Genomic DNA, 143,598 nt, shown 5'->3' on the forward strand with positions numbered 1-143,598 from the left:
TAGCACTCAAATTAAAATTCTAAAATAAAATCCCCTGTAAACATCCACTGATTTCTGTTTGTATTAAGAATAGAAGGGACCAATAATGTGGTTCTGTATGTAAAGGCACCAACAGTCAAGCTGGATGATACAGTATGCTCTTCAGGACTCGGGTGGTACAAGGAGAGAACCAACTCCCACAAGTTGTCCTTCTGAACTCCACACACACAATTAATTCGTTAATTATAAATAAATAAATATGTAATTTGAAAAAAATTAAGAGAATAAGGGGCCCAAAGAGATGGCTCAGTAGTGAATAGAGAATACTATTCTTGCAGAAGACCTAAGTTCAGTTCCCAGCACCTACATGGGACATGCCACAAATGCCTGTAACTCCAGCTCCAGGAGATCTGATGCCCTCTTCCAGAATCCTCAGCTACCAGCGTGCACATGTACATGCACTTACATACACAAACATACACATAATTTTTTAAAAAATTAGAAAAAAAAACCTCTGAACTACCCAACACAGTGTTTTTCTGCTCCAAACTGAATATGAAACAATTCCCAACTTCTTTGTCCTGTGTGTGGTGATCAAAATAAGCCTTGCTGATTATCTGTGGGTTAAGCGTCGTGGCTGGCCCCTGCGACTCATGGATGCTGCGGTGGCAGAAGAATCACAAGCCATGGTTACCTTTCTAGAGCTTTATTGGGACAGAGAGGGAGAGAGAGAGAGAGAGAGAGAGAGAGACAGAGACAGAGACAGAGACAGAGACAGAGACAGAGACAGAGAGACTGCGTGGAGGGAAGAGAATACGGAAGGAGAGAGTGAGGAAAGAGAGGGCACGCCCGCTTTTTAGGCTGGGATGCCATCACAGGCTGGTGACATAATTAGGGACAGAATCCTTACAATATCCCTTGTTGTCCATAGATCATCAAAAAATGTCCCCTGTTACTTTCTATCTAAAGAGCTTAGTCTCAGAACCTATACCTCATTTTGGGAGCACTCCTGATGTACCTGTAGAATGATAGAACACATTCCTACTGCGACGTGCTTCCTCACCCAATATAAAGAAGCCTCTCCAACAGTGAGCTGAAATAAAGCAACCTTTTCTCAAGACAATCTAATTGTCTTGGGTGTTAGTGGGTGATGGAGCCTCTGCCGTAGTGACCTGAAACAAAGTAACTTTTTCTCATTATAATCTGATTGTCTTGGGTATTTGTTAGAGTGTGATGGAACCTTTGCAGCAGAGACCTGAAACAAAGTAGCCTTTTCTCACTATAATCTGATTGTCTTGGGTATTTGTTACAACCGTAGAAAAATTGGCCAAAACAGAGAGTACTTGCCCAAGTTTATTGACACCTTTGATTCGTGATCTGTTTCTGCTGGCTTACCCCATAAACATCTAGGCAATAGTGATGTGGAGTTTAGATCTGGAGAAACTGAAGCACAAGATCAAAAACCTAAGGCTGTGACAGAAAGGATGAAACGGCGCTGGTGGGTCGGTGGAAGAGTCACGGCCACGGCAGAACCCAATATTAGTTTTTAGAGCTTTATTGGAGGGAAAGGGGGGAGGGGAGAGAGAGCCAGGCCTGGAGGAGGCAGAAAGATGGCGGGAGCAGAGCAGAGAGGCAACAGAAAGAGGAGTGCAGAGAGAGAACATGGGGGTCCATGTGTGGCTTACTTCGGTGATGTAAGATGATAGACCAGAAGAGTGAGAACAGGAGCCTAACAGTGACAGGCACAAGAAGTTTATTTGTTTCTCTACAAAAGTAAAAGCGGTGTCTAGAGAGACGGCTCAGTAGTTAAGACCATGTACAGCTCTTGCGGAGGACCTAAATTCAGTTCTCAGCACATCTGGCAGCTCACAAAAGCCTGTAACTCCAGTTCCAGGAGATATGCTCTCCTCTGTGTTCTGCAAACACCAGCGCTCATGTGTACATACCCACACACAGACACACATACACACATAACAAAAAAATAAAATACTTTTTAATCAGCATTCATTTATGATACAAGTCCTGGAAAAACCCAGAATAGAAAGAAGATGTGTCAAGACACCAAAAGATCTATAACATACCTACAGCCAAACAGTTTATTAAGTGGAGAAAAAAATTCAAGGCGTTTCTAGTCTTGTTTTAAGGACAGAGAAATACAGAGGACCAAAAGACTAGGAGGGGCAGAAAGAAGAGGTTTTGATGGTGACTATGGTCAAAGTATAGGATGTAGTGGAATGAGAACATATGTGTGAAAGCCGTCATGGTGAACAATGAATTTTCAACCCTCCTGCCTCTGCCTCACTAGTGCTGGCATAACAGGCCTGGTCCACCACTTTTAGGTTTCTGAAAATGAGATTGTTGCACTTATATTTTGCCTGATGTCAGGGCTGGTTAAAAAACAAACAAAAAAAAAAAAAACATGGCCTTGCTATATACAAATTATTTTCACATTTTCAAGTAATTAAAAAAGTAAAAGAAGCCAGGCAGTGATGGTGCATGCCTTTAATCCCAGCATTCGAGTGGAAGGCAAATGCAGGTCGAGCTCTGAGTTCTGAGTTCGAGACTAGCCTGTTCTACAGAGTGAGTTTCAGAACAGCTGGGGCTACACAGAGAAATCTTGTCTCAAAAAAAAAAAAAAGTAAGGGGCTGGAAAGATGACTCAACAGTTAAGACCACTGACTGCTCTTGCAAAGGACCCAGGTTTGAATTCCCACACCCACATGGTGCTCACAACCACCTGTAACTTCAGTTCCCGGGGATCCAGTACCTTTTGGCCTCCTTGGGCATTGCATGCACACGGCACACATACAGACGCTCAGGCACACACACACACACACACACACACACACACACACACACACACGTATAAAATACTTTTATTTAACTTTTTAATTTTTTATGGATTTTTACTTAAAATAAAAATTACATTGCTTGTCCCGTTCCCTCTGCTCCCTCCAGCCCCTCCTAGTACCCTCCTTCCAGATTTTATCCGTGATACACGGATATTATGGAGTAGCCAGGCAACAGTGTCCACTAATCGTTCTCTGGATGCAGCGCCAAGTTCCTTTCTGGCTTTATCTGTAGTTTCTCTCTCTCTTTACGGTAACACAAATGAAGACGCCAAAGCAACTCTGAAAATATTTGTCATCTACTTCTTTCTTTGAAAGTGCTGGCAGGGCTGGGGATGCGGTATGATGCAGTGGAATGAGAACTTATGTGTGAAAGCTGTCATGATGAACAATGAATTTTCAAACCTCCTGCCTCTGCCTCGCCAGTGCTGGGATAACAGGCCTGGTCCACCTCTTATCAGTTATCATAGAGCTTTCCTGGAATGCACAAAACCCTGCTAGGTCGACCATGCTCCATTAAATGGCCCCACATCCATGAGTATCTGGAGAAGGCAAACTGAACTCAGATGGGAGCTTGCTGTTTTTTTTAAGTTAGGAGGGGGTGGGGGTGCATTTGGGAGGAGTTAAGGGAGGAATGGGAGATGGATGTGATCAAAATACAGTCACATAAATTATCAAAAGCTCAATAAAAAATATCACATTAAAATTAAAAAGAAAAAAAGCCCTGTGTAGGGGTACACCCATTTAGTCCCAGCACTCAGGGGACAAAAGCAAGTGGATCTCTGTGAGTTCGAGGCCAGTCTGCTCTACCTAATGAGTTCCAGGCCACCTAGGGTTACCTACTGAGACCCTCTCTCAAAAAAGTAAAATAAGCCGGGCGGTGGAGGCGCACACCTTTAATCCCAGCACTCGGGAGGCAGAGGCAGGCAGATTTCTGTAGTTCGAGGCCAGCCTGGTCTACAAAGTGAGTTCCAGGAAAGGCGCAAAGCTACGCAGAGAAACCCTGTCTCGAAAAACCAAAACAAACAACATCAACAAAAAAGGTAAAATAAAAAGAAAGATGTCCCCACAGAATTTGAAGGGACCAGAACTGAGAGAAAGTTCTGTTCCCGGCACAAGAGGTTTAGTGCAACACAGTGCGAATCCCCCGAAGCCGGGCCAGGGCATAGAGGGCTGCCATGTGGACCTCACGGTTTCTAAGGCTGTAAATGAGTGGATTGAGGACAGGTGTGACCACCAGGTAGAAAACAGCCACCAGCTTATGATGTCTGGCGGGGAGGGCACTAGAGGCGCGGGGCCGCAGGTACATGGCACTCACCGTGCCGTAGAAGAGCCCTACCACCGCCAAGTGTGAGCTGCAGGTAGACAGGGCCTTTCGGCGACTCCCCACCGAAGGCAGCTTGCGCACCGCTGCCAGAATCCAGGCATAGGAGGCTAGGATGAAGGCCAAGGGTACCAGGAGGATGGGCACGCCCAGGCCGTAGACCAGCCTGTAGTTGGCCGTGGTGTCTGCACACGCTGTCCTCAGCACCGCGGGCAGCTCACAGAAGAAGTGGTCCACCGCAGGCCTCCCGGGACAGAAGGGCAGGCGCAGCGTGGCCACCGCATTGGGCACAGACAGAACAAAGCCCAGTGTCCAGGATGCTCCAGCCAGCGCTGCACAGCGGGGCGCGGTCACCAGGGTCGAATAATGCAGGGGTCTGCACACAGCCAGGCAGCGGTCCAGGGCCATCGCAGCCAAGAGGATGGCCTCGCAGCTACCCAGGGAGATGCCCACGTACAGCTGCGCCCCACAACGCGCCAGCGAGAGGCGGGCACGGTGCATGGTCATGTGTGCCAGCGCCTGCGGCAGCGTGGTGCTCACATAGGCCGTATCCAGCAGGGCCAGGTGGGTCAGCAGGCGGTACATGGGCCGGTGCAGTCGTCTGTCCAGAGCTATCAATCCCACGAGGGTACCATTACCCAACACCGTGGCGAGGTAGGCCAGGAGAAGTGAGGCCCAGAGCAGGGGACGAAGGGAAGGTGGGGCCCATAGTCCCAGCAGGAGGAATTCCGGGGTTCCTGAATCATTGAGGGTTCCTGGGCCCATCCTGGAGACAGAGACAATGGCAGGATCATGGCAGCCCCTCTGGGCTAGGAGTATCAGGGATGGGGACGGGAACCCAGCTCCTCCCTTCTCTTCCTCACTCTCTCTTTGTGCACCCCCAAATCTAAGTTATGTCTTGTTTACCCCTTCCCTTTCCTTTGACAATAACTTGTTTTCTATCTCTGCCGCTCACAAACTATGTTGTACGGAAGGAAGTTTTTGAATCTGAATTTTTCCTCTTAAAGGTTTTTGACAAAACCCTAATGACCTGAGCCTGAAACACACACACACACACACACACACACACACACACACACACACACACACACACTGAAGATCATGGTGATAAAGTATTAATTAAAACATATTTTCTATATCATTTTGTAAAAGAACCTCTCTCTCTTTCCCCGCCCCCGTCACCTCCCTCTTCCCTGTCTCTCTCTCTCTCTTCCTCTCTCTCCTCTCTCTTCCCCCTCACTCCCTCATTTCTTCCCCTTTCTCCATCCCCAGCCTTCTCCCCTCTGCCCCTCCCTCCCGTCTCCCTTCTCCCTCCTCTCATACCCCTTCCCTCTTCATCTACCTCTCTCTTCCTTCTCTCTCCTCCTCATCCCTTTCTCTCCCTCCCTCCAATCTCTGTCCTCCACTTCTCTTTCTTTATCCTCTCTCCTCCTCTTCTCCATCCTCCCTCTTCCTCTTCCTCTCCCTGTCATCTCCCCCTGCTTCCCTACCCATCCCCTTCCATTTTCTCTCCAGGTCTCCATAGTTCTACATCACCATCTGGCACCGTAATTCACATCCAGGTTCGTTCAGGCTGGTTTTGTCTAAGTCCTCATAAGGCGCAGGAAAATGTAATGGAGTTCAACCACTACCACAAAAGCTACTACTTGGAAAAGTCGAGGACTTCTCCGAAGGTCAAGCCATGGCTTAAGTCTTGGCGATATTTTAGCTTTTGTATATGTATCCGCCGATTCCTGCAATGATTTCCTTGTATGCTATGCATGCTTCCAAGAACTCATAACAGTGTATTTTATCTGAAATACTTATCAAGCATCCAAGGCCAAACGATCTCCTGAATTAAGGTAAATTAAGCTCAGACCCTCTTTTCTTATACAGCCTTAGTGGTATTTATACTAACATTGTAGACTCCTAACATTTACCTAACCACCCCTAGGAATGTAGTTTGAGCACAAAAATTCTTTTTTTCTGATACATTAACCGATTTTAGCTCTTAGTTGACCTCCTCCTTTACCACCCCCCTTTTGGGTTGTAAAGGAAAGCCTGAGGGTCACTGCCTGAGGAAATCTCTTGTCTGCCTTTATGACCTTGTAAGAACTCAAGTCTGGTGACCTTGCTTTAGCTAGAGCACTGCTATTGCATGGGTATAGAACTGTACACCTCAGAGACTGAGGGAGGATTTTGACTGGAGAGGATTTTGACTGGAGCACTAGAAGAATGAGATGGAAGATGAGGAAGAGTCAGATGGGGAAGAACGAGATAAGAAAGACCTAGATGGGGCAGAACTAAGATGAGAGAATTAAGATAGAACTTAGAGGGGACAGCAGATAAATGTAGAGATAAAACAGGCAAGAACGGAGTTAAGCATGAGACAACTGTAGCTGTGTAGACAGAATTTTATCCCAGAGGAGTAAAGTAGACAGATGAAGAGCTCGGTGTACTTAGATTCTTTTCCCGAAAATAATTCTCGCCATTCATAGTTTCTCTTCTGGGCCCCTGGGAAGAAGATTGTTAAGGCTGGTCCTTAATAATATTCAAGACCTGGGACCCCCCCACACCTCTAAGCCTAACCCTCTAATTCTAACCCTAACTCCAACTCCTCACCATTTGTCATTCAGTCCTTCAGCCCCAAATATCTTACATAGTGAAGGGTGCCCCCTGACAGGTGGGGTGGGGGTATGAGAGGGGTTGGAAGACCGAGCCAGCTCTGGGGACCAGTGACCCCACACCCAAACGTAACCCCAGGGTGGCCCACACACTGGGTCGTCTGGTGCTGCCTTTTGCTGCCCTTCTTCCCTTTCCTCTCCCCGGCTTCTGAAATCACCAGCTCGCCTCCCACTCTGTGCCAATCATGGTTAAGATCCAAGGTTGCGCCTGGGATCCAAGATTACGTCTCAAGAGGCCCTGCTCTGTTTTGCTGGAAAGAGACTATATTATACAAAGGTTCCAGGACACAGGCAGGTCAGAGGCACACCTCCTCCTCTCCCCTCCCCCCTTCTCTCCTGCCCCCTCTCCTCTCCTCTCCTCTCCTTTTCCCTCTCACAGAGTTGCCTTCCCCTCCTCCACTGACATGTGCCCCTGGCTTCTCACAACGCCTGCAGATCATCTTTCCTGTCACTTTACTTCGGTCCCTCACGTTTCCTTTCCACTCTACTTATCCTGTGTCACAAACCCTGTCCACCCCCATTCCTATCTTCCCTTCCCCTCCCTCTCCTCCCTTTCTTCCTTCTCTCCTTCCTTCCTTCAGTCACACCCCCTTTCCTCTCTTCTTTCTACGTTTCCCTGTCTCTCTACCTTTTGTGCCTTTCGTCCTCTCTCTTCCTACCCTGTTCTTCCCTCTCTTCCACTCTTCTGCTTCCTTACAGTTCTGTGACTCGCTGTCCCCATCAGTGTCCCTGCCTCTAAAGGCCTCTTCTTCTGTCCCCCCTCATCTGCTCCTTCACTCCTCCCCCTCTTCTTCCTGCTCTCCTCAACCCCTCCTCTCTCACCACCCTCCACTTCCTCTCCTTTTCATAATCCTCATTCTCTCTCTTCAGCACCGGTGGCCAGGGTCAGCCCATGTTATAAGACAGCTGTGCATCACACCTCTGGCTCAGCTCTGCCTCTCTCTGCTACACAGCCCAGATTAAATGGATATTAGGACAGCAAAGTGCTCATGGGAAAAATCTGGCCTGTTCCTCTCCTGGTAGGACCACCTCAAGGAGACCCCAACAGTCTCCCACCCTCCAGAACTCCTTCACAGATACATCCTAGGATGACCTCAAAGTCTTGTAATGAAGTATCCAAAGGCCATTTGTTGAAAGGATGGGAAAGGAGTGGCTGAGATGGGCAATCTCTACAATCACTTTGCTCTGTACTGATTCTGCCCATGTCCAAAAAAAAAAAACAAAAACCTTCTATTTCCTCATTTATAAGATGCAGACAGTCTCTGCACATCACATACAAACTTGTTTGAAGAGTGCGTTAATACACATGGAGCCATTAGGAAGGTGTCTATCAAGACTGGGGAGATGGTGTTGGAGGCAGGAGCCCATAGACCCTCAGAATAAGTGAGCGTCCAGGCCACATGGTGGGAGTGAGCATAGCTGGGCAGAGGGAGCCAATGGCCAGGGTGTGATGAGTGAAAGAAAGGATGAGCATGTGGCTCCAGCCACAGCCCTGCCAAGTGGGACTGGAAGGCCATTGTATGTGTCAACCACAGGGTGACACATTCTGATTGACTGGGACATCTGAGAAGACTTCTGGATTCTACTCTCAGTGGGAATGTGGACCTTGGTTCTAGGGAAGTGCCGTATGCACAGTTGTATAAGCAACTCTCAAAATTCCCCTTGCCCTTGACCACAAACTCACACTCACTTTAAAGAAGAGAGAACTGACTCCTTTTTCTCCTCTTTGACTTTTGGAGACCACTCTTTTCCCATCTTTTCAACAATCTTGCTGTATGGCCTTGCTATGTATCCCAGGCTAGACCCAAACTTGTTTTCCTACTGCATCAGCCTGCCAAGTGCAAGAAATAGAGGTATGCAATACCTCTTAAGTATTCCATTTCTTAGGCCCTTGTGTGATCTCTACACTAGTATCATCTACCAATCACTTGAGTAGATGAGCCCAGGACTTAGAAGAGAGACCATGGCTGGACCTGAGATTCGCAAATATCCGAGTCTTCCAGTAGTTACAAACCCACTGAAGCCACAGGTACATGGAAGGAAGTCAATCATGAGAAATTCGTACATTCCTGTCCTGTGAATATTGGGTCGAGACTGCAATGGAAGAGAGATGGAGAGAGATGGGATTCCCAGAAACCTTTCTGCCCTATATGCACACAAATCACTTTGTACAGCAGATTCTCTGAATCACAGAACATCTCACTGATTCCCTGTGGGTCTCCCTCAAGAATCTGAAACCTTAACAGACTCACCTCACAGAAATTCCTCACCTCCTCCTTTACCGCATAGCGACTCCATGGCTCCACATCCTCATCATGGAGTAGATAGAGTCTTCCCACCACCAAGGGTGCACAGTGTGCATGAGGCTCCTGGGCTCAGCAGCAGGGGAAATAGCAAATTATCCAGACTGTGTTCAGTGTAGGATGAGTTTAACTCCTCTACCCAGATCCGTAGAGAGCTCTGACACAGAGGGACTGGGGGAGCAATTACAAGACTCCCCACTTTGATCTCTCCCTGGGTCAGGACATTGGGACCACACTTGGCTCCCACAAGGACCCATTATTGGCCATCGGTAATGAGGTTTTGGCGGGTTGATCTTGGCCCCAGAGCCCCATGGGCCCCTATCTACCCTTTCCAGATGTGAGGCTGGAAGTCACCCTGGGAGGAAAGCCAGGTGAATCTCTCTGTGTCACATCATCTTCTCCACTGCTCTTCTGCTTCCTCTCCTTTGTTTTCACATTACCTGTTTCTTTGTTTCCTTGTCTATTGAGGGGGTAGGGGTCAGAGGACAACTTGTAAGAGTCAGTTCTTTCCTTCCACTGTATGGGTCCTGGGACACGAACTCTGGTCGTCAGAGTCGCCCTGCTGTTCCTGCTTCTTTTATCTTCTGTCTTCTTGGATCTGTGAGCATCCCTCAACCTATCCCTCTCCACAATACTCTAATTTCTCTCCTCACTTATTTCTGGATCTCTGGCTTCTCTCATCTAATACACACACACACACACACACACACACACACACACACACACACACACACACACACACCACAACACATCTGCTGTAGTTCTTCCTTTCAAACGTCTGCTGGTCTCCCTGCCACCAAATTCCTGTCCCTTCCTTGGTTTCCTCTCTCTTCGCCTCTGACTTGCTCAGTCTTTGCATCTCTCTGAGTTTCCTTTACTCTGTCTATTCAACTTTCTGTTTTTCTCTGTTTCTCTTCTAGAATCTTGTTTGTTTGTTTGTTTGTCTGTTTTTTTGAGACAGGGTTTCTCTGTGTAGCTCTGGCTGTCCCAGAACTTGCTCTGTAGACCAGGTTGACCTTGAACTCTGAGATCCACCTGTCTCTGCCTCGCGAGTGCTGGGATTAAAGGCATGCGCCATCACCTCTCTTCTCTCTCTTCTAGAATCCTATTCTGTCTGAATATACCACTCTCCCTCTGTTTCTCAACCCTTATCTCCCCTCTCCCCTCATAGCTCTATCTTTCACATTTTATTTTCATTTACGTGTGTTGCAGGGGTGGAAGAATATGTGCACATGAGTGTGGTGTCTTCAAAAGCCAGAGAGAGTGCCAGATGCCCTGGAGCTGCACAGGTGTTGGGAGCCCAACTCTGGTTCTCTGCAAAAGCAATTTCTTCTTTTAATTGTTGCATCGTCTCTCCAGCCCCAGCCCTATCTTCCTTATTTCTTATCCATCTTATCTTATGGTTTCACGGCTCCCAAAAGCCCACTTCTACAGTAATCAACACATTTTATACACGAGTCCTGTTCTAGACCCTTGGAGAACCAAGAATCCAAACCTTTTTGTGTTCAGCTTTGTCCCTTAAGAAAACCCAAGGGACTGTAGACCATTTTGAATAGAGGGATCTCATTTTCTTTCTTTCTTTCTTTTTCTTTTTCTTTTTTTTTTTTTGTTTTTTGTTTTTTTGAGACAGGGTTTCTCTGTGTAGCTTTGCGCCTTTCCTGGATCTCGCTCTGTAGACCAGGCTGGCCTTGAACTCAAAGAGATCCACCTGCCTCTGCCTCTCGAGTGCTGGGATTAAAGGTGTGCACCACCACCACCCGGCGGGATCTCATTTTCTTTGTCTCTGCTCAGTGTCCCATGTACCCGTCACCGTACATAACACATACTATAAACTAAGTGATTGTGGGTGGTGGAATTACATGTAAGGAGTCTTTCTGTGGGGTGGTGGGCAGCCTCCCTCTTTGTTTAGGAAACTAAGAAGCTTGATCTCAGTCCATTGCATGAGTGTGATTTGAGGCCATGGCTGCAACCTGTGAGTCACCATCACCTGCCTTCCTGATTTGTGAATGAGTCCATGCTCTCAGCATGCCATTCCACACTTGGGGCAAGCTGGATGGTGGGATTGTTTCACTCTTCATTTCTTTTTTCCATTTCAGTGTGTGTGTGTGTGTGTGTGTGTGTGTGTGTGTGTGTGTGTGTGTGTGTTTCTGTTTGCATGTATATGGGCACATGTGTGGGAATGCATATACACATGCATGCATGTGCGTACAGAGGCCCAAGGTTGATGTAAGGAATCACCCTCAGTTGCTTTCCCACCTTGTTCATTGAGGAAGAATCTGTCAATCAAACCCAGGGCTCACCCATATGCCTGTTCTCTGTAGGCAGATTGTTGTGGTGAATGCCCTGTCTCTGCCTTCCAAGGCTGGAATAACATGCCCACATGACATTTATATGGGTTCTGGGATCTGAACTCTGGTCCTCACACTTGTGTGGCAAACAATTTAACCACTGAGCCATCTCATGGATTCTCAGAGCTCAGATTCAGGTCCTGACGCTTGCAAAGCAATCACCTTCCTAACTGAGTTATCCCCCAGCCCCTCATCTTTCTGCTCCATAGGTTGACTGAGTGTTGGTACCTTTCCCCTTCGTGTGTTCTCAAGGTTAATCCTCATTGTAGCATGCATCAGTACTTCCTTTGCTTCTATTGTCGCAAGACTCATGTGACATGCTAGCATCTTGCTCATTTTAGTCTGAAGTTCCAAGGACAGTTATGGATCCATCACTCATTCATTGCTGGAAGTAAAGCAAAAGACACAGCAGCTATGGTAAACAACGTGGCTGTTTCTCACAATGTTGAGAGCAAAATTTCCACGCGAACCAGCAATTCCGTGTCAAGAGGTAACATCGCTATTCCCTCTGGGTTGGGGTCCCTCTGGCCACTTCAAACATGAAGTACAGCGGCTGTTATAACCCACAAGAAACCTTGTTGCATGACACTCTTCCTGGAGAGACATGAGCAAATGTCTTCTCACCCCAGATAGGGAACCAATAAGAGACCAAAGTAAGAATGCCACCAAAGTCCCATGAGTTTCAATGGGGTTTCTTATACAAGTATGGGTGAGGGGTCAGGAGAGGGTTCATGAAACTGTATCACTACAGCTGCACAAGGACAAGAACCTGAGGCTTGTTGAAGATTGCTGGCCACCAGCTTAGGTCCAGTTTCACTGAGAGACCCTGTCTTGAAGGAATAAAATGGAGAATGATAGAGTAAAATACCCAACATGGCCCCTGGCCTCTGTGTGCCCACAGGCACGAGCACCCACACACTCACTCACACACATACACACAAAAAGAATGAAGAAACCACCGCATCCACCCTAACACGGTCAAGTGTCTGTCCCAGCTTGCTTTCTATTGCTGTGATAAAGACCATGACCAAAACCAATTTGGGCAGAAAAGGACTTATCTGGCTTAAAAAATCAAATCACAGTCCACACTGAGGGAAGGCAGGGCAAGAACTCAAACAGAGCAGGCACCTGGAAGCAAGACCTGAAGCAAAGACCATGGAGGAACACTGCTCACAGGGTTGCCTTTCATGGCTTGTTCAGCCTGCTTTTTCTTATACAACCCAGGATAACCTGCCCAGTGGTGGGGGTGGCACCACCCATAATGGGGGATGCCTTCCTATGTCAATCATTAATCAAGAAAATGCCCCCCCTCATTCACCCACAGGTAGATATAACGGCATTTTCTCTGTTGAAGATCCCTCTTCCCAGATGGCCCCAGCTTATGTCAATTTGACAAAAATTAGCCATCACAGTGTCCACCAGACAGAAAAAAACAATGCTGATGTGTCTCAGAGAAACTGGACCCTTTCTTCATTGTGGGTAGACTGCGACTTTATACATAGCAGAACATTAATTTTGACAGGATCTGACATAAGTAAATCACAGAATTTCCACATGATCCAGCAATTTTGCATTGGATTTACACCACTGTCCTGGTTCATTGAAAATGTCAACTACAACCTAGAACAACCTGGGAGAAGAATATTAATGAGGACTTGCCCAGATATGTTGGCCTGGAGGCATGTCTGTGGGAGTCTGTCTTCATTTTTAACTGATGTAGAAAGAGCCAGCCCATTGTGAGTGGCACCATTCCTTAGGCATAGCGGTCATGAGCAGTATGAGAGAAGAGAAAACCAACTGTGAGCAAGCATTTAAACAAGGACCTGTGTTTCTTCTTCTGCTCTCGGCTGCCGGTGTGATGGTGTAAATGCCTACCTTGACTTCCCCATGAAAATGGACTGCAACATGGAATTGCAAGCCAAATGAACCCTTTCCTTCCTTATATTGCCTCTTGGTTGGGATATTTTTATCACAGTAACAGAAACGAAACCAGCGCAACCAAAGAATAGAAACCTTTGCAACCATGTGCGGAGCTCGTGGTCACAGCAGCAGCATTCCAGACAAAGGTGGAGCAACCTGTGTCCATCAAAAGATGAGTAAATAATGAAAAAAGCCTGGCACACAAAGAAGCAAATTTTGACCTATGCTGTGCAGGGATGCGCGCTGAGGATGTCAGGTTGAGTGAGAAAAAGAACTCACAACAGTTAGTGATGACTGCCTGATTCCACTTCCACAAGCTGTGTAGCTGGCTTTCATTCAGAGAGAGAAGCTAGGGTGCAGGCTGCCAGAGGCTGGGGAGGGAGAGAGAATGTGAGATTTTGGTAGATGCTGAGTCTCGGTTTTGTAACATGAACAGTCTTGGGAATAAAAGTTATTATTCACTGGAGAACAATATGAATGTAGTTGACGCCACTGAGATGTGTACTAAGGTGGGTAACCAGGGCTGGGAACATAGCCCAGTCATAAAGGGCTTACTTGGAGTCTTAGTTTCATTTCCGTTGTGGCAATAAAATAACCTGACAAACAGCAACTTAGGGGCAGGGCGGTTATTTCAGCTTTCAATTCCAGGTTAAACCCATCGTTGTGGGGAAGTCAAGGCAGGAACTTCAAAGAGCTGGTCACATGACATCCAACATCAAGAGCAGAAAGACATGCTCACTGGCTTGCTTGTTTGCTGAAGTTCAGTGTGTCCACTCTTGTACAATTCAGGACACCCTGCCTAGGGAATGATGCCCCTCACAGTGGGCTGGATCTTCCTACATAACCCTGACTTCATTTAAGACAATCCGCTATAGGCATGCCCACAGGCCAACCCAATGTAGACAGTGCCTCATTGAAACTCTCTCCCCAGGTGACTCTGCCTTGCATTGAGTTGACAATTAAAACTAACCCTCTCTTGTGGGTCGCTGTTTCTGGGGAGGCATGAACAGACATCTATTCATCCCAGGTAGGGAATTAAGGACAGATCAAAGTAAGGACACCACTGAAGTTCAAGCTGGTGAAGTAATGAGTTGTATTGGGTGCCTGGGGGTGAGGTGGGTTATTTACAGGAGCAAAACCAGCCCAAAGACAGTTGTCTCTCAGAATATCTGCATTTCGGCCTGGCCTGTTAGAAAAGGACATGCGTTGCATTTCCCATGCGACTTTATAGTCAGGGAAAGAATCACAAATGATCATAGCAACTTGGAATCAAATACTAGGAACCTTACAGGTATGCAAATGAACCTTCACCCAGAAAAAAAAAAAAAAAACAAGGCATATTTAGAAAATGAGTGTAAAAAATTATTTCAAAATATATTTTTATTTATTCTTGGAGAATTTCACATTTGTATACAATGTACTTTGGCTTCATCCTCTCTGCCCCAGACAACTCATCCCAGGCCATCCCCCAGTGCGCCTGCTCCCCAACTTTATGCCTCTCTCCCTTTTTTAAAAAACAAACACTGAGTCCAGTTAGTGCTGCCCACATGTGAGTGGGACACAGGCAGCCTACCAGCAGCCACACCCTTGAAGGAAACTGATTCTTCCTCCTCCAGCAGCCATCATCTGGCAAAGCCCTTCCCCCATCGATGCGGGCAGACTGGCTGACTTGATCTTAGAAGCCCTTCTCGGTCCAAAAGACTGTCAGTGACTTCCCCCAGGACATTCCTGAGCAGTAGTGTGTCTGCCTTCAATCAAAAGGAGGAACGAATGAAGGAAAGAAGGAGGGAGAGAGGGAAGGAAGGAGAAGAGGAGAGAAGGCAGGAGGGAGAGAAGCTAGGATACCTAAACATTCCAGGAAACTCATTTCGAATGTGTGGACCCCTGAAAAGTCCCTGATCCCCATCCCACCCCCACAAAGCCAGGGATCATTGAAGTACACTTCGGGAACTAACGACCTCATCTATGGAAACAACAGATGTGAAACGATGAACGATGAACGGTGAGCACTAGAAAATAAAACGAAGACCCTGCAGGCTTCCCCTAGTCCAGGCAGCTACACAGGGATAGGAGGGCGCTGCCCCTCCTCCATGGCCTCTGCTCAGTCTCATTCCTGGTGACTCATCTTCATCTCTGGGCTTTTAAGTGTTGCTAGGCAACCAGACCAACTCCTCCTTTCTCTCCCCTGCATCAAGTACTGCCCCGGCAAGCATTCCATCCTCACAGCCACAGCTGCATGCTGGGGACCTGAACATTTTTTTGCGGGGGAGGGGGGGGAGGTGTTTCGAGACAGGGTTTCTCTGTGTAGCTGTGGACCCTGTCCTGGGCCTCACTCTGTAGACCAGGCTGGCCTCAATTAAAGGCATGTGCCACCACTGTCGGGCTGACCATTCGACTTTTGAAAATTATATCTTATGATTATTTGTGGAGGGGTGTGTGTGTACAGTTGCATGCCATGGCCATAGAGGTCAGAGGACAGCTTGAGAGGGTCCAGTCTCTCCTTCCACCATGTTGGTCCTGGGAACTGAACTCAGGCCTTTAGTCTTGCTTGCAAGCCCACCAATCCGTCTCGCTGGCCCCAGAGCACAGGCACACACAGCTGTGCTCACATCTGCCTCCTCGTTAACTACTAGCTCTGGCAGCTCCATTTCAACACTGTATCTTAAGTCTGGAGAGATGGCTCAGCAGTTAAGAGCTCTAACTGCTCTTCCAGAAGGCCTGGGTTCAATCCTTAGCACCTACATGATAGTGCGCAAGGTAACCCCAGTCCCGGAATCCGATGCCCTCTGTTGGTCTCCTTGGGCACTGCATGCATGTACAACACATACAGGCAAACACCTATACATACTAAAAAACAAAGATCATTAGATCTCTCTTCATTTCTTCCTTTCTCTTCCATCTTTCAATGTCTTTTTTGGAGATCATCAGAAAGTTCTCCACAGCCCCATATCATACGATTTTTTTTTTCAAACAGTCAACAAACGTTTTTGCAGACACTGCTCTCTACCATTGGGGAAACACTGATACAATGGAATGGTAACCCTAGAGTGAAAAAGTCATTGGCTCAACATACCCTTTTTTTAAAAATATGGCATTTGTTTATGCATTTTGGTCCTTTTTCTGTCTCCAGCACTATCACTAACATGTGAATATTGAATAATGGTATGTGTGAGCACGCTGCACACGTGTGTCAAGGTGCACATGTGGAAGTCAGAGGACAACTTGGGGGAGTCACTTCTCTCTTTAAACCATGTGAGTTTCAGGAATCCAACTCAGATCCTCAGGCTTGCCAAAAGCACCTATACCTACTGAGCCATCTTACCACTCCCCTAGAGTACATCTTGAGGTCACCTTTGCACAAATCAATGGGGACCAGCAAACTCCCTGACCTGTCAGTAAAGCTACAGTCTCAATAATTCTTGTCAATAGATAGTGTTGGGCTATGAAGTGGCTGTCCTGATCCTTAAACGAACGGTTGTCCAGGGTAACATTGACCTGCTTTGGAAGTGAGTGATGCCAGGGCTGAGGATGAAGCTCAGTGTTGGAAAGCTCACTGATCATTCAAGGCCCTGGGTTCCAACCCTACCACCACGAAAAGCAAAAAGACTGATAGGGATATTAGTAATGGTGACACAGAAAAATGTCTCAGAGAGCCAGGCAGGAATCTCAGCCCTGGGGAGGTGCAAGAAGAAAGATAAGGAGCTTGGATATATAGTGAATTGGGGGCCAACCTGGGCTACATGAGGCATTGTAGTAGCTTGAATGAGAACAGCTGCCATAGGCTCATGCATTTGACTGTGCTTAGTCACCAGGGAGTAGAACTGTTGGGGAAGAATTAGGAGGTGTGGCCTTATTGGAGGTGTGTCATTGGAGGTGGGCTTTGAGGTTTCAAAAGCCAATGCCAAGCCCAGTCTCTCTCTCTCTCTCCCCATCCCCTCTGCCTGATACCTGTAGATTGAGATGTAAAGCTCTCATCTACTGCTCCAGCACCATGTCTGTCTGAACCCTCGGAAACTGTAAGCAAGCTCCCAGTTAATGCCTTCTTTACGAGTTGCCTTGGTCATGGTGTCTCTTCACAGCAATAGAACACTGACTAAGACAGGCATTATCTCGAATAAGCAGACAAATCCCAAAGAGTTCATGGTCTGATGGGGGAAAAGACTGGTTGTTATAATTAGGAGAGTTGGGGATAAAGAGATCTGGCTCATGGTTCTGACAAGATTGAGGAAAGAATTACTTGTACACTGTGGGCATGGTGGTTGAGGATAATCACGAAGAATGTGGCTTCCTGTCTTTTCAGATCCCATTGAATCACAGCATCAAATTAAAAACGCATTTCCTGCTTATTGTTAAAAAGTCAAAAGAAAAAAGAAAGAAAGAAAAGAAAACCTCAAGTTCTTACCCATGCCCCAGTCTGAAGAAAGTAGCTTGGGAGGGGCCCTATGTCTTGATTATAGCACCCAGATAACAGCCACTGGGGTGCTGACATATACAAATGCAAGAATCTACTTCAACCTTCTTTTGACATCTCTAAACTTACTGGTCCAGGGAAGACACTCAGTAAGACAAGGTAACAGAACCAGAAACACACCATGCACAGGAACATTCTCTGTGTTTAGCCTCACAGGCTGACTGGAAAGTTAATAAAACTCAGACCGGCATTCAGCCTACCATTAAGAGTAGTTTGTTTCCCCACTGAGACTCCCCTGGGGAAAATTAAATTTTCATTTGCAAATGGTTATCAACTGGAGATTGCCCCTGGGCTAGGAATGGGGCTTCTGTCCACTTCTCCTTTCAGTGCTAGGACCCCATCTGCTGCAGACCCACCTACACATGCGTGCATGCGGCCACAGTCTCTGGGAGTTCATAGGTGCATTAGTCTTGTTGATTTAGGGGATCTTGTTTTCTTGGTGTCCTCCATCCCTTCTGGCTCTTACACTCTTTCCTCCTCCTCTTCCATAAGGTTCCCTGAGCCTTGAGGGGAGGGATTTGATAGAGACATCCTACTTAGGACTGAGTGTTCCAAGGTGTCTCTCTGTGTGTATGTTGTCTGGCTGTGGATCTCCGTAATTGTTCCCATCTACTGCAGGAGGAAGCTTCTCTGATGTTGGCTGAGCAGAGCACTGATCTATGAGTGTAGAGAATGCCATCAATTTATTTATTTTATGTGCATTGATGCTTTACTATGGGTGTCAGGTCCCCTGGAACTGGAATTACAAACAGACGGTTGTGAGCTGCCATGTAGGTGCTGGGAATTGAACCCAGGTCCTTTGGAAGAGCAGTCAGTGCTCTTAACCACTGAGCCATCTTTCCAGCCCCCACCCTTTAGGAGTCACTTTAATGATATCTCTTTTTTTAATAAGCATATTTGGTTTTACCCTAGGTCCCTGGGCTATCTAGTCTCAGGTTCTTGGTCATGCAAACAGTGTTGTGTAGGGGTTCCATCTCATGGGGTGGGTCTTTAAGTAAGATCAGTTATTGGTTGGGTACCCCCACAAGTTTTGCACCACCATTGCCCTAGCGTATTTTACAGGCTGGACACCATTGGAGATCAAAGCGTTTGTGTCTGGCTTGTTTACATTTCTCCTACATAGTGTGCAGAGTTCTTCCTGTCCCAGAGACATTTGAACACAGGGGTGAAAGCTCTGTGTACATGTCAGCTTGACTTCTCCATGTTCAATCAGTTGTGTAGATTTTGTCCTCAGGCCAACAAAAAATGAACTCAATGGCCTCTTTAGAGGTTCCTTGTCTCATAACATTTCAGGACTTTTCCTTTTTAAAAAAGTTTTATCTTGCAGGGCAGTGGTGGCGCACGCCTTTAATCCCAGCACTTGGGAGGCAGAGGCAGGCGGATCTCTGTAAGTTCGAGGCCAACCTGGGCTACAGAGTGAGTTCCAGGAAAGGTGCAAAGCTACACAGAGAAACCCTGTCTCAAAAAAAAATTATCTTATTAATTTTTTATCTATATTTTTTCTTCTCTCTTTTTATCCCATAGGTACTTTGTGAATATATTTTGGATTCTACTTTAGTTTTTTTTATAAGATTTCTGACTGTGCAAATGAGTGGATCTCTGTTTCTTGTGCCTTCTCTTGGGACCTTCTCTTTCTGTTTGTTTGGCCCAGTTCTGATGTGTTAGTTTTTGTTTTATCTTATTTTATTTTATTATTATTCCTTAGAAGCCTGTTGGCTTTTTAATGAGAGACAGAAAGTGGGCAGATCCAGGGAGGGGAGATGGGAAGGAACTGGTAAAAACAGAGGGAGGGAAAACTGTGATCAGGATACACTACATGAGAAAAAAAATCTATTTTCAATAAAAGGGGAAAAGAAAAGTCAGACCTAGATTACATTTCCTGTGAATATTTAGAACCATCAAAACAATCACACGAGGATGGAGGGATGGCTCAGTGGTTAGAGCACTGGCTGCTCTTCCAGAGGACCCGGGTTCAACTCCCAGCACCCACACGGAGGCTCACAACTGTCTGTAGCTCCAGCTCTAGGGAACCCAACACCCTCACTCACAGACATCCATGTAGGCAAAACACCAAGGCACATAAAAATAAATTTTTAAGGATCACGTAACTTCACAACCAGCTAACATCACGTAACTTCACAACCAGCTAACATCATTGACCAGGCGTGTTTAAATGGCTGCATTCTGGGCCACCAAGATGGCTCAGTGGTTAAAAGAGCTTGCCACCAAGCCTGCTGAGGATTTGGCTCCACAGGGCGGAAAGAGATCCACACTGTTAGATCAGGACTGATGGAGGTGATGGGGACATGTCCAGAAGCAGAATTGTTCTTTTAATCGGGACGAGACAGCCCACAAGTGTCATCAGTGAAGTCAAGATTCCTACCCAGAGCTTCTCAGCCCACCTGAGGTTTTAGGTCATTAATCCTCCACACACAGTGCAGAGGCTTCCTCACACGCGCGTGCGCGCGCGCAGCGCGCGCGCGCGCACACACACACACACACACACACACACACACACATCCAATACATGAGTGTTATATTTTTTTTCTTTGACACAGGGAAACTACTTCTACCAATTACACCTAGGGCAATAATTCTCAAACACATTGGTTTGTCTCAAAATTACTGTGAATGTTCAACAATTCCTTATTTGATTTATATCTATGTTTATGTTCCATATTATGAACAGAAACAGAGAAATTTTCATACTTAAAAATTACAAACCTATTATATGCTTTGAACAGACAATTAACTTCTCAAAAACAATACTTCATAATAAACGCGGCGTTTATTCATCTTGAAAATCCCACTGATACCTTCCGAAGTTAAGGGCAGTTGAATTCTCATATCTACTTTTTAGTATTTATTCATTTTGGGAGGAATGTTGCACATGTCATTCGTGCCCACAGAGGTCAGAGGGCAACTCCCCGAAGTCAGTTCTCTCCCTCCACCATGTGGGTTCCTCGACTCAAACTCAGGTCAACAGGCTTGGTTGTAATCACCCATGCCCCACCGCCCAGCCATTTCATCGTTCTGTCTCATATCTACTTCCTAAATTAAACACATGCATTATTACATCATGGGGAAAGCTGAATAGGAAATGACCCCCACCAAAAAAAAAAAGAAGAAAAGAAAAAAAAGTGTTCTGAGAAGGAAAAAAAAAGTGTTGGAATGTGTTGGTTTCTGAAAAGGTCTTGATTTCTCCCAGGGATCCATGAGCTAAGCCTTGCGATTTACTGGCCTAACTTATGCAAATAATAGGCATGAAATTGTCAGCCTAAGCCAAGTGACTATACAAATGAGAGGCTGTTGATTAAACCAAGGGATGTGCGCACCGCTGTCCTTAATCTGTGCAGCTGCCAGGGCCTGAGGCGAATCCCCTCCCCCACCCACCTCCTGGCTCACTCTCCTTCTCGGTGATTCAACTCCCGGATACTGAGCGAGCCGTTGCCTGGTAACCAGACCAGGTCCTCCATCCCCTCCTCTACAGTGGATACTGCACCCCCACTCCTGTTACACTCCCCCCGCGCCCCGCAAAGGGATCTAAATCTTCTAAAGGAAAAGCTACAAGACAGTCAGTATGCAGGAGAACGTGACGCTGTGATCCCAAGGCTTGAGAGATGCGCCAGCGCAGCGTTTCATAACGTACATTAATGAAGAAAAACAATGGAAATAAATTACCTTTTCCTGTTCAAAAGAAAAAGTTCTGTCACAAAGCCATACACACCTGTGACCCAAAGACAGAAGCCGGCGAGATGGCTCGGTAGGGAAAAGGGTTTGCTGCCAGGCCTAAACAGCCTGAGTTCTATTCCCACATGATGGAAGGAGAACACTGACGCCCATAAATTGTCCTCTGACCTCCACACACATGTGCCGCCCGCCCCACCCCCTCCCACACACACACACACACACACACACACACACACACACACACACACACACACAAATAAATAAATAAAACAAAGATAGAATGGCATGCTCTCAGGATATGGATCCACTGAAACCTCGTGCACTGTGGGTGGGAAGGCGACGTGTTAACATTCACTGTGGGAAAATAGTGCCGGTCCCTTCAAAATTATTCTAAAATATTTAAAAATCATTAGAGTGATAAATATTAACTGCTGTGTATGTTAAATATGCTTCAAAAATAAGTTTCAGCACCGTGCTCAAGCCTTTCATCTAAAAAAAAAAAAAATTAAGCATCTCCAGGTACTGTTTACGTTGTATTTATTTTTCCAGTTAGTGCCCGCTTCCTTGTCCCTTACTAAACACTGCCATCTAGTGGGGGAGGGGCACTTGACAATCGCCTGCCCGAAGAGACATTTAAATCGGACTGTTTCAAGGTTCTTGAAGAAGACAAGATTGACTAGGGTTTTCCCCACTTCTTCCGCCCAGCTCTCGGAGCAGAGATTTGTGCTGCTTTTAACCGTGAACTCACAGCAGCTCTGGTTACCAGCGTTCAACCCGCACAGGACCAAGCCAGTTAAAAATTCCAGCATGATGCTTTAATCTCAGCACTCAGGGGGAAGAGGCAGAAGCAGGTGGGTTTATGTGGGTTTGAGACCACTCTGGTCTACATATGGAGTTCCAAGCCAGCTAGAGCTGTATAGTGATACCCTGTCTCAAAACAAATAAACCAACAACAACAAAAAAAAAAAATCAAGGATGGATGGGGAGGGGCTTTTGAATTCCCACCCCTAGCTGAGGTGCTAAAAGCGGTTGGTGGCTACTGGCAGGGAGGGAAGAGACATTTTTCTTTGGGAGGGGAGGCCATTGGTAGGTTTCCCATGCCTCAGTGGATGACCACACACATACACCGCAGATATGGACAGAGCTAATTGTATCTAATAGGGGGATGCGGTATTATGTTTTATTTTTTTCGAGACAGGGTTTCTCTGTGTAGCCTTGGCTGCCCTGGAACTCTGTAGTCCAGACTGGCCTCAGACTCACAGAGTGCGCCACCACCACCCCGCTTAATAGGTTACTTTTTAAAATAAATTTTCCAGAGGACCCAAGTTCAATTCCCAGCACCCATGTGGGGCGGCTCACAACCATCTGTAACTCCAGTTCCAGTGGTTCTGATGCCCTCTTCTGGACTCTGCAGGCACCACTTGTAGACAGACAAAACACTCATAAAGTAAAAATAAACCTTTCAAACAAACAAAAAAGTAACAGTAAAACCAATGTTTCCCTGTGTCCAATGAACTGTTCTAGTAAATTCTCACACTTGAGCAGAGGCGCATCATGGGAAACATCATTATCTTTCCCACAACTTCGTGGTTGTCTGGAATGTGCCAGAAGAGGCTGAAGAACTTGTAGTTCGTGTGGGGAGGGGATCACCATGTGTCAGGGATGTTGGCAGTTCGGGAATTTGCTTCTCTTCACCTCTGAGCTTGTCTATGACCCCCTCCGGGCTGCTGTGCGCTAACGGTTTCTCCAGCTGACTCCATCCCGAGCACTATCCAGTCAGTCCACAGAGAAGGGCCACACAGCTTGGGTCACCAAGCACAAACTGACGGTGCTGGGACCCCGTGGCGGCTGTCACGGACCTGAAGACACCCTGTGGCGCTTGCTTCATGAGCTGGGACACTGGCGAAGTCCCCAGTGATAGACACACAAGATCCTGCACATTCTGAGGAGAGCTGCTACCTGGAGGAGGTGACCATCGCCTAAGACTACAGGAGGGAGAGGACTGTCAGTCTCAGAAGCAGGCGTAAGTGTGAGATCAATGAAGAGGAAAAATCCTATTGACACTTTGGGTCCCTAGATAGAGCCAAATCTGAAGCCAACTGCACCTCGAGTTTTAGTGTCTGAATCCGTAATAAATATGTTCTCTTAACATATTTATTAATATGCTAATAAGCTCAACATATATAACATATCAACATATTAATATATAACATATTGATATGGGTATATTAATTATAAATTCTATTAATAATGTATTATTAATTATATATTATATAATATAATGATATAGTACATGTTATCTATTAATTTTATAATATATAATCACTAATATGTTGTTATATGCTAATATAAATAATTATACATTAATTATAAATGACTATATTAATAGCACATTAATTACATGTATATTTATATGATATATTGTACATTTATTCTATAATATAATCAATAATATATTATTATATATTAATATAAATGATTATACTATAAATAATATATTAATATATAACATATAACAAAAAGACACACATTTGAATTGAGTGTCTCTTGTTTACAGTTAATAAAATCCCAACTATGTAACAGCAGATGCCTATGTTCTTTTAAGGGTTTGTTGCTTGTTGGATACAGTAACCCTAATCTCTCTGATAAAGGGAAGAGATCATCTCATATTTACTATATTCTCTCTATATGTATATTTCTATGATTTCTATAGCAAACCTGAGAGGCCATTGAAAATGTTTTTACATGGTGCTGGGGAGATGGCTCAGTGGTTAAGATCACTTGCTGATCTTGCAGAGGACCCAGGTTCAGTTTCCAGGATCTGCATTGTGCCTCTGTTACTTCAGCTCCAGTGTATCCAGCACCCTCTTCTGGCCTGTGTGGGTACTGCATACTACAAATACAGACAGGCAGATGTGCACCTGTGCATATGCGCGTGCGCGTACACACACACACACACACACACACACATAAAAATATAAAAATATTTTTTAAAAAGGAAGAAAACACTGGCTGCTCTTGCAGAAGACCTGAGTTTGGTCACAACCATCCATAACTCCAGTTCCAGGGGATCCAACAAACTCTTCTGCCTCTGTGGGCACCAGGCAAAACACTCAAACACACGAAATAATATAAGTACATCTAAAGAAATAAAAAAGAAAATCCCTTTAAAACAAAATAGTGCAGAGGATAAATTCTATGCCCACACCCACAGAGGATTTTAAAAAGACACCCATACCAATTTATATTTGAGAGGGAGACTTTCAAATTATCAAATTGACTAAAAGCAATCATTTTCAATATAATAGAAGAGTCAGAATCAGGTTTTAACTGGCATTTATTGAGTGATTATTATATGCCTTATGTGCCTGGTGTTTTACATATGTCATTTAATCAGCAAATTATAATAGTTCTGGATTTGTTTATATTGAATTACACAGCTAGTGAGGACATAAGGCAAATATTATAAAAATATACTGGTAAATCAAATTAACAGACACACAATCCAAAGCCACATAACAGGTGAAGCTAAGGAATATCATCGATGAGTCGGAGTTGACAGACATACATGGGTCTCTATTCTACAAAGAGCAGATATTCATCTTAACTACGCACAAAATATTTACAAATATTAGTCGTGACCTGGGCTCTAGTTGCTTTCCAAGTGTTTTGGAAGCAAATATATTACAGGTTACATTAGCAGAATATAAAAGTTACATAACTCTTTTACCTTTTGTGTTGGGGGAGATGGATGGGGCTCTATTCTACAAAGAGCAGATATTCATCTTAACTACGCACAAAATATTTACAAATATTAGGCGTGAACTCACCTCTAGTTGCTTTTCCAAGTGTTTTGGAAGCAAATATATTACAGGCTACATTAGCAAAATATAAAAGTTACACAACTCTTTTACCTTTTGCATTGGGGGAGATGGATGGGTCTCTATTCTACAAAGAGCAGATATTCATCTTAACTATGCACAAAATATTTACAAATATTAGGCGTGAACTCAGCTCTAGTTGCTTTCCAAGTGTTTTGGAAGCAAATATATTACAGGTTACATTAGCAGGGTATAAAAGTTACACAACTCTTTTACCTTTTGTGTTAGGGGAGATGGATGGGTGTGGGTGGGTGTGGGTGGGTATGAATGGGTGGGTTGGTTGCACACATGTGGGTACATAAGTGCTCACCCATGAATGTGCTTGTGGAAATTAGGACAGGACATGGTTTGTCTTCCTCCTTTGCTTAACACCTTATTGCCTTGAGACAGGGTCTCTCACTGAACTAGAAGCTTGCCTTTTTGGCTAAACTGGCTGGCCAGTGAGTTCTGAGCACTGTCTCTACCCAATGCCACTTCCCAATGCTAAAAACGACAGCCCAGACAGCCATGCACTTTGTGGATCCTGAGGATTCAAACTCAGGTCCTTATGTTGGCAGAGCAACTGAGCCATGTCCCCAGCCCCTCCACCACCACAAAAGGGTTGTTAAACAAAAAACAAACTAAACCACTGAACTTCCAAGTCTTTAGTAGGACTGCTACACAAAACATCACAATAAGCAAGGATGTTGATTACATAATGTCAAGATGTGGCCAAGGTAATATCCAGAAGGATAGTTCTACTATTAAATATGTCATTATTGCAAGTGTAGAGAGAATTTAAATTAAGTGTTCAGCCTTAAATGCGAACACAAGAAATAAAAGTGGTCAGAACTAAGCACAATTAAATCTTATAATTTAATTCATTGAAAAGTAAATGACAAATAAAAGAAACAATGGCTATAAATAAAGCCAAATACTACATCTTTGGAAAAACCAGAACCACTAAGAACCAGATAAGTGAAAGCCAAATAACAAGTAGGCCACAGAGACAAGTTGAAAGGAGAACAGTGATAGGAAAAAAATGCAGAGAATCTCTCTGTTTAATTATAAAAATAGTGTTCCTACTTAAGCTTATAATCTCAAAAGGTCTACAGAATGAAGAACTCTCTAGAGGATAAAAGACTATTATAGATCATCAAAATGAATCCAAGAAGTAAAAAAACTATTCACAAACTACTGATATAGAATTATCATAGTAATGACTAATAAATGAGTTACATAACTCAAACCTCTATCCAAACATTGCCTGAGATTTCCCCCCTCACAAATCTCAGAGCTGACTACTGGTGAATTCTTTAAAAAGATTTTTTTTAAGATTTATTTTTTTAAGTATATGTACTTGAAGAAGAATATGAGTGGGTATATACATATGAGTGTAGTGCCACCAGAGGCCAGAAGAGGGAGTCTAATCCCCTGGAGCTGGAGTTACAGGCAGTTGTGAGCTGCTCCATGTGTGTGACTGGAAACAAATTGCAAGAGTGATATGCACTCTGCAGCATTGAGCCATCGCTCCAGCCACAGTAAATTCTTTCAAACTGCCAAAGATCTGATATTTCTCAAGCTACAGAAATTATTCAAAAGCACTAAAAAGTGTAAAAAAAATTACTCACATCTCTCAATGATGCAAGCTTAAGCCATGAGACCAAAACCTCACAAAAATAGCACCAACTGAACACGTCAAGAAGAGGCAAGAGTCCTTACATAAAATAGCAAGAAAAAGAAGGCAGTATATGGAAAAGACTATACATACTGAAGATGCTATGATGTTGAGACTGGAAAGATGCTCAGAATTTAGGAGCACTGGCTACTCTTCCAAAGTACCCAGGTTCAATTCCCAGCACCCACATGGTAGCTCAGAACCATCTGTAACTCCAGTTTTAAGGGATCCAACACCCTCTTCTGGCCTCCACAGGCCCCAGGCACATACTCAGTATATAGACACACACATGCAAGCAAAATGTTAAATTGTAATATAATATTTTTTAAAGACAGAAGATGATTCATCATTGACCTTAAGTTGCACATTTTTCACCTTCTCTGAAGAAGTGTCTTCCAATTCATAATGTCTTATAATCAATTCACATTTTTCTTTCTCAGCAGTAAACAAAATTTCTCAGTAGTATACAAAATAATATGTGTTTTTTACAATCAATGATGTATACATTTAAATGAATCTTGGTCATGACAAAAACCTCATACTAAAAGGGTTATTTGAAAAAAAAAGAAAGAAAGAAAGAACTCATGAAGCTGGAGTGACAGCTCAGCAGTTCAGGGAGCTTACTGCTCTTGCAGAGAACCAGAGATCTGCTCCCAGCACCCATACCAGGCAGCTCACAACTGCCTACAACTCCAGTTGCAGGAGCTCAGACTCCCTCTGCTGGCCTCTGCGGGAACTGCACTCATAAAGCACATATATATACACACAGAGACACATACATAATTAAACATAAATCTTTAAAATAAATTAAAGATCATACTAAACTCATCTCAATGGATGTTTGAAAGGTATTTCATAATGTTCCATACCCATTCATGGTTTCAAGCTAGGACAGTCTCTTAAGTGACACCGGGCTTACATTTTCATACAGCAGCTACTGTGATAGTTAAATGTGGAGCATCATGGGCATCCCAGTTAAAACCAAGAATAAGAACAGCACACATACTACCAACACAATGGTTGTTTGCTGTGGAGCTCTGGACCACTCCATAAAGCCCTGAAAGAAGAAAAAAAGAAAGAAAGAAAATATCAGCACTGGACAGAAAGGAGGTTGGCAGCATTCACTGAGGGAAAATAAGATTGTAGCATTCGGATTCTACCAGTAGAGAAGTTGTTTGAGTTTAAAATTGCATGACAGAACTGATATTAGATAAATATATGGAAGCAAGGGCTTGAGAGATGGCTCAGCGGTTAAGAGCACTGGCTGCTCTTCCAGAGGTCCCAAGTTCAATTCCCAGCCACCACATGGTGGCCCACAACCATCTGCAATGAGCTCTGGTACCCTCTTCTGACTTGCAGGCATACATGCAGGCAGAACACTGTATACATAATAAATAAATCTTTAAAAATTCAGTACTTGGCCGGGCGGTGGTGGCGCACGCCTTTAATCCCAGCACTCGGGAGGCAGAGGCAGGCGGATCTCTGTGAGTTCGAGGCCAGCCTGGTCTACGGCGCGAGATCCAGGAAAGGCGCAAAGCTACGCAGAGAAACCCTGTCTCGAAAAACCAAAAAAAAACAAAAAAAAAAAAAAAATCAGTACTTGGAAGCAAGCAACACACCTGTGTTTCAAAAAAAATCAGAATAAAGGGATGAAATTTTCAAAATATCACTTGTATAGAAAGCCTTAGCTTTGTGCCACAGGTGTCTGGTTCTTAACCCAACCCTTCTTTTGAATTTCCAACTGTCTATCTCACTGTGTAAACATATTCATTTCTAAATATAATAGCCACCTTGAACTTTTTTGCACATGTTTGTGTTTTGTGTGCATGCATGTTCACATGTGTAGGGGCATGTGGCTACAGACAAATGTTTCTTTCCTTAATGTTTATTTTAGTCTTTTAAGCTTTCACTTTATTTTTTTTTATTGTATATGGGGGTGGACTTCCTCCATGTATGTCTGTGTTCCATGTGTCTCATGTGTCCCATGTGTATACCTGATGCCTGTGGAGGCCAGAAGAGTCTAATCCCCCAGAACTGGAGTTATGAATGGTTGTGAGCTGCTATGCTGGGAATTGAACCTGAGTCCTCTAGAAAAGCAGTCAGTGCTCCTGACTGCTGAGCCATCTCTCCAGCCCAAGATTTATATTAAATTACATGTATGTGTGTCTGCGGTGGTCATGGGTGATGTGCACATAAATTCAGGATGCACAGAGACCAGAAGAGAGCATTGGGTCCCCTAGAACTGGAGTCACAAACTGAGCTGTTTGACCTGGGTGCTGGGAACAGAACTTTGGTCCTCTGGAAGAGTAGAAAGCAGTGTTAACCACTGAGCCATCTCTCCAACCTCAGATACCTGTTTGTTACCTTAATACTCCTACTCACTTTTGTCTTCCTGGGTTAGATGGTGGGTGGATGGATAGATGAGTGGGTAGATGGATGGGTGGCTGGCTGGCTGGCTGGCTGGCTGGCTGGCTGAATGGATGGATCGATGAGTAGGTGGATTAATAGATAAGCGGCGTGAATGAATTGGTGGGGATAGGCGGATGGATGGATAGGTGGAGGGTGGGTGGATAGGTGGAGGGTGGATGGATATGTTGACTATAAGTGCAGAGCTATGGATGTTTGTGTGCATAGAGATATACACATGTCCCATATGGACCCTCCGCTGTGTCTGACCACCACAGGAATGTGCCACATCTCCCATGAGAGAGCGCTTGGAACTTCTGTGCAGAGAAGTCATCCCAGGCTGAGGAAGGAAATGTGACAAGTCGCTGAGATCTTCAGGGTAACATTTTTTTTTTTTGGTTTTTCAAGACAGAGTTTCTCTGTGGAGCTTTTGGAGCCTGTCCTGGATCTCGCTCTGTAGACCAGGCTGGCCTTGAACTCACAGAGATCCCCCTGGCTCTGCCTCCCGAGTGTTGGGATTAAAGGCGTGCGCCACCACCGCCCGGCTCAGGGTAACATTTTGCTAACGGAAATAATTCCTCCACATACCTGGGAGTCCTCTGACTCATCGTCTTCGTCTACCGAACTCCAGTCCTGAGACAGCCCAGTGTCTTGAGAAGACACATCTGTGAAGACAAAGAAACAGGAGAGAAGAGCTGCTAGTGAGCAACCAGGACACTTCAGCGAGGCTCCGCTTGCTTTCTCCATGGCATCCCATCCCTTGTCTACTAATGACCTAGCACAAATAAACACACACACATACATATATACATAGACACACACAAACACACACATACATATATATATACATACAAGCACACATATACACGTATATGTGTATGTATAAACACACATATACAAACACATACACACAGATGTGCATGTGTATACACATACAGATATACATGTGTACACACACACACACACACACACACACACACACGGTTCATGTGGGGCTGATAACATGTCAGGCCTAAATTCAGACCCTGCAGTTGACTACATGATTTAAACTCCTCCATTCACCTGTCCGGAAGGTAAAAGCTCCCTGGCCAGCTTCCAGCCAAGATCTGAATGAGGGAGCAGAGAGAAAGAATTACTCCAGGAGTCTCTCTACCTTCCATGAGAGAAGCTTCCAGGGAAGAATTTTCCACACAGTTGCAACCTAGGCATCCTTCTCAATCCTAAGCAGAATGAAGCTGGCAGAGACTCGAGTTTTATTTATCCCAGATTGGCCTGGAAATCTTCTCTATCGAATCCAGGTTAGCCTCAGACTCATGAGCAATTCTCCTGCCTCAGCCTCCCAAGTACTGAATTACAAGAGTCAGCTACCATGCAAAACTTAAAGTCTACTTCTTTCTTTTAACATTTTGATGGGAGAGTGGAGGCACACACCGTAGCACACATGTGGAGGTCAGAGGACAGCGGGAGTCAGTTCTCTCCTTCTACCGTGTGGGTCCCTGAGATCAAACTCAAGTTATCAGCCTTGGCAGCAAGCATCCTTATGCACTGATCCGTCATGCTGGCCCAGGAGTCTCTCTTAACTGACCTCTTTCCTTTCACTCTTGATTTCCTAAACCTACCATTCATTCTGGAAAACAGCTTAAAAAAAAAAAAGGCAGGTTTAATGCCCTCAGCACTTCTGACATTTGAGCTGCATAATTGTTAGAGGGGAGGGCCTGAATTGTTCATTGTGGGTTTAACAACACATTCTGACCTCTTCCCATCCATGCTCTTGTTAGTAACCTTAATCATGGGTTCCCTTATCTGAGGTGAGGGGTGTGTGTGGTGTGTGTGTGTGTGTGTGTGTGTGTGTGTGTGTGTGTGTGTGTGTGTGTATGCGTGTGTGTGTGTGTGTGTGTGTGTGTGTGTGTGTGTGTGTGTGATGTCTCCCTATGAAAAGTTTCACACAGCAACCCCTCCCTCACCGATCCTGGCCTTAATCAGGCCATATTTTTGACCAATAACCTAGGATCAAGATGCTAGCAAAGGCTTTCAAAGTGCCTAGGAGGGCTGGAGAGATGCTCACTGATTAGGAGGGCTGGAGAGATGCCCAGTGGTTGAAAGTATATGCTGTGCTTGCTCTTCAGGACATGTGCTCAGTCCCCAGAAACTACATCTGACAACTCACAATTACCTGCAGCTCTAAAGGATCCTGTGCCTTCTTCTGACCTCTGGGGGTGCCTGCACACACTTGCACACACACACACACACACACACACATACACACACACACACTTTTTAAAACTTTAAGTGCTTAGGCATCCCAGCATTCCCTGTTCTTCACCACCCATGAGAATAAACCTCTTGGAGACACAGGGCTCAACACAGTCGAGTTAGTCAGTCCGCCCAGTGTGTGAGTCGGCCAGCTCCCTATGACCTCACAGGCAGAAACAGGTAACAGGAGACATGTCCCCCGAGGTCACATCAAATGGCTGACTTACAGAATTATGAACCCATGCATGCTTGTTGCATTAAGCAACTAAATGATGGGGTGACTTGTTACGCAGCAAAAGCTGTCCAATTCAGCATTCCACACGTTGTGTCCGTGGCCTCAGTGAGTGACAGACCGGATGTTCAGCTCCTCCCTACGTTCTGTCAAGGGCATCTCCCTTGCCCACCTCCCACAGGACCCCTCACCTTTCTCATCGCTGTCGCAGCTCGAGGCCCCGACATCCACAGCCTCCCAGTCCTTGGGGAAGGTGGGTTGGCATGGCTTCTCCCAGGCCCTGCCGTCCCGAGGTAGCAGTCCCTGTGCCTGCTCAGGCCCCAGGCCCTGCATCTCCTCGGGAGGAGGCGGGCCTTCCAAGGCAGGCTTTGACTTCTCCGTTTCAGCGTCCTGGGGTGTTCCTCAGGCACAGGATTCAAAACCTAAGGACGGACAGACACGTTGTCATCTAGTGGATCGTGCTAGGCGTGGTGCCGATTGCTGGAATGATGGCAGGGTGCTGGAGAGATGGTTCGGCAGTTAAAAATGAAGGGTTTACTTTGGCTCATGACCTATCATGGGAGGGGGCACCGCTGCAGGAGAATGAGGTAGCTGGTGACATTGCACGCCCAGTCAGAAAACAGAGAACGACGGAGGCCAGTGTTCAACTCCCTTTCTCCTTGTTATTCAGTCCCGTACCCCACTCCATGGACTGCAGGTGCCTATATTCAGGGTAGGTTTTTCCCTAATTAGTTAAGTCTATTTGGAAACATCCTTTTAGACATGCCCACAGGGTTTCCATGGTGATTCTAAATTGCCATCGTAGATGGTAATTTAGCTGACAAGATTAACCACCAGAGATGCTGTGGAACAAAAATATTTATTGTACTTAGTCTAACATCCAAAGGGGTACTGGCAAAGATTTTAGACCATCCAGGGATTCCTGGAAGGAAAAACAAAAAAAACGAAACAGTTGCTCTCAACAGGAATCAAAGAGAATACCTCAGCTTGGTGCCAATGTATCTGTTGTTTGCTTTGTTGGCTGGTTTTTAAAATTTTTAGTGTGTGTGTGTGTGTGTGTGTGTGTGTGTGTGTGTGTGTGTGTGTGTGTGTGTACAGCTTCTTTCCTTTCACCATGGGATCCAGGAATGGAACTCAAGTCTCCGGCTTGAGTAGCATGTACTTTCCCCACCCCCCCCAGCTGTCTCACCAGTCCGTGTTTTGTTTTGAGACACTGCCAATTAGCTCAGGGTAGTCTCGAACTCACTATATATCCCAGGCTGGCCTCAAACTCCTGACCCTCTTGCTGCTGCCTCCTGGACACCGAGGTTACAGGCGTGAGATGCCACGCTCAGCAGCGGTGTCCTTAGCCTCTCCCTTGTTGGGGTGCCCCTTCGTTAGGAAGTGGGGAGCAGCTTCAGGGGCCAATGGGACAGCTCTAGTCAGAACATGGTCCGGTATTTGCTTACTTTCACTGTACTCATTTTCGTAGTAATCCTCAATAACTGTAAAACCCTAAAAAGGAAATGAGACACTGGCACTCCCTCTCCCACCGTGATATAAAATCTCCCTGGGAAATTCTCAGAGGGAGATTTTAAAAGCAAGCTGGCTCACGGGTGCTGGTGGGAGTGTCTGTTAGCCTAACAACCACTTAGTAAAACCCCACCGCACCATCTGCTAAGGCTAAACATATGCATACCCCCACAAGTGATGTTCCCATCCTCGGCACCTACGCATGACAGAGGGAAATTATCCTGTATCCACATGTTTGTGGAAGCCGCCACTCCTCTGTCTATATTCACAAAACAAAGCTGTTCCAGGGCCTGGTACACAGCTCAGTGGGTAGAGCACGCTGCAGAAGCGTAAGGACTTGAGGTCAAATCCCAAGCACTCACATTAAAAGAAAAGAAAAAAAAATGCCAGGCAGCACACATATGTAACCCCTTCACTGGAGGAGGGACAGGAACAAAATTCCAGGGGCCTGCTGGCCAGCCAGTGTAGCCAAAACAGTGAGCATCCACCAGGCTTGGCAAAAGACCCTGCCTCAAAATAAACAAGGCAAAGAAGAATTGAGGAAAACATCCTTTGGCCTTTGTGTGTGCCGACATGGGCTTCTGCTTACACACACTTGCATACATCACACAGAGATAAAGAAAAACAACACAAAGCTCTTTGTATTCATGGTTGGAGCTACTATATATGCACCTTTATGGGTAACTGGAATTGGAGAGACAGCTCAGCAGTCACAAGCACTGGTTGCTCTTGCAGAGCACCCAGGTTCAGTTCCCAGCAACCACATCAGACAGCTCACAATATTCTATAGCTCCAGTTCCAGGGGACCTGACATCCTCTTCTGGCCTCTGAGAGTACCTGCATGGACATGCATGCACGCATGCACGCATGCACACACATGCGCGCGCGCGCGCACACACACACACACACACACACACACACACACACACACACGTTAATTTTTAAGCAATGCAGATATGTTAAAAGTATTACAGCTGAGGCTGGGTGTGTAGCCCAGTTGGTAGAGCACTTGCCTAGCACACACAAAGTGCTGGGATCGGTCCCCAGTACTGCACAAACTGGGCGTAAACTGTGGTGACACAGACATCCAATCCCAGCACTCAGGAAGTGGATGTAGGAGGAAGAGAAGTTCGTCTACGAGGTGAGGTCAATATAACAGCCTGGGCTACATGAGACCCTGACTCAAATATCGACAACCACTGGGTGTGGTCAAGAGCAGCTGCAATGTCAGCATTCTGCAGGCCAAGATAAGGTCTCAGACTTGAGGTCAGCTTAGACAAAGAGTTGTCTCAGAAAGGTCAAACAAAGCATTACAACTTAGATATCTATCAACAAGACGATGATTAAATAAATGATCCTTCATTTATACAATGGAGATAGGTATGAATTAACTTGAAATATGTACTTACATGCATATGAACTGTATGGACCTACACATATACATGCATATGTACACACAAATATATATATGTTAAATATTTATAATTAAATATATGAAGGCCGGAGTTAGAATCCCAAGCACCCACATTTTTAAAACCTGCCAGCCCCGTGGGAAGAGAATGGCTGTAATTTTCAGGCTGCTGAGCATTGTTCTGATGGAAGCCCCACCTCTCTGCCCAGACCCTGCTCCTCCGAAAGTCCCACCAAACACAGCTCCTCCCCCAGAGAGGCTCAAGACCACTCCCATGGAGTATTTAAACTACACCCCAGAAAACAGACCAATGGATTTTCCGTCTCTCGTCCCTGTCTCCTCTCTGGGGGTGGCCGGAGAATCATGCTTTACCGGTTAAACCGGAGCTTTCTAATTGGGGATAGCTGCGTCGTTGGCGGAGAGGCTTATCCGGGTACAGAAACTTTTCAAGCATTATCAGTAGCAGGTAAAGCCAGCACGGAGCTAACTGCGTGCCCTTGAAATGTGTCTGCGACGCTCTCTGCCATGCCCAGGCTGTGTGTCCTGGGACACACAACCTCTCTGAGCTTTAGCTTGCTCATCCCTGAAAGCAGCCACCTCACAGAGGCATTTTGAGATTTCTGCAGGGACAGAACACCTGCTGAACGAAATTTAAGGGGTACGCTCCTTCTCCTGGCGCCGTCGGCTTGGAGTGCCGCCCTTCCTTCAAGGCTAACTTTAATTTAAACATTACATCTCCACAAATACTTGCCACCCATGGGTGTTTAACTGGATATGAAATTTCCCAAATAGTTCTCAACAAAATTTGGGCCAGGCCCCTGCAGAGTCCCGAGAGCCTATGGATGAACTGGATGTCCCCCTCGATAATGGCTACTGATATCCTGGAGGTGAACAGGAAGGGCCAAACTGAGCAGCAGACATGATTGTGCGGCGGATGGAAATGCTGGCACCAGGAATCAGACTGCAAACACCTCCAGAGCTCGTCGGAAAGCACAGCACAAGAATAAAATAAATCAAGCAAGAGCCTCCCGAAGGCTCTCAGTTCTGCAGCTGAAAAACAAAATGCAAATCCGGAAGAGTGTTTCTGCACCACAAAGAAAATAGAAACAAACAGGCATTGCGCAGCCTGGAAGAAACAATAGGGAGCACCCAGGATCGTCCGTCGTAGCAAACGATCCATCAAGTGTCTTTTCGGGAGGAGCTGCCTTGCCCCTTCAGCCCGGCAAAGACCTGAGACACAAGGCTGTCACCGTCGATTTCTTAGGAGACTGAAAAAAAATTTTTTTAAGATGACATCTTTTGCACTTTTAAAATATTTAAATAAAATCAGTATATATATTCTAATTAACTCACAAATAACAGCCGGTTTAAGGACTCCACTCAAACACATGCCCAGGCCCCAACCCTGTACAGCTCAGTGACGTTTTTATACACAAAGTGGCTACCTCAAGCAGCTCCTTCATTTAAGTAAGGGCTTTGCACTAACACACACTTACCTTAATTAGCTAGTTGGATAGTTACTTATGTTATGTGTTTTACTTCTTCAATACCTGGAAAGTTGAATTCACTTATCCATCATGGATAAAACCAAAATTTAAAAAAAAAAAAAAACTATGAAAAAAGTTAAAACTAGAAAGGGGAAAAAAGTAGTTTTATACCATCTTTCTAACTCATGTCCTTTTCCCTACATTCCCCCTTCCTCGTCACCTAATATTATCCCTCTCTTGGTCTCCTTTCTTCTGGTTTTTATTTATTTCTTTTTGAGACAGGGTCTACAATTTAAAATGCCCATGATTTCAAACGCTTAAAAAAGAAACACCCCATGAGCCAAAATAGCAATATCTGACCTAGGGTAGACCCTTGAGCTGCCAGTTTGAAACATCAGTAAGGGTTGGGGTGGATGTTGTAGGGGGGTGTGAAAAGACAAGACTTCCAGCATGGAGGAAAAACAGAGCTAGGGAATGTAGCAGGCAGTAGACTCAGTCTCCAGCACTGCATAAACCAGCCACCAGGATGCTCCTTTGCAACCCCAGCACTTACGAGGTAGAGGGATCAGGTCAGAGTGAAGAGCGAATTTTGAGGCCAGCCTGAGATACAAAAATGTGCCATGTGAGTGTGTGAGTGTGTGTGCGTGTGTGTGTGTGAGTGAGTGTGTGAGTGTGTGTGCGTGTGTGTGTGTGTGTGTGTGTGTGTGTGTGTGTGTGTGTATGTGCGAGTGCATGCAGGATTGTTACATGAACATTAATGGGAAAGAGTGTTACAGTATCCTAAGAATTAGGGTTTGTTTACTGCTTTACTTTCAATATGAAGCATGATTAATCATGGGGTTAGGCTGAGAAGCAGAGGGCTGGAGCAGAAAACACAGGTGTGGAGTGGAGAGGGTGATAATATGACTCAGTGGGTTAGAGGTACTTGCTGCCAAGGCCTGACCACCTGAGTTCAATTCCCAGGAGGACCAATTCCCACAATTTGTCCTCTGAATGCTCCCACAGAAATGAACGTAATTTTCGAAAAAAAGAAAAGGAAAAGAAAGAAAGAAAGAAAGAAAGAAAGAAAGAAAGAGAGAGAGAGAGAGAGAAAGGAAGGAAGGAAGGAAGAGGCAGGTAGGAGGCAGCGGCACAGGAAGAAACCTGGGGGCAGGGATTAGAAGACCCTGCAGGTGCATTGGATGGAAGGGGAGGAGAGAGACAGGACCCAGGGGATTTACATCTCACAGTCCCTGGGGTCTTGATGAATTAGAAAACGTATCACCCGCTGAGGCGAAAGGATGAGAGGCAGTAAGAGCAAGGGAAATCGCCATAATAGTAGTAATAATAATGGTAACGATAGCAAAAATAATAATGGTAATAATAATAATCATAATAACAACAACAGTAATAGAGGCGCTGTTTCCTGGGATGAACGTTCTGATTTTCAGGCCCTGTTGAGTAGTTAACAGTTATGGCTCCATTGCCCACACAGCCTCAGAGCTCAAGAGAGTTGGGGCTGCCCCTTAAACCCCGCACCTTTGGGACTTCACAACCTATGCTCCTTGCCTGTTGCAGGATACACCACACCGAGCCCAGGACAGACACAATGCACACACGCGCAAGTGCACACGCGGCCAGACTCCCAGGGGCAGCAAGCCCAACTACAGAGACTGGGGACCCTCCTCCCCTCCGGGAGATGATGTGCACGTGCACGCATCTACGAACGAACACAGACACCTGAGTGCAATCTCCCTGCAGGGTCCCTTCTCCCTGGTTGCTGAAATTCATGTGCGATGTACAGGCACCGGGTAAACGGATCAGGTTTAGCAGATAAACGGACCCAACCTGGTTAGACGCCCCCTCCTTTCCAGCCGTCTCCTCCTCCCACGTGGCTTTGAGGACCCTCCCTTCCCAGACCCCAGACCTAAGAGCAGCTGTGCTGCGAACCCGCCCACCCCAGATCCACGCATGGACACTCATGCACACAGTCACACAAGAATGCGCCTCCCCGGATCACTACCCACGCCCCCAACCCAATCGCCCGCCCCCTTCCCAAACACGGGGGTCCCTCTTAGGACTCACCCTCCCCAACCGGACCCTGCCAGGCACTGCGGAGCTCTGGAGCTGCAAGGACAGCGGCTGCGCAGCCGCGGAGGCTGTGGGTGGGAGGTGGGAGGTGGGGGTGGAGGGGAAGAGAAGGAGGCGGCCTTCTTTCTTCCGCCTCCTCCTCCGGGAGCCTGCCTTTGGAAAGAACTGGAGACAGATTGGAAGGGTGGCAGAGACCGCTGGCCTGTGGTGTAGTTGCAGAAGAACGGAGGTAGTATAGGCCCTGAGGGTCTAGTCCAAGTGGAGTGGCTCTCCGTGCGGAGTTAAGGAGCAATAAAGTTATATCACAATTCAGCGTGCTAGCTTTCCTATACAGCGCAGAAATCTGATCAAGAGATGACGCTACCCACAGTGAATCGGGCCCTCCTGAGTCAGTTAACAATCAAGAAAAGCCTCCACAGACACTCCCACAAATTAATAGGAGCTAAACGGGTGGTTTCTCAACCTGTGGGTCGCGACCCCGTTCGATTCAGAGAACAGGGAAGTCATCGCTTTCTGATGTGTGCCCCCTGACGACCCCCTCCCAGGCTCCAGTGAGTAGTGCCATTGTTGAGATAATGGATCACAAAACAAAACCAACAGTCATGAACCTGGGAAATGTTGGGCTTGGGCTACGGCTTGATAAGGCAGAGGAGGGAGATAAGAAAAAGCAAGGGGAGAGAGTAATAGAATATATTCTATACATGTATGAAATTGTCAAAAATCAAAATTAATATTTTTCAACTACGTGACAATTTACCAATATTATTTATATTGCATTGTTCTGTCATTGTGGAGAGACACAAGGAGATGAGTCCCCAGCCATTCCACGGATATGAGCTGAGGAGAAACGAATTGCAAAATAAAACATTCTATTCAGTTCCCACCATCTCCTTTAGTATCAAGATGTTATGGAAAGGACAGATGAGGGGTGATGCTCACCCCTCATGATGCCATGAGAGCTTACAAGTCGGGTCCCCAGACACAGATCCAAGCATGTACTAGTGAAAAACTTAAGGATGCTGATTAACTGGACCTCAGTTTCTTTGCCTGAAAAAAAAGAGGGGGACAAGAATAGTTCCTGTCTTGGAGGGTTATTCTGGGGTTTAAATGAGTTAGTACTCATTCCCACCAGGGACCAGCAAGATGCCCAATGGGAAGAGGTGATTGATGCTAAGTCCTGAGTTCAATCCCCAGGACACACATGGTAAAAGGAAAGATCCTCTGACCTTCATACATGCACCATGGCACATGTACACACACATGTGCACAGATACACAGACACACTCCTCTCTAAATACATAAATAAGCAAACAAGTTTCCATCAAATTATCATTATTTTAATTTTTTCTTTGTGTATGTGGTATATATGTGTATACATATATATGTATGTATGTATGTATAAAGTATAGGTGTGTAGGGAGGTGCCTTCATTCACACGTGTTCTTGTGGAGAGTAAGTCCCTGGAATCCATCAGTCTCCCTCACCCATCACTGCCAACACTGGGAGTTTCAGGCATATGCTAACACATATGGCTTTTATATGGGTGCTGGGGATTTGAACCCAGGTCCTCATGCTTGCACAGCAAGCGTTTTGCCCACCAAGCCATCTATCTCCCCAGTCCCTATTATAACTACTGAACATGAATTCTTAGCAGAGGCAAGAACTCCAGTTTTGATCTTGAGAGCTCTTAGAAGAAGGGCTTGGATGAAATAATGTCACTGAGTAAATTCCTTGGGAGGTTATCTCTTTTAGAAAGGTAAGAGGGCCGGAGAGATGGCTCAGCAGTTAAGAGCACTAGCTGCTCTTCCAAAGGACCTGAGTTCAGTTCCCAGCATCCACGTGGCAGCTCACAACTGCCTGTTGCTCCAGTCCCAGGGAATCTGGCACCCTCACTCAGGCATGAATGCAGAAAAAACACCAAAATAAATAAATAAAATATGCTGTGCAGTGGTGGCACACGCCTTTGATCCCAGCACTCAGAAGGCAGAAAACAGAGGCAGGCAGATCTCTGAGTTCGAGCCCAACCTCGTCTACAAAGTGAGTTCCAGGACAGACAGGACTGTTACACAGAGAAACCCTGTCTCAAAAAGAGGGGCAGGGAGAGAGAATGGCGTAAGAACAGCAAAGGGAGTGTCTGGAGTCTTATACCACTGTTTTAACTTTATTCAGACTTCAGTCTTTCACACTTCCTTCCTCACCTTTGGTCATGTTTCTCCATGAGTGATAAATACCACCTTCCTGGCTGCTTACAGTGTAACATCATAATGCTATTTATTCCACTTATTTTTCCATTTTGGTTTTTCCTGAGACAAGGCCTCATATAGCCCAAGTTGGCCTCAAACTCGCTATAAACTGAAGGTGACCTTGAACTGTCTTCCTGCCTTTGCCTCCCAAGAGCTGGGATTACAGTGTGTGCCACCATTTCTCACTTACTTAGCATTTTTATTTTAAATTAGTTTATTTTCCTAAAACCTTTTCAGAAGTGTGGTGGTTTGAATAAGATTGGCCCCTATAGGCTCATATATTTGAATGCTTAGGCAGTGGCATTGGGAGGTGTGGCCTTGTGGGAGGAAGTGTGCCACTGAGTGGGGGGTGGACTTTGAGGTTTTAAATGCTCAAGCCAGGCCCAGTCTCTCTCTCTCTCTCTCTCTCTCTCTCTCTCTCTCTCTCTCTCTCTCTCTCTCTCTCTCTCCCCCTCTCCCTCTCCCTCTCCCTCTCTCTCCCTCTCCCTCTCCCTGCTGCCTGCCAATCCAGATGTAGAACTCTTGGCTCCTTCTCCAGCACCAAGTCTGCCTGTGTGCCACCATGCTTCCTGCCATGGCTGTAATGGACTAAACCTCCGCACCTGTAAGCTGGCCCCAATTAAATGCTTACTTTATAAGAGTTGCTGTGGTCATGGTGTCTCTTCATAGAAATAGAAACTCTAGGGCCAGAGAGGTGGCTCAGCGGTTAAGAGTGCTGGCTGCTCTTCCAGAGGTCCTGAGTTCAATTCCCAGCACCCACATGGTGGCTCACAACTATCTGTAGTAAGATCTGGTGCCCTCCTGGCGTGCAAGCATACACTGTATACATAATAAATAAAATCTTTAAAAAAAAAAAAGAAATAGAAACTCTAAATAAGACAAGAAGTGAGTTTGTTTGTTTCTTTGTTTGTTTGTTTGCAGTTCTGGGAACCGAATCGAGGGTTTCATGCATGATAACATAGTAGGCAAGCACTCTACCTACTGAGTATTCTCAGCCCCCTTTCTAACTTGCTGAGACATGGTCTCACTAAGTTGCCCAGACTGCCTTTGTACTAACTCTGTAGCCCAAGCAGGGCTCGAACCTGTGATCTTCCTGCCTCAGCTCCCCCAGTAGTTTCCATTACAAGCATCCCCCACTAGTCCCATCCAAAATGCCTTTACAGGGAAATTGCAGAGCATTCCAATGTGCAGAAGGGCAGTTTCTTGTGTCGTGACCTGAATAGATACAAAAGGAAAATAGATTAACCATAGCAGTATGCCACTACTTGGTGTAATAGATTCCATCACTGGGGTCTCTTTCTCTCTCTTCCTTCCCTTCCTTCACTGCCCCCTACCCCGAGACAGTCTCTCACCATGTAGCCCTGGCTAGCCTGGAACTCACTCTGTAGACCAGGCTGGCCTCAAACACAGAGATCTGTCTACCTCTGGCTCCGAACTGCTTGGATTAAAGGTGTGCGCCACCACGCCCAGCACTGGTCTCTACTCTTCATTGCCCTGCTGTTACATACTGTACCATGAATGGCTTCACAGAAAATCAAGAGGCAGTGTGAAAACATTTCACTCTTTGATGGCCATCTTGTATTTTTCCACTGTAACAAATCGTCACTGTGAGTATGGAGACCACATGGTGATGACTCCTCAATTCTTCCCAGGGAATTACCAAGTCAGGAGGATGGGTTTATCTTGGGAATCACAACACAGTCATCAAATCTTGGGCCATGATTTGACCAAGTTATGAGTCCTCTTGACATCTTGTTGGGGCTCCATGATTAACTGACAAAAGGCTGATCAATATAAAACTAGGATTTCATTCACTCACTCACTTAAACTGTCCATTCAGCAAATATTTATTAAACAATTGATAGGTAGTAGATCTTGTTCTTGGTGATCAGGATAATAAGTGTCTGTGGCCCAATGAAGTGTATGTTCTTTAAAATATATATTACATTTATGTTTTTATTGAGTTGTGTGCATGTACACATGTGAATGAAATGGTGTACTTGTGAAAGTCAGAGGGCAACTTGCTAGAGTTGGTTCTCTCCTTCCACCAAATGAGTCCTAGGGATTGAACTCAGGTCATCAGGCTTTTCAGCAATAACCTTTACCCACTGAGTCATCTTGCTGGGATAGAAGGGTTCATTCTAATGACAGAAGTACACAAACAGGCACATGAAGCAGTAAAATGTAATTCATACTAAAGTCCATGAAAAGGGCCAGTATGAGAGTGACTCTAAGGGGATGTATCTATCTCTACCATCTATCTATCTGTCTATCTATTTATCTATCACCTATCTATCTATCATCTATCTATCATCTACCTTTATCGATCATCTATCTTCTATTCATCTATTTATCTATCTATCATCTATCTCTATTTATCTACCATCTGCTGTGGGATGTTCTGTATGGCAAATGTGTTGCTAATTAGTCAATAAATAAAATACTGATTGGCCATTGGCTAGGCAGGAAGAATAGGCGGGACAAGGAGGAGAATAAAGCTGGGAAGTGGAAGGCTGAGTCAGAGAGACACTGCCAGCTGCCAAGATGAGAAACAGCATGTGAAGATGCCGGTAAGCCACGAGCCCTGTGGCAAGGTATAGATTTATAAAAATGGATTAATTTAAGCTGAAAGAACAGTTAGCAAGAAGCCTGCCATGGCCATACAGTTTGAAACCAATACAAGTCTCTGTGTTTACTTGGTCGGGTCTGACGGCTGTGGGACTGGCAGGTGAGAGAGATTTGCCCTGACTGTGGGCCAGGCAGGAAAACTCTAGCTACAAATGGCGCCCAACGTGGGGCAAGAGTTTCCACCTAAAACCTGAGAAAAGATTCTAAAACGGAGCTAAAAACAGTTCCTAATTGTCTCTCTCAAATGAGCAGCAGCTGCCTGTTTGAGCTACTGGTGGGTTCCGAGAGTGCGTGCTCGACCTGCCTATGGCGGGAATGAGGCCTTTGCAAGTGGCACTTTGAGCTGCATGGTGGATTTAGCCTTTGCTGGTGCAGAGCAAAAGGGGAGGTTTCTGGGTTACACGCTGCTTGGCTAAAAGCATAGACCCATGATAGCTCCCAGAGCTGGCGGTAAACCATGGCCATGTTGGGAAGCTGAGGTGGGTGGATCCAGCAGCCACAGCTGCTGCAGTTTAAGGCAATAGATTCACAATAAGACAGATTCAGATGTAATAGTTTGCAATGTGTATAAAAGATACGTAGGCTTGAAAGAGACAAAAAAGATGATATATAGAGTTATAGAAACAAATATATAGTTTTAAAAAATAAAGTCTTTAAAGAGACAGTAAAGGTAGTATAAAAAATAAGCCACGTAAAAATGGATATTACACAGAGAATCTGCATTGTGTTGTCTTTGGGACTTTTAACTGCAGAAAAACATTTCATTGTAAAAGCTGTTGAGTTACGCCAAAATGTATATTTTAAAGGTACCTTGACTTCAAAATTTGGATATAAGGATATGTTACTTTGGAAAGGAGACTCTGCTTTTGTTCCCACAGAAAGCCAGAGGCTATGGATTTGTTCCAGATTAAGATACATCAGGTTTGACCAGCCGAGACCCCCTGAAAGGTCTCCGATGACACCATGGCCCAGATGATCCAACATCCAGAATGGTTTCAAGGCAACTGGCTCAGACGATACACCCTCATAGACTTTTCCATGATCCTAAAATTTTCTTTGTATCCCCATAAGATACAGCGCCCCCCTCCAGCAGGAAGTAGTAAGAGAAGCTACGCCCAAATTCCCAAATTATATGTAATTTTACTTTGTTAAGGTTAAAACCTTCCGTTTTCAAAAAAAAAAAAATGGGGGAAGTGCTGTGGGATGTTCTGTATGGCAAATGTGTTGCTAATTAGTCAATAAATAAAATACTGATTGGCCATTGGCTAGGCAGGAAGAATAGGCGGGACAAGGAGGAGAATAAAGCTGGGAAGTGGAAGGCTGAGTCAGAGAGACACTGCCAGCTGCCAAGATGAGAAACAGCATGTGAAGATGCCGGTAAGCCACGAGCCATGTGGCAAGGTATAGATTTATAAAAATGGATTAATTTAAGCTGAAAGAACAGTTAGCAAGAAGCCTGCCATGGCCATACAGTTTGAAACCAATACAAGTCTCTGTGTTTACTTGGTCGGGTCTGACGGCTGTGGGACTGGCAGGTGAGAGAGATTTGCCCTGACTGTGGGCCAGGCAGGAAAACTCTAGCTACAACCATCTCTTTCTCTTAGTGGTGGGGAATGGGGGTTGCTGGAGATGAAACCTGGGGTCTCAGGCATGCTAGGCAAGTGTTCTTCCACTGAGCTACCACAGCCCAGAGAAGACATTTCAAAATGTGACACTTTGAACTAATACCTAAAAGATGGGAAGGAACCAGCTAAACAATAATCCATCGTAGAATGAATCATTAAAGATACAAAGGGATCAATAAAGGGGCCAATGTGGGCAGAGTGGCTAGACAAGGGACAGAAGTGAAATATAAGTTCAGAAAGGCATTCAGGGTCTTGCAAGCACAGGAAGGTCCCTGGGTTTGATTATGGGTTGCTTGGGAAGAATTCTCAGAACAATGAACAGTGTTGAGACTTACTCTAATTTACATTGTGAACGTGTGTCCAAAATCTCTTGTGTGTGGAATGCAGCAGAAGGGAGCATGATAGAAAAGTTGTGTGAGAGGCTCCTGTAGTAACCAAGGTGGGAGGTGATGGTGGCCTGAAATACAGTGGTCATGGAGATGACAGATGTGGGTATATTCAGGATACATGCTACTGGTGGAGCTGATAAGGCTGACGGGCAGATAGGTTTTGAGGTATAAAAACAGGGATGAATCTAGAAGATTGGGGCTGTGAGCCTGAGAAACTGAGTGCCGGGTAGTGCATAGAGTGTTATCAGGGTTTTTATTTTGTTTGCAGGGAAAACCCAGAGTTTCATTTGTGGCATAAGTGTTGGATATCTGCACTTCTGTGGGTATGGTCCAGCATGTCCTTCGAGGATACAAATATCTCCAACCAGAAACTCTACAACTGGGAGGTTGGGAGAGAAAGTTCAGGACAGTGCTCTAAAAATGCTGCAAAATGACCTCTGATGCTGGAAGTCCCCTTGGACCAGCCTGCAGTGCTAACCCAATGGAATACGCGCTGTCTGCTGAACCATTTGCAAGTGAACTGTCCCTGGTTCTAACACGTTTGGGAGATGGGAGAGAAGAGCCAGCCTCCCACACAAACATTGTAGAAACCGCTGCCCTGTAAGGCTTGAACAGTCACAAGGTATTTGTCAGAACTAAAAACCCTCTGGGGGAGCTGTCCGCGGTTCTGAAACCAAGCACCCTCGTGCTTTACGTGTCGCTGTCCGGGGTGCTGAACCACACGACATAGAGCGAGATCAAATGGCTGGTGAGGATTGCGCTGTCCGTGGTTCTGAACCACAGAGCAGCTCGCGAGGAGCTGAAACTTTGGCTGCCTGCGCTGTCCGCGGTGCTGACTCATGGCGCCAGGAATTGCTCCTAACCGCAACTGCAAGACCTGACTCTGGTGCTGATTTTATACAGTGTAACAGAGAGGTTTCCTTATCCTCCCATACAGAAACCTTAAGTAACTACCTATATAGTAAAAAAACCCTTGCTGTTGCTTGGAAACACAGCTCACTGAGGTCTGTGGAGAGCGTGGGACGAGAGCTAATTAAGACAAAAATTGCAGAGTCACTTTGAAGAGGCACCTTTAGTTCTCAGGACAGTAGGGCCTTGCTACACCCTCCATAAGATTTATTAACAGCTTTCCCAAGACATCCTTAGAGGGCATGCAGAAAAAAAAAACAGAGGGAAAGACCTGAACCAAGTTGAGGCTGTTGATTATCTTAAGTGTAAAGGGGTGGAAAGTGCCCCCATGAGTCCTTAGGGATTTTTGTTTTGTTTCATTTTACGTTGTGGGGTGGGGGTCACAAGAAAGGTGTGGTTTCTGGTAGCTAAGGAAATGGTTCAATAAGTAAAGAGCTCACCATGCAAGAGTGAGGACTGTTATTCAGATTTCCCGTACCCATGTGAATGCCAAGTGAGCGTGGAAGCCTGCCTGAATTCCCAGAGCTGTGGGAAGCAGAGAGAGGGATTTCCCCAAAGCAAGCAGACTAGCCAGACTATGCAAAATGGTGAGCTCTGGGTTCAGGGAGAGGTCTTGCCTTGAAATACAAAGGTGGAGAGTGCTTCAGGGAGACATCTGACATCAACTTTGGTCCTCCACACACGTGCACCTTTACACATATAAGCACCCATGCAAGTCAAACATGCATACACACAACACACACCGACATGTTCAAAAAAGAGACCGAGATGCAATGGTTAATTTATAGAGGTATATCATGACTACATATTACTATGAACATTTGAGTGGTATTTTTAATGATAAAAGTTGGCAATTTAAAAATGCTTCAGGCAGCTATACTTTAAAATGCAACCCATACTATTTTTTGAAGTTCCTTTGTTATCTTTTGTACTGCTTTTGATGAAGAACAGACATACAATTTTCTGTCAGAATTAGTCTTGAATCATGTTGGTTTTAAATTGTGCAGGCTTTTGAAGGACAAGTCACTGGAATGAAATCCACCCACACACTAAAAACTGATGAGTGAATGAATACATGCCTGAATGAACAAGGATTTGATCACCAGGAATGTCCCTGAGGAGTGGTCCAGCAGCCAAGATATAAGGAACCTGTCCTAAAATGCCCCCGAGAGCAGAACCCACTTGTAGTGCAGCATTAACACTTTCAAATGTCTTTAACTTATATTGTGGAGGTCAGAGTATAGCTTGAGAGGGTTGGTTCTCTTCTTGAACTATGTGGGTCCCAGGGATTGAACTCAAGTCATCAGGATTGGCAGCAAGTGTCTTTATCTGCTGAGCCATCTTACCATCCCTTGAAGCATTTTCATTTGCTGACTAACCCATCAAACTGTTGAGTGTCAATATTCTCTCATTTCCAGAAGGAGGAATTGGAAGGATAGAAGGGCCAAACAGAACTTGCTCAGAGCTACTCCTCTGGGCTCAGAATCTTCTCCCTCTCATTTCTTCTCCAACCAAATTTCAAATGTGCATGGCTTGTCATAACATCTTCTGCATGACAATGAGAGCTCTGATTATGAGGAGTATATAAGTCCTCCTGTACCCTATACCTCTATCCAGCTGACCTTGGTAGCACTGTGTTCTGTAGAAGGAATAAAGATGTATGTCTTCCTCCAATAAGCTTTTAACAATTGCAGCAATTCTTGAAGTAATAACATTGCTAGGGATGCTTATTCAAATATTACTCAGGATATTATCTCTAGGCCATAGATTCTTTGGGTCACACCACCAGGAACCATAGAATAACAGCAAGAATTTCAAAGTGACAGGAACTTAAAACACATCACATTGATAGTCAGGAGCAGACAGGAATTACTGTAAATATCCCTACTACCCAGCTCATTTTCTCCAAACTTAAGCAGTCTAGGACTCAAGCTCAGAAAATGGTGCTACCCACACAGTGGGCTAGGTATTCCATATCAATTAATGCAATAATACATTGGATTAGCCTGTTTATGACAGCACCTTACTGAGACTCTCTTCAGGTGACTTAAGATTATATCAAGTTGAAAAAAAACTATCCCACCTCTCTTGGTACACTTTCTAAGAATGGATTATAACAGTAGTATATAAAACCAACGTTTTTAGGCTGGGTGGTGGTGGCGCATGCCTTTAATCCCAGCACTCAGGAGGCAGAGGCAGGCGGATCTCTGTGAGTTCGAGGCCAGCCTGGGCTACAGAGCGAGTTCCAGGACAGGCTCCAAAGCTACACAGAGAAACCCTATCTCAAAAAAACAAAACAAAAAAAAAAAAAACCCAAAAAACAAAAAACAAAAACAAAAAACCACAACGTTTTTGAAATTCTTATTTTCTATCCATCACTAATATTGGAGACTGTCATACCTCTACAATTCAAATTTAATTCTTTTGGGGGGCATATACATCATCACTTTAATGTACATTTCCTTGATTATCAATGAATTATCATTTCCAGAAAATGATCCTGAAATTTTCCACTAAATGGTTATATTTCATACTGCATGTTCCCACATCAGTTGCCAATGTTGCTGCTAGGGCTAAATGCAGGGCCTTGCCCATCCTAGACAAGTACTCCTACTTGTGATCCTCATCCCCAGCTCTGAAATAATACTTTGAATATCACTGGGGCGGTGGTGGTGCACACCTTTAATCCCAGCACTTGGGAGGCAGAGGCAGGTGGATCTCTGTGAGTTCAAGGTCAGCCTGGTCTACAGAGCAAATTCCAGGACAGGCACCAAGACTACACAGAGAAACACTGTCTTGAAAAACCAAAATAATAATAATAATAATGATAATAATAATACTTTGAATATCGAGGACTACACCCCTTTGTTAGATTTGTTTTCTTCAGATTCATCTTTGTCTATCAATTTTCTTTTTTTGTGATCAAAGAACCTAATGTCATCTTCCGGGTTACCTGTAATTCATCTCACGCTATGATTGCAGTACTGTTCATTTTCCTTGTACTTTGACATTTAAATCTTTAATCTCTTAGGCTTCCACTAGTATAAAAGCACGAATCTGTTTTTCTAAAGACAGAAGTGTCCCAGTGACATTTGGTCAGCCCATCTCCTCCCTACTGCAATGGGAAAAGCTGACATTAGACACAGGAAATCTGAAAGCTCCACACACCCAGAGTAACACTGCCCATACTCTAGACAGTTTGGGCTTGTGGATAAAGGTGTTTGGACCAAGGCCTGACAAACCTAAGGTAGATCCCCAGATCTCACGATGTGGCAGCAGAGAACCAACTCATGAGAGTTGCTTACTTTCCACACATGATGTGTCAAACATACAACTTCATGCACACACACACACACACACAAATGAAACTTACCCATTCTTGGAGAACTGCCAGGACATGGTACTAGTTAGATGAAAATATTCTTAAATTGACTGTAGTAATGGTTGCACCATTCTTGTGAATACAATAAGAGCCACTGAATTGCATAGTTTTTAAAATTTGTTTTTTAAGATATATTTATTTATATTATGTATGAGTGCCCTGTCGGTATGTATGCCTTTATGCCAGAAGAAGGCATCAGATCGCACTAGTGATGGTTATGAGCCACTGTGTGGTTGCTGGGAAATGAACTCAGGGTATCTGGAAGAACAGCCAGTGTTCTTAACCACTGAGCCATCTCTCCAGCCCTGAACTGCATACTGTTTAAGGGAAGCCTTGTGGTCCCCTTTTCACATTTGATAGAGGCATTGAGTATATGATGAGACCGGGCTTATATAAATTGCATGGTATGTGAATCCTATTTCAACAAAACCTACACATAAAACCAAAATGTAAAAAATAAATCCTACCTTCAAGTTTCTTTTTTCTTTCCTTTTGTTTTTGTTTCTCTGTTTTCCAGACAGGGCTTCTCTATAAAGCTCTGGCTTTCCTGGAACTCACTGTATAGACCAGGCTGGCCTCAAACTCACAAAGATCCGCTTGCCTCTGCCTCCTGAGTGCTGAGATTAAAGGCGTGTGCCACCACACCCAGCTCCATTTATGCGGCTTTTAAAGGTTAAAGCACTGAACCACACTTTCAGTTGACTGTACGGTTATTCATCCCCTGAAGCTTTCTTACTTGTCTTTAATACTGTCCCCTGGTAGTCCTATATGCTAACAACAACAAAAAGCTGTTCTGACTGGCTTTTTCTGCCAGGTGAGGTGTGTTCGTCATCAACAGTGTTATTTATATTAATCATTTACATTCTTATGAAAGGAATAGTAAACCACCGTTTTACCTCACAGGTCACCCCTACTACCACCTGGGAGAACAAAGGCTTCTCCCCAGTATGAACTCCCTGCTGTTGAATAAGATGAGCCCTCTGACTGACCGCCTTCCCACAGCCAGCACATTGAAAGGGTTTTTCTCCTGGGTGTATTCTCTGATGCTGAGCGAGATGGGTGCTCTGGCTGAAGCTCTCCCACGTTCAATACATTCATAGGGTTTCTCCCCAGTATGGATTCTCTGCTGAGGAGTAAGGGTGACATTTTGTTAAATGTTTTTGCACAGCCATTACATCTTTATCTGTTTTTATCCAGGGTCTTATATGTATTTTTCATAACTGAATTATTTTCTTTCCTGTACCAAAAGTATATATTCTCGCTTCCATGGGGGTGGGGAATCTGTATTAGATAAGATAATGAATCCATATGGAAATTTGTCCCAGACTTGGTCTCTTTTTCACAATAAAGGTATCTATTTTAGGTCTCATGCCTAAAATGTGTTTTCTGACTGACTCAATTTCAAACAAGTCTTTACATCTCTGTAGAGAAGAAAGCCTTGTGCACACAGATAAGCACTGGAGAAACCAGGAAAGTTAAACACACAGCTCACCTCTTCAAAGGAATGAGGTGCGAAGCTGCTCTTCCTAGGATGCTAGGAATGATGTCGTTTTACGGCCTGGTGATCCTTTGCTCTCTGATGAGACAGGCCCTGCCCTTATCTACCAGAATTTATGTTTTACTTATCCAAGACCCTTTTCTCTAACCCTTGAGCATTGTTTTTAGACCACAAACCCATTCTTACAAATGATGTCACTTGTGCCTTACAACAGCCTAAGTGACTTCTGTGTTATCTTAGGGCCAGGCCAGTCCTGACACCCACAGGCATCATGTTTACCTCAGTCAAACTCCCTAGACCCTAAATCTTGGCCACTATCTCTGAGTTAACTGTACCCATTCTTGTGAAAGAAGCCAGATGTTCTTTGTAACGAATCTCAGTGCAAACATGCCTTAAAGTGTTGTGCAGTTGGGGCTGAGTTAATTGTTACCTGAACACTTTTCTCAAGAACTGTGCTGTGCCTAAATAAGACTAAAGTAAAATGATCTGGGCCATACTCTAGAAGTCCTGGTCCAGCACCAGTAACAATAAAATCGGTCATTCTTGTCTCTTTGTGGATAATGTTCTCCTGCCTACTGTAAAGCCTGCAGGGAAATCACCACACATCTCCAATTTTCACCTAATGTGGAACATTCCAGGGCATACTTTGTAAGTATTTCCATAATTATTGCCTAGGAAAATTTCTCTTCATAAATGTCCCAGGCGGTGGTGGCGCATGCCTTAATCCCAGCACTTGGGAGGCAGAGGCAGGCAGATTTTTGTGAGTTTGAGGCCAGCCTGGTCTAGTAAGTTCCAAAACAGCCAGGACTGGTACACAGAGAAAGCCTGTCTTGAAAAAAAAAAACCAAAATAAATAAATAACACTATTTGGACACAATTCTTCAGTCACCCACATGTACTCCAAGTCTAAAAAATATTGAGAGATTTCCTTTAATAAATGTTAGGAAGGAAATCTTAAAACCAAGTGGTTATTGAAGCCCAGAAGAGGTCTGTGGTTTTTACTATTTCTTTTCTTTTTTTTTTTAAAGGTTTATTTATTATGTATACAATGTTCTGCATGCATGTACGCCTGCACTCCAGAAGAGGACGCCAGGATCTCATTATAGGTGGTTGGGAGCCACCATGTGGTTGCTGGGAATTGAACTCAGGACCTCTGGAAGAACAGCCAGTGTTCTTAACCTCTGAGGCATCTCTCCAGTCCGGTTTTTACTATTTCTTAAATAAAATCAGATGCCACAACCATCCATGTGTACCTGGAATAAGCCATCACTGGCCATAAGGTCAATACTATATACAGACTTTTCTTTGCACCAATATTTGTAGGTAGAATTTATCTCCAGCTTACATTTTTGGTGGTTTTAGTAACCTCTGTTATCAAATAACATTCTATATTCACCAACATCATTTTGTAAACTCTCCTTTTCATTTTACTTAAGAATATTTTTTTAAAGTTTTATGTGTATGAGTGTTTTCTCTGCCTGTAACTATATGTACCACATGTGTGCCTGGTACCTGAAGAGGCCAGAAGAGTACATCAGAACTGGAGTTAGGGATGGCTGTGAGCCACCAAATGGGTGCTGAGAACCAAACTCGGGTCCTCTGCAAGAGCAGCAAGTGCTCTTAACCACTAAGCTATCTCTCCAACCACAGCTTTCTTTCCTCTTACCCCAAATTTCAGTGTAAATAATAATGTGGAGGATATTTTTCCTTAAAGGTTTTATGGATTGATTTGTGAAACTACATTGTGGTTTATTCTCCTTTTGGGGTATCAGTTCATAAACACCTTTCTGTATTGCTTTCTGGTCTATCTCTTATATTGTCAGTCATGCTCATCTACACCTCTGTGTTCTCCTAGAATACCATGCATTCATCTAGATTTTCAGATTTGTGACAGAGAGTTGAGGAAAACAGATTCATATCAGTCTACTTTATTTATCTGGATTGGGCGAATCATGAGGGATCAAATTCAAGTCTTTGTATAGTTAAGCCCACACCCCAGATCTTCATAGGATTCTTTTAAGTCCTTTTGTGGTTTTATATATTTTCTCTTATTTGTCCTCAGTTTATATGTTTTCTTAAAGACATGCATATTTAATTTCATTAGATGTAGTTTTCCAATTCATTGACTATGCCTTTGATCTCTAGAAACACCAATGACTATTTATAACTTATTTTGGCTTGGCTTAGATGCTTACTTATCCTGCTTTTCTATTGTTGTGATAAAACACTCCAACCAAAAGCAACTTAGGAGAGAAAAGGATTTATTTCAGTTACACATCCAGGTCACAGTCTGTCATTGAGGGAAATCAGGACAAGAACCCAAGCAGAAACTGCAGTAGAAACTATGGGAGAGTCCTGCCCCCTGACTCGCTTTCTGGCTCAGGCTCAGCTAGCTTCTTTACACAGCTCCAAACCAGCTGACCAGAACCATGTAAGCATCAGTGGGACAGAAGTTAAGAGACAGACTTTGGTATGTATAGGAAGTATATAAAGGTAAACGTGGTAGGTTTTACCCGTGGAGAAGAAACTACTATGACAGCCAACATCAATCCAGGAGAGAGTCTGAGAGGAATTTTCCCACAAACACCGAAGAGAAGAAACTCTTGAGTGTACTCTAATGATCGTGCACTCACCTGGGCACGGACCTCTGGATGCCTCTCCTTTTATGTCCACGGCTCCCTCTCTTGATACAGTAACAGGCTCGCATCTGGTTTAAAAATGCAAAGACCTGTATATAAAAGTTGACAGTGAAGTTTGTAAGCAGGAGCTACAGTTGATCTAGAGCAGCGGTTCTCAACCTTTGCAATGCTGTGACCCTTCAATACAGTTCCTCATGCTATGGTGACCCCCAATCATAAAAGCATCTCCGTGGCTACTTCAGAACTGTAATTTTGCACTGCTATGATCTTAATGTAAATAAGATTTCCGATGGTCTTAGGCAACCCCTATGAGAGGCTCATTGGACCCCTCAGTGAGGTCACATGACCCGAAGGTTGAGAACCCCGGGTCTAAATGGTCTTGAAGAGGGACAGTGTCAGAAAATAATAAAGACATGAGAAGACACTGAGTCATAGTGCACACCAATGCTGCCCTTACCCACTGCAACCAGGTTCCTGTAGTAGTCCGGTATCACCTTCCTGTACAGACTCCTCTGGGCAAGATTCGGCCATCCTCATTCATCTTGGGAGTTTACGGCCACACTTGTGAATGTCACTAAGCCCTAAAATGACACAAACAAAATCTTAGCTCAGGTTCATGGGCTCATGTGGCTCTAGGGCACATGGATTATATTGTTCTCATTACAGGATATAAGAATGTGTGCAAGTAGCTGGGCAGTGGTGGCACACACCTCTAATCCCAGCACTTGGGAGGCAGAGGCAGGAGGCTCTCTGTGAGTTTGAGGCCAGCATGGTCTACAGAGTGAGTTCCAGGACTGTCATGGTTACACAGTGAAACTCTGTCTTGAAAAATCAAAACTAAATGAACAAACAAATAAATAAAAAGAATGTGTGCAAGCAATTACACAAAAGGTCTGAGTGACCTAGCTAGACTGTTGACTGGTTATGTTGTACATACTTTTTTTTTCTCCGAGACAGGGTTTCTCTGTGTAGCTTTGCACCTTTCCTGGAACTCACTTGGTAGCCCAGGCTGGCCTCGAACTCACAGAGATCCACCTGGCTCTGCCTCCCGAGTGCTGGGATTAAAGGCATGTGACACCACTGCCCGGCATACATACTTTTTGAAATGGAAAAATACTCCATTCCAGATACAACTCAGGAATCCCAAGTCCTTTCTACACTTTGCCGCCCTCAGCAGTGAGTCTAACTGGGCTACGATATCCTTCACAATGATCTTCACCAAGGAGGCCAGAAGATGAAATAAAATGGACTTTCTGGTGGTTTGATGGAAAAAAATGTCCCCCATAGGCTCAGGTATTGAACCCTTGATTCCTTAGCTGACAGAGCTGTTTGGGGAGGTTATGGACACTTCAGTAGAGCTTTCTAAAGGAGGTACATCACTCAGGGAGGCAGCAGGTTCTGAAGGTCTGTAGCCTTGTCCCATTTCCAGTTCTCTCTGTGTGCTCCCTATGTGTGGTTGAAATGTGACACCTCAGTGCCCTGCTCTTTCCACTTGCTTCCACACCTCTCCCACCAGGGTGGACTCCAATCCTCTGGAACCATAAGCCAAAATAGACTCTTTCGTCCATAAGTTGCTTTTTGGTATTTTATCATAGCAACAGAAAGTAACTAATACAGACTTCTTGCCAGATTATATGGGCTGTCTTGACCTTCACTCGTATAGAGGAAGGGACACTATTTTCTAATTCAGCCATTGTATCATAGGGTCAGTCAATAGTCCTTCCCCACTACTCCACAGTGTCCTCTCTTCCTGAAGCACTTTGACATGTAAGTGTTTTGTGCCTTTTCATATTTCCAATAGACTATCAACTCTCTCAGGGCCCAGACACATACTGGTTCTAAAAGTTCCCCCAAAGATTATTCTTCTACCTTTTGAGGCCCATAAAAGGACTGAACACAAGGAATAGGTTTAGATCCAGTCCTTCCTCAGATGAAAGATGAGAGGGCAATGCAATGGATTATTGAGTCCATCCCCATGGCTCCATCATTGATCAGAAACAGGAAATAGGAAGCGAGTCCCAAGCTTCTAGTCTTAAGTAACTTTCAAAGGGAAACAAACACTGCCAAATCCTTCAGCATAGAACTTTATTTTAGTAAGAGAAGAGGGAATACTAACTCACTCACCAGGGACACGGCTTTAACCAACTTGACTTCTTCCTGTTCCTTTCACTTCTTCCTGGTTCTTCATTTGTGGAAGGACTTCACACTGAAAGCATACAACTGATGGATGAGAAATAAGTTGTGGAGATCAAGTTGCAAAAATACAACTCAGAAACACACCAACAACCAGAGAGAGACGGAAAGACAGATAAACACAGACAGAGAGACAGAGAAACAGACAAACATACCAACAGACTGAGACCAACTGACCAGGTTATTCAGTGAAAACTTAAAACATAGCTGAGAATTCCCTTCCATTCTGGATTTTCAGGTTGAACACAACCAACCAATCTTGCAATGTTCCCCCCCAGCCAAACCCATTCATTAGCAGAGATGTATAGGGTATGTTGCATATTTACTATTCTTTTTCAAATTAAAAAAAATCTTATATGTATGGGTGCTTTGCTTGCATGTCTGTATACCACCTGGATGCCTGGTCCATGGAGGCCGGAGAGGGCATTGGATTGCCTGGGACTGGAGTTACAGACTGTTGTAAGCCATCATATGGGAGTTGATAACAGAAGTTAGGTCCTCTGGAAGAGCATCCAGTGCTCTTAACCACTGAGCCATCTCTCCAGCCCATGAAGGAAACTTTTAGTAACTTATCTTCAGTAGCAGAAATTAATTACTGTATCTTCTTTGCTTCTTTCTAATTTCTAGTTTACTAAAAATAGTAGTCATTATAGCCATTGCAAAAATAGTAATTATTAGTGTGGGAAAGTAGATGTTTGGCCTAATTTGCAGTAATTCTAAATGCCAGCTCTGTGGCACCAGAAAGGTTGAATTATCTTTTTGCTTTTAAGATTTATTTTTATATTATGTGTGTGAGTGGTTACATGCATGTATGTGTACCATGTGCATGCGTGGTGCCTGTGGACACAGAAGAAGGCATAAGATCCCCCTGAAACTGGAACTATAAGTGGTTGTGAGCTGCCATGTGGTTGTCAGGAATTGAAACTGGGTCCTCTGGAAGAGCAGCCAGGGCTCTGAACCATCTAGTCCTTTAACACTCTTACTCTCCATAATCTTTCAAAGAAAGGAGGGAGTAATATCACCATTTTACATATCAACCTCTAGGAAGGCTTTTTCACAAACCAGCCTGTAAAAAATGAGAAATAGTCACCAAGCTAGGGTGCCTGACCCCAGTACTTTTTATTCAAGTAGACACCATAAAATACACCTCCCTGTGAAATTAGTCAAGATTTGATGAGGTGGTTTCCTGTAAAGCCATATTCCCCAAAGGCGATAAATTCAATACAACACACAGCCCTTGCGGATTTCAGAGACCTGTCATGAGACCCAATTCTCCATTTGCTTTATGACAAGTGAGTTTTGATAAAGTCCCTTATCACCTTCCATGACTTGATCCTTTGATTATGAAGGGAGAAAGTAGCTGAATTCTGAACTTTTTTTAAAAAAAATATTTATTTTACTGCATGTGTATGGGTGTGTACCTGAGTGTGTGTATGTGCACCACATGTATGCAGCAGCCCAAGGATGTCTGAAGAAGGCATTGGATCTCCTGGAACTGAAGTCACAGATGGTTGTGAGCCACCATGTGGGTGCTGGAAATTGGACCTGGGTCTTCTGTATGAGCTGATAAATTTCTTTGGCCCCTGACTCTGACTTCTTTAGTACAAATTCCATGGCCTTCTCAAAAGATTATAATAAAAATGAACACTTACTGAATCCCGATGTGGCAGGGACCACACCAAGTTGAACACAACTGTAAAAAGGAGAATGGGGATTCCCTACAGTCTTGTGAGGTTGTCTTAATACTCCCGAAAGGTCTTAGAATGTCATGAGACCCAGACTGTATCTGTCACATAACGAGCACTCAATAAACATTAGCTATTATAACTGTATCCAGGGAAGCAAGCAACTGAAGCCTGAGCAACTGAGTGTACTGGAGTGAATAAAACACTTTAAGTGGTTGAGAGTCCTATGAACAGCAATTCTTGTCCCCTCCCAGGGTGGACAGAGACAGCAAGGAAGCAAGAGAAGTTTGGGAAAGGTGAACATACTCTTGCAGAGAATAAAGTTGGAATCCCTTGGCATTTCTAAGTAAAGCTGTGACCTTCCCTCCAACCCAGCCATGACAGTACCAGGATCTGGCGGGTGAAAAACTAAATGCTGATGTCATTGAACAGCAGTAGAGCACTCAGAAGAAATGTTCTAATGGCTGGTATTCATTCCGCTGAATTCTGGGTAACGCAAAGGCCTAGAGGGCAGAGTCTGGTTAAGTGACTCTGGGCAAGTCAAGGTCCCTTCCTGAACTCAGCTTCACACTATAAACCAAAGTGGCCCTTCAAATCTTTAGACTGGAGTTCACCAAGCCCGGGAGACCACTGACACCCTCCTCTAGCACTTGGAACTTCAAACACCATCTTCCTCAAATCTCAACTTCCCCTTTTTTAAGCCACACCCAAACCATTTCTCATTCTTATCTCCATTTGCTTTATGACAAGTGAGTTTTGATAAAGTCCCTTATCACCTTCCATGACTTGATCCTTTGATTATGAAGGGAGAAAGTAGCTGAATTCTGAACTTTTTTTAAAAAAAATATTTATTTATTTTACTGCATGTGTAGCGTCTGCTTCTGGGAGAGTCCTGAGCTCGGTCTCCTCCAGAAAAGTCAAGCATTTCTATACTTCAGCTGCCCGGACACTGTCTCTGGATCCCTGAGTTTGCCACCTGAGACCACGAACTTGATGGTGAGAATGTATCCCCCTCACCACTTAGAAGCGTTTCATTGATTCCAGCACACACTTTGCCGCTGGGACGTGAGAGCAAGCAGGCAGACAAGGTTCCAGACATCCCCCGCCGACCTGGCATCCTGTTTCACGCTCCCCCAGAGTCCTCCTCGCGATCAGTCCCACATCCCCACACTCGCACACAACACGCCCATCAGATCCACGGATGCCAGACCACCCTCGCACCGACCTGAACACCACTCTCGGCAGCCTTCCCGGATCACATCTCACTTCCACCCCCAAAGCCCACCAAGAATTCCACCTGAGAATCTGACAGAGTTGAGGCGACACTGACTTCCGGTTTCTACCGGAGGTGGTCGTGCCGTACTCCGCAATGGCAACTGGGATATGTAGTCCTCCGCCCAGCGAGTGTCGGAAGAGCTATCCCAGGAGGCTGCCAAGGGGCCTCTGCAGAAGACCACTTGTCACCCACCGCTCTCTGTTCCCTAATTGGTGTCCCCCGATTCAGAATACAGTCATTAGAAGCTTCTCAGCCTCGTATCTGGGTCCAGAAGTACAGGCGTACTACATAGCCACCACTCAGGCATGACTATCACTTTGGGAAGATGAGGAGTGGACAAGCCCGAGATGAGAAACCAAGCTTTAAAACCCCAAGAAGGCCGCTGTGGTTTCTGCAGAAGACAACTGTGGGGCAATGCGTGAGATTTAGAAGGCATCAGGGACACACACCAAAAGACAGGAGAGAAATATGTGCTTTCGTAATTGTGTACTTGTGATTTCTGAGTCTCTGTAACCTATTTCATGCTTTAGTTATTGCTCCCTGACATAATCCACCTTCATCCCCCCGGGTTTACCATTCCCTACAAGGCTGAATAGTCCAAGACTACACATCTTCACCCTGTTCAGGGCTTAATTTTCAGTGACAAAAAAGTGTTTGACACATACGATTTGTGGAACAGAAAATCGAGACAGACCTACATCCCTAACGCCCCAACCAGATGTTGAGCATAATTAAAATTTAAAAGTCACTAGCTGGGCATGGTGGCACAGGCCTTTAATTCCAGCACTTGGAAGGCAGAACCAGGTGGATCTCTGTGAGTTGGAGGCCAGCCTGGTCTACAGAGTGAGTTCCAGGAAAGCCTGGGCAATATAGAGAGACCCTGTCTCAATAAAAAAAAAAAAAAAGTCAGTTCTACTATCATTGCAAAATTGTTTAAATCCTTAAAAACACTCCTTGTGTTCTTTTTCTTGTTAACAGGCAAAGATGCTGGATGAGGCAATTTGAGCCTCTAATTGGTAGCTACTGGACTCTCTTGCTGCCTGGCTACTTTAAACAATAGGACTGCCAGCCACAACGACCAAAGGGACTACCTTCATGCAAACACAGGCCATCTTGAACATTTGTGGCATGCCTTCAGTGTGCAACTATGACAGCCTGACACAGCCAGGGCTGTTCCCAGCAGTCCACACTACAAGCCTCGGAGAACTCTTGATCCCCGATCCCTAAACTGGATGTAAACACTGTGAAAGGCTGCACACAACAAAGAGCTCCTGAATGCACAACCTCAAATGAGGGATCCAACATGTAACGAACCTGCGGTCTTTTGCCAGCAATCTCCCATGTTGGATTACATGGTTCCACTGCAGCCTCGGTTCTGAACACAGTGTACACTTCTCTGTGGATGCCGTCACTCCATGCAGTGCCAACAAAGGCTGTCTGAAGCCCCTCGACTGAGATTTGAGACTTGTATGTTAGGAACTGCAGTGTCTTCACTTGGGGTACAAAGTATTCTGTTCTTAAAGTAACAATATAAAGTAAAATAAAACGAGACTTTCAATGTTTTCCTCCTGTTGTTCCTTAGCGTGTATCAAATTCCTGTATCTTTGGATTGGATCAGCATATTTGAAAATTTAAGAATACATGTGGGACACACACACACACACACACACACACACACACACACACACACACAAATAAACAAAAAGCCAAGTGTGGTGGTGCACACCATCAATGCTTGGGAGGCAAAGGCAGGTGGCTCTCTATGAATTCAGTCATCCTGGTCTACATAGCAAGTTCCACGACGGCCAAGGCTTCACAAACAGACCCCTGTCTCAAAATAAATAAATAATAAACAATTCTTTAAAAAAAATACTTTATATGCTTGTTTAATTGTTTCCTGAAGTTGTCACATATCCTCATGGTACTCATTTTGGAAAGATAATTCATAAACATTTTAATATTTTCTATAAATATATTTCATTTATTGAGTTTTATATCATTTAATAATTTCATCTCTTCATAAACCGCTTCATAAGCTGTATTTTTCAAGTTTCTGTTGTTTGTGTTTGGAGTGTGCCTGCGACAGCACTTGTGTGAAGGTGTGAACTCAGGACAACTCGCATGAGTGAGTTTTCTCCTTCTACCACATGAGTTCCAAGGACCAAACTCAGTCATCAGGAATGGCAACAGGAGCCTTTACCTGCTGAGCCATCGCACTGGCCCAATGTTCTTGGGTTTGTTTTTGGTTTTCTGATCAGTGTTTATTATTGCCATGAAGTTAGGAACTTTTGTACCTTCTCCTCCTCCTCAACTGTAAATATCTGTGGCTTAATGTGGCCAGTCTCCAGTGCAGCCATCAACTCTGCCTCTGTGACAAAGCAATGATCACTGCTGTAGCTCAACAAAACTCTACTTTAGCTCTCTGAGCCAAATGGTCCTCATCACGATACAATTTTCCCTCTGAAGACAGAAGGAAGCACCACAAACAATATGTAAGTGACCGTGTGGCTACAAGCCAAGACAACTTCACCTACAGACACTAAAATATAACTTTCACATCATCATCAATGTTTAAAACCACTTAACACATTTTTAGAAATTTAGATTATGGTCCTTACAAAAATAATCAGTTTGCCCCAGAGTTACTTCTTGGATGTTTACCAAGAATGCATTCATAAACCAGTGACTTTAAATAGATCAGATCCTTCAGTTTTCTCATTCATAAATAATTTGTTGGTAGTTTTAAGTACACGTATATAAAACCCTGCACTTTTCCAATTGTTCTGATTCATTTGTTTCAGGTGGCCTACACACTTACATTGTCTATCCTTTTATTGCCATGTGTATAGCAGAGTTGCCTCACTGAAAGTTCTATCACCATACTTACACTCATGTAGTTCAAATCCAAAGCCATGATACAATTCAGCAGTATGGGATCAACTGTTTTGTTTTTATTTAGAGATAGCATCTCACTAAGCTGCCCCGCTGGACTTGAATTCATGAACACTAGGATTACAGGGGAGCCCACCATACAATGGCTTAGCACCAAGTTGTCACGGAAAAGAAGCAAGCCTCATCAACAACTCAGAGACTGCCTTTCTGTTCTGAAATCTGGTTTCTCCTAGCCTCATTCTATTGCATCATTTTTATCAGGGCTGACTAAAATAAAATGACCATTTTCAAAAATAAACCTTTAAAAGAGCCAAATTTTGTTTGCTGAATACTTGGCACAGATCAGGCACTATACTAAGCACACCTTAGGCATTAATACAAGTTTTGATGAGCAAATTAATTAATTTACACTCCAAAAATAACCCAACCTGACTGAAACATGAAGAACAAACCTGTAAGGGACAAAAGGGAACAAAGGGACAGAGAAGTGAACTTAATAGTCCTTTAATAAGTAGTGTAGTGGGGACGGCAATGTTTTGAGATTATGATGATGAAAGGGAGGATGGATTCCACACAAATTTGGAGAAGAGGTCCACAGGACTGGATGTGGAAGGCAAAGAGTGAGTGGACACCTCTTCAGAATGAATTCGTTGATGGTGAGCAAAGTGCGCAGTCTGCCTGAAGGCCTTCCTGCCCTTCTTGCAGTTATACGTTCTCTCTCCAGTATGGACTCTCTTATGTTGGTTAAGATGTCCGATTTGGATGAAGGTTTTCCTACATTCCTTACACTCGTACGGTTTCTTCCCAGAATGAATTCTCTGATGTACACTAAGGGACTGACGATGGCTAAAGGCTTTGCCACAGGCACTGCACTCGTAAGGCTTCTCTCCAGTGTGACATCTACGATGGCAAATGAGGGATGACTTGGTCTTGAATGCCTTCCCACACTCCACACACTCATAAGGCCTCTGGCCGGTGTGGAGTCTCTGATGTTGAGTGCAGGATGAGTTATCCCCAAAGGCCTTCCCACACTCCACACACTTATAGGGCTTCTCTCCAGTATGAACCCTCTGATGTTGAATGAGGTGAGTGGTCTGGCTGAAGGCCTTGCCACATTCCTTGCACTCATACGGCTTCTCTCCCGTATGAGTTTTCTGGTGCTGTGCAAGGTGAGCCTTCTGCGTAAAGGCTTTATTACAAACCTTACATTCATAAGGCTTCTCTCCTGTGTGAATTCTCTGATGAGTGGCAAGCTGTGAGCTGATGCTGAAGGATTTCCCACATTCCCCACACTCGAAGGGCTTCTCCCCCGTATGGATCCGCAAATGACTAGCAAGGTGTATATTCTGCCTAAAAGCTTTCCCACATTCTTTACATTTAAAAGGCTTTTCTCCAGAATGCACTCTTTGATGCTGAGTGAGTGATGCGTGATGGCTGAAGGCTTTTCTGCAAATATCACACTCATACGGTTTTTCTCCAGTATGAATCCTTTGGTGCACAGTGAGGGATGAGCCGTATCGAAAGGATTTGTGACACACATCACATTTGTAAGGCTTCTCTCCAGTGTGAATTCTCCTATGTTGATTAAGCCCTATGTGATCACTGAAGGCTTTACCACAATCGATGCAATCAAAGGGTTTCTCCTCGGTGTGATAGTATCTCCAGTGACGAACAAGGGAGGTGTTCTGTATGAAAGCTTTGCCACACTCGATGCACTCATACGGCTTCTTGCCTGTGTGGCACCTCTGGTGTCGTGCGAAAGAGGAGCCATCACTGAAAGCTTTCCCACACTCATCACATTTATAGGGTTTCTCTCCGGTATGAATTCTCTGGTGAACCGTAAGGGATGAGCTCTGGGTGAAAGTTTTCTTACATTCATTACATTTGAAAAGTTTTTTGCCTGCATAGATTCCTGTTTCTTTTATGACCACTGAATTTGGGGGAAAACTTTTACCTGAATCACAATTATAACTTCTCTCTTCTGAACTGTTCAAATGAAACCATCTTCCAGATTTGATATAAACACAATCTCTCCCCTCTGAGAAGGCTTTGTTCTGAGTAACGGTCTCTTGCTCAAACAGTGTGTCCTTACCATTCCTTTCAAACACACACTCAGAATCCCAATTTTCTCTGAAGGTGGAGCACTCAAGTTCAGTGCTGGAAGTTCTGTCTGCCACCCTTTCGGCCTTTGAGTCCTGCCTTGGAAACAAATCCTGGGCCTCATGTATAGACTGCTGGCCTGAAATAGATGAGGAAACGTGATCTCCTTTATTATGTATCAAGAGGAAGCGATCTTCTGCTTGTCTCCTTGCACTATGACCTCTGTCTACCCTTCCTGCTGGCACAAAGGAGCCACTAGGAATGACATCCTTGTTTCTCTGCAATACCTGAGTCAAAAATTTCAAACTTTACTTCATACAAGTTATCCACATCATGTCTCATCTACTCCATTAGAAGGATTCTTCAATGGTTTACACATGTGTGTGCGCGCACACACACACACACACACACACACACACACACACACACACACACACACACACACACACAAAGCTTCCCCTTCTCCAGTCATCTGCTGATGTCCAGCTGATACGCAAAATAAAACAACTGGGACATTTAACCTTTAAAGATGCCCAAGAAACTGAGAGGCAGACAAGCACCCAACTAGATAAGGAAAAAAGAAAACTACAGGGAAATGAGTTGTTAAAAAAAGGTGAAAAAGGGGTGGGGGATTTAGCTCAGTGGTAGAGAGCCTGCCTAGCAAGCGCAAGGCCCTGGGTTCGGTCCTCAGCTCCAGAAAAAAGAAAAAAAAAAAAAGGTGAAAAGGAAGAAGAGTCATTCTGAAATCTAAGAGTGTGGTTTTTCTCTCCAGACTTGCAAGACTGGGCAGTTTTCAGTGTGTGGTGGTGGTGAGGATTTGCATCCTGACCAAAGCGACAGTGACGTCCCCACACCATCCTCACACTCGCCTGAGAACCAGCCGGGTGCCAGCTCTCTGCACCATAGAGGGCTCCTTCCCTTGCCCCAGTAAAGAGACAAACCCTGTTTTAGAAACCCAGCGTGCTGGCAGTGCTTGCTTATGCTCTTGTCACTCTGCAATGGAGTGAGCTGCTCCTGACTGACAGAAAAGAACGGTTACTACAGGAAGAATCAGAAAGAGGGGGGTCTCCAAGACAGCACTTTTGCCCAGGACTGAGTTTGGTTTCCAGGGCTCCTGTCAGGAGGTGCACAGTCACCTCCAACTACAGCTCCAGGGATCTAACGCCCTCTTCTGACCTCCATTGGCCGCACCACACACACACCTGAAAGTAAATTTCAAAGAAACAAAAAACAAAAAGCAAGGGCCCCTGAAGACAGATTCAGATCCGGGAGGGAGAAGGCCTTACCTGAGGACCCCAGGTCCTCACACGTCTCCCATGTCACATCCTTACAGAAACTCTTGGGAGCTGACACACGCTGCGGAGAGCTGTCTCTAGCCATATCTGGGATGGTCCTCAAGCCCTGAAAAAGTACAAACACACTCCTGAACCCGGGTGACCAGAGTAGGGTGGAATGTGTCCACACACTGTAAAGAGCATACTCTGACCGTATGTGTCACGAGTGCTGAGCTATAGGGGTTCTATTGTGAACTGCCTTCGTGTGTGTGTGTGTGTGTGTGTGTGTGTGTGTGTGTGTGTGTGTGTGTGTGTGTGTGATTAAATAAATAAGATGTCAGGGTGAGGTCGTCGGAGAAAAACAGCTGCCTTCTTCATCAGATCAACCAGACCTCCTTGCAACAGAGCAGCAGGGCAGCCTATGGGTTGATGACTCTCTTAGAGGAGGTGAGAGAGTCACAGGACCCTCACTTGAGACTCAGCCACTCCTCCCAGACATCTGAATGCAGTGCTGCCCTAACTGCACATGGGATGGGGTGGGAGTCCTCCATCTATGCCACTATGGAGAAGCCACTGCTCATGATGGGTGAAGACTTTCCAGTGTGGCACTCTGGGGCCACCCACAGTCCTCCCAGCGTCTCCTGACCCATGCTCTGGAAGTAACTCCAATACACACATTAGTTCTCCTGGGTGAACTTTGGTGAAACTGTACTTTGGTGTGCTGGCTAGTTTTAGGTCAAGCTGATAAAGACAGAACTTCAATTAAGGAAATATTCCCACCAGACTGGCCTATAGGCAATCCTGCAGGGTATTTTCTTAATCAGTGATTAATGTGGGCAGGCCCAGCCCATTGTGAGTGGTGCTACCTCTGGACCCATGGTTCAAGATACAAAAACACAGGCTGAATAAGCCATGGGAAGCAAGCCAGTAAGCAGCACTCCTCCATGGCCTCTGCATCAGCTCCTGCCTCCAGGTTCCTTGCCCTGCTTGAGTTTCTGCCCTGACTTCCGTGGATGATGGACTGTAAGATGCTATATGAAAGAATCCTTTCCTCCCCAAGCTGCTTCTGGTCATGGTGTTTTATCACAGCACTAGAAAGCTAACTGAGACATTTGGTCATCAGTTCCTCATGAGGAGGGAGGATGTTCTCATCTTCTCAGGGAGGAATTCTCCCAGCAGGGGGAACAGGAGGAACTACTGAGACCCTGCCCAGAGTTCTCAGATGCTCACTCTAAATCACACTTCAGTCACCTGAAGAGCTTGTTTGGGACTCATCCCTCCACCCCCTCTATTTGTGCACATGCGCGTGCGCGCAAGAATGTATGCACATGAGCATTTCCCCACTGTCTAAGGAATCATAAAGGGCTGCCTGAAGTTTACCTGCACTTACCCTCAGTGTCTGGAACACAGCATCGCCATCCCAGTTTCCCCCTAACACAGAGCACTTGGGTCTACAGTGCAGGAGCTGTTTTTTCACCATGGCCTGGGAAAACTTTCCTTCACGTAAGTCCTTTGGAGGGAACTTCTGCACAGCCTTTAAGTCTAAAAGATAGTAACAAAGCAAATAGCCCTTATTATTTGTTGTTTGTGGGAGGTTGCGGGGGTGGAGCACAGGTGTGATGTACAGATAATACATGCAGGCAAAATACCCATACACACAAAATAATTTTTAAAAATGAAAAATGAGTTCAATTCCCAGTGACCACATGGAGGCTCACAACCATCTATAATGAGATCTGGTGTCCTCTTCTAGCCTGTAGGAATACATGCAGGCAGAACACTGTATACATAATAAATAAATAAATCTTTAAAAATAATAATACTAATAAATGAAGTCAATGGAGCTGAACAGGTGGCTCAGCGGTTAAGATCACTTGCTGCTCTTCCAGAGGACCAGGGTTCAATTACCAGCACTTGAATGGTGGCTCACAACTCTAACTGTGGTTCCAGGAGAGCTACTGTCCTCTTTGCAGGCACCAGGCATGCGAGTGCTGCAGTGTCCAGATAGAAACACAGGCAAAACACTCACATACACAAAATTATTAAAACGAAAAGACAGAGTGATAGAGGAAGACCTCTGACCCCTGGCCTACATACAAACACACACACAGGTGTGTTCACCTAAACATATGCATGTACACACACATAAACACATATGTATACATATTTTTTTTTTTTAAGTATGAGTTCCTAAGACTGAAAGGCAAAGAAGGGATACAGAGAGAAGTCAATTATCTGTCAGGGGATGGAGCCGTGCTGGAGAGCAGAGAGGGAGCATGAGGATGGCAAAGCCATGCCTAAGAGGTCAGAGTGTCTGCGGGAAGGAGCGGGAAAGAAGGCCAGCAGCAGCCACACTGCCCCACTTCCTCACGCTCACCTGGGCACTGGCCTCTTGTCCTCTTTCTTTTCATCACCCAGGGATCTTCTCCTTGTTCCAACAAGGTGATCATATCTGGCTTAGAAGCACAAAGTCCTAGATCCACGAGAAAAACAGAAAAAAGAAAGAAAAACGCGAGGCGGTCATGCTAGAATGGCTGGACAGACCCAGGCGCTGCAGGGATCAGGGGAGAATGAGTGAAAGACTCCAGGGCCACAGGCATGGGCGGGAAGAGGCGGGGGGCAGGAGTGCGGACTCCCTCACCCAGGGACGCCAGGTTCCTGTAGTTGTCCAGCATCACCTTCCAGTACAGACTCCTCTGCTCCGAGCTGAGCCATTCCCACTCCTCCTGGGAGAAAACAACAGCCACATCCCCAAACGTCACCAAGCCCTGAAATGACAAAAATGCATTGCTGCTCAGCCAGTGTCGATGAACACAGGTGACCACGGGGTTCTTAGATGAACTGTGACCTCCCACCTTGTGCTCAAGCCCTCACCCTAGTCCTTTAGGAAGGAAAAGCATCTGGACACTGTCTTTGTCAGGGTTTCTATTGCTGTGACGAAACACCATGACCAAAAGCAAGTGGGGAGGGAAGGGTTCATTATGCTTACACTTCAGCACTGCTGTTCATCACTGAAGGAAGTCAGGACAGGAACTCAAACAGGGCAGGATCCTGGAGGCAGGAGCGGATGCAGGGGCCGTGGAGGGGGGCTGCTTACTGGTTTATTCCTCATGGCTGCTCAGTCTGCTTTCTTATAGAACTCTGGACCACCAGCCCGGGGTGGCCCCACCCATAATGAACTGGGCCCTCCCTCTGTCGATCATTAAGAAACTGCCCTACAGGCCTGCCCACAGCCCCATCTTATGGTGACATTTATTGAGGTTCCATTCTCTCAGATGATACAGCTTGTGTCAAGCTGACATAAAACTAGCCAGCACAGGCATGTATTCATATAAAATATCTGTGATCAATTTCTAACAATACATAATGAAAGTCAAGTTGTCCTGAGTACCAGAGGTTCTTAGAGCCTGTCTCCACCTTGTGACACATGTATGGCCTGGAACAGCACAAGGACCAGGAAAGAAACCAAGAGAGGATTCTCAAAAGATCCAAACAGTCGATCCCCCAGCTGGGACCTAAGAGTTGTTATTACCTATCGTTTTCACTGCAAGTTCATTAACACTAAAACATGACCTACATTTTTTTTTCTAAAAAATTTTTCTAAAAAAAAAATGTGTGATAAGAATGAAAACCACTATCAAGTTTTAAAATTAATATAATGCCTTTAGGTGCTGACATGGTGATGCAGGCCTGTAATGCCAGCAGTTGGGAGGCAGAAACTAAAGGGCTCCAAGTTTGAGGCTAGTGTGGAATATACAAAGACAGAGAGACAGAGAGATGCAGGCTATTGGCCATGGTAGCACACGCTGATTTCCAGCACTACAGAGATGGAGGCAGGAATATCAGGAATTGAAGGCCATCTCCAACTAAATATCAAGTTCAAGACCAGCCTGGACTGTGTGAGATCATGTCTCAAAATACAAAATTTGGAATGGGATGGGAGAGGAGAGGAGGGAAGGGAAGGAGAAGGGAGGGGAGGGGAATGGAGAGGAGAGGAGAGGAGAGGAGAGGAGAGGAGAGGAGAGGAGAGGAGAGGAGAGGAGAGGAGAGGAGATGGAAGATATTAAGGAAATATTGTGTCTCAAAACGCAAGTTGTGGAATCAGAAGAACAGGGTGGTGTCTTGGTTAGGGTTACTATTAATGTGATGAAACCCCATGACCAAAGTACCTTGTGGAGGAAAGGGTTTATTTGGCTTGTGTATCTGCATTGTAGTCCATCACTGAAGAAAATCAGGACAGGGACTCAAACAGGGTAGGATCCTGGAGGCAGGAGCTCATACGGAGGCTATGGAGTTGTGCTGCTTACTGGCTTGCTTCCCAGGGCTTGCTCAACCTGCTTTCCTATAGAACCCAGGACCACTGGCACCACCCACAATAGGCTTGGCCCTCCCTCATCAATCACTGACTAAGAAAATGCCCTTCAACTCTGTCTCCTGGAGGCATTTTCTTAACTGAGGCTCCCTCCTCTCACATGACGTTAGCTCATGTCAAGCTGACATAAAACCATCCAGCAGAGACTGTATGATGCAAACACACCACAGAGTTACCTTGTTTTTCTTTCAGGTCCACATGTACAGGGAGAAATGTACCATAAATGTAGGGAAGGATACACTCTAAAACAATGATGGAGATTCTTCTCAGAGATGAGGATCCTAGTTGGAAGGAATATCCAGGGAATTTCAGATTTGGTCTTTTCAAACTGTGGGCTGACTGGCAAGATGGCTCAGTGGGTAAAGCTGCTAAGCCTGACAATTTGAGTTTGATCTCTGGAATCTATATGGTGAAAAGAGAGAACCTGCAAGTTGTCCTCTGACCACCCCACTGCACACTGACATTAAACACACACACACACACACACACACACACACACACACAGCCTCTCTCAAAAGGAAAGATGGGGAAGAAGGATGGATAAAGCTATCTTGTCAGCCTTCCGATCTGAGAATCCCTCACTGCGCCAAACCTAAGTCCTCACTCAACCAGTCACAAGCTGAACAACACCTGAGCTGCTCTGCTGGACGGTCTGTGTGATAGAAACCTAAGTTCCCACAAGTCAGAGCCTGTGAATAAGACACCATCATAACGTTAGCCTGCTGCCAAACTCTGAAGGCACTTTAACTCAATCATAGAAAGACAAGATGAAATGTTTTTTGTTTGTTTGCTTGTTTGTTTTGGTTTTTCAAGACAGGATTTCTCTGTGTAGTTTTGGTGCCTGTCCTAGATCTCGCTCTGTAGACCAGGCTGGCCTTGAACCCACAGAGATCTGCCTGGCTCTGCCTCCCAACTGCTGGGATTAAAGACATGTGCCACCAACGCCCAGCAATGAAATAGTTTTTAAGTGATTATCTGTGTATGTGGGTGTGACTCTGTGTGTGTGTGTGTGTGTGTGTGTGTGTGTGTGTGTGTGTGTGTGTGTGTGTATGTGTAGGCCGGGGCAATGCTGTGTTTCTTCCTCATTCATGTTCTGCTTAAAAAAAGAAAATAGGTGTTGGACTGAACTCAGGTCCTCACACTTGCCCTGCAAACGCTTTCCCGGCTGAGCTAGCTCCATAGCTGTTAGTAAACTCCTGATGGGGATTCCCTAAGCTGCAGACTGAAAGAGTCTATGCAGTCTTTGTCATCTGGCAACACTTGCAGAGCTGAGAACTGTTCTGTGAGCTTGAGCAAAACATGAGCCTAAAACAAATGCTGCTCAGCTCTCAACTTTCTGGCTATATCCTGCCACAAAGAGCACTGACTGCTTTTTGGTAGGCATCTCACTACGAAGGATCAACACTAGTGTCCTGAGTTGACCAGAAGCTAAATACCTTTAATTCTCAAAACTCAGCAAGATCTGGCAGTAGAAACCTTCAACTATACTAATATCCAAACATTTCAGTGCAGACACAGTATTTCAAATAGTGTCCAAAGGCAGAACTAGTGGCCATCAGTTGATGCAAAGACACATAACTGGCCTAAGTACCGAGAATAAGTGAATGTCGAGTGCTCAGCCCAGAATGGGACACCTTAATCATTCCCATACCCCAAAGGCTCAGGGCACATTATGGAAAAACTAGAAGACAGGGAGGAGTGCTGTGACATGCTGTGCTGTGGAACAATCTTTTTATACAATATGAATATGTATCACTCTCATTGGTGAATGAAGAGCTGACATGTCGATAGCTAGGCAGGATTTTGGGGGCAGAGGAATGCTGGGAAGAAGGGAGGAGTCTCAGGAGTCATGAGGAGATGCGGAGAGAAGCAAGATGAATGTGCCATGCTAAAAGAAATACCGATATGTGGGAGAGCATAGATAAGAAATATGAGTTAATTTAAAATGTAAAAGTTAGCTAGTAACAAGCCTGAGCTATTAGCCAATCATTTATAATTAATAATGAGTCTCTGTGTGGTTATTTGGGAAGTGGCAGGTGGGACAGAAGAGTCCGCCTACCACTCTGCGTTCTGGATATGACAAGGCTGTTACACTCATGAGCTACTGAGCTGTGGTCACCTGCACAAGACCAAATCAACAAGGGCAGGCAGCAGCCAGCACTAACCGATTCAGTAATTCGCAGAAAAAGAAAATGATATGAAGCAGGGGTTAGGGGTTGGGGGAGGGAGGAGTCTTGGTGTCTATGATTAACATACATGGTTCACACACAAAATTGGCAAAGAGTAAGTAAAAGATACTCTCTTTCAAAATAGTGAAAGGAGGCAAGACGTTGACTATTTATACAGGAACCCTTACATTCTCACATGATCTTCCACAGGCTTTTTACAGGGCCAAGTCCTAGAGTTCCAACTTCGTGATTCTGGATGCTCTGTCTTGCACTCATCTTTTTTTTTCTTTTCTTCAGATTTTTAAATACTTTTCATATATGCTTTACTAAACATCCATCTTTCTATTTTTTTTATCTATATGTTCTTAGAAATTTTTGAATTCGAGAAAATGATGCCTATTTAGTGAAATATGAAAGACCACATTGTGTATACAGCAATGCAGTTTACATTAAGTGGCACCACAATAGAATGGTTTTATAGGGTTTTTTGGTGTCAATTTGGTTTTGGTTTTTCAAGACAGGGTTTCTCTGGATAGCCCTGGCTGTCCTGGAACTTGCTCTGTAGACCAGGATGGCCGTGAACTCAGAGATCCACCTGCCTCTGCCTCCCCAGTGCTGGAAATAAAAGGGCGTGCGCCACCACAATTTTATAGTTTTTAAACAGAAATAAAAAAGGAAAATCTTCAGATTACAAAACTCCTCCCCCTAAAACAATTGTTTTAGAAATCACTTTTTCTTTTTTTGGTTTTTTGAGACAGGGTTTCTCTGTGTAGCTTTGTGCCTTTCCTGGAACTCACTTGGTAGCCCAGGCTGGCCTCGAACTCACAGAGTTTCGCCTGGCTCTGCCTCCCGAGTGCTGGGATTAAAGGCATGCACCATCACCGCCCAGCTAGAAATCACTTTTTCTAAGTGGGCCAATGTAACAAATATGTCATGTCTGGGTCCTATTGCACGCATATCTATTCTCCCTAGCATTTGTGACTGCCTTGTCACCATCAAGGAGACTAGAATTTGGTGACCCTCAAAGGAGAGAAAAGCAGTCAGATGTTTTCTTAAACTGGCAATAATTGGTTCTGACTTCCCCTTTCTGAAACAAAATCTTGCCCTGATGCCTTGGCTCAACCCAAACTCCTGGGCTCAAGACGCTGCTGGGATGACATATGGCAGGATCCTGAATACTTGAGACAACAGAGCCTGCCACCACACCTGGCGCTCTCCCTCCTCCCTTTTATTCTTTTACATTCTCTCTCTCTCTCTCTCTCTCTCTCTCTCTCTCTCTCTCTCTCCCTCCTCTCCCCCTCACGTGTGTGCGTGTGTGTGTGCGCACATGCGCTCACATGCCGGGTTTATGTGTTGAGATCCAAACTCTGGTCCCCCACTGACCTAACCCAAGATTTGAGATTTTAAAGGGTATGATTATGAAATGAGAAGACAATTTTCCAGAAACAAAGAGAATGAAGGTGAAGGGCAGATGTCGGCGATACCGAGGAACCACATCTCAGCCGGCTTCTCGTTATTTTGGGGATGACACAGAAAGAGCTGACATGCAGAGTACTCTCTGGCACCCAGAAGAGAAAGGAGTAGAAGCAGAGGTCACAGAAGCTCAGAGGCATGAGGCCCAGAAGAAGAGATAATGATGAAGGCCTGGTGTGGCTATGTATACCTTTAATCCCAGCATTCAGGAGGCAGAGACAAGCAGATCTCCATGAGTTCAAGGCCATCTACATAGCGAGCCCATGGTCAGCCAAGACTACATAGGGAGACCCTATCTCAAAATCAAAGGAAATAGACAAAAGACGTCCCAGATCCACGTTAGGGAATCTGGATTTCCGCATGCTTTCTTGACTTTCTGTCAACGGGTTTTGATTCTTAGAGATCAAGAGATGTTTTTAAATTTAAAGTTATTTCTAAAAAAACTATTATTACATTTATTGTGTGTGGGTGTATACAAGCACACACATTAATGTCACAAGACAACTTTCAGGAGTCATTTTTCTTTTTCCTACATGTGGCTCCCTGGGATTAAACACAGGTTGTCCAGCTGGGCAGTAAGTATCTTTACTCACTGAACCATTTCACCAGCTCAATTAAAAATTGTGTGGGGGGGGGGTATGTGCCCATGAGTATACAGTTCCTGTGCCCCTGCCACGACCAGCATGCTGAGCAGCCTCCTTTACTGCGTTGAGACAGGGTTTCTCACTAAACTAGAAGTTCACCTTTTTGTCCAGGCTGCTGGGCCAGAGAGCTCTAGAATGCATCTGCCTCTGCCTGGAAATGCTGAGGTCTACAGGAACACACTTGCCTTCTGACCCTGGTACTGAGGATTCAAACGCAGGTCCTCATACTGACAGAGCAAGTGCTCTTACCCACTGAGCCCTTGACTCAATCCCCTAAGTGGGGCTTAGCCATAATATATTTCTCCTATGTTTCTCAAAGAAATCAGGTAGAAAGTTTGCTGCGTTTCTGAATGTAAGAATCCTTCTGAAGCAGGGCTTGATAGCATACACCTTTCATCCCAGCACTCAGGAGAGAGGCACACAGATCTCAGTAGTTCAAGGCCAGCCTGGTCTACATAGTGAGTTCTAAGGCAATCAGGACTATGTAGATAGACCTTGTCAAAAAACAAAGCCCTTCTGAGACAAGTGGAACAACAAAGGGGTACACCATTTCTTCCACCAAGAAAGAACAGTTTCGATGAAAAGGAAGGAGGAGGAAGAGCCCTGATCAGTTTGAAGCTTTCCCTGTAGCCCATCACTCACCAGAGTATGAGGAAACAGCACCCAGGACAGGTCTCTTAAACTGAAAACTTTTCAGAGAAAATAAACATCATTAAGTGTTGAAAAGGCAAGACTATTTCAGGGAGCAGAGAGAAAATGTGACTCACCTGACACCTGGCTTCCAGTTTAGTCCCTGGAGGGGCAGCTTCCTGTTTGCGGTTGATCTCCTGGAGGAAGTTGGTATCTCTGGAAAGCAGAGCTGGGGAAAAGGAAGGACTAGACACCAAGTCTACACAAGACTACACCCTACACGAGCAGGGTCAGACCATTTTGAAAAGATAAGATGAGATCCCGTTATTACCCTGTGCCAGAGTAGGGAGAGGCTAGGATGAGGAGTTTGGTTGTCTCTTTTTTAAAAGTTTATGTGTGTGTGTGTGTGTGTGTGTGTGTGTGTGTGTGTGTGTGTGTGTGTGTGTTGCCTGCATGTATATACGTGCACCACGTGCGGGTCTTGTGCCCATGAAGTTCAGAAGAGGGGATTATATCCCTTGCAACTGGACTTAGGGATGGTTGTGAGCCACCATGAGCCATCTCTCCAGCCCCCCCTGAGAGTTTCATCTCTTGAAGCATGGGCATGGAGACAAGTCTAAACTAAGGTGACCCCGGAGACGTCTACGTCCCCCGCTACACTTCTGCTGTACTGCTCTGGCTCAAAGTTGAGCTTTCAAGGATTGATTGCCGTCTAACATCACACTCAGAGCCCAGAGACACCATCTCCAGCAACAAGGCCTCGAGAACCTTAGGACCTTACCCTCCCTTCACACCCCGAACAGATTCATCTTTGTCCACTCAGCCGGGACACAAGCCACTCACCTTTGTGCGCAGGCCCCGAGGTCACCGCTTCATGCCCGCCTTGGGAGGCCAGGCCACTCTTGGAGCGCGGCCTTCCCCGGGCGGGACGCCCACGAGCGGCTGTAGTTCCCACCGCGGGACCTCCCCCAGCCCTGGGCTTTGTGCAGAGGGTGCCGCGCCCCAGGAGGGCCCGGGGCTCTCGCTGCCCCCCACTCGCCACCTCCCGCATGCCACACGAGGGACTCAAGCTCTCCCGGGCAGGCCGCAGACGCCCTCCAAGGCCGAGACTCACGGACACACCCCCGGACACACCCGCACCCTGCAGGCCACGCCCGCCACGCCCTGGCCAGCCACGCCCTCTCCCTGCCTAACCCGGCCCTGAAGGTTCCGACCCCTAGGCAGTTCAGCCCGAACGCGCCGGAAGTGGGCTTTGCTTGCGCCCAATGCCCGCTGGGAAATGTAGTTCCCAGACGGGAACTCGGTCGCGCCAAGCCAAGCTCAGTCTGTCCTGCCCCAGGATGCTGAGAAGATCAGGACTGTGAACCACTGTTCCCTGCCCGAAACACGGATCGCGCGAGATACAAAACAGTTCCCCAGAGGTCTCTGGGAGTTGAGGTGGCAGTCGGAGCGTTCGTGCGCGGTGGCAGGGCGACCGGAGCGTTGTTTGAGGTTGATTTGACTGAGGGGAGTTGGGAGATGTCGTGAATTGGGCTGGGCTAATGCAGGCCTTGACAAATCCACAGTGGTTTTTGGTTGGAGGTGCTTGTCAGTTTGGGATTTAGTTGCTGCGATCACCTCCTTCCATTCTCCCCAGACCCCCTCAACTCTAATACATGGTGTTCAGAAGGCCCCTCTACATGCACAGCCAGGTCCTAGGTCCTAGGTCTGCAGTCTTTCCTAGATTTTCTTCTGGGATGAACCTTTATAACCAACTGAATCCAGTTAGTGCTCCCTGCATGCACATGGTTGCATGATCATCCACTTGAGCATGGGCAATCTGGTTGGGGGGCGGGCACATCCTCAAAGAAAAATGACTCCCTCTCGCCCAGCTGCCTTCATTTGCCAATAGCTCCTCAGCTAGGTGTGGAGGGGTAAGCCTTTCTGTCCATTCTGGAATATTGATTGGCCCGATCTTGTGCAGATAATCACAGTTCTTGTGAGCTCATGAGCACAACGGTCATGACATGTCCAGAAGCATTCCGCAGCACTCATCGCTACTCTCAGACTCTTACATTCTTTCTGCTCCCTCTTGTATGATGTTCCCCGAGCCTTCAGAAGGTCGCATTTAGGGCTATGGGCTGTTCGTTTTTGTCATTCAATCATCTAAGAGAGTGCTGCCTAGTGTCATAGCTCCAGTGACCTCTTCTCACTATTTGCTATTATTGCACCCACCACCAGCCCCATTTCCTGCCTCTAGATTGGTCTCCTTTTCCAAAGGACTCATGATCTCAATAACTGAATTAAAATGACCTCCTGACTAGAGCAATCCAAGGAAGCCTTGAGACACATGTGCAGAATAAACAAGGTTGACACAATTCAGTGTCACAGAAAAGGCTGTTCCAGAGTCAGACAGACCAACAGCTGAATAACTGATAGACACTGACTGCTTCTTGTCTCTTCAGCGTCTGTTGTCATACTTCATGCTAGCAGAGTACACACTAATTTTGAATCCATCAATAAGGAATTATAGTATAATGGTTCTGTTTCCAGGCAAAGGGACTGACAGCACAAAGTAAGGATATCATATATTCTTGCTTATCAGGTAGCAAACAGAATGTACAACACTAATATAAAGGGATTTACAAACCTCCAAAATATTTGAGAATTAGCACTACCCCAACTATTGAATCAAATCAAAAAGCACATTTTGAGGAAAATATAAAAAATATTTTGAAAGAAAAAAAAAGAATCAATGGGCTGGAGAGATGCTCAGTGTTTAAGAATGCATACTGTTTTTGCAAAAGACCTGAGTTCAGTTGGGAGCTTACAATCACATGTAACTCCAGCTCCAACGCCCTCTTCTGGCCTCCAAGGACATCTGCACACATGAGCACATACCCACACAGAGGCACACATAATTAAAAGTAAACCTTTCTGAACAACAGGACTAGATGATACATATAAAAGTATCATGCAGTATCCTCTAACTTGAATGAAATAGCCAAGTAGATTTTTTTTTTGAATTCTGAAAATCAAATTTTAGAACTAAATGAAAATGGAAGTACATGTCCAGACTTGTGACTGGCAACTGAAGAGATTTTTTTTTTTCAGAAAAAAAAAACAAAAACAAAAACAAGAGTATTCAATGAAGAGATCAGAAAAAAAAAAAAAAAAAGAAGCTCAAAACTAAGCTTCCATCTTAAAAATAAAAATTGGATAAAGAATAACAAAGTAAACCAAGGGCTGGAAAGAGGAAGCAAGGGGCAGACAGACATATATACACACATAGAGACAGAGACAGAGGGAGAGGAGAATCAGTGAAATTCCAAACAGAATATTAAGAAAAATCAATGAAACAAAGAGCTTTGAAAAAATAAATAAAACCCATGCATAGATAGATAGATAGATAGATAGATAGATAGATAGATAGATAGATAAATAGATAGATCCAAACTGCCCAAGAAACAAAAAGGGAAAGGGCAGATGTAGGGGCACATGTCTTTAATAACACTCAGAAGGCAGAAGCAGGCAGATATCTGTGAGTTCAAGACCAGCCTGGTCTATGTAGCAAGTTCCAGGCCAGCCAGGACTACATAGTGAGTCTCAGTCTAATTTTTTTTAAAAAGGAAACAGGAACATATTAATAAAATGAACACATCAATACTTTTCTCAGAGGCATTTTTTTGTTTTGTTTTGTTTTTTGTTTTGAGATGTTTTTGTTATGGAGTCTGGCAAAGTGTTCACTGTTTTAGTTTGTTCATTTTTAGTTTTAGTTTTGTCCTAGGGTCAAATTCCAGGGCCTGACATAAGCTAGGCAAATGTGCTATAAGAGATAAATGATCAAATACTGTAGGCAATGTCATTCCCATTAATAGGTAGACAAAACAAACCTGTATCTTAAAAGAACTCACAAATCACCAAACTTGCTTAAGAAATGGATCATTGGAATAGCCATGTGCCTTGGGAAATTACAAAGTAGTGTCCCTCGTGAACACAGATGTGATAATCCTTCACTTACATTACCTAATAGAACCAAGTAATGTATTTAAGATAGAGTAAGAGAATACTCTTCATTTGTTTTTGCTTTTGATTTGTTTTTTGAGACAGGGTTTCTCTGGGTAGCCCTAGCTGTCCTCGAACTCAGAAATCTACCTGCTCTGCCTCCTAAATGTAGAGTTTAAAGGTGTGTGTCACCACTGCCTGGCAAACAGAATATTCATTATCCAAAATGTTTCAGACCAATAGTGTTAGATTATTTTTGTTAGAAATTTTTCTGATTTGGGATTATGTGCATACCATAATGAAATATTTTAGGGATGAATCCAAAGTCTAAATATAAAGTCCATTTATGCTTCAAAAACACCTCATATAACCTGGAGGTAATTTTATACTAATTTTAACGAAAACAATCTTGCAGCATTGTCACCTGAGAGATTGATTTTTATTTTATGTGCATGAGTGTTTTGCTTTCATGTATTTCATGTGCATTGGGTACATACAGTGCCCATGGAGGCAAGAAAAGAGCATCAGATCCCCTGTTACTGGTGTTACAGACAGTTGTGAGCTGCTACGTGGGTGATGGGAATCAAATCCAAGTCCTCTGCAAAAGCAGCAAGTGCTCTTGACCTCTGAGCCATCTCCCTAACCCCAGGAATTTAACGAATTCCCCCCCAAGTGCCTGCCTTGAGACTTTTATCAGGGTCTAGAACAGATGCTACAAGTGGCCAAGGATACTAATCTGAGGGATATCAAATGAATCTAAGCACACTGAGTTCTTTAGTTCACTTTATTCTTCTAGGTCAATTCTATCTGCACAGTTTCAGCCCTGTCCTCACACAGCTCCTCTCTGTGCCTAGTTTTTCTGTCCTCATAGTTTTAGGAGGCTCCTATGCTTTTGACTTGATCTATGTCCTCTGTCCCTTCATCCTCCATCTCACCTTCCTAGCTCCTTACTCCTGGCTCTCAGAAAACTCTACCCAAGATCTGCTTTACCCTCTACAGAACTTCTGTCTTCCTCTTCTCTCTCTGGACACATGGTTCTGTGTCCTCTATTCCTGCCTTACCCTTCACTCTGTCTCTCCTCTCTGGCCACAGAGTTCCGTGTCTGCCTGTGGAATTCCGCTCCAGTCCTTACAGGACCTGGTTATGCAAAAATCCCTGTTGTCCTCAGTCAGTCTCTCTGCCACGCCCCTAGTCTGAGCTTCATTTGCACAAGAAACAAAGCTGTGCATCTAAATAGCCTGCTTGTCTCCTAGGTTCAGTGGGGGAGTTAGTTACCTAGATGTTCAACAGGTCTGGGAAGCTTAGATGTTTGCCAAATGGTCTATAGTATTTGGGCTCACAAGAATTTCATAGCAGAAAACAACTGAAATATTAAAAACTGGATAACACCAAATATTCCATAATAAATGGCTTGCCCTTTGACAGACCCTTGGCCAGTCAAAATTCAGCTTTAATACACAGCTGAATCTCTACAATATATTCTTGCAGCTGGCAAGAGTAATTTGATATCAATTTTTTAGTTTTCCTATTTTTTTATTATAACTTGTTACATGACTACTTGTGATATCACATAAGCACCCAGAAAGCTTCAGACTTTGGAGCATTTTAGATTCCAAATGTTCATATTAAAGATGCTCAATTTGGATACTTCAAGACCACCTGGGGTTCATTCAGGAATGCAACACTAGTTCAACATTCAAAAATCAATTTATGTAACTTAACATGGTTAACAAGCTAAATAAAAATTAGTCAACCCTGTAGACTTAAGAACAGTGGTTCTCAACCTTCTAATGCTGTGACCCTTCAATACAGTTCTTCATGTTCATAAAATTATTTCTGTTGCTACTTCATACCTGTAATTTTGCTAGTTATGAATCATAATGTAATATCTGATATGCAGGATATCTGATATGCAACCCCTGTGAAGGGGTCACTCAACCCCCAAAGGGGTTGCAACCTGCAGGTTGGGAACTGCTGACTTACAACCACAGAATTATTACCATGATCCAAGAGCCAGGACCTCTACAAGAGCTAAACTCCCAGGGGCTGCCCTGATAGAAGCCGGAGCCTAAAGAATTCAGAGTTTGGGAAGGGATTTGGAAGAGAGGTACCACTAGCAGCAGCAGCAGCACCCAAAGCAGAAAGAGTCAGAAAAAAAAATACCCTGGTTTCCTCCAACTCTCAGTCTTCAATCTTTGTTGTCATTTCGGACACCAATTGGCAAAAGCTTCTAGGAAAAACATCTGCAGACGTAAACTGAAATATAGTATGCAGGGTGGGATGGGGAGAATGGACTTAATGACAAAAAAAGGAAAGGCGCCAGCCCAGTCTACAACGTGAGCTTCAGGATAGGCACCAAAACTACACTGAGAAACCTCGTCTCAAAAAAAAAGGAAAGACAGGCATACTGTCCAACAGAACTTATCATGAGATGGGGTTGGCAAAAAAACCCTCTGGGACAATTACAGTGGAACAGGGCCCCCTATTTTCCTTTCTACAATATGTACTCATCTTCTTGTCTGTTATCTTTTTTTTTTAAAGATTTATTTATTTATTATGTATACAGTATTCTGTCTGCATATATACCTGCAGGCCAGAAGAGGGCGCTAGCTCTCATTACAGATGGTTGTGAGCCACCATGTGGTTGCTGGGATTGAACTCAGGACCTCTGGAAGAACAGTCAGTGCTCTTAACCACTGAGCCATCTCTGCAGCCCTTTTGTTGTTGTTTTTATACAAGGTCTCACTGTGTGACCCTGGCTACCCTAGAACTCTGTAGACCAGGCTGATCTCAGAGATCCACCCACCTCTACCTCCAGGCTGCTGGAAATAGATATATGTGCCACCAAACCCAGCCACAACCCCACTTTTAAAATTTATTTTAGTTATTTATTTGTATGTATATTCATATGTGCATGTCTATGGGTGTGATTGCCCAGGTGTGCAAGTGTGAAGGGTGTAAGTCGACATTGGGGGTCTATCACCTTCCACCTTATATTTTAAGATAGGATTTCATAATGAACCTGGAGCTCACTGTTTTAGCAAGATTGATCTGCCAGAGGCTTAATAATAAACATTAAAAATGTTTCTTTTTAGATCCACGGCCAGGCCCCAGGTGGAGCTCCATGAGTCCAATTGGCGAGAAAGAGGAGGGTTTGTATGAGCGAGAATTGTTGAGACCAAGGTTGGAAAAAGCACATGGACAAACAGCCAAAGGAATGGAAACACATGAACTATGAACCAATAGCTGAGGAGCCCCCAACTGGATCAGGCCCTCTGGATAAATAAGACAGTTGATTAGCTTGATCTGTTTGGGAGGCATCCAGGCAGTGGGACCAGGACCTGTCCTCAGTGCATGAACTGGCTGTTTGGAACCTGGGGCTTATACAGGGACACTTGGCTCAGCCTGGGAGGAGGGGACTGGACCTGCCTGGACTGAATCTACCAGGCTGAACTCAATCCTCAGAGGAGTCTTTGCCCTGGAGAAGATGGGAATGGGGGGTGGGCTGGGGGGAAGTTGGGGGGAGAACAAGGGAATCCGTGGCTGTTATATAAAATTAAATTTAATAAATAAATTTTAAAAAGTTTCTTTTTTTTCTTGACTATACATACACTTGCATATGTTTTCCCAAACAAACTCTAATCTTTTATTCCAATCTTATTCAAAGTTCTAGGCACTTCCCAAAACAGACTCTACATAACAGACCATATTTAATTTCTTTGCACATAAGGAAAGATAACCTTAGAATTATTAAAACGTTTCAATATTATTAAACTTTAAACATACTACATATGCTAATTGTCATCCACACTTCCAGTTTCTAAATTGTTATGATCACCTAAGCCGTATTCCAAATTCCAGAGTTCATAGTTTGGAAATAGCATTTCTGGTCTAACACATTTTCTAAGCACCCCCATGAGTCAGTGTAGTGAAGTCCTGTAATTTTATGTTCTCTTGGTATATATTTAATTAGTTTTAACTTTCCCATGCTAGAAGCATAGGTCAGTCACCCTTGACACCTTCTACCACAAACAGCTCAAGCTGATGCCAAGAGTAAGAACTTAGAAGCATTTCTCCTGTCAAACTGAGCTCCCTGCTCCCACCACTTCTTTAAATGGACTGCTGCCAATGGCCTGGGCACATATGCCACAATGATCACTTTTCACACATGACATGACCTCCCAGAACGCATGCCTGCTTGTTTCAACTCACCAAAAGAAATCTGGACCCTTGGGCCCAATAAAGGCATTGGCTCGCGAATGTCCCCTTATGTCCCTTTACTTCTGTGTATGGCCTCTGTGTCCTCTGCTGGTGTGTCTCCTAATCATTGGAGGGATGTTCTCCATCCAAACTTAATGTACTCAGTCATGTTGCTAAGCATCTCATATGCATTAAACAGACATTTTACAATGAGTTTTAGAAGAGTTACATAAATAACATTTATATTTTTAAAAGATTCTGTGACTGTAAAATTAATAATAAACTTGAAGGAAACAATTCCAATTACAGACATTTGGAAAAGTTCAAGTGAAACAATGGTGTTCTGGAGCACACTAACAGAAACAAAAATAAATGGAAATACTTAGCAGGTATATACACAAGACTTGGTGACACAAAGGAATGCCTGAGATGACTCTGCATCGAGAACTCTCCAGTGATGGACATTTTAAAAACACTGCCTGAAGCCGGGCAGTAGTGGCACATGCCTTTAATCCCAGCACTTGGGAGGCAGAGCCAGGCGGATCTCTGTGAATTTGAGGCCAACCTGGTCTACAGAGCGAGTTCCAGGACAGGCACCAAAACTACCCAGAGAAACCCTGTCTTGAAAAACCAAACAAAAAAAAAAAGAACACTGCCTGAAGACTTCTGCATATTCCTTGCATCCTAAGAGCTCTCTTACCTGTGTGAATTCTTCCACATAGAATGAACAATCTGGTTGAAAGTTAAATTCTCTGATGAATGGTAAAGGTTTGTCAGTGGCTGAAGGATCTGCCAGAGGGGATATAGTTTTAAGGTTTCTTTCCAATGTGACATCTTTGGTGACAATTAAGGGATGACTTTGTTCTGAATGCCTTTCCACATTTATCACATACATAGGGCCTCTGACCTGTGTGAAGTCTCTGATGCTGAGCACGGGATGAGCCATCACCAAATGCCTTTCCACATTCAGGACATTTGTAGGGTTTCTCTCCAGAATGAACTCTCTTATGTCTTACAAGGTAGGCAGTATGTGTGAAGGTTTTCCCACATTCGTTACACTCATAAGGTTTCTCTCCTGTATGGATCTTCTGATGTCTGGCAAGATAGGTACTTCTTTTGAAAAACTTACCGCACTGCTTACATTCAAAAGGTTTTTCTCCTGTGTGATTTCTCTGATGCGTGGTTAGCTGTGAACTTTCTCTAAAAGCTTTCCCACATTCCTTACATTCATATGGTTTTTCTCCAGTATGAATTCTTGAATGGACAACAAGATGTATACTCTGCCGAAAAGCTTTCCCACACTCCTTACATTTATAAGGTTTCTCTCCAGAATGTACTCTTTGATGGCCAGTGAGTGACATGCTATGGCTGAAGGCTTTCCCACAAACATCACATTTGTAAGGCTTCTCACCTGTGTGAATTCTGTGGTGCACAGTGAGGGATGACCCACTGCGAAACGCTTTTCCACACACGTTACATTTGTAAGGTTTCTCTCCAGTGTGAATTCTCCTGTGCAAAGTAAGTCCTATGTGAACACTGAAGACTTTCCCACAATCAGTGCAATCAAATGGCTTCTCTCCAGTGTGATAATGCCTAAAGTGACGAGTAAGGGACATGTTATACCTGAAGGCTTGACCGCACTCAACACACTGAAAGGGTCGTTTGTCATTGTGACACCTCTGATGTTGAGCAAAGGTAGAGCTATCCCTAAAGGCTTTCCCACATTCCTTACACTTATAGGGTTTCTCCCCAGTGTGGATCCTCTGATGCTGAGCCAAGTGTGCAGGCTGCCTGAAGGATTTTGCACATTCCTTACACGTATATGGTTTTTCTCCAGTATGAATTCTTTGATGTACAATGAGGTATGAATTCTGGCTGAAGGCTTTCTTACACTCTTTACACTCAAAGAGTTTCTCATGGGTGTGTGTTGTATGATGTTGAGCAAGGTGATGACTCTGCTTGAAGGCTTTTCCACACACTGTGCATTTATATGGTTTCTCACCTGTATGAATTCTTTGATGAACAGTAACAGATGAGCTATGAGTAAAGGTTTTCTCACATTCATTACATTTAAAAATGTTCTTTCCTGCCCAGATTTTCTTGTATTTTCGTACCTTGGGATTTTTGGAGAAGGTTTTCTTCTTTGACTTGTGACTATAAATATTCTCTTCTACATTGTCCAGATGGACAGATTTCGAAGATTTGGAGTACTTGTAGCCTATTTCTTTAGTGTGAGTTTCTTTATGAGTGACTGTTTCTTTCATGTTAAATAATATTTCTCGATTTGTCATTTGTCTATTAAAAAGGTCTTTACATTTCCACTTTTTTCCAGAAGTGGGACACTCACAACCAAAACTTGTAATTTTCTCCACTGACACATTATCAAACACAAATTGCTTCAGAGATAATTCTTGTGTCTTGTGTATAGGTTCTCCATCTGAAAAATGTAAAATAATAATAATAATAATAATAATAATGTATTCTCTATCATGTGCTATTAACAAAAGAAAACTTGCTGTGGGATGACCCCTCTGGATGCTGTGAATATGTTTTATTCCCATTGATTAATAAAGAAGCTGCTTTGGCCTATAGCAAGGCAGGATAGAGCCAGGCAAGAAATCCAAGCAGAGATACAGGGAGAAGAAGGGTGGAATCAGTGAGAGATGCCAGCCAGCCGCTGGAGGAGCAAGATATATTAGAGCACAGGTAAAGCCACGAGACACACGGCAAAATATAGATTAATAGAAACGGGTTAATTTAAGGTGTAAGAGCTAGTTAGTAATAAGCTTGAGCAATCGGTCAAACAGTTTGTAATTAATATTAAGCCTCTGAGTGATTATTTTAAAAGTGGTTGTGGGCAGGCAGGACAAAAAAGCCTGTGTTTACAAAAACCTCTAAAGTGGAGTAATTGAAAACTATTTAATAAATTCCATACATCACATACAAGTATCTCAACTGGAAAATGTGCAGGTTGTCTCTAAGAATAAGAGCTTTGTAATAATTAATCTTGACTGTCAACTCTACTAGATGAAAAACTGCATTGGAGACTAGTAAATCATGCCTCTGGGTATATATGTGAGGTTGTTTCCAAAGCTGATTAACTAGGGAGGTAATGCCTTTCCTGAAGGTGAGTGTCACTAGCCAATACACTGGAAGACTGGAATAAAGGAAAACTCAGGAGGAAACTCAGCAGCATGGGCAGGCTTCTATTTGCTTTCTCTCACTGCCATAAATAACTAGTTTTCCTTCACCACACCTTCCTCCATGCTTCTGCACTGCAACCATCCCAAAGCCATGGAGCCAGCTGATCATAGATGTAAACCTCTGAAACCACGGGCCAAAACCAATTCCTTTCTCTCTAAAGCTGATTACAGCAGGTATTTTGTCAGAGGAATAGAAACGAATATGGCAGCAGGGAAGAGATAAAAAAGAAAGACAGCATGAGAAAATGACCAGGAAAGCTAAGTATAAGGTGAGGTCCTAGGAGAAGCGGTCTGCCATGATAATGGTACTTGGGGGCAGACTACAAATTAAACTCACTTCTGTAATGCCTCCTATCTTTAAAAATATGTATTTAGCCGGGCGGTGGTGGCGCACGCCTTTAATCCCAGCACTTGGGAGGCAGAGCAGGCGGATCTCTGTGAGTTCGAGGCCAGCCTGGACTACCAAGTGAGTCCCAGGAAAGGCGCAAAGCTACACAGAGAAACCCTGTCTCAAAAAACCAAAAAAAAAAAAATATATATATATATATATATATATATATATTTATTTATTTATTTATTCAATATGTATGGATGTTTTGTCGGTATGTATGTCTATGCACCACGTGCATGCCTGCTGCCTGCAGAGGTCAGAAGAGGGTGTCAGATCCCCTGGAACTGGAGTTATAGACAGTTGTGAGCTGCTATGTAATTGCTGGGAATGGAACTCAGGTCTTAACCATTGAGCCATCGTTCCAGCCCCACGTCTCCTACTTTTAATTGATTAGTATATGCAGTTAATTTTGTTTAACTACCAATATATTTAATTGCTATTGCTTCTCAGAACTCTCTAGAGATGCCCAACAACCACACACACTATGCTTTGTGACTGCCCCCTAGGATTTAAAGGCAACTGTATGGTTATAATTTCACAATCAGACAATAGTGTTCCCAAGGTCCATCCTTTACATGTTCATGTTTCAGTGTACCAAACTTGTTATATCTCATACAACTCAGGCGTCCTAGGAAGAAATTTCTTCATTCATTTTTTACTTTCAACCCCTTAGGAGAAGTGTCACCTTAGGCCAGTTACTATTGGGTTTTGTTGTGACAGTTAGGAAAAGGTATCTCAGTGAGGGACTGTCCCAATAAGAATGCCTTGTGAGCATGTCTGGGGGGATTACCTTGCTTGTCTGAATTGATGTGGGAAGATCCGGCCTGAATATAGGTAGCACCATTCTCAGCTTTGGGGCCCTGGACGGTGTATGAGTAGAGAAAGCTAGCCGAGTAACAGGCATGCATGCTTTCACGCTCTCTGCTCTGTGACCAGCTGTTTCAAGATCGTGCTGCTCTGAATTGCCTACAATGATGGCCGACAGTGTGGACTGAGAAGCTAAAACAAGCACTCCTCCCTTAAACCTGCTTTTGCTAGGCAGCTCCATCCCAGTGACAAAATGGAACCAGCACCTTCTCCTTTGTACAAAACAACTTACCACAGAGACAAGATGGAAGCAGGAGAGGAGAGTGAAGCAGGAGGGAATCCATGCTAAGCGGGGAAACTTCAATTCACACCCAGGACCATAAGGCTTGGGAAGAATTTCTGGGCAGCCTCCGTGAGGAGTTAAGGGCCTCTGAAGGTGGCTGAGCCATTCCCTAAACATATTTCCATCCGCTTCTCCAGTTCTCACCTTGTAATGTGCTTCTCGTCACCTCACCCTTCACCTCCCAAGGCTCCTTCCCACGCTCCAGTAACGAAATTAGATGTGGCTTGGAAATGCAAGCTCCTGCATTAAGAAAAAAAAAGTCACAAAAATAGTCATGTTTTGGGTTGTTTGGGCACATAACTCAGCTCCTTATAGCTGATGGAACACATTTGAAGGACAGACTACATCAAACTCTGGAATAGTCGAGTGGCAGCTGTCAACAGTCAACCCTACAGAAATTAAACATTTCTTATGGGGTGGGGGAAGGACAAAAACCTTAACTCAGTATTTTTTTAAGGACCATCGCAGTATTCAATGAGATACTTTTTAAACAGCCTGCTAGGGGATGGGGTAAAGAGATGGCTCAGTGCTTGAGAGCACACTGCTCTTGAAGAGGAACTACGCTCTGTAGCTGAAGTTTTTTTGGTCCTGTCTGGTTCCCGCAGTCCCATGGTCCTGCAGCCATTTAGACCCAAGTAAACACAAGTTAAAACTGTTTGGACATTAGCTCAGGCCTACCACTGACTAGCTCTTACATTTAAACTCAGCCCATTTTTGTTAATCTATATGTTGCCACGTTTTCTGTGGCTTTACCTGTGTCTCATTACATGTTGTTCCCTAGATGGCGGGCTGGTGTTTTTTCATTTAGCCTTCCACTTTCCAGAATTCTCCTCTCTGCTTATCTTGCACCCAACATGGGGCACCACTTGTTCCTCTAAGAAGTTGTTACCTGCGCCTGCCGGCGTAGGTAGGTACACACTGAGCCAGTCAGTGTAGTGGTGTTTAGCCACCCAAGATTAAACAATAACAGAGCTATGATGCCCTTGAATGTCCAGGGCTGCATGCACACCACACTGACTGGCTCAGCTTGTGCCTACCCTACGCTGGCAGGTGCTAGTAACAACTTCTTAGAGGAACAACACTCAGTTTTCAGCACCACTTACAACTCCAGCTTCAAGAGTGCTCACATCCTCTTCTGTAGGCAATTACACTCATATACACACCTCCCCCCATATATGTATATACATATTTTTAAAATACAAATGAAATCTCTTTTAAAAATTAAAATAAAAATTTTAAAGGCCTGCTAGAGACATTTAGGAGGTTGAGTCAAATGAACTACCTGTCGCTGGGTGGTGGTGGCGCACACCTTTAATCCCAGCACTCGGCAGGCAGAGGCAGGTGGCTCTTTGTGAGTTCGAAGTCAGCCTGATCTACAGAGTGAGTTCCAGGACACCCAGGGCTATGCAGAGAAACTCTGTCTTGAGAGAAACAACATTTTCAGAGAACAGTGACAGAATGCAGAGCCTCTGTAGCTTTTACTTGCAGTATCCATGATAAAATCCACAATCACTGGACATAAGAGAATGGGAAATGTGAAACCATAGCCAGAAAAGCAAAATGTAATCAATCTGCAGTATCACACATGTTAGAATTAGCAAGCAAATTCAAAAACAGCTATGGACTCTACACTTAAGGATGTAAAAGAAAGTATGCTTGTAAAACAATAGACAAACAAGCAGCTGTGGTTGCCTACAGAAGATGTGCACAAAATCAAGCTAGTCAACATTCCAGCCTGGATAGGGGAGGAACTTAGGAGGCTCCACTCCTGAGAAGCTATTGGCAGTTGGTGTCTGCTGAGAAAAACAATTACTGTTCTTTGTACCATGCTTTCTTTTAGGCCACCAACCAGCTCCTAAATCATGACATGGAGACTTCTTATTAGTTATGAAAGCTCATTCTTATCTCAGCTCTTATTTTAATCTTTCTCTTTGTCGACATTGTGCCGCGGGGCTTTTTACCTTTCTTTCCTTCTGTATATCTTACTTTCACTGCTTCTCCTGTCTGGCTGGCTGGAGGCTGCCTGGCTTCTGGCCCCTGGGCGTCTCCCTCTCTTTCTCCCTTGTTCTCTTCTCTTCCTTCTTCTCTCTTCTGCCTAGATTTTTCCTCCTACTTATTCTCTCTGCCCACCAGCCCCACCTATCCCTCTCCTGCCTAGTTATTGGCCACTCAGCTCTTTATTAGACCAATCAGGTGCCTTAGGCAGACAAGGGAAGACAAATGCAACACATCTTTACATAATTAAATAAATGCAGCATAAACAAATGTAACACACCTCCACATAGTTAAAGTAATATTCCACAACATAAACAAATGTAACACATCTATCCATAGTTAAATATTCCACAACAGTTCTTTGGTGATATGGCTGCTGTGGATCGCCCATGCCTCAGTGGATGGCCCTACACTTAAGCACATATGGTCAGCACTAACTGTATTCTGGGGTAATTCATTAATAGTAACAATAATGAGAAAATAAAAGGAGCATGAAGTAAGAAGGGAGCCGGGTTGGTATGTCTCAGTAGGAGTTAGAGAGGGCCTTGAGAGGTGAATAAGAATAAAATACACTATATGCATATAAAAATCTCAAAGAATAAAAATATATTTATAAAAATAAAAAAATTAGACAAATAGGCTGAGAAAATGGCTCTGCTGTGGGATGGTCTTTCTGTACACTGTGAATATGTGTTGCTACCATTGGTTAATAAAGAAGCTGCTTAGGCCTATGGCAAGACAGAATATAGCCAGGCAGAAAATACAGGGAGAAGAAAGGCCGAGTCAAGGGAAGATGTGGAGAGCCGCCAGATGAGCAAGATGTAATAGAACACAGGTAAAGCCATGAGACACATGGCAATACACAGATTAATAGAAATGCATTCACTTAAGATGTAAGAGCTAGCTAACAAGAAGCCTGAGCCATAGACCAAACAGTTTGTAATTAATATAAGCCTCTGAACGATTACTTTATAAGTGGCTGCAGGACCATGGGGCCAGGTGAGACAGAGAAAAGCCACCGGCTACATGGCTCAGTGAGTAAAGCACTTGCCATAAAGGCACAGAGATCTGAATCTGAATTCCCAGGACTCGTGTAGAGCACAACACAGCAGTATATGCTAATCCCAGCTTTCCTGAAGCAGGATGTGAGGTGGTGGTAGGAGAATCCCCAGAAGCTTGCTCACAAGCCTGTCATAAGCTACAGATGAACACCAAAAGGTGGAAGGTGGGGAATGACACCCAAAGGTTTTCCACTGACCTTCACACACACTGTGGCATACACACATGGATGTGCACACATACACACACACACACACACACACACACACACACACACACACACACCAAAACTATTTTAAAAATAGGTAAAAAGGGGGTGTGGTGGTGCATGATTTTCTTCCCAGCACTTGGGAGGCAGATCTCTGTGATAGTGAGACCCTGTCTCAAAAAAGAAAAAAAAAATCTCTCAGTAGAAAAACAGAAATTACAAAAGTACCAAAGAACCAGTTGGAACCTGGAGATGGCTCAGTTGTTAAGAGTATAAACTGCTCTCCCAAAGGACACTAGTTCAGTGCCCAGCACCATGTGAGGAAGCTCACAGCCACCTGTAACTCCAGCTTCTTTTCTGGATTAGTTGGTTAACTGCACACATGTGGCACACAATCAGTGTCTGTCTCCGCCTCTCTCTTACACACACACACACACCTTTAAAAAATAAAGAACAACTTTAATCCCAGCACTTGGGAGGCAGAGCCAGATGGATCTCTGTGAGTTCGAGGCCAGCCTGGGCTACCAAGTGAGTTCCAGGAAAGGCGCAAAGCTACACAGAGAAACCCTGTCTTGAAAAACCAAAAAAAAAAAAGAAAGAACAAAATGAAAAGTCTAAAATTGAAGATAGAGTGATGCTTTAAAGATGACTAGATGGGCTTAACACAAGGTTGAAGAAAGCAAGAATAACCATTCATTCCGGAAACTGATCAACACAAATTATATGATCTGAAACACTAAAGACTTCACAAACTAAACAGATCATCAGAGGCAGAGTATCAAAGGATCCAAGTGCAACCTAAGTTCCCGGGTAGAAGAGAAAAAGTCTACAGTTTCCAAAATTTGGTTAAAGGCATAAATTTAGCCTAAAGTAGCAGTTCTCAACCTGTGGGTCATAACCCCTTTGGGGATGCAGATCAGATATCCTGCATACACACCAGATATTTCCATTATGATTCATAACAGCAGCAAAATTACAGTTATGAAGTAGCAAAGAAAATAATGTTATGGTTGGGGTCACCACAACACGAGGAACTGTATTAAAGGGTCGCAGTGTTGGGAAGGCTGGGAACCACTGGCCTAAAGAAGCTCAAGAGGATTGGGACAAGGAACTTCTAGAGAACAGCAAGCTCATCTAATAACGTATATGGACCCCAGGCTTAGAAAGGTCCATATTAGTCTCTCCAAGAGCAAGCATCTGAAGATATTTTAAGACACTGGGTTTCATTGATTTATCATAAATTAATAAAAAGATTCACATTTGGGGGTCAGTGAGATGGCTTGGTGAGTAAAGGCATTTGCTATCAACCTGATGACCTCAGCTGGTCCAAGTCCTGTAAGTCACCCTCCAACTTGTATGTGGCATACATGTGTGTTCCCCTTTCCCCCCATGTAAAATCAATGTCCCTCCATAAAAAATTAATGTAATAAAAATTTTAGGGCTGAAGAGATGGCTCAGTGGTTAAGAGCACCAACTGCTCTTCCAGAGGTCCTGAGTTCAATTCCCGGCAACCACATGGTGGCTCACAATTACTTGGCCGGGCGGTGGTGGGGCACGCCTCTAATCCCAGCACTCGGGAGGCAGAGGCAGGCAGATCTCTGTGAGTTCTAGGCCAGCCTGGGCTACAGAGTGAATTCCAGGACAGGCTCCAAAGCTACACAGAGAAACCCTGTCTCGAAAAACAAAAAACAAAAACAAACAAACAAAAAAATTTGGACACATATTTGAAAAGTGATATTCTACATTTACAGTGTTGTGGGGATTCACCAGAGAAGACTGCTCAGACATGGGTTTAAGCCAATAGGAAGTCGTTATTAGCCGGCTGGTGACTACACTGAGTGTTTGGGATCCAAGTGTAGCAATGAGTCTTTCTCAGGGTGAGCTTTTGAGTTCAAAAACCATGTTCTGGGTTGACATACTTCAGTTAACAAGAACTGTTAGCCAAAAGCCGAACTACAGAAGCCAAAAAGCAAGGGTAGTACATTTTGAGACTTTTCCAGAACTATATGGATTTTGATGAATTAGGTCTTTGTTTTATTTTAGCTGGTGGTGCATCTTCCCCAGGAATCTGGGAAGGCAGATCTCTGTGAGTTCTAGGCCAGCCTGGGCTACAGAGTGAATTCCAGGACAGGCTCCAAAGCTACACAGAGAAACCCTGTCTCGAAAAACAAACATCTTCCCCAGGAATCTGGGAAGGATTTTCTCAGGGCAGGCCCCTGGGAAAATTCCAATAGTAATTGCCTAAAGATATAACCACGACTATCCAATAATATGTCAAATTCACAGACTGCATCTGAAATTCTCATCTAACCCTGACACAATAAACATAGCTTCAGTAGTAAAAGTGTGGAAGATGCTTAAGTGCAGAGTTCTGGGTTATCCGCAGGGAGCATGCTTACCCACTGAGACCAAGTTCTGGTAGTTCTCCAGCACCACAGTCCTGTACAAACTTCTCTGAGCAGGATTTAGCTGCTCCCATTCCTCCTGGGAGAAGTCTACCGCAACATCTTTGAATGTCACTGAGTCCTAAGACAACACAAGTACATTTACAAAGTTTTGTTACATTTTTATTATTTTGTTTGTGGTAGAGGTAGGAGTTCACCTTGGGAGTCACTAAATGAAAGAAGACACAAAAGACTCCATCTTGTATCATTCCACTTATATGAAATGTCCAGGAAATCCGAATATGTAGATAGAAAACAAATTAGTAGTTGGCTGGGAGTGGGCCAGGGATTAACTGTAAGTGAGCGGCTTAGGAGGTGAAGATGCTTGTGTCCAGGAGTTCAAGGCCAGCTTGGGCAACAAAATGGGCCACCTCTTCTCACCCCAAAACAAAAAGAAAAAAGAAAATAATAAAATGACTCATGATGGGTGAGAAGATATTAAATAAACAAACAAACAAACAAACCCAACACTCCTTTTCTCCTACACCCTCAAAACTTCCTTGATCTCTGATGATCAAAATATGTGGGGATCTGTCTATCTGCAACGAGCCAGCTCTGCTGTGGGCAGCATGTTAGGATTCTGTACATGCGAAGCTCAGGGTCTTGTCTGGCGCCTTATGTCTTACCGACACGTGGTCATGCAATCTCCGCCTTAAAAAGCCACACACGGGGCCCCCACGCTCTCTCTCTGTGCCTCTCTTCCTGTGTTTCCTCTCTCTGTTCCTGCTCTGTTCCCCCAGCCAGGCCTGGCTCCTCCTCCCCCACTTTCCCTCTATTAAAGCTCTAAAAACTAATATTGGGTTCTGCTGTGGCCATGACTCTTCCGCCGATCATCCTTTCACAGCAGGTGACAATTCTCTAATGTAATCCAGTCCTGACATACATTCCATGGACAGTGTTGGATGCCAAAGATTGAGGGTTGGATGTCACAAGGCTTCCTCAAATTCAGACGCCAATTACAAATTCCATGTTATTATTTTTGGGACAGAGAGGGACAGAAATTCATGTAGAGGAATACATGAGAGGGGCTTTGTATGTCCATCTAATCTGGAACCCAATTCAGTAGTGCTGAGATACTTGTTTCCTGTAAAAGAAAACAAGTCTTTTGACAAGAGCCCAAACTGGTTAAAAAATGTACATTCAAGGCATGGTGGCACATACCTATAAACCTACTACTTAGGAACATGAGGCAGGAGGATTGCTATGAGTTTGAAGCCAACCTGAGCTCCATAGTTATATTCTGTCTCCCATCTAAGGCTTAATCATGTCCAACCCTCCTTAACTTTCAAGAACCAGTGACACCAGGCACATTCAAGGTGCCTGCCACGAACTAGTAAGAGTCTATATCATAAAGCAATGTACATAAAGTAGGGAGAGAAAATGTTTGAATGGGCTCTATGCCTCATCATATCTATTATTCACTTACTAGGCAGTTAAAGTTAAGGATGATGTCCTGTGGGAGAAGGGGTGACCAAGCCCTGGGACAGACCATTAATCAGAATTTCCAAAGTAGTGTTACTTAGTGCCAATCATCAAGACCCCTTCTCATGGAGGAGAACAGACATAAACTAACCTGTAACGTGGCTTTCGTTAGTTCAACGGTCATTTCTTGCCTTCTCCTCTTGGTTTCTCCTTTGGAGAACAGCTGTGTCCTGGGAAGCCCAGCCTAGAGGAGGAGAGGGTAGGGAAAGGTCTTCATGGCTCTCCCAGCATCACCAGTGTAAGCTGCTCCTTCCCATTATTTCCTCGCAGCTTTAACCGGTCCAAGTCTACACAGTTGGCTGAGAGCAGGTAGGATGGATGCTTGACCTTCACTGTCCACTTGACTCGATCTAAAATCAGCTACGACACCAAACCGGGAATCAGATCTGAGTCTTGCTCAGCCATTATCAAAGACGCTTCCTCCTGCAGGAGATGGGAACTAACACAAAAACCCACTACTGGACAATGTGCAGAGAGTGTGAGACCTTGGAACACTCATACCTAAAAGGGATGTCTTCCTCAAACCCATCCTCTCGGGGTTCAGGGAACTATGTGGAAGAGGAGGTGGAAGATGGTAAGAGCTAGTGGGGGAATGGAGGACACCAAGGAAATAGTGTCTTCTAGACACAACAGCACTGGCACTCGTATTAATTCACAGAGACTAATGGGGTCCCAGCGCTGAGAGGGCACGTGGACATGGACCCTCATCCCTAACCCAGAGGCTATCTCCAATTGTCAACTACTCGCAAAGGAAAAATTAGGTTTTCTCCCACACTGCACTCAAGGACAAGCTTCATTCCCAAGAGGAGATGGTCAACACAAAATGAACTCAATGATATTTTTGGAAGTTTTTCTTTCTCTTAATGCTTTGTTGTCTCGGCATTGTTTTTTAACCTTATTGGTCTGTTGCTTATATATTATTAGGGTTTCTGATTTTGTGTTTTTATTGTTTTTTTTTTTTTTGTGTGTGTGTATCTGTGTATATGTGTTTCTCATACTTTTTCTTGGTTTGTTTTGTTTTATTCTGGTTTATTTGTTTTATTATTTGCCTGTTTTCTAAGAGAGAGAAAAATGAGGCATCGAGTTGGATGGGTGGGGAGGATCTGAGAAGAGATGATGGAAGAAAAACCATGACCAGAATACAGTGTATGAAAAAAGTTATCTTCAATAAGTAAATAATAAGATCACCTAGGAGACATAATGCTGGGCATGTCTGAGGCTGTTTCCTGTGAGGTTTAACTGAAGAAGCAGATTCACCCGGTAGGTGGCACCATCTCATGGGCTGAGACCTTGGGTTAATTAAAAAAGGGGACACAGAGAAAGTCAGCTCTTGGTTCCTGGTTCTTTGCTTCTAGCCTTCAAAGTCAATGGGACCAGTCTCCTCACGCTTTGTCACCAACACAGTCATTATGGACTGTATTCAAGGCATGAGTCGTTTATTTTGCCAGGGATTTTTGTCAGAGCAATGAGAAAAGTACCTGAGGTAATGATCACCAATGGAGTATAGCAATACAAACATTTCCCATGCACTGGAAGTCTCCTAAATTTTTATCCCCAAACCTCCTTCCCATTATCTGGTCTGACTGTAGATAAACGCTCCCACAAAAGAGCTATTTCTTCCATTTTATAGGCAATGGTGGAATTGTTCCCTTTGGAGGGTTCTGACCCATGATTTGGCACAGTCCGTTTGAAGCCCCACTCCTAAAGCCACCAGAGACAAGGGTTCCTGTCTTCCTCTACCCCAACCCCAGGGCCTTCACTTTCTTCTCACTGTGGAACAGTGGAACCTTAGGAATCAGTTCTGCCACTGTGTCGTCCCCCTCCCAAACTCACTCATTTCTCCTCCTTTCTGACCTAGATTAGAGGGCTCCCCTTTCTCCTGACAGCTCAGTCCAGCTAGTATAGCTTCTGGAATGCTAGGACCTAGGATTCTTACCCCAGCAACACACAACATACAGTTCCAAACAGCCAAACATATAAAGGATCTGACGATGCTGGGGGCTGGAGAGATGGCTCAGCAGTTAAGAGCATCTACTACTCTTGAGGACCCAGTTCAATTCCCAGCACCCACATGGCAGGTCACAACCATCTGTAAACACAGTTCCAGGGGATCCGACGCCCCATTCTGGCCTCCACAGATGCTTGGCCTCTAGGAATACATGTGGTATATAGATATACATTCCAGCAAAACACTCATACACATAAAATAAAAATAAATAAATCTTTAAAGAGAGACAGAGAGAATCTAATTAATGCTAACAAGGCACGGCAGTGCACACCTGCAATCTCAATAATCAGAAGTCTGAGGCAGGAGACTTTCCAGGAGTTCAAGACTAGCCAATGAAACCCTGACAAAAAAAAAAGAAAGAATAAAAGAAAAGGAAATGAAAAAAAGAAAGTCTCCAAGGGATGGCTCAGAGGGCAAAGGTACCTGTGGAGGTAAGTTTGATCCCTAGGACTCACTTGTTGGAAGGAGAGAACCAACTCCTAAAAGTTGTCATCTAAAACAAACACACACACACCCTGGTAATTTATATTTCAATTACTTTCCCACACATTCAAAATACACACTGGTATTTCTCATTCCAGTCAGTCAAATGGGCACACAGTCATGGTGATATATTGTGTACCCTAATAAACTTGCCTGAGGATCAGAGGACAGAGCCAGCCACTAGATTAGAAACAGAGCCAGGAAGTGGTGGCACACACCTTTAGTCCCAGCACTTGAGATCTCACACCTTTGCTTGGGAAGCATACATTTCTTTAATCCCAGGAAGTAATATGGCAGGGCAGAGAAAGGTATATAAGACATGAGGATACAGGAACACACTCTCTTTAGGCTGAGGATTTTGTAGAGGTGAGAACTAGTGGTCTAGTGGTTGCCTGTTCTGCTTCTCTGATCTTTCAGCTTTCACCCTGATGTCTGGCTCTGGTCTTTTTTTTTTTTTTTTTTTAATTAAAAGACCATCTAGATTCGAACAACACACAGTCACCCAGGCCAGACACGGGCATACTCCAGTCCTACTGTGTCTCTCTCATGCACACTGTACTGGTTGGTTTTGTGTGTCAACTTGACATAAACTAGAGTCATCAGACAGGAAGGAGCCTCAGTTGAGGAAATGCCTCCACGAGATCTAGCTATAAAATATTTTCTCATTTAGTGATCAGTGGGTCCTCCCAGCTAATGGTGGGTGGTACCATCCCTGGCTGGTGGTCCTGGGCTCTATAAGAAAGCAGGCTGAGCAATCCAGGGGAAGCAAGCCAGTAAGCATCACTCCTCCATGGCCTCTGCATCAACTCCTGCCACCTGCCCTGCTTGAGTTCCTATCCTGACTTCCTTTGGTAATGAGCAGTGCTGTGGAAGTGTAAGCCAATAAAACCCTTTCCTCCCTAACTTGCTTTATGGCCATGGTGTTTTGGCACAGAACTAGAAACCCTAAGACACACAACAACATACAGTCTTTCACAGCCCTGTTTCTTGCTTACACATGCACATACATACAACTGCGTACCATGACCCTGCTCATTTAACCTCTCTAAGAAGCCCCATGCATTTGTTATTTTATATATTGGCATATCTGGTTCTCATTGCATGACCTTCTTCTAAGGAGAGGTAAAACAAACATTTATTTACCTCAGATAGGGGTACCAATGACAGACCAAAGTAACAATTTCATAAAAATCCAACTTGTTGAACCAATGGATTGATTGGGCTTATTTACAGAGCATAGGTAACCCCCAAACTGCTGCATCACCCCAAAGTCTCTATCACCCTATCATGGATGACATCTTCATGGAAACTGCATCATGGGGTTTCCCTTTTAGTTAATCTTTCACTTCCTATGTCCTCTAACATCTCCCAAGATCACCTGTATCTAGATGGGGCATGGAGTAGGGGTAGCAAGAGAGAGCTTGAGCTGGAATCCCAGATAAGGATCCTGTGACACTCCCTCCTTCTACTAGAGAATATTAACAGTTCTATCACCAATACCAGAGACCAAGCTGTCTCTTGTTCTTCTCAATTACTCACTATGGCTACAAGGTCCTGTTGTCTTAGTGTTCTACTGCTGTGAGGACACCCTGTAACCATGGCAACTCTTATAAGAGAAAGCATTTGATTGGGGCTTGCTTATAGTTTCAGAGGTTTAGTCCGTTATCATTATGGCAGGAACATGGCAGCACACAGGCAGACATAGTGCTGGAGGAGTAGCTGAGAGTTCTACATCCAGAACCACAGGCAGCAGGAAGAAAGAGCCACTGGGCCTGGCTTGGGCTTTTGAAACCTCAAAGCCCATCCCCAGTGACACACTTCCTCCAACAAGGCCACACCTACTCCAACAAGGCCACACCTTCTAATCCTTCTCAAGTAGTGCCCAGACGACTATGCATTCAATCCAACTTCAAAAGTTCCCATAGTCTATCACAGTCTCAACATTGTCTAAAAGTCCAAAGTTCAAAATCTCTTCTGAGACTTAAGGCATTCTCTTAACTGTAACTCTTGTAAAATCAAAATTAAAAAGCAGATCACATACTTCCAACATACATTCGAACAGAATATACCTTAACACCAAAAGAGAGGAAAGAGAGGATACTGAGGAAATACTGGACCAAAGCATAACCAAAACCAGCAGGGCAAACTCCAAATTCTGCATCTCCGTGTCTGCTGTCAAATCCTTCTTGAGATCTCCAAATCCTTTCAGCTTTGTTGACTAGAGCACACTTCTCTCTCTCAGGCTGGTTCCACACTCAATCTGCAGCTATTCTTGGCAGGTATCCCATGACTCTGGCATCTCCAGCATCTTGGGGTCTCCAACACAATCCCAGCTTCACATTCCCAGCTTCATGTAATGGCTCCTCCAGGCTTCCATGTTGGGACACCCCTGACACATGCCTGGCCTCAGCAGCTTTCCTTAGCCATGGAGAGAGACTCCATAATGCCTTTCTTCTATCCTTGACTCTAAATCTAGAATCACATGGCCAAAGCAGCCAAGTTCTGCTGCTTTCCGGGGCTGGAACATGGCCCCTCTGTTTAATTACACCTTCATCAGTTTTCCGGTTTTCACAGTTTCATTCACTGCTTAAGCTTTTCTTTAATTCCTTTTCATAGGCTGAAAGTTTAGCTAGGAGGGGTGTTGCCTTGAGGTCGACAGTCCCTTTATTCCATTTAGCATCAAGCTTTCCTTTAAACTTTTTATGTCCTTGAGCACTGGCCTTAACTCTATTACACTTCCTGGAGCCTCTTTTCTCCTCAAACTGTACATTTTTTAAATTTTTTCTTGCTCAGCTTGCTCCTTTTCCTTATAGATATGCATAAGAGTGACCACTAGTAACTACATGACATAGTCAATACTAGGTTCCTCTATCAATTTCATTCATCCAAAAGTCTTTGATTTAGCCTCAGGCAGATGTTTTGGACAAGGGAAGTAGCCACATTCTTTGCCAAAAGATTACAAGAGTGATCTCTAGGCCACTCACTAATGTTCTTCTCCTCTGAAACCTCTTGAGTCAGGCCATCTTATCACTGCTGTCTTCCCTGCTCCTACTAGTATGGTCCATTAAACTATGCTTAAAGCGTTCAACTTCTTTCCTAATCCAAAGTCCCAAAGTCCACATTCCACCAAAAAGCAGAATGGTCAGGCCTGTCACAGCAATACTCCCTGGTACTAACTTCTGTTTGGTAACAGACTGCTGCTGTGCACATCCTACTTTATGATTTGTGGGTCAGATAATACCCATCCCATGGTGGACAACTCAGGTCCCATCACCATTACAAATGGCCAAGTTATCTCTATTGCTCTTCTGAATTAGTCGATATGGCTGCAGGGTCCTGATACACGCTCTCCAACATGTCAATGATACAATCATGAAAAACCCAAAGGAAAAAGCCATACAACACTTATACCCAGGCAAGATTCATACCCTCTATTTTCTCAAAATCAAGTCTCTAATACACACACACACACACACACACACACACACACACACACGCAGAGTTTGATGATACAGAGAATACACAAATTCAGTTTCTCTTCTTTGCAAAAACATTTCTGAAGTTTTTCCAAACACATCCAGCAAACAGGTCTGCAGAAGACACAAGCTGGGTATCTTTTCATCGAATTCAGTTCTGGGGCTGTCAGGTCACAGACCCCACAGGTTGAGGGCTCAGCCCCTACAACTACCTTTTGATTCTGATGCTAGGTGCAAGGTCTCACCTGTGCTACCGAAGGACTGGCTATAAATCAAAGTTTTCTACGAGCCCCTCATAGCTCAATCAATTTGCCTGAGTAGCTCCCAGAACTCAGTAAAACCCTTGTTTACCAGATCATTACAAAGAATATGTTTCAAGGTATATGAAGAGCTGGAGAGACGGCACAACAGATAAAGTTCTCATTCAAGCTTGAAGACCAGAATTCAATTCCCAGAACCCACAAGCAAAGTTAAAGAAAAGAATCAACTCCACAAAGTAATTGCACACGCCAGGAAGATCAGGGGTTCAAAGTCATCCTCTATTTATATAATGAGTTTGAGGACTGCCTGGGGTACACGATACTGCCTCAAAACAACAAAACTGGCCTTCGGTGATTAACTTACCCTTCTGCCCCTCTCCTCTCCCGGTAGGGGTTTGAGGCTGAAAAATCCTATTCCTCTAATCTCCTTTGGCGTCTGCGATGATCAGCCCCGACCCTAAAGCTGCCTTGAGTCTGCCGGCCATCAATCACGAACGGTCAGTAAGATATATTCATTACTTTGGAGATTCCAAGCATCTCAGTGCTGTAATGCAGCCCCCCGGAAGATAGACCTACCACCATACGCTTCGCAGTCGTCTCACACTCACACCACTGATTTCTCTCAGACCTGCCTTCCTCTCTCACACACTCACACGAGCGTACAGTCACACTGAAAACTCACAGCCAGCCCAGTTCGTTTCACACACACAGTCCGGCCTGGCACACCGAAGCACGCACTTAGATCCAGACCTCCCCCACCCCACCCGCGCCCCCCCCACCCCGACCCGGTCCTGTGAGCCCTCGCGCCCCCTGATTCCACGCATCCGCCCCGCCTACCGCCAAGGACGCCGGCCTCTGGGAAACGCGGGGATTGCGAGGGCCTCCCCTGCCCGCAGCGCTCGCGCTCGGCGCTCCGCAACCACCGCCTCAACTCGCGCTCCTGCTGCCTTCCCCGGACGGACGCTGTCAACCTAGGGACGCTGGGAGGGAAGAGACAAGCTTTCTGTGCGCAGGCGCAGCCTCTTCCAGCCACAACAGAGAAGGAGCGGAGTCCGGGAAAGGCGGGGCTTAGCGTAAAAGGGGCGTGTTCCCAGGGAAGACGGAGCCGAGAGGCGGGTCGTAGGGAGAAAAGCGGTTTTCTTAGTCGGACGTGAAGGCGAGGCTAGGCAGAGCTGAGGGGCGGGGCTTGGAGAAGGGGCGGGGCTTGCGAAGAAGGGGCCGGCTCTCAGTGGAGTCAGTGGTGAGGGCGGCGCTAAGCGGAGAAGGGGCGGGTAATCAGCGGTCTGAAGTGAGGGCGGGGCTTGGAGAAGGGGCGGGGCTTGCGAAGAAGGGGCGGGCTCTCAGCGGAGTCAATGGTGAGGGCGGTGCTAAACGAAGGGGAGGGATCGTAGCGGGATTAGGTGAGGGGCGGGATTTAGCGAGTAGGGCGGTTCTCAGCACATTCTGAAGTGAGGGCGGGGCTTGGAGAAGGGGCGGGGCTTATGAAGAAAGGGCGGGTTCTCAGCGGAGTCAGTGGTGAGGGCGGCGCTAAGCGGAGAAGGGGCGGGTAATCTTCAGTCTGAGGCGAGGGGCGGGGCTTGCGGAGAAGGGGCGGGTTCGGCGCTAAACGGAGAAGGGGGGCGGGATCGTAGCGGGATTAGGTGAGGGGCGGGACTTAGCGAGTAGGGCGGTTCTCCGCGCAGTCTGAAGTGAGGGAGGGGCTTGGAGGAAGGGCGGGTTCTCAGCGGAGTCAATGGTGAGGGCGGCGCTAAGCGGAGAAGGGGCGGGTTCTCAGCGGAGTCAATGGTGAGGGCGGCGCTAAGCGGAGAAGGGGCGGGTTCTCAGCCGTCTGAGGTGGGGGCGGGGCTTAGGAAGTAGGGCGGGTTCTCAGCCGTCTGAGGTGAGGGGCGGGGCTTAGGAAGTAGGGCGGGTTCTCAGGGCAGCACGAGGTGAGGGCGGGGCCTGGATGAGAAGGGGCCAGTTCTCAGGAGCGTCAGAGGTAAAGGGCGGGGCTTGTGAAGAAGGGCAGGTTCTAAGGCTGCTCTTCTACAGGAGGGATGAGAGCCGGGACATTGTGTGACTGAGTGCGTGATTATGCAGAGCGGGATGCCCAGGTCTTCTGGGCGGGTCAGTTAGGTCAGTTAGGGCGACTCGGGCGCCGGCTCTACGTTAAGCTTCCCCCTCTGCCTAGAGACCACAAGCGTCCCTAGTTACCAGACGCCGCAGAGGCGCGAGCGCTACTCAAGAAGATGTCTCCTTGATATCTGGTTCCCTGTTACTTCACCAACCTCGATGCTTGATGTTAGTGTTTGAGGCTATGATGTTTTTTTTTTTTCTTTTTGAGGGAGGAGATATGAGGTGATCTCTAGCCCAGACTAGCCAAGGGTTAACTTTGAACTCCTGATCCTTCTGGATCTCTCAAATGTTTGGGGTTAAAGGAGTGAGCCCGCGACACCAAGCTTGGAAGTTTGATCTTTTCGGGCTCAGCTTTGCCACAGCAAGAACAGCCACTATTCTGCATCTGATCGCCTCCTCCCTCCCACTCATGTTGATCACCACCTCTGTGGCCAACAAATCAGCATATTTTTTCACCTGCAAAATGGGAATGTCACTATTAGTGTTGGGAGCAGTGACTACGACAACGTCATAGGAACCAAAATACAAGTCAGGCTTTTTCTGCTCTTTGCCAAAGTGGAAATTATCCCTGCCTTTGAAGGACCAAGAAATCAATACTTGTATCAAAGCTGAAATAAATAAAATGAGGCCATTTGGACGAAGAAAGAAGGAAAGAAACAAACACAATTCCCTGACTTCTTAGATCTTACGGCCCATGGATGGAGACAGACCCAACAAATGATGAAAAAAAAGGGGGCTATATAAAAATACAAAGAAGGAAGTGTGTATCACACTTTTCCTATTTTCTTCAGTTAACATTTCAACATCTTTGAAAACCTTTTTCATAAAAGATATCTGTTGGTCATCATCAACCCTGTCTTGACTCTACCTGGAAATCAAAGGCTTGGCCTCACAAAATCCCCCACTATTTGTGATGGAAATCCCAAACTTTGGTTATTTTTGCCTGTGTTTCTGAATCTAAAGTGGGGTTTCCACCGCCCTCACTTCTTGAGTTCTATTAATTTGCTAGAATGAGAGCTATCAAGGAAACAGGGTTTTTTTTTTCCTTCTTGTTGTTCATTATAGGAGACTTTAAAGGACATGAATGAACAGGTTGAGATATTTAAGACAAAATCCAGAAGGACCCTGAGAATTGGAGCTTCTAACCCCACAGAATTGAAGTGTGTCACTCACCCAGCACGTGGTCTTTCTGAAATCTTCGAAGTATTTTTGTGTGTGTGGTGGGGGGAGAGAACTAAGGCTTCATTAGGTAGGCATGATTGATTTAGTCATCGGTTACTGTTAATCCTTTATCCCCCACCCCCTACCCCATAGAGCTGTGAGTTATAGCTGTCATAGTACTTGATTGATTCTTCTGGCAACTAACTAGTTCCCTGTAGTTAGCTCCCCTAGTCACGTAAAGACCTTAGCAGATCACTGGGTGATCTTGCTGGGTGTGGTGGCTCATTCCTGTAATATCAGCACTTGAGGAGCTGAGGCAAGAGAATTGCCACAAGTTCAAGGCCAGCTTTGGTTTCATAGTGAGTTTCAGGCCAGCCTAGGCTAGAATGATGATCCTGTTTCAAAACACGTTTAGCTCCTAGGAGCTGGAGATGCAAAAGTGAAGAAAAAGTAAACTTGCCAAACAAAACTTTTAATCACCTCATTTGCAGAAACTCATAATGATTGAAAAGGCCTTTTTATAATTAACAAAAGACTATCTTTCCACTCCTTGAAATGTGGAAAGGATAGGTGGGTGATAGAAAGGTAAAGATAAATATATAGTAGCTGAGTAGACAAATATACATGGATTAATGATAGATGGGAAGACAGATGATGGATGACTAGCTAGGTAGACAGATGGACAGACAGACAGAAACCTCCTCGTTGGTCTCACCATCTAGACATTTTCTCTTCTGCTTTCTGCACTTTTTCATGTTCCTAGAGAGAGGACGGGATGGTCTAATCCTAATCCTGAGGTAAGGGACAGGTATATCAAGCTCCTTGGGTGGTGGTTTCTACAGTGGGGGAGGGGATGCTGGAATCTAAATGGCACACTTAAACCATGGTGGAGGGAAGGAAGCTGAATTGCACCGAATCCAATGTCTATTGAAGTTGTAGAGGTAGCTCAGCGCTAAAGCATGATAGTGATGAGCCCATGGATTGGATCAAGGGAATAAAAATATTAAAAACCAACCAAACAAAACTGGGATGGTGCTCACCTACAAATCCAGCCTCACCTACATAGTGAGACCCTGGCTCAACAAAACAATGTCTAGTAAAACTTATTCTTATTTCTGTCCTGTAAAGCTGTCCACAAGGGATCAGAAGATATTAGAAGATATTAATCTAATCAGGGGTTGACACAAAAAGACATGAGTTTTTAATAATCTTTTGGTAAAAGCACCAAGGTAGTGAGGGACGTTTCACAGTACCACAGTGCCACCTGCTGGTAAAAGTGTTCAAATACACCTTGTTTGTTTTGGTTTGTTTTTTTTTTTTTTTGAGACAGGGTTTCTGTGTAAGCCCTGACTATCCTGGAACTCACTCTATAGACAGAGATTGGCTTAGGACTCAGAGATCTGCCTAGAGGCCTCTGATGGGATTAAAGGCATGCACTACCACACCAGACGCCTTTTTTTTTTTTTTAAAGAGGGAATATTGTTGCCCAAACTGGCCTGGAAGTTCTGGGGTCCAGTGATGCTCCCTCCTCAATCTTCCAAATAACTACTCCACATCACCATACCCAGCCAACCTGCTTCCAACATGTGGGTTAGTTTGGGGCCTCTTACTAAGATGTTGCTCTCATAAGCCAAACCTTTCTCCCATGCTTCCCCAGACCGGACACACACACATTCTGGGACCAGTTAGCCCAGACTCAATGCCTTGCAAAGCAGGGATTCCTTAATCCACTGACAACAGTGTGTTCACGTACTCAGTAGGCCTGGCTCCCAGACCAATTCTAATTTCGCTGGAAGGGATGATGGGAAACATCCTTCCCATGGACTCCTAAAAGGCCACCCGCTCAATGGGATTTTGATTCCCAGAGGTCTCCCTAAGAGCCTCGGTCCAATTCACTGATGAGAACTGACAGTCAGAGGCGGTTCAACGGTGTAAATGGTGACAGTTGTCCAGACCCAGCACAGTTCTCAAGCTGGGTTGCAGGGAGTGAGGCTGCACCCTCTAAGTACCTACTGTTAGATCTCTAGCCGGGAGAGAATCTTGTGGCTGTATGCACCACCACTACCACCCCCACAACCACCCCCCACCCACCCCCACCACCACCCCCCACCCACCCCCACCACCACCCAAAAAACATGGACAAGATGCTCATCACAAATTTTTTTTTTTTTTCTGGAGCTGAGGACCGAACCCAGGGCCTTGCGCTTGCTAGGCAAGCGCTCTACCACTGAGCTAAATCCCCAGCCCCCTAAAATGTGTATCCCAGGCTGTCATCGAACTCCAGATCCACCTGCCTCTGCCTCCTTCAGCAAATCCTACCGGCCTGCGCCACCAGAACTGGCTCATCACAAATTTTTAAAGCATCAGAAATTCAGAAGCAACCTGAATATTTGGCAACAGAGAAATGGAGAGACAGCCATTTTCTTTTCTTTTTTTTAAGATTAATTTTATTTATTTATTTATTTATATTTATTTATTTATTTATTTATTTATTTATTTATTATTGTTTTGCCTCTATGTCTGCCTGCAGGCCAGAAGAGGGCTCCAGATCTCATTACAGATGGTTGTGAGCCACCATACGGTTGCGGAGAATTGAACTCGGGACCTCTGGAAGAGCAGCCAGTGCTCTTAACCTCTGAGCCATCTCTCCAGCCCCCAACCATAGCTGATTTTCACAACGTCAGCGGATATGTGAACATACAAAACCTTTCTTTTGAAAAATCATGAAGACACAAGTCAGAAAATACTGCAGAATGTGATTGCCTTGCTGAGGTTTTAAAAAATTAGGTATGTCTTTTGGGGTCGTGGTACCGTGGCAAAATAGCAAGGAAGAGCCTAAGAATGTGAGATGTCACACACTAGCTACTCAGGGTACATAGGGTGTGCTACCTAGGCTAGATTTTCTTTTTTTTCTTTTCTGTTTTTTTTTGTTTTGTTTTTTTGGGGGTTTTTTCTGTTTTTTTTTTTTTTTTTTTTTTTTTTTCAAGTCAGGGTTTCACTGTGCAGCCTTGGCTGTGCTAAAACTCACTCTGTAGACCAGGCTGGCCTCAAACTCAGAGATTCTCCCTACCTCGGTCTCTGGAGTGCTGGAATTAAAGGTGTGTGCCACCACCACCCAGCGGATAGATTGTATTTCAATTGGACCCAAGCTAGAATGATCTGAAGAATCTTAACTGACTCTGCCTCCCGAGTGCTGGGATTAAAGGCGTGTGCCGCTGCTGCTGCTGCTGCTGCTGCTGCTGCTGCTGCTGCTGCTGCTGCCGCCGCCGCCGCCGCCGCCGCCGCCGCCGCCGCCGCCGCCGCCGCCGCCACCACCACCTGGCCAGCATTATTTTTTATTATTGACTGATGTGGGAGGTCTAGATCTGGCACTAGGTTGGGGCATCTCTTGGAGGATGCAGTAGTAACTATTTGTTCCTTCACATTGCGTGCCATCAAAGGCCCTTCACCCTGAAGGTTGTTTTCTTGTTGCAAATCAGTTTGATAGGATAGCATTTCTTTCATTAGAACATGAACTTCTTTTCCAGAAGCCCCCCCAAAGATCCCAACAGCCAATACAGAGAAACACTTGCCACTCTGAGATGCACAGGAGGCTGGAAAATTCGAATCCACTATCTTCAGATTTTGTTTTGGTTTGTTTTTTGAGATAAGTTTCTCTGTGTAACCCTGGCTGTCCTGGAACTAGCTCTGTAGACCAGACTGCCCTCTGCCACCATGCCCAACCTATCTTCAGATTCTAAAGCAAGAAGCAGATGCTAACAATAACTGGGTATGGCTGATGAGTAAGCAGCTAAAATCTACCAGTGACACAAGACCAAAGGATGGCCCAAAACCAATCTAGATATGGAGAAACTAAGAAACACCGTTCAAAATCAAGACTGTTCCTGAAATAGGAAGAAGTAACTGAGAGTAATGTAAGAATCAGACACAGGGCAGTGTGGGATATTCCTTTGCCCTGTGTGAATATATGTCACTGTGAGTAAGTTAATAAAGAAGCTGATTGACCTATAGCCAGAGAGGTAGAGGTTAGGTGGCACTGGCAGACCAAAAGAGAGCATGAAGAAGAGAGGAGCTTCAGAATCTCAAGGAGATGCTCAGGAGATGAACTTGTCATACCGAGAAAAGGTATCAAGCCATGTGGCAGAGCATAGATAAGAAATATGGGTTAATTTAAGAGTTAGATAGTAACAAGCCTGAGCTAATGGCCAAGCATTTACAATTAATAAGTCTCAGTGTGGTTATTTGAGAGCAGCTGCCAGGACAGGGTAAGAAGGCCTTTTCCTACAGATTCCACATCTTCTGGTCTAGAAGTCATGAGAATACACTGTCTACAGAGTGTGACTGTTTTCAACAGGAAATAGAGCCAGACACTGTGCCACAGGCTTTATAATCCCAGTTCTAGTGAGACTGAGGCAAGAGGGCTGCCCCCAAATTAAAGAGCAACCAGGGCTACACAGCAGTACTTAGCTCAGGCCCCAATTACATAAACAACTAAATTTAGAAACAAGTCCTTGGCCTGCAAAAGGATGTAAAACTACTTTTTTTTTTCTTTTCATTTTATCTGTTGACTGGGTGCGTGGTAGTTTCTTTTTTTGTTTTTTTAGACAGTGTATCAATATGTAGCCCAAGCTGGCCTTGAACTTGAGGCAATCCTCCTGCCTTAGCTTCCCAAGACCTGGGGTTATAGCATGTACCACTATGCATGGCTGTTTTACAGTTCTGAATCCTTAGCGTGTTTGAGTACTCATTCAGATTTCCAGATATAAGCATGTATTCAAAACCTGTAAACCATTCCTCTGGGATTTAAAAAATGTGTGTGCTTTGAATTATGAAAGGGGCCAGTGAGACTGCTCAGTGGGTAAGCCTGGTAATAAGTGGGTAAGCTAAGCTCAGCCTCTGGAACCCACATAAATGAGTGACTCCACAAAGTTGCCCTCTGATCTCTATACACACACGTGTGCACACACACACATACACAGAAATCTTTATAAAATTCTTTTAATTCCTCTGGAGATAGCTCTTGGGGGTGGGGCTGTTGTTTTATGACAGGGTCTCACTGTGCAGCCAACTGGCCTGGAACGCACAGAGATCTACCAGCCTCTGCCTCCCAAGTGCTAGGATTCAAGTGTGTTACCACACCCTGGATATAGCTTTATTTCTTACCTTTCTTAGCATGTAAAATTATCCATTTGTTCTTTTTATTGCCACACATGGTGTCTGCAGGATTTATCTCCTTGTTAACCCAGGAGTAATTTGGCTTCCCTGCGACTAAAGCTGGGCATGGTGACACATACTTTTAATATCCCAGCATTCAGAAGGCAGAGGCAGGCAGATCAGGAGTTCCAGGCCAGCCCGGTTTACATAGCAAATTCTGGGCCAGCCGAGCCTACATTAGAGAGACTGTATCTCAAAAACAAAACAAAACAAAACAAAAAAGCCACATAAAAATCCCATGACTAGATTCTGGGGAGTGTTGGGAGACAGAATTATTTCCAACCTTTCCCTGTTAATTGATTTAGAATTAACTCTGAATTGAGGCATCTTATTAGCAGTACATTCAGCTCTCCTTTCTCCAAGATGCACAGGCCGTAATCGTCCTATGCTAATGGGCTCCTTGTATTACTTCCATTCCTGTGGTTGCTTGCCAGCACAAACTCCCTGATGATTAACAGTGGGTAAGTGCCGAGGGACGGCTTTTCTACATTTATTATGTTCACACGCGTTCCTCTATTGTGCCGTCTGGGAGGCTGAACAGTAGCTGGATCGTGACTTACGCTCCTGCCACATCCCTTGGAGGGCTTTTCCTTGGAATGGCTCACCTGATGTTGACTCAGTTGTGAGCAATGGCTGAAGGCCTTCCCACATTCCTCGCACTCGTATGGCTTCTCATGGGTATGGATTTTATGATGGACTGTGAGATGTGAGACCCGCTTGAAGGCCCTACTGCACACCTTACACTGGTAGGGTTTCTCCCCAGTATGAATTCTCTGGTGTTGCTTAAGCTGCGAGTTCACTCTAAAGGTCTTGCCACATGCCTTGCACTCATAAGGTTTCTCTCCAGTATGAATTCGCCGATGCCGGATAAGAGTGGATCCTTGATTAAAAGCCTTGCCACAGTCTTTACATTCAAAGAGTTTCTTGCCAGTATGAACAGTCTGATGCTGAATCAGCTGAGACCTATGACTAAAGGTCTTCCCACACTCCTTACACAAGTAGGGCTTTTCACCGGTATGAATCCTGTGATGTACTTTAAGATGCGAGATCCGATTGAAGGCCTTGCCACAGTCCTTACATTGATAGGGTTTTTCCCCAGTATGGATTCGCTGGTGCTCAATCAACTGTGAGCTTCGACTGAAGGCTTTAGCACAGTCTTTACATTCATAAGGTTTCTCACCTGAATGAACTCTCTGGTGTTGTATGAAATTTGAGCCAGAATTGAAGGCCTTCCCACATTCTTTACATTCATAAGGCTTCTTGCCAGAATGAATATTCTCGTGCTGGATTAGTCGTGAACCATATTTAAAGGCCTTCCCACACTCCCTACATTTGTAGGGCTTCTCATTAGTAGGAATTCCTTGATTAATACGGAATTCCTTGTGCCACAAGTCTTTTTTGCGTTTATTATATCGACGGGACTTTCTCTGGGAAAAAGTAAGAGGTGCTTGCTGGTTTAAAGTGGGCATTTCCTCGTGACTGATTAACACAGGACTGGCATTTCTGTCTGGATTTCCTGGTTGTCTGTCAAACAGGCCTTCGTCTTCCCCATCATCCTGGAAGCGCGAGCCCTCAAGACGACAGCTTGCAAGGCCTCCCATTATCCCCCACCGGGGCGACTCGATTTCATTAACGTGTGGCTTTGCAGACAGTATTTCGGCACCGTATCCAGATTCCAATGCTGACAAGGAAGTGAAACGGAAAATGGTTATTTTTCTTTTTCCAGGAGAAGAACCTACAGTGGAAGCTGGCAGGTTCTCAGGGGGATCACCAATGAGAGACACACGCCTCTGATCACGCCGCCTCCCTGCCACTGCTCAGCATTCTTGTCAGGGTTCCCAACTTGGCGATGTCTATCTCACACAAGTGGCCCATGAGGACAGCTGGAGAAGCAGAAGCCTTCACACATGCGACTGTTTGGGGGAAGATTTCTTTCCAATGTCTAGCCAAGCAATCATGGGGGGAGGCAGGCATGAAGAGTCATTTCTGTGTTTGTGGGTGATCTGGCCGAGCAAAACATAGCTAAGATTGCCCTTGGAACCACCCTGATGTTTATTAGATTCTAACTTGTGTTGGGGGCCCAGCACCTATAATTAATTACCTATTCATGGTTTTATTCACTATAACTAATGACCTTTCTTTGTTTTTTCTTTTCTTTTGTTGTTGTTTTGTTTGTTTGTTTGTTTTGGTTTTGTTTTGTTTTTTTGAGACAGGGTTCCTTTGTGTAGCCCTGGAACTAGCTCTGTAGACCAGGCTGGCCTCAAACTCACAGCGATCTGTCTGCCTCTGCCTCCCAAGTGCTGGGATTAAAGGCGTGCACCACCACTGCCCAGCCACTAATGACCTTTCTAATAAATCCCTGTCAGACTTTTAAAAAGTATTGGAAGTTCCGACACCTAAACTCTCTTGACTAAGGCTAAGCAATCCGAAATCAGGCAAAGAGAGAGGTGGAGGAGGCAACATTAGAAATGAGGATTGGGAGGAAAACAGTGTTGCGCTGGTTCTAAAACATCAGTGTAGCTCTGAGCCATGTTTAGAAACACACTAGCAGATTCCACAAAAACAAATATAATCAAGAGTGACTTCTGCCAATGGCCAGCTTCCCAGTAGGGCTTCAGGGGTTGTGTAGGAACAGGTACAAGAACCCATCCTCTTGATTTGGTGGTGGTAACACAGGCGTACAAACCTGCCAGCGTTCATCAGTACTGCACGTAAGAGGTGTACATTTTATCCAATGTAAATTATACTCTGCAAAACTCATGCGGATTCTGCCGGATGCACTGAGGAGGGATCAGGTGATGGTTGCCAATGTTCTTAATATTGCTGAACTGTATGCTTAAAGAATGGTTAAGGCGGTAGCTTCTGTTATGTGTATTTTATCATACCTTTAAAAAGAAATGATGGGAGGGGTGTGTGACTGGATCCTTGACCTGCCTGAACACTTAAGGGCATGTGTGGGAGAAAAAAAATAAACCAAGGGCACGCTGACACACTTGTCTACCAGGACATGGTAACAAAACAGCAGCTATCCTTTGGTACATCCGGCCACCACCTTCTCCTGTGGTTTCCTCTAATCTGAAACGTAAGTAACCACCATGGCCACTGCCAACTCCGGAACTTTGCCATTATTTAAAAGGAATGTTGGAAAAAGAATGGCCTTGTGTCTCGTTTAGAGCTCAGTTTACTGGGGGATGAGACCCTTCTACAACATCATGTTTTGCTCTTATTCAGATTATAAGCAAAAACTGCCTGGGGGTTAGGGGGCAGGCAAGATAGCGCAGTGGGCAAGTACACCTGCCACGAAAGCCTGACGACCCGAGTTCAATCCCAGGACCCAGAAGTCAGACGCCCCGGCTCCCATCTGTAATCCCAGCACTCCTACAGTTAGAGGAGAGGCAAAAACAAGAGAATCAGCTGGAAGCTCTGGAACTATCCCGGATTGCGAAGCCTGGCCAAAATGAGAAGCCTCTTCTCAAAATGAGAAGCCTCAGGAAGGTGAGAGACCCGCTCCCAAAAGTTATCCTTTGACCTCCACACAGTTGCCTCAGCATGCGTGTACTGACATTCACACACAATAAAGGAAAATACTTTTTTTTTTTTTGGTTTTTCGAGACAGGGTTTCTCTGTGTAGCTTTGCGCCTTTCCTGGAACTCACTTGGTAGCCCAGGCTGGCCTCGAACTCACAGAGATCTGCCTGGCTCTGCCTCCCGAGTGCTGGGATTAAAGGTGTGCGCCACCAACGCCCGGCTAGGAAAGTACTTTTTAAAGGCTCTGTGGTGTACTTCATCCAATCCTACCTGGCCCATGAAGTGGCGAGCTACACCGTAACCACAGCAACCGACCTCACTGAGTTAAAGACTCATTTATATGATGGTGCAAGGAATCATGGGCCAAAGTGACGACTGCTTCTGTGTATACTCATAAAGCTCATGAAGCGGATGGCCCCAGAGGACCACACAGACCCTGCGTCACATCAGTTTCACTTTATTTGTGCATGGACTGAGAGAAAGCTACAGGGGTATACAAAAAGGTCACAAAATAGAAAAGTAATGGGTGTCTACTGGGGTCTAACCACATGGAGAGACAGACTCCAAATATGAGGGTGCCCACCTACATGCTGACCCACTCAAAGGCTAGAACAGCTGGTTATCATGTTACAAAGGAAGGCGGCTAGGATCGCAGCCGGTCAAGGATATTAAACTGCTAGCCTGAGGTACAGAAGACTGTGCGAACAGCCGTGGACACCTACACGGACACAGCGGCAGGAACTGTGGTGACTCTGAGTGCTTGCTCTCTTCCGGCCATGTGGGAAAAACACTTTGGCTACCTCTGTAGACATGCCTTGATGGTCTAATAAAGAACTGAGCGGACAATTAAAAAAAAAAAAAGAAAGAAAAAAGAAAAAAGAAATGTCTTGAGAGCACTCCTTTCTCCAAGATGCCTTTTCTCTCCCAGATCCACCTAGCATGACTGGGTTTACTCCGCGGGCATGTTTCCACTCTTCTAAGTAAGGCCATCCCTAATGCTATACTATATAAAACTATCCGAAGAGTGTTCTACTGGTGATTTCTAGTCCTGCTTAACTCATAAAGCCGCAGATACGGCAATAATACGAAAGTCTCCTGGGTCTCTAGCTCCAGCGCTCACCTGAACACAGGCCTCCTGCCGTGGCCCTCTCCGCTAGCCAAGGCTCCCTCCCTTGCTCGAGGATGGCTATCACATCAGGTTTGGATATGGTAAGACCTGAAGAAGAGGAAAGAAAACACACACACCATATGGTCAGACTGAGAGGCCTTGGAATTCAGATCCAGGGCTCTGTCACTGAGCAGGGAGATAGCTGCAGAAAGGGCGAAAAGAAAACCTAACAGTCGGAGGACCCGACTTCAAGCCATTGGCTGCCTTTTGTACACTCCGAAGTGGCCGGTCGTGGAACTGAAAGGTACCCAATAGCTGACAAGGCAGGGGCATGCCCGGGAAGACCCAGACTAACAGACCAGACCACTTTACCCAGTGAGACCAGATGGCCGTAGTTCTCCAGCATCACATCTCTGTACAAGTCCTTCTGAGCAGGCTCGAGGCACTCCCACTCTTCTTGGGAGAAAGCTATGGCCACATCCCTGAACAGTTCTGAACCCTGAAACAGGAAGTGTGAACGATGCATGACTATTTCATTCAAGGGGGTGTTTCCCAGTGGGATGAGAGGAGCTGGAGGAGGTCTCTAAAGGGGTTGTTCTGGTGAACAAAACAGCTGGGGTTGGTTGTCAACAACAACAAAAAAAAGAGCATGAGGAAGACACAGTGTTAAAATATTTTCATACACACCATTTTGCTGCAGACCACCACTTCTGGGTATAGGTCTAGGGTGAAAATTAAAGGTTAAATGGAGTTTTCATAAATTCTCAATTCAGGTTAGAAGTATCATTTCTATTTTGTGACAAAGATACTTGATGAACTTTTCCCTAAAGATTTCAAGAAAATCTTTTGAAAAAACATAGCCACTATGGTACCACACGCCTATAATATCAGCACTCCAGAAGCAGAAGCAGGTAGATTACTGTGAGTCTGAGGCCAGTTTGATCTACAAACTGAGTTCCAGACCAACTAGTGCTACATAGTCAGATCCTGTCTCAAAAGAAAAAGCTGTGTATCTTAGAAAGAGGAGCTTCATCTTAGTCAAGAGTTTGTTGCCAAGCTCAGTTCACCATTACATCAGAACATAGCACAAGCACCTTCTTCATGAGACAATGAATGAAGAATACTTTCATTGACTGTACAACTTCCTAAATGAAAAGAATAAAACATCCTCATATTTTGGAACCGAAGTACGGATCGAATCTCTGAAGCTCTTCCAAGCTCTAAGAACCCACCCATCAACCCATCAGGCTGAGAATCTCATTTGCTATTCCCATGAGCCTCAGTTCTGTATTTCTCTTGTGCTTAAGCCAAAGCAGATAATGAAGAAAGACCCAAAGGTTTGGTGTAACCTCGAATCAGATCACACTCTGACATCTAATCTCTGGATTCCCAACTAGGTCTCCACTACACTCAAATGTCAATCTCTTCCAGGGCAGGACAACAGACCACAGGCTGAAAGGGTGACGAATGCCACCTCCCTGTTTCCCTGAGTGACCGACCGCTCTCTTCTTTCAAATCTTGGCTCCTACAAGGATGCTCCCATCTCACCCAGGGAAACGGAGGTCTGCTCAGAAAATTTCACTCCAGAATGAATCTATATGTGTCAGAGAAGACGGAGCAATAAGAAAGGGCCTAGCTTGGGCCTGGTGGTGGTGGCATATGCTTTTAACCCCAGCACTCAGGAGGCAGAGGCAGGTGGATCTCTGTGAATTCGAGGCCAGACTGGTCCAGAGAGTGAGTTCCAAGACAGCCGGCGCTACACAGAGAAACCCTGTCTCAAAAAACCAAAACATAGCCTAGCCTATCATCCTACCATCTCATTGACTCCCTAAAACAGACCTCAGGGGACCAGGTTAACTGGTGGGATCTGGGTGGGAAGTTTCAGGATAACAAATATTTACATGATTTTAAAACTCACGAGAGGCATGACTTCCAGGAGTTCAAGGGCTGATGGGTCTTCCTCTTGGGGAAGGACAGAGTCCTTAGATGTCAGAGCTAAAGAAGGAAAGAGGAAACATGAAGGTTGAAGCCTGCCTGGAAGCTCCCTGAATGCCAGGGTTATGTTTGCACCTGTTTCTAACTGCCCATTACCTTACAGAGAGCTAGGAGAAACTGGTACCCAACACCAGCAGCCTACTTTAGCTGCTGCTGGGGAGGTACAGCATGAGTGGTCCTTTCTCCCCCACTTTCCTTAAATTCTGCAGGTGGTGCAAAACTCAGGGGTCCTTAGACCTGTCCCAGTGATGGAGACCCACACATGACTCAAAGGACAGGGAAAGCTCTCCTCACCCAGGGAGTGAGTAAGGAGAACTTGCATAATGTACGTAGTCCTAGACTGGAAATGAAGCATTCACAGGACTCAGCCATGTAATCTCCCACACAGCAAATGGAACCACTCTGAAGTCACCCTGGCTATTTCTCCAACTTCCAAATTCACAAAGAACTCCACAGCTCAAACTGGGCCTACCTTGTGTCAAGAAATAGGAGGAAACTGCCGAGGACAATCAGACAATTAGATGGGCGGGGCCAGGACTCCATCATCAGAACATAAACATATCCTTCCAGAGACACAGCAGTCATATCTGTTGAAGAAAAATGCACGAAATTAGTACATAAATAGGTTAAGACCACAAGTAGGTAAGTGTGGAATCATTTTAGCATAGCCATAATAATAGAATATGACACCAATAATCAAACTTGAGTTTGAGGGGGTAAGAAATGGCTCAGTGGTTGAGAGCACTTGCTGCTCTTGCAGAGAGGACTTGGGTTCAGTTTCCAGGACTCACATCAGGCAATTTGCAACTGCCTGTAACTCCAGCTCCAAGGGATCCCACATCTTCTTCTGGACTCCTCAAGCAACTGCACTCACAATCCCAATCACAAACTCACTCACACACAATCTTTAAAAACAAAATGATATTGAGGGCTGGGCATAGCGACACACACCTTTAATCCCAGCACTCAGGAGGAAGAGGTAAGTGTATCTCTGTGAGTTCCAGGCCAGTCAGTGCTACATAGACTTTCCCTTTCAAAAAAAAATTTTTTTAAGGAAATTAAAAGCATCAGTTATTTGCTGACAGACTTTTCTTTCCTGGCCGCCAGTCCCACGTTATCACACCAAGGATTATATTAATTACAAATGCTTGGCAAATAGCTCAGGTTTGTTACTACCTCTTACGTTTAAATTAACCCATATTTCTTATCTATGTTTTTCCACATGGCTTGGTACCTTTTCTCAGTACAGCATGGCCATCTTGTTTCTATCTGCTGGCGAATACCCAGCTCTGCCGTTCTTCCTCCCAGCAATCTCAGTTTAGCTCTCCTGCCTGTTCAGCTATGGCCAGTCCAGTCACCTTCTTTATTAAAACAATCACAGTGACATATATCCACACAGTGTAAAAGATTATTCCACAGTTATTGCCGAGCGATGGCGCACACCTTTAATCCCAGCTCTCAGGAGGCAGAGAGGCAGGAAGATCTCTGAGTTTGAGACCAGCATGGTCTACAAAGCTAGTTCCAGGATGAGCTACACAGAGAAACCCTATCTCAAAAAACAAAACAAAACAAAAACAAAAAACAAAACCAACAAACAAAACCATCAGTTATTAAGAAGTTATTCACAACTAGATCATTTGCACAATGATAAGAACATTCAGCAAAAAGAAATCCAACCACAACTGGTACAGGGGTTCAAAACAAGAAAACAAAGCATGGAAGAGAAAAACATCCTAGGCGGCTAATGAAATGGCTCACTGGGTACAGGCCCTTGCTGTAAAGACTGACAACCTGAGTTTGATTCACGTAACCCACGTGGTGGAAGGAGAGAACCCACTCCTACAAGCTGTCCTCTGACCTCCACTAGGGTGTTTATGGCACACAATGGCCCCCACAAAAAAAACAACAAAAAATCCAAAGTTTTGTTGTGTTATCATTTAACCACTTCTTGAGTTCACCAAACAAATGCTACCTTGTAAAGGATCATAAAGGAATACCTGTCATGTCACAAACATTTCTAGTTTGTAAGTGAAATAATTATGAAAGGTACTTAGCGTGATGTAATGGGAAGTGCGCCCTTGTTACAAGCACTTTTATAAGCACCATTTCATCACTGGTACAACATCCTATCATAGGGACAGCCTGTGACTCACTCAACATTTTCCCTACTGCTGGGCAACGAACCTAAAACAAGATCATTTAGATGGCCCTAAGTGTTGCTTCTAAACCAGTGGCTCTATGGTTCTAAATGTTTTTGGGGTCCTGCAACGTATATCATATAAAACAAGATCTCCCTTTAAAAGGCTATACTCACACTTGGGTTTGTCTTATTCTTTTCTAAACGTCTGTTAAGTCCTGTGTTTAACCCTGTTTTAAAAATGTAGGGGGCTGAAGGCGGGCGGTGGTGGCGCATGCCTTTAATGCCGGCACTCAGGAGGCAGAGCCAAGTGGATCTCTGTGAGTTCGAAGCCAGCCTGATCTACAGAGCGAGATCCAGGACAGACACCAAAACTACACAGAGAAACCCTGTCTCGAAAAACAAACAAAAAAATGTAGGTGCTGAGGAGATGGCTCAGCGGATTCAAAGAACTTGCTGCCCTTGGGGAGGACCCATGTTGGGGTTCCAGCACCCACATGGCAACTACCAACCTATAACTTCTGGTCTCTGTGGACACTGCATGCAAGTAAAACACACACACACACACACACACACACACACACACACACACACACACACACACACACACACAGTAAATCCTTAAAAAAATTATTTTACTGTAAATATACTTTAATCAACTCAAGATCTGCTTTAATATGTAATAATATATATGTATAATAAAATACTTCATCTCAGGATACACAAAGGCAAACGTAGTGTTAAACGCAAAACATCCTTAATTTCAGAAGGTGGAGGAACCTTCCCAAACTGCCCTAGGTCTACCAGGTTAGCTGAGAAATTGGGCACAAGGGGCACCAACTGAGCGCTAGCCGCGGGGGACGACGGGAAATGTAGTCCAGGACCGGGAAGCCTATGAAAAAACGGTAGGTCCAGGCATCGCGATTAGTCTGAAGGCTGAGATTCTTGGTCCGCGGCGCCTGCTCCCTTACTCACCGCGGAGCTTCCGAATAGCTCCGGACCTCCATTTGTTTCCTCCTTGGTTTGCCTGCCCACTGCCCACACCCGATTACCACCTCAATACCAGCGGACTCGCTGCTCAATGCTGGAAGACGCAAGCGCAGAAGCGCCTCTGGCGCTAACGTCGCAGTCCTTTCTGGGAAATGTAGTCTCCAGGCTGCCAAGCGGCCTAAGCAGGTGTAAGGTGTTTTGTGAGCCACGAGGGGCGGGCCTATGTGCTGAGATGTGGAAGGGTGTTCGAATCCCGTAGTCTTCTTCTAAAGTCGCGCGTGATTCCTTCTCTGGCTATGAGTGCGTGGCCATGGCTGTGTATGCAGAAACTCTTGTGACTATGTCTGCTGTTTGATTTTAATCCTGTGTGAGTTGTTTAGTATGCACACTGGGCACGGTTAACCATAGATGCACACTTGTGAAAATGTGACTGAAAAGTTTTCCATTTATAGAAGATCTGCAGCTAACATTTCAATTAATTGGGAAACGAAACAAAACCCTACTGTTGTACACCCAAGATTGAAGCAAGGTAATTTAGACACCAAAAGATAAGAAATAAACGTTTATTTTTGCAGATGATATGATTAGCCATGGTGTATCTTCACAGGAATAGAGCACTGATTTTTTTGTTTGTTTTGGTTTTTGGTGGTTTTTTTTTAATGTGTGTGTGTGTGTGTGTGTGTGTGTGTGTGTGTGTGTGTCTGTCTGTCTGTCTGTCTGTCTGTAGGAGTGAATGCTGTCAGAAGAGGGTGTTGGGTCCCTTGAACCTGGAGTTAGAGTGCCATGTAAAGCTATGTTGTGGGATATTTGCTGACACCTTGGATTGGGGGGCGGAGCCAGTGACTAGTTCACAGGAATTAGTCATAGAGAGGACAGAAGAGACTTACAGAAAAGAGTAGAGAGGGACTGAGAGATCCAAGGTGTTTTTGTAGTGTTTTGTTTTGTTGTGTTTTTCTTTCTTTTTTTTTCTCTTTTCTTTTTCTTTTTCTCTTTTTTTTTTTTTGTTTTTGTTTTTGTTTTTCAGAGCTGAGGACTGAGCCCAGGGCCTTGTGCTTGCTAGGCAAGCACTCTACCACTGAGCTAAATCCCCAACCTCTTGTTTTTTGTTTTTTTTTCTTAATGCCGAACATCGTTTATTGAAGGAGGGAGGAGGTCTTGAATACAGGTTTACAGCACAATGGGAGAACCCCAGAGGGCAGAAGTTCGCTACAGATGTTTCACAATCTTGCATCTAAGCTGTTAACGCCCATTATGTAGGATACACAGACAAGGAACTTCCCTTAAGCATTCAGGAGGGTGAAACCCGGGAGGGAATTGGCATAGGGAGGATATCAAGGTCAAGGGCAGCAAACAAGGCAACAGTTACCCAAAACGGGGGGCCAGGGCCCTACAGGTCCCCCTTTTACTAAAAAAATGAGCTTCTGACTTAGGTTGCGTGGGACATCAGCAGGTCACCTTAACTGTCATGGAGACGCCTGCCCAGGCCACACAGGCGCTCTGTCTTAGGTTGGTGAGTGCCCCCCAGGAATTACCCGTCTCTGAATACTCATTATCATACAGGCTCAATCATGTGTGAGCTGCAGAGTTAACTGCTGCCAAAGATCTCAAAGTGGCGCTGGGCTTACAATCTGTGTTTGACACAGAAAAGACCAACAGAAGTCCTAACCCACCCATAGCTAGTAGGCTAAAGGTTATTGAGCCATTCCCTTCCTTAACCAGACTTACTGCAAATTGGAGTCCTTGTAAGATGGTATCCCAAAACCACATGGAACTTGAGTTTATAAATTTATAGTTTTAAAAGCCAATCAAAATGTATATAACTATTGAATTAAATTTATCATGCCTAATAAAATGAAAGATTAACTAACTGTGGTAGCTACTTTTGCTGCCAGGGTCTCCACTGTGCTAGCTGTAGTAAGCAATTATGAAATGGTAATCCCAGAAACAGTAGCAGTGGTGGGCGCCATTGCTATAATAGCAACAGCGGCAGCAGCAATGTCAAATTCTCTTCTGGAGCGTGTGGGCATCCACTGGCATGGATACAACTCCAGGAACACAACCGCCAAGGCCCATCTTTCTTGATCCCAGTATGACTTAAGCTGGCAGCTCTGCAAAAGAACAACTAAGAACCATAAAGAAAAAACAGGCAGCTCACAAGGAGCATAATTAATGGTCTTATAATGGCTACATTTAGGCTGATAAATTTTTTTTTTTTTTGGTTTTTCGAGACAGGGTTTCTCTGTGTAGCTTTGCGCTTTTCCTGGAACTCACTTGGTAGCCCAGGCTGGCCTCAAACTCACAGAGATCCGCATGGCTCTGCCTCCCAAGGGCTGTGATTAAAGGCATGCGCCTCCAATTCCCAGCTAGGCTGATAAATTTTAAGGTATCTTCAAAGGGGGCTAAATGAATTTCAGGAGGCCAATAAATGTTGCACAGAGACACTCCTGAAAAGTATGTATTACACCAACTTGAAGAGGATTTTGAAAATGAAAAGGCTTAGCTGGCATGCAACTGTTAACAAATAGAGGTCAGTGACCTTCAGGGTTATCCTTAATCTCCAAGGTGTCTGGGTGACACATTCTCAAACATACTTGAAAAAGCAGTTACCATACATTACCTTCTGGAGAATCCAACCACATGGTTATAGTTCCTAGGCTTACGTTAATGCTTGCCAAAGTTGGCCATATTGGGCTCTCGATCCCCATTGGCATCAGAAGGGGAGAGTTTTTCATGAAGGCCCAATAGGTCTCTGCCATGTTGTACTTCAGCAGTAGCCACAGGGTGCACTCAGCACTCAGGAATCCAAAGAGGAACCTCATTGTCCTGAGGAAAGACACATACAGAACCCCGGGCCCACACCAATACCAGATCGGGGCTCCTCCAAGTGCCAGTAGAAAGATCCTTCCATCGCTCCAGAGGGTGATTTGCAACAGGAGCCCTCCAGTGCTGATCTGCATCGGATACTCCAGCAGAATCCACCAATAAAAAATTTAAAATATGTAAAATAAGGGAAAGAATAGAATGTGGAGAGGAATGAAGAATCCCTATTTCCCCTTTTTTACTTTAGCAAAATATGTTTGTTTGGTTTTTTTTTAATAGTTTAAATTTTTCTTTTTTTATTTTTTTAAATTAATTAATTATTCTATTATCAACTTGATATAGCATAAATTCTTACTTTAATAGTGAAATGTTTCATTGAGGTTTGCTCAGTGATTGAGTAAAACCAAAACTTATTATAAGCCACAGTCATCCTAGGGTCCCCCCTGCTATATAGCCTCCCTGGTTCTGTGGGTTGCAGTCTGATTGTTCTTTACTTTATATCTAGAATCCACTTCTGAGTGAGTACATACCATGTTTGTCTTTCTGGGTAACCTCATTCAGGATGATATTTTCTAGTTCCATCCATTTTCCTGCAAATTTCACGCTGTCATTGTTTTTCTCTGCTGAGTAGTACTCCATTGTGTATATGTACCACATTTTCTTAATCCATTCTTCAGTTGATGGGCATCTAGGTTGTTTCCAGGTTCTGGGTATTACAAATAGTGCTGCTATGAACATAGTTGAGCATGTATCTTTGTGGTATGAATCAGCATTCCTTGGGTATATGCCCAAGAGTGGTATGTCTGGGTCTTGAGGTAGTTCGAGTCCTAATTTTCTGAGAAACTGCCATACTGATTTCCACAGTGGTTGTACAAGCTTGCATTCCCACCAACAGTGGAGGAGTGTTCCCTTTGCTCCACATTCTCACCAACATTGACTGTCATTAGTGTTTTTGATCGTAGCCATTCTGACAGGTATAAGGTGGTATCTCAGAGTTGTAGCTAGAGTTTTCCTGCCTTGTCCACAGTCAGGACAAATCTCTGTCACCCGCCAGTCCCACAGCCGCTCAGACCCAACCAAGTAAACACAGAGACTTATATTGCTTACAAACTGTATGGCCATGGCAGGCTTCTTGCTAGCTGTTCTTATTGCTTAAATTAATCCATTTCCACAAATCTATACCTTGCCACGTGGCTTGTGGCTGACTGGCATCTTCACATTCTGCTTGTCATGGTGGCGGCTGGCAGTGAGTCCTCCTGCCTTCCTGTTCTTTCTTTTCTCCTCTCTGTTAGTCCCGCCTATACTTCCTGCCTGGCCACTGGCCAATCAGTGTTTTATTTATTGACCAATCAGAGCAATTTGACATACAGACCATCCCATAGCACAGAGTCATTTTGATTTGCATTTCTCTGATGATTAAGGATGTTGAGCATTTCTTGAAATGTCTTTCAGCCATTTGTGATTTTTGTTTTGTGAATTCTTTGTTTAGCTCTTTAGCCCATTTTTTAATTGGATTGTTCAGTATTTTGATGTCTAGTTTCTTGAGTTCTTTATATACTGTGGAGATCAATCCTCTGTTAGATGTGGGGTTGGTGAAGATCTTTTCCCATTCTGTAGGCTGTCTTTTTGTCTTATTGACGGTGTCTTTTGCCCTGCAAAAGCTTCTCAGTTTCAAGAGGTCCCTTTTATTAATTGTTGTGCTCAGTGTCTGTGCTGTTGGTGTTATATTTAGGAAGTGGTCTCCGGTGCCAATGTGTTCAAGAGTACTTCCTACTTTCTCTTCTTTTTTGGTTTTTTTTTTTTTTTGAGACAGGGCTTCTCTGTGTAGCTTTGGAGCCTGTCCTGGAACTCACTCTGTAGAGCAGGCTGGCCTCGAACTCACAGAGATCCGCCTGGCTCTGCCTCCTGAGTGCTGGGATGAAAGGCGTGCGCCACCACCGCCCGGCCAATAGAGCATTGATTAAGACAATATTGTATTTTATGTGTGCGAGCCTGGGTGTATGTATGTGCACCCCATGCATGCAGTGCCAACAGAGACCTGGAAGAGTGCACAGATCCCTGGAACTGGAGCTACAGGCAGTCATGCACCACCCTGCGGGTGCTGGGAACCAAATCCAGGTCCTCTGCAAGAGCAGAGAGTGCTCTTAACCACTGAAGTAGCTCTCTGGCTTCAAAGTAAAAATAACTCTTAAAAAAGAAATAAAAGTTACACTGTTTTAAATAGGTGTACTGTTTCCTAGTTGAGTAGTTTCTTCTGTTTAGACATATTGTTCCTGTTTATTTTACTATGATTTTCACTTAAAATCATTGTGTTAAATATAATTGCATTTTCCCTCAAGATCAAACTTCCCCTCATGTAATGCCTGCCATTAGTAATTTTGATGGAATGATTAAATTGTTCCATACATTGAAGTATGACAAAGTTCCAAAGAAAAAGACATGAATGAGATATCAGTGATAGTTCTCACTAGAGATAAGAGTTAGTAGAGATAAGAGATAAGGCAGTGGTGGTGCACACCTTTAATCCCAGCACTTGGGAGGCAAAGGCAGGTGAATCTCTCTGAGTTTGAGGTCAGCCTGGTCTACAGAGCAAGTTCCAGGACAGCTAGGGCTACACACGGAGAAACCCTATCTCAGAAAAATAAAAGCAAACAAAAAAAGAGTTAATAAAATACTTTCAGAGAAAAGTTGAATATATATAAGAGGGTATAAAGAACCAGGCTCCTCCATCTTAGGGTTAAAAGCCATCTAATAGTAAAGACAATCTAGGTTCATTGATGATTAAACCTCTCTTTCTCAAGGACTGGGCTATGCTTCACCTGTAACACTAACTACAAATGGTTCTGTGCCGCCTGTTGTAGGAATGGCAATTGTGTCCTTGTTTCAAAAGTTGTTTATAATCATCTTACAAATCCACCTTTGTTTTGAAAGGTTATATGACCACCTATGACTACCGAAAGGGAAAAATCAGTAGCCATCTTGTGAGACGCTTCCCCCTCCCCTCCTCCAAAGGTATTTGCTAACCAGCAGTTTTAGAAGTGATCAGAAGTTGAACTTAAGGCTGGGTCAATAAGTCTATGTATCTTGGACTTGGCAAAACAAGACATGGGGAGTAATGGGCTCCACTGACCAGAAGTTGACCTCAGAGGAGAGTAGGACTGGAACAATAAATCTGAATGTATGTATCCTGGGTTCAACAAAAGCAGGACATAGGGAGTAAAAACTTATGTCTCTGTAGATACCCTGAATCCTGTTAGCCATCAGTAACCTCATGCTTATAGTTCAGCCAGTAACTTCAAAGGACTACCTCACCCCTAACCACCCCCCCACCCCACCCCACCCCCGTCCAATCCCAAGCTGCATGTAAACTTTTCCTATATAAACCCCTTCAAGTGAGTGTTCGGAGCCAACCTCCTCCTCCACCCACCCGCTGTGTCGGATGTTGGACAGGGACCAAGCTTGCTTGTTTTGTTATTAACCTCTGTATGCTTGCATCGGATATTGGTTCTGTGGTGGTCTTGCTTGGGGGACTTGCGACCTGGGCACAACAACTACCTTGTTGTGACTACCTACTGTTATGCCCACTTTGCAACCATGTCTTTGTTTCAGGGGGGACTAACTTGTTATGTTTATGTTTTGCTCCTGTGACAACCCCGCCCCCTCATTTTACCTGTCTTTCCCCCATTTGGAAAACCCCTGCCCTCGAGCTATAAAAGCCTTGTTTCCCTCACATCCAGAGCTGACCTCTTGAGCTGGGCCTTAGTGGGAGGCAGCCCGTGCACACGAATAAAAAAGCTTGCAATCCCAGCACTCGGGAGGCAGAGCCAGGCGGATCTCTGTGAGTTCGAGGCCAGCCTGGGCTACCAAGTGAGTTCCAGAAAAGGCGCAAAGCTACACAGAGAAACCCTGTCTCGAAAAACCAAAAAAAAAAAAAAAAAAAAAAAAAAGCTTGCTTTCATTCATTTGACCATAATGATTTGGGTTGGTGGCTTTTTTCCTCCCATCTTGGGGATTAACAGGTATAACATAACAATCTTGTTGAACGTTTTGTTTTTTTGAGTCAAGACCTCTGTGTGTGTGTGTGTGTGTGTGTGTGTGTGTGTGTGTGTGTGTGTGTGTATGTATGTATGTATGTATGTGGAAAACCTAGGCAAGGAAGCCCTGTCTGTGCTCACCTTCCTCAATAAGCCAATTAAAAAAAATATAGTGACATGTAGAGAAAGGGGATTTATTAAACGTGGCCGTGCCCGGCAGTGGTGGTGGCACAGACAGATCTCTATGAGTTTGAGGCCAGCCTGGTCTACAGAGCGAGTTCCAGGACAGGCTCCAAAGCTAGAGAGAAACCCTGTCTCGAAAAACCAAAACCAAAATAATAATAAATAATAATAATAATAATAATAATAATAATAATAATAATAATGTGGTCATGTTGGAAAGAGGAACAAAGAAATCCAGTGAGACCCCACATCCCCTGTCCCTAAATCCATTTTCGGAGTCCCCACAACAGCTTTAGGTTTAAGTAGAGAACAAGAACTGTGCTGAGCAGACAAGTCCTTTGGCTGACTGGTACCAGACTTCAGGCTTTTCCTTCTCCCAGCAGAGATTCCCAGGAAAGTTCCAGTTTCGTGGGCTCCATAGTCTCAGTCGTCTGACTGAAAACAGTGATTCCACCCTGTCTATTAACAGTGGTTCTCAACATGTGGGTCACGACCCCTTTGCGGGCCCGCCCACCCCTTCACAGGTTTCCCTAAGACCATCGGAAAACACAGATGTTTCTATCAGGATTCACGACAGGAGCAAAGTTACAGCTATGAAGTAGCAACAAAAGTAGTTTTATAGGGCCAGGTGGTGGTGGCGCACGCCTTTAATCCCAGCACTCGGGCGGATCTCTGTGAGTTCGAGGCCAGCCTGGTCTACATGAGCGAGATCCAGGAAACTACACAGAGGAAACCCTGTCTCGAAAAACCAAAAAAAGAAAAAGTAAATAATAATAATTTTATGGTGGGGGGTCACCACAGCATGAGGAAGGTGGAGAACCGCTGCTCTAGACCATTCTTTTCCTCCCGCCCAGGCTGATTTCCAAATCTTTGTTTGTTGTTGTTGTTGAGACAGGGACTCCATCATCTTGCTAGCGGGCACAGCCGCCAGCCAGCACTGCGCATGCGTGCTCGAGCATCTCCCCCCCCCCCCCCGCGACCGTCACTCCTGGCCGGAGGCCCGGCCGAGCCAGCTGCGCCTGCGCAGCCCGAGTGAGTCCGGCTTCTGAAAACCAGAGCCCTGCCGGAGAGACTCTGGGGCCCCCCCGCAAAGCCGCGCCCTAGAGGGCGTTCCCAGCATGCCCTGCGCCGCCCCGGTCAAGCGCTGGACTCCACCTCCCAGAGGCCTCTGCGCGGGGCCGCTCTGCAGCCGCGCCTTTGTGAGCTCCGGGAGCTAGCTCCACGAGATCGAGCCCCGGGCCCGGCCCGACCCGCCCTGGCCGCCGAGCGAGCGGCCGCGCGGACGGAGGAGGAGCCCGGTGAGGAGCGGGGTACCGTGTGGGAGAGTGTGTGGCGGGACCCGCGTGACGGTGCGAGACCACACGCCGCCGTGTGTGAGGGGCCTTGTGACTGTGAGCCTGCCACGGAGTGTGTGTGTGTGTGTGTGTGTGTGTGTGTGTGTGTGTGTGTGTGTGTGTGTGTGTGTGTGTGTGTGTGTGTGTGTGTGTGTGTGTGTGTGTGTGTGTGTGTGTGTGTGTGTGTGACAGACACAGCGTCCCGTGTTCGGGGGAGCCTGTGACTGTGAGACTGGATACGGCTTGGAGCCCTGGAAGAAGGGCTTGTGCCCGTGTGTGTGATAGCGCTGGGGTGTGTGTGTGTGTGGGGGGGGGGACCCGAGTGACAGTGTGGCTGCCCCACTTTCTCTGAAGAACCTGTGACTGAACCTGCGCGTTGTGTGAGACTGACGGGGTGGGAGTGTGTGTACGAGACCACACCACTGTGCACGAGGGGACCCGTGACTGAAGACTGTGCGCGACGGGAGGCTGTGACATTGTGTGTGACAGACAGCATGTGACAGCTTAGGGGGTCGTGTGTTTGGAGACCCACGTGACAGAGTGAGACCCCCGCCACCAACCTATGAGGGGACCTGTGACTGAATACTGTGTGCGACTGAGGCTGTGACATTGTGTGTGACAGCTTAGGGGGTCGTGTGTTTGGAGACCCACGTGACGGAGTGAGGGGACCTGTGACTGAATACTGTGTGGGACTGAAAGGCTGTGACCAGGTGAGTGACAGCATGTGACAGCTTAGGGGGTCGTGTGTTTGGAGACCCACGTGACAGAGTGAGGGGACCTGTGACTGAATACTGCGTGGGACTGAAAGGCTGTGACATTGTGTGTGACAGCATGTGACAGCTTAGGGGGTCGTGTGTTTGGAGACCCACGTGACGGAGTGAGGGGACCTGTGACTGAATACTGCGTGGGACTAAAAGGCCGTGACCAGGTGAGTGACCGCACAGGGTGGGGTATATGTGAGAATGTTGGGGCAGGGTTCCCAGGGGTAGTGTCAGACCGCACCACTGTGTCTGAGGTGCCTGTGACTTCCAGACGGCACACTGTCTGAGACTGAGAAGTTGGGACGGTGTGTTGACAGTACGGGACAGCACAGGGGACGACATGGGAGAATTTGTTCGGAGACCCATGTGACAGGGTTGAGACCAAGCCACTTTGTGGAGGGGGCTGTGACAATGTATGGTGACGGGACAAGTCTACACTACTGTGTGGATGGTTCCGGGGACTGTGAGACTGAATACCGGGCGAGGCTGAGGCTGTGACAATGTGTATGGCAATACATGGCTGTCCCAATAGTGCCGTGAGGGCCTGTGACAGTTTGTGAAACTAAATACCCACTATGACCCAGATAGAGGCTGTGACAGTGTGTGTGGCGGTATGAGACCATTGTCACAATGTTGAAGGGCCTGGGACAATGTATGAGACCGAGAGGCCATCACAATGTGCATGGCGGTACAAGACTCTACCACCATGTCTAAGAGGGCCCGGGACAGTGTGCGAAAGAGAATGTGCGAATAATGAGGCCACAAGAGGCTTTGAGAATGTATGCAAGACTGAATGGGACTGTATGAGACAGCGTCTCGGGTCGGTGCCGTGTGATCTTGCGATGTGGTGACACCGTGACAGATTGTGAGAACCACATTTTTTTTTTTTTTCTGGAGCTGAGGATCGAACCCAGGGCTTTGCGCTTGCTAGGCAAGTGCTCTACCACTGAGCTAAATCTCCAACCCCAAGAACCACATTTGACTATGCAGACCTGAGGAGAGTGAGGCTGTGTTTGGGACTGTGTGATACTATTCCAGTGGAGCATTTACAATCAGGTGTCATGGAGCCTGTGACAATGTATGGGCCTGAGTGACAGTATATAAGGCTGTGTCATCGAGTCTGAGACAGTGTAACCGTTCGAGGCAGACGGTGCTGGAGAATGTGTGACGGTCTGAGATGGGGCATGAGGAAGGCTGTGATACTGTGTGATTGTGTGAACAGATGTGGTGTACAGAGTGTTCAAATGAAAGCATTCTAATATATAGTTATATAGATACAGGACTAATATATATAGGACTAATATATAGATATAGGACTAATATATAGGATCTAATATATAGATATAGGGCTTCTTGGCACCAAGTTATAGTGCTTGCTTAAATGATTTATTTCTTTAAGATTTTTTAAAAGAATTTATTTTTACTTGATGTGCATTGTGTCTGGCCTGCATGTGTGTCTGTGTGAGGGAGTTAGTTAGATCCACTGGAACTGGAGTACAGACAGTTGTGAGCTGTCATGTGGTGCTGGGAATTGAACCCCGGTCCTCTGGAAAAGCAGCCAATGCTCTTAACCACCAAGCCATCTCTCCAGCACTCTTAACCACCAAGCCGCTTCTCCAGCACTCTTAAATGATTCATTATTCTTTAAGTCAGTGAAGTTTAATTTAAAAAAAAAAAAAGAATTCACAATTAAAACAGTGACTGACTACACTTCCCCTCTCTTCTCTTTCTGAGGAAGTTGTTTTAGCAGTGTCTTCTAGATCACATGGTCCCTCAAATGCGCACTGTGTAAAGCAGCTTCATTTGGTAGCCTATTTCTCATCCTTGTAGAAAGGGTAGGGACATACTTCCTGTTAACACCATCATCTGTACACTATAAATTCAAGTCAAGTTTCCAGTTTGGCTCAATTATTTGCTCAACGATGGGCTTGGGTATCTTCAATAATGAAAAACCTTCGTGTGTAAAAGGGTGGGAGATTCTTACTTGATAATGCCACTCTGTATTTGCTCTTATTGTTTACAGTTGTAAGTGGAAGAGATAACTTAGACATAAAGTCTAAGTTCCGGAGCTATAAAGCACATAGGGGGAAATAATTGCAAATTTAATGACACCTCAGATGTACAACTGTGATGGGAGAAGGAAAAACAAAAGGACTGGGAGGCTTTTCAGGCTAGTGATGCTGGGGCCGCACGGCATGCCTGGGACTCATGGTTTCTTTTTTCTATCCAGCTGTGCTTTCTCAGGACATCGCCCCCCTCCCAGAAACACAGTCATATAGTCTTGAAGTTTTAACGCCATGTCCAAGGTAAGAACCTTATTTTTCAGTCAGGTTAATTTAAATTCCTGAAATTCAGCAGCCTGACAAAAATCTCTTCTATCCAATGACTTAGTCTTGTTCTCCATTGCAACACAAAAGAGGGTTCCCCAAAGCCTAAGAGTATCCCTCTCCCCAGCCAACATTTGCTTCAAGGACTCATGCAGTGCTCTTATGAACTCTAATGAGGAAAAAAAATACTCTCTTGGGTAGTGTCTTAGTCAGGGTTTCTATTGCTGTGAAGAGACACCATGACCACGGCAACTCTTACAAAGGAAAACATTTAATTGGGGCTGGCTTTCAGTTCAGAGGTTCAGTCCATTTTCATTATGGTGGAACATGGTGGCATGCAGGCTGACATGGTGCTGGAGAGGGAGCTGAGAGCTCTACTTCTTGTAGGCAACAGGAAGTGGACTGAGTATTACACTGAGGGAAGCTTGAGCAGAAGAGACCTCAAAGCCCGCCCCCACAGTGACACACTTCCTCCAACAAGGCCACACCTCCTCCAACAAAGCCACACCTCTTAATAGTGCCACTCCCTTTGGGGCCATTTTCTTTCCAACCACCAAAGTGGGATATTTGTGGAGTCTCTTTGTGAGTATTGGAGGTGGAGGCGTGTTCAGTTCTGACCGGTAGTGATGAGTTTTTCTCCACCATCTCAGGTTTGAAAGGAAGTAGGAGCGCTTTGGGGTGCTCAGAGTTAGGACATTTGGCAAAAACTCATGTTCAAGATGATTTTGAGTAATCCCATGTATCAAATCTTGATCATTAAAGTGTGGCTCAGCTAAGGCAGGGTTTGTCTAAGTACTTGTGAGCTTAGAAGAGGAAGATTTTTATGAGAACAGTAAAGCTTTCTTTTAGGAATATTCTGAGTTAGCAGCAGCCTACAGCTTTGATATACTAGGTAATCCAGTTAATTAATTAGTGAAATTGTTACGGGAATAAATTGAGACAGTGCCCCATGTAGCCTAAGCTGGCCCTCAACTCACTCTGCAGCTATGATCTTGAACTCCCAGCCCTCCTGCGTACACTGCTAAAGCGCTGGGATTATGGGTGTATGCCACCACCGCTGGCTAGAAAGACATTTGTTTGGGGGTGTGGGGAAGGTAGGACAGGGAGCAGTTGAGTCTGTATTCTTAACTATTTGTTACTTTTATCTAATGGGTATGGGTGTTTGCTTGCATGTATGTCTGTGCAATACATGTATGCAGTGCCAGAGGAGGCCAGAAGAGGGCATCGGATGCCCTGGAACTGGAGTTACAGATGGTTGTGAGGGGCCATGTGGGTGCTGGGAACGGAACCCATGTCCTCTGCAAGAGCAAGTGGTGCTCTTACCCACTGAGCATCTCCAGTCCACTGAACCTGTGTTTTTAAAACATTACAAAAATATTTTCTACAATAACCAAAATAGTAAATAGTGTGAAACAGAGCCAAAGGAAACACATTTAAAGATGTGCATATAATACCCAGAAACAAATGCAAATATGCAAATTGTGTAAGAATGGAATTTATTCCCCCAGTTACTAAACACGTGCGGTGTGTATCACACCTGCAGGAAAAGGATGGATTGTTTATTTAGGAAAATCTTTTTCCTTACACTTAGGGATTCTATAGGTTAAATATGAAAATCATACACGTTGCTAGATAAAATATAGAGAATAGCTGTAAAGAGAAAAGTAAGCCAGAGTGAAATCGTCTAAAATAGAATTAAATTTTTTTTCCATTCTTGACTCTGTTTTGCCTGAGAAATTTTTAAATTAAATTTTTTAAAGTATTTTTTTTTCTTTTTCTTTTTCAGTATGAGTGGTCTGTCTGCATGTATGCCTGGAGGCCAGAGGAGGGCATCAGATCCCATTATAGTTGTGAGCCAGCATGTGGTTGCCAGGACTTGAACTCAGGACCTCTGGAAGAGCAGCCAGTGCCTAAATTAGAATTTCAAAACTTATATATCAGTGGTGGCGCATGCCTTTAATCCTGGGACTCAGGAGGCAGAAGCTGGTGTATCTATGAGTTTGAGGCCAGCCTGGTGTACATAGTGAGTTCCAGGGATCAGCCAGGGCTACCCAGAGAAACCCTGTCTCAAAGAAGAACTTATGTTTGTGTATGTGTGCATGTGCTACTCCGTGAGCATGGTCAAAGGACAGTCTGTGGGAGTCAGTTCTCTCACTCCAGCATGTGGGTCCTGGGCAATGAGCCCAGGTTATCAGGCTTTAGCAGCAAATGCCTTTACCCCAGGGACTCGTCCTGCTGGCCCATGCCTGAGAAGTTCTTAAACAACCCTGCTGGGCTACAGGTATCTAAAACAACTAAATCAAACATGTATTAATAGTAAATCATTAAGAATTATTTTAAAACGATTGATTGGTATATATGTGATTTTGCCACTTGTTAAAGATGAAAGTAAATTTACATACTAATGAAATTAGTGTACTTGTTTATTTTTACATAAATGACTACATCTTGACTGAATATTTGATTCTGCAGAACATTAAACAGAGTTAATCAGTATTTTTATTTTATAATTGGGCAACACTGAGAATTCTGCTTTGTTTAAATATATAGTACAAAATGGCAGAAGTCTGTTTAGGGTCTTTTTATAAAATGTTAAAAATTCTGTCCTAATCCCAAGACAAAATTCACTTAATGATTTAAAAAAAAAAAATATTGTATGTGTATTTGTGTTTTGTCTCCATGTATTTATGCGCAACACGTGTGTGCCCGGGGCTGGAAGAGGCCAGAAGAGGGCATCCTGTCTCCTAGAAGTGGATTTGCAGACAGTTGTGAGCAATCATGGGGGTGCCGGAAACTGAGCTGTGAGAACACCAAGTGCCCTTAACCACTGAGCCATCTCTCCAGCTCCCATTTAGTGATTTAATGACTGAAACTAAAGTCAGCACCTTAACTGGTACCTCAGTTTCTCTTCCCGTTGCTATGGTAAAATACTTTGACAACTGCAAATTTTAAAGGAGGAGTTTATTCTGGTTCACAGTTCATGGCATAGTCCATCACGATGTGGAAGTCAAGGTGTGGGAGCTTGAAGCAGCGGTCTCATCACATGTACAATCAGGAGGCAGAAAACAATGAAGGCATGCTGCTTATCTCCTTTGCTCCATTTACAAAGACTGAGGTCCCAGTCAGGGAAGGGCGTCACTTATAGTGACCAGTCTTCTCCCACAGGCATGCCCAGAGGTTCATTTCCAGTGGTGATGGTGTCTTAGTTACTGTTGTATTGCTGTGAAGAGACATCATGACTGTCTTAGAGTTCTGTTGCTGTGGAGAGACACCATGACTGTCTCAGTCAGTGTTCAATTGCTGTGAAGAGACATCACGACTGTCTTAGTGTTCTGTTGCTGTGAAGAGACACCGTGACTGTCTCAGTCAGTGTTCTGTTGCTGTGAAGAGACATCATGACTGTCTTAGAGTTCTGTTGCTGTGGAGAGACACCATGACTGTCTCAGTCAGTGTTCAATTGCTGTGAAGAGACACTGGACTGTCTTAGTGTTCTGTTGCTGTGGAGAGACACCGTGACTGTCTCAGTCAGTGTTCTGTTGCTGTGGAGAGACACCATGACTGTCTTAGTGTTCTGTTGCTGTGGAGAGACACCATGACTGTCTCAGTCAGTGTTCTACTGCTGTGAAGAGACACCATGACTGTCTCAGTCATTGTTCAGTTGCTGTGAAGAGACACCGTGACTGTCTCAGTCATTGTTCAATTGCTGTGAAGAGACACCATGACTGTCTCAGTCATTGTTCAGTTGCTGTGAAGAGACACCATGACTGTCTCAGTCATTGTTCAATTGCTGTGAAGAGACACTGGACTGTCTTAGTGTTCTGTTGCTGTGGAGAGACACCATGACTGTCTTAGTGTTCTGTTGCTGTGGAGAGACACCGTGACTGTCTTAGTGTTCTGTTGCTGTGGAGAGACACCATGACTGTCTTAGTGTTCTGTTGCTGTGGAGAGACACCGTGACTATCTTAGTGTTATATTGCTGTGGAGAGACACCATGACTGTCTTAGTGTTCTGTTGCTGTGGAGAGACACTATGACTGTCTCAGTCAGTGTTCTACTGCTGTGAAGAGACACCATGACTGTCTCAGTCATTGTTCAGTTGCTGTGAAGAGACACCGTGACTATCTCAGTCATTGTTCAATTGCTGTGAAGAGACACCGGACTGTCTTAGTGTTCTGTTGCTGTGGAGAGACACCATGACTGTCTTAGTGTTCTACTGCTGTGGAGAGACACCATGACTGTCTCAGTCATTGTTCAATTGCTGTGAAGAGACACCGTGACTATCTCAGTCATTGTTCAATTGCTGTGAAGAGACACTGGACTGTCTTAGTGTTCTGTTGCTGTGGAGAGACACCGTGACTGTCTCAGTCAGTGTTCTGTTGCTGTGGAGAGACACCATGACTGTCTTAGTGTTCTGTTGCTGTGGAGAGACACCATGACTGTCTTAGTGTTCTGTTGCTGTGAAGAGACACCATGACTGTCTCAGTCAGTGTTCTGTTGCTGGGGAGAGATACCATGACTGTCTTAGTGTTCTGTTGCTGTAGAGAGACACCATGACTGTCTCAGTCAATGTTCTGTTGCTGTGGAGAGACACCATGACTGTCTTAGTGTTCTGTTGCTGTAGAGAGACACCATGACTGTCTCAGTCAGTGTTCTGTTGCTGTGGAGAGACATCCTGACTGTCTTAGTGTTATGATGCTGTGGAGAGACACCATGACTGTCTTAGTGTTCTGTTGCTGTGGAAAGACACCGTGACTGTCTTAGTGTTCTGTTGCTGTGGAGAGACACCATGACTGTCTTAGTGTTCTGTTGCTGTGGAGAGACACCGTGACTATCTTAGTGTTATATTGCTGTGGAGAGACACCATGACTGTCTTAGTGTTCTGTTGCTGTGGAGAGACACTGTGACTGTCTCAGTCAGTGTTCTGTTGCTGTGGAGAGACACCATGACCGTCTCAGTCAGTGTTCTGTTGCTGTGAAAAGACCATGACCACAGTAAATCTTATAACAGAGAGCATTTAACTAGGGCCTTGCTTGCAGTCTTAGAGGGTTAGTCCATGATTATCATGGTGGGAAGCAGACAGGCATGGCACTAGCACAGTAGTTGAGAGCTTTACATCCTGATCTACAGGCAACAGACAGAGAGATTGGACCTGGTGTGGACTTTTGAAACCTTAAAGGCCCAGGTCTAGTGACATACCTCATCCAACAGGGCCACACCTCCTAATCCTTTCCAAGCAGTTCCTGTAACTGGAGGCCCAGCATTCAAACATATGAACCTATGGAGGGCATTCTCATTCACACCACCACAGATGATTAAGTGTTAACTGTCAGAATCATCTGGGAGTTGGGCTCATCTTATGTTAGCTGATGCAGAAAGACATATCCACTATGGGAAGCAGTATTTATTCCCTGAAGATGATCTTGGACTATATAAGTATAGAGAGGAGTCTGAGCATCCTTAAGTGTCTTAGTCACTATTCTGTTGCTGTGAAGAGACATCATGACATGGCAATTTTTATAAAAGAAAGCATTTCATTGTGGGCGGGCTTATAGTTTTAGAAGTATAGTCAATTATCATCATGGCTGGGAGCATGGCAGCACACAGGCAGACATGGTGCTGGAGAAATTGAGAAGAGAGCCACTGGGCCTGGCTTGGGCTTTTGAAAACTCAAAACTCTCCCCCAGTAACACACCTCCTCTGACAAGGTCACACTTCCTAATCCTTCTCAAGTAGTGCTACTCCCTGATGACTAAGATTCAAATATATGAACCTGGAGGGGGGGCATTTCTTTTTCTTTGGTTTGTTTATTTGTTTTCAAGACAGGGTTTCTCTGTGTAGTCCTGGCTGTGCTGGAACTCGCTCTGTAGACCAGGATGGCCTCGAACTTAAAGATCTGCCTACCTCTGCCTCTTGAGTGCTGGTATTAAAGATGTGTGCTACCACCACCCAGCTATCACCACGTCTTTACTATAGATGCAGTGTGACTAGGTGTCTGAAGTTCCTGCCACTGTTACTTCCTCCACGATGGTGGACTGTAACCTTGGACTGTGAGCTAAAATAAATCCTTTTCCCTTGAGTTATTTTTAAGTTATTTAAAGTCAGGGTGCTTTCTTTTCTTTTCTCTCTTTAGATGTATTTATTTTGTGTGAATGAATGTTTTACCTGCATATATGCCAGTGTACCATGTGCATGCCTAGTACCCAGAGAGGTTAGAGGAGGGGTCAAATCCCCTGGAACTGGAGTTACAGACAGTTGTGAGCCACCATGTTGTGAACATCCCATGCTGGGAACTGAACTGAACTGAGCCGTCTCTCCAGCCCTTGTGAGCGTATTTTATCACAGCAACAGAAAAGACAGTTAAGACACCCAATGAGGCCAGGCAGTGGTGGTGCAGCCTGGTCTACAGAGCCAGTTCCCGGACAGCCAGGGCTACACAGAGAACCCTGTCTTAAAAAAACCCAAAAAGCTGTGCAACGGTGGTACTCGCCTTTAATCCCAGCACTCAGGAGGCAGAGCCAGGCAGATCTTTGTGAGTTCGAGGCCAACCTGGTCTACAGAGCGAGATCCAGGAACGGCGCAAAGCTACACAGAGAAACGCTGTCTCAAAAAACCAAAAAAACCCACAAAAAACAAAAAACAAAAAAAACTATAACACTTACATCTAGAGTCTGTCAAGTTGGCTACACCAACCATCACAAATAGCAGTTTTTTAAAAATCAAACATTCTCACACACTCCATTCAGTAGATGTGCTGATTATACTTATATGCTGAGGAATGATGAAAGGAAAATAGTAATTATAGGAGTAACAAAGAATTCAGACAGGAGACACAGGCAGTTTAAGTGGAAGTTTATTTAGCAAAGAAAATTGAAGTATGTGATATATACAGAGAAATTGCTGCTCCCAAAGGCAGCACCAGCACAATGAGTTCTGTCTAGATTCATAAGTAGTTTTTATGAATATTTATGAGGTAGGTGGCTTATTCATAAGGTAAGATGACCTTTCCCCCTCTCAAGTCATGGTATGCTAGATCTCTCTTTTAGAGAATGCATTAGTCAGGGTTCTTTAGAGCAGTGGTTCTCAACCTATGTGTTGCAAACCCTTTGGGGGTCGAACGACCCTTTCACATGGGTCACATATCAGATATCCTGCATATCATATATTTATATTATGATTCATAATAGTATCAAAATTACAGTTATGAAGTAGCAACAAAAATAATTTGATGGTTGGGAGTCACCAGAACATGAGGAACTGTATTAAAGGGTCTCAGCATTAGGAAGGTTGAGAACCAGTGGTCTAGAGGAACATAGCTTAGAGAGACAGAGACAGAGTATACGTGCGTGTGTGTGTGTGTGTGTGTGTGTGTGTGTGTGTGTGTGTGTGTGTGTGTGTGTAGACCACTGGCTGTACTTCCAAAGGACTTGAGTTTGGTTCCCAGCACCCACAGTCATCTGTAATTACTGTAATGTAATCCCAGTGGATCTGATGCCCTTTTCTGGCCTCCATGAGCACCAGGCACACACATAGTGAACAGACATACATGCAGGCAAAACACTCATGCACATAAATAAAATACATAAATAAGTTCTTGAAAGTAATTATTGTCAATAAAGATTACATTTTAAAGTATTCTTATAAAGAGAATGTGAAAATAAAGCCTGATAGTCTTTTGATTAGCACATTTTCCTTTAATGTTATTACTTACAAGGGTTTGTTTAAACCTAACATTCTCCTTGTTTTCCTTTTATTTCATCTGCTCTTTGTTCACAACTTTATTTCTTCTTTTGCTTTGTTTATACACATCTCTAATTAACTATACATCATTTTCATAAATTCTTAAGTTTCTAAGGTAATACAGATTCATTACTTACTAAGTAACACTCTTTTTTTCCTGCCTCAGTGTCTCTTGTTTTCTCCAAATGAAGTTCTTTGGCGTTTAGTATGAATCCCCTGTTGTTGTACACTGTATTGATTTTATCATTACTGATCCATACATGTATGGTGAGTCCTTTCTCCAGCAACAGAGAGTTTCTCAGAAGTTAGGGACTTCCCATAAGAGAACTAAGCATGACGATTATTAGCATGCATTTTTAAGAATGTAAGGTGGTGGCCATAAGTGTTGCAGCTCTGAGGAGAAAGGCTTCCCCAGTGGACGTGTTACAGCTCTGAGGGGAAAGGCTTCCCCAGGGGAGGTGTTACAGCTCTGAGGAGAAAGGCTTCCCCAGTGGACGTGTTACAGCTCTGAGGAGAAAGGCTTCCCCAGTGGACATGTCACAGCTCTGAGGGGAAAGGTGTCCTGGCAGTTGGGAGCCAAGGAATAACACAAAGTCACACCACACAACAAACCTCACACAAGAGATTTATCGGGAGAGACACCAGAGGGTGGCCACTTCTGCTCGGGAGAGAAGTAGCAATTGAGCAGGAGGCAGGCTTTATAAAGGGTTTCTTGGCGGGGGTACGGACCTTTACAGGCTGGCCTGTGATTGATGGGATTTTGTGGGCTGATCTTGGAGCAAGCTCAGGGATTGGTGGGATTCTTTAGCCTGATCTTGGGCTTTTTTTTCTTCCTGTAGGGCAGAACTTGCATCTCCAAGGGCTGGAAAGTGAGGTTGTGGCCCTTTAGAGTAGTCTGGGGCGGGACCTGGCCATTTGTGCCTTGAAGGGCTTACAGTGGCCATAGCTCTAAGTCCAGCACTTGGGGGACTAAGGCAAAAAGGACCAAGAGTTCAAGGCTGGCTTGAGTTGTGTAGCTATATCCTGTCTATGGGAGGGAGGGGAGAAAGATAAAGATAGACACAATGATACACACAATCTTAGCACTTGGGAAGCTGAGGCAGAGGGTTGTGAATTCCAGACAGCCCTGAGCCACACACAAGACCCTGTCTCAGAAACAAAAAATAACAAAAAACCCATAATTCCTTTTCTCAAAGTATAGACAGTTTAACTAGTGCTAACTCTTTTCCGTTGTGTTGTATTGTTTTGTTGTTTGTTTGTTTGATTGGACAGGGTCTCACACTATAGCTTTGAGCTCACTATGCAGCCCAAGCTGGCCTGGAACTCGGAACGCCTTACATCTGCCTCCTGAGTGCTGGGTTTAGAGGACTGTGCCATCATGTCCAGCTTTAACTATTTAATCTAGGCCCATGTGAGGACTTGAACCAGAATATGTTTATGTCATTTCAGAATTTGGTGACATTTGGGGATGTGTCTGTAAATTTCACTCAAGAGGAATGGGAATGGCTGAATGATGCTCAGAGAGACTTGTACAGGAAGGTGACGTTGGAGAACTATAAGAGCCTGGTGTCGCTGGGTAAGGAGGTCTCTGCAGAATTCCAACTCTACACACGGGGCTGGGTTCTGTGAAATGTCTCTGAGATGCCTCTGAGTTGCTTTACTAAATTTCCCCTTTTTATTAAAAATTTTTAAAAATTACATATCTCTCTCTCTCTCTCTCTTTCTGTGTGTGTGTGTGTGTGTGTGTGTGTGTGTGTGTGTGTGTGTGTGTTCATGCTCATGCCATGGCACACGTATGGAAATCAGAGGACAGTTGGTTCTCCCCTTTCATCATGTGGGTCCTGGGGATAGAATGCCATTCCTCAGGAGGCTTGGCAGTAAGCGCCTTTTCCCAATTGAGCCACCTCATTGGGCCCCTTTAATTTTAAAATTTTATTGGTGTGTGTGTGTGTGTGTGTGTGTGTGTGTTGGGGAGTTGTGTGCACATGCCACAGAGTGCATGTGGAGGCCAGAAGACAACCTGTGGAGTCAGTTCTCTCCCTCCACCTTTACAGGGGTTCCATGAATGGAACTCAGATCATCAGGCTTTCATAGCAAGCCCTTTTCCCACTAAGCCATTTATTTTATTGGCCCAATTTCTCCTTCTTATGCCCATCATGTAATGGCACATGCCTGTAGTTCCAGTTCCAGAGGGCTGGTGTATTAGTCAGGGTTCTCTGGTTAAAAAAAAAAATATATATATATATATATATATATACATATATATATGTATATATATAATACTCATATATATATATTTTCACACATATAAACCACATATTTATATTATATATTACATATCATATAACATATAAAGGGGATTTATTAGAATAGCTTACAGGCTATGGTCCAGCTAGTCCAACAAAAGGTCCAAGAATCCATTAGTTGTTCAGTCCACAAGGCTGGATGTCTCAGCTGGTCTTCAGTATACACCAGAATTCCAAAGAAGTAGGCTCCAATGTCAGTGAAGCAATGGAGAGAGAGAGAGAGAGAGAGAGAGAGAGAGAGAGAGAGAGAGAGAGAGAGAGAGAAGAGAGAGAGAGCGAGCAAAAAGCGAGAGCTTCCTTCTTCCATGTCCTTTATATAGGCTGCCAGCAGAAGGTGTGGCCCACATTAAAGGTGGATCGTCCAACCTCAAAAGATCCAGATTAAAAATGGATCTTCCCACTTCAAATGCTCTAATTAAGGGGGGGAAAATCCCTCACAGGTGTACCCAGCCACTTGGGTTTTAGGTAATTCCAGATGTAGTCAAGTTAACAACCAAGAATAGCCATCCCAGCTGGGGAGGGAGGACTGGCTTGGGGAAACAGCCTGGCAAACCCAGTCTTAAAAGTTCAAAGAAAATTGCTTCCCCCACCTTTTTTCTTTTTCTTTCTTTTTTTTTTTTTCTTTTTTTCTTAAGACATGGTTTCTCTGTGTAGCTTTGGAGCCTGTCCTGTCCCCACCTTTTCTTATGCTCCTCAAATAATTTCTATTTTACAGAATTTGTCGCCTTTTTTAGACTGTCCCTTTGTGTCACTCACTCTCAAGAATACTCCCATCTCCCCCATCTCCTACCTGCAAGGCCTCACCTTCCTGATGAGCAGCGGACTGGATTTGATCCCCGACAGTGGCTAATTCCTCTTGTGTTTCTTGGAAGCAGGGATTCCTGTTTACAAGCCAGCTGTGATCTCATTACTGGAACAAGGAAAAGACCCCTGGATGGTGCAGAGGGAGGGAGCAAGAGACACAAGCCCTGGTGAGTGGGGCCAAGCTAGGGAGGTGGGTGCCCCTGTCGGGAAAGGCTCAGATGTCGGGAAAAGCCTAGCTCATCGTTAGCGCTTCTGGAGTAGTTTCTTTCTTTTCTTTTTTTGTTTTTTTTTCGAGACAGGGCTTCTCTGTGTAGTTTTGGTGGCTGTCCTGGAACTCGCTCTGTAGACCAGGCTGGCCTTGAACTCACAGAGATCCACCTGGCTCTGCCTCCCGAGTGCCGGGATTAAAGGTGTGTGCCACTGCCACCCGGCTGGAGTGGTTTCTTTCTTTCTTTCTTTTTTTTTTTTTTAAATATTTTATTATTTATTTATTTATTTATTTATTTATTTATTTATTTATTTATGTGTACGTGTGTGTTTGTCTGTATATGTGCATGTATCTAAGATTAGGGTCATCCCCTGAATCTGGAGTTATAAGCAGTTGTAAGCTGCCTGATGTGGGTGCTGGGAATTGAACTCGGGTCCACTGCAAGAACAATACATGTTCTTAACCACTGAGCCATCTCTCCAGCCCTGGAGTAGTTTCTTTTAAAGTATGTGGTCCATACAGAAGATGATCCATCAAGCTGAGCTGGTCTAGAGTGAGTGAGCTGCAGAGATACGTTGGAGCATCAAGTCAGGAGAAGCCTGGGAGCCAGGAGCTGTTGATGGACAGAGGGCTCCAGGCAGATTGCCTACCAGAGTGAGACTTCCCATTAGCCATTCCCACCATTAGCCATTCCCACCACAGGCCTCAAACCATCAGAAAACACAGATTCAGTAAAGTTCATAACAGTAGCAAAATTACAGTTATGAAGTACCAATGACAATAGTTTTGCTCCTTTTGTAAGACTTATTTTTATTTAACGTGTATGAGTGTTTTGTCTGGATAGTGCACCACACGCAATACCTGCATAGGCCAGAAGAGGGCGTCCGGTGCAGACCTAGTTAAACTGACGATATGGGAGCTGGGAACTGGACCTGGGCCTTTTCAAGAGCAGCCAGTACCAATCTCATTCTCTCTTATTGGGTGATCGATTGTCAAGGGCTGTGAAGTTCCCTTTGTGTATCTTCACCTGTCTCCTGTAGATTCTGATAGTTCATGGGTTTTGTTACTATTCCTTCCTATAGTTTTAAATTTCTCTTTCACTTGGGTATTTTAAAAGATAAATTTTCTTGTTCCTTTACATTTTGGTCAGATTGTTTTATTGGATTTGACCGGATAGTGGGTTTTTAATAAGATCAGATAGTGGGTTTTTATATTTTTTTTGGAGGAGGGGCTATTCTGAGACAGGGTTTCTCCATGTAGCCCTGGCTGCCCTGGAACTTGTTCTATAGACCAGGCTGGCCTGGAACTCAGAGATCTGTCTGCCTCTGCCTCCCGAGTGCTGGGATTAAACGAGAGCGCACCAATGCCCAGCTCTTCTTGTTTTCTTAATCAGTGATCCTTATAAAGGAACCTAATTTTGGCTTTACGTTTTCTGTTGATTCTATCTACTTTGTTATTTTCTCATGTAGCTTGTGTTTTTCCACTTCCTGTGGGTTTCTGCTGGTCTTTCTTGAGGTCGCCCCTCAAGGAGTTACTGTCTTTGTTTATTGTGTAATTATACGCATTTTAGAATTACAACTGTTCCTTAATACTCTGATAGTGAGTACATGCCAGACATAATTAGGTCTCTTAAATTTAATTCTTTTGAGGATAGAGAACATCTCTGTCTGATTTCAGTCAGTACTTTGAAATTTGTTGAAATGAAATTTCACCTGTCTCCTGTAGATTCTCATAGTTCATCACGAAAAGGCCTGACTTATTGAACACACTATGACTACTCATTGGATCAGTGTTGATCAATGTAGTTATATCAATATAAAGTAGAACACAGTAGTTAATTCTGCTGAGACCCACTATGCATTTACTAATTTTTGCCAAGATTTATCAGTTTCTAAGACCCTGCTTTTGGTAATGTTGGGACACTGAGATGTCTCATCGGATAAAGGCACTTACCTCCAAGCCTGATGACCTGAATTCGATCCTCAGGACACACATGGTGGAAAGAGAGAATCAGATCCC

At 44.7% G+C, this 143,598-nt stretch overlaps 5 protein-coding genes across 12 annotated transcripts in view; 1 reads left to right on the forward strand and 4 right to left on the reverse strand.

The window, feature by feature from the left end:
* Positions 1-3,951: 3,951 nt before the first annotated feature.
* On the reverse strand, positions 3,952-4,917 carry LOC128095529 (olfactory receptor 2G3-like). Its single transcript, XM_052714586.1, has one exon. The coding sequence runs from the start codon at positions 4,915-4,917 to the stop codon at positions 3,952-3,954; it is 966 nt and encodes a 321-aa protein (XP_052570546.1).
* A 19,949-nt stretch (positions 4,918-24,866) lies between these two features.
* Positions 24,867-58,994, reverse strand: Smim17 (small integral membrane protein 17). 3 transcript variants are annotated; one of them, XM_052714596.1, is made up of 7 exons: positions 58,873-58,994; positions 55,894-55,975; positions 54,227-54,350; positions 53,764-53,858; positions 32,168-32,398; positions 30,080-30,156; positions 24,867-28,142 (listed from the first exon to the last, which is right to left on the reverse strand). In XM_052714596.1, exons 5-7 carry the CDS (start codon positions 32,307-32,309, stop codon positions 28,032-28,034), a joined length of 330 nt encoding a protein of 109 aa, XP_052570556.1. In that variant the 5' UTR covers positions 32,310-32,398; positions 53,764-53,858; positions 54,227-54,350; positions 55,894-55,975; positions 58,873-58,994; the 3' UTR covers positions 24,867-28,031. The 3 variants fall into 3 exon arrangements, with proteins under 3 accessions (XP_052570556.1, XP_052570558.1, XP_052570557.1); XM_052714598.1 differs by lacking the exon at positions 53,764-53,858; XM_052714597.1 differs by lacking the exons at positions 53,764-53,858; positions 54,227-54,350; positions 55,894-55,975; positions 58,873-58,994 and adding an exon at positions 38,451-38,712.
* Positions 58,995-62,303: 3,309 nt separating this feature from the next.
* On the reverse strand, positions 62,304-77,545 carry LOC128095523 (zinc finger protein 28-like). Of its 5 annotated transcripts, XM_052714564.1 has the most exons (8): positions 75,320-77,545; positions 74,614-74,705; positions 67,831-67,957; positions 67,567-67,662; positions 66,580-66,731; positions 65,202-65,316; positions 64,804-64,878; positions 62,304-64,078 (listed from the first exon to the last, which is right to left on the reverse strand). In XM_052714564.1, the coding sequence occupies exons 1-8, from the start codon at positions 75,525-75,527 to the stop codon at positions 62,358-62,360; spliced, it is 2,586 nt and encodes an 861-aa protein (XP_052570524.1). In that variant the 5' UTR covers positions 75,528-77,545; the 3' UTR covers positions 62,304-62,357. The 5 variants fall into 5 exon arrangements, with proteins under 5 accessions (XP_052570524.1, XP_052570520.1, XP_052570521.1 ...); XM_052714560.1 differs by lacking the exon at positions 64,804-64,878 and having other exon boundaries at positions 62,304-64,054; positions 75,320-77,542; XM_052714561.1 differs by lacking the exon at positions 64,804-64,878 and adding an exon at positions 74,489-74,535 and having other exon boundaries at positions 62,304-64,054; positions 74,614-75,437.
* Positions 77,546-83,352: 5,807 nt separating this feature from the next.
* On the reverse strand, positions 83,353-119,184 carry LOC128124154 (zinc finger protein 471-like). Its single transcript, XM_052760349.1, has 11 exons — positions 119,052-119,184; positions 116,412-116,526; positions 115,863-115,939; positions 114,317-114,443; positions 113,957-114,052; positions 109,707-110,990; positions 101,657-101,730; positions 94,684-94,776; positions 93,066-93,192; positions 87,549-87,644; positions 83,353-85,097 (listed from the first exon to the last, which is right to left on the reverse strand). Exons 3-11 carry the CDS (start codon positions 115,869-115,871, stop codon positions 83,470-83,472), a joined length of 3,534 nt encoding a protein of 1,177 aa, XP_052616309.1. The 5' UTR covers positions 115,872-115,939; positions 116,412-116,526; positions 119,052-119,184; the 3' UTR covers positions 83,353-83,469.
* A 7,951-nt stretch (positions 119,185-127,135) lies between these two features.
* Positions 127,136-143,598, forward strand: part of LOC128095526 (zinc finger protein 583) — a 19,478-nt gene continuing 3,015 nt past the window's right edge. Inside the window, exons 1-5 of one of the 2 annotated variants that reach the window (XM_052714582.1) lie at positions 127,136-127,401; positions 130,429-130,504; positions 132,312-132,806; positions 139,711-139,837; positions 141,440-141,538. In XM_052714582.1, the coding sequence (XP_052570542.1) occupies positions 132,687-132,806; positions 139,711-139,837; positions 141,440-141,538 (346 nt within the window). In that variant the 5' untranslated portion in view covers positions 127,136-127,401; positions 130,429-130,504; positions 132,312-132,686. Of the gene's footprint in view, positions 127,402-130,428; positions 130,505-132,311; positions 132,807-135,510; positions 139,838-141,439; positions 141,539-143,598 lie in introns of those variants that run through there. The other variant, XM_052714583.1, reaches the window with a different exon arrangement.

This window comes from Peromyscus californicus, unplaced genomic scaffold (genome assembly GCF_007827085.1).
Source record: "Peromyscus californicus insignis strain IS unplaced genomic scaffold, ASM782708v3 Scaffold_4__1_contigs__length_199733344, whole genome shotgun sequence".
Classification (NCBI taxonomy): Eukaryota; Metazoa; Chordata; class Mammalia; order Rodentia; family Cricetidae; genus Peromyscus; species Peromyscus californicus.

What these genes read in the sequence shown, in the direction of transcription:
- Smim17 (XM_052714598.1), bottom strand. Translation starts at nt 32,309, where the DNA reads ATGCAGGGCCTGGGGCCTGAGCAGGCACAGGGACTGCTACCTCGGGAC. An exon ending in CTGCGACAGCGATGAGAAAG is followed by an intron (nt 30,157 to 32,167) that starts GTGAGGGGTCCT and finishes TTGTCTTCACAG; the next exon opens with ATGTGTCTTCTCAAGACACT. An exon ending in ATGAGTCAGAGGACTCCCAG is followed by an intron (nt 28,143 to 30,079) that starts GTATGTGGAGGA and finishes TTCTTCTTTCAG; the next exon opens with GGCTTTATGGAGTGGTCCAG.
- LOC128095523 (XM_052714564.1), bottom strand. Translation starts at nt 75,527, where the DNA reads ATGCGGGAGGTGGCGAGTGGGGGGCAGCGAGAGCCCCGGGCCCTCCTG. An exon ending in CTGTGTTCCAGACACTGAGG is followed by an intron (nt 65,317 to 66,579) that starts GTAAGTGCAGGT and finishes GTACTTTTTCAG; the next exon opens with GGCTTGAGGACCATCCCAGA. An exon ending in CTCTATGGTGCAGAGAGCTG is followed by an intron (nt 64,079 to 64,803) that starts GCACCCGGCTGG and finishes ATAATAAAGGAG; the next exon opens with ATCACGTTTCCTCATCTATT.
- LOC128124154 (XM_052760349.1), bottom strand. An exon ending in CGGCCATCTGGTCTCACTGG is followed by an intron (nt 114,053 to 114,316) that starts GTAAAGTGGTCT and finishes CCTCTTCTTCAG; the next exon opens with GTCTTACCATATCCAAACCT. An exon ending in CCAGAACTTGGTCTCAGTGG is followed by an intron (nt 87,645 to 93,065) that starts GTAAGCATGCTC and finishes TTCTTAATGCAG; the next exon opens with GAGCTTGCATTTCCAAGCCA.
- LOC128095529 (XM_052714586.1), bottom strand. Translation starts at nt 4,917, where the DNA reads ATGGGCCCAGGAACCCTCAATGATTCAGGAACCCCGGAATTCCTCCTG.